The sequence below is a fragment of the Carcharodon carcharias genome, chromosome 1 (genome assembly GCF_017639515.1).
Source record: "Carcharodon carcharias isolate sCarCar2 chromosome 1, sCarCar2.pri, whole genome shotgun sequence".
NCBI classification, from domain to species: domain Eukaryota; kingdom Metazoa; phylum Chordata; class Chondrichthyes; order Lamniformes; family Lamnidae; genus Carcharodon; species Carcharodon carcharias.
In genome coordinates, this window is record NC_054467.1 from 164,895,079 (window position 1) to 165,039,257 (window position 144,179).

The following is a 144,179-nucleotide window of genomic DNA, read 5'->3' on the forward strand; positions in this document are numbered from 1 at the left end:
TTTCCTACATTTTCATGTTTCAATTATTTGGCCACAACAGGCAGAATTCCATTATTTCTGGAAAGCAAAAGGTCGTAAAGTTGTCGTTTCGGATTTAATGTAGTTAAATTAGCAGTTTGTTGTTTGAAACATGTGTCCTCCAGGTCTCATGATCTCAGAATGGCTCAACAGCTGACCTTGTAGCTTAATAAGAAATGTTTCATTAACAATAATAAACACTAAGAGCTTTAAACTGTTGAGTCGCTTTACCACCAACTGTCCACCTCCCCACAACCGCCCCCCACCCACTGACTGAAACTTTGGAAGGAATCCAGTTGGATAGCCACACATACTGTCAAGCCAGAAACAACAGGTCTTGGCTTTACACTACACTTTCCAATGGCCTTTTTTCTGCTCAAACCAAAACAAGGCTCATAATACAAGGAAGGGAAGGCCAAGGATGAAGACCAAAGACCCTCCACACTAGGAAATCCACTTTTCTGGGATCCAAAGAAATGTGACATAACTACTCTGAATGAGTTGAGCATATTGGGGCCATTAAGGGTATAAATGGACTCAGTCCAGCCTGGGTTAGAGCTCTGCCTCCCAAAGACATGACAAATGGGTCTTCTACAAATTGTAAAGTTGAACCCTGATACAAAAGATATCTGGGCCACAATCTGTCTCTTCCCAGAATGAAAAATACATGACAAATTAAAAATAGCATTTCCAGACATAAAGATGCTTGATCCCCAAGCAGATTAAATGTCTACCTCCACCCCTGCCCACCCCACCTATCCCCACAGCCCATCAGCAGTGGAAGACAACACCAGGAACAATCCCAGCTTAAGTGTTAAGATCAGAGTCCATATAAATTCAGATGGTTCTTGATCATTTGGTAAAACTTCAGCTGAAGCTCTTTGGAAACCCTATAAAAATAGTATTGGCCTATTCCTGTCCCTATTTCATAGTTTCTTATGTCCCTAATAGTAATAGTGCTGTTTCTTCAAGTTTTCTGCTGATGTTATTCAGGGCAATTGGGAAGGCCACATGAAAATTCTGTTTTATTTCCATGTGTCCTGAAGCAATTTTATAAGAATCCAACAAATCAATTGAGAATAAGCTTCCATGGGGACATAACTTTGGCAGAATATTGGTGAAGACTCTATGATACCGTTTCTCTGCTGACATTATAGTGGGTGATCAAAACAACTCCCATAGAAATTCAGACATGGGTCTTAAGGCATTGAGTCAACATTAAGTATTGTTTCCCTGCCCTAGCCGTGTTTGAACCTTTAAGTTTCTCAAGGAAAATTGAGTGCCCTCGCTAAAATCTAAAGTGAGATTTTGGTTGAGGTCCCGTCTTTGGGGTGGGTTTCAGGTGGCAGGCACGCTAGGTTGGGAGGCAGGACTTCCCTCGTGATATTGCCAAGTGGAGGCAATTAGGGGCTGCTTGGTGGGGGAGGTGACCAATTAAGGAAGGCAGTCCAATCGGAGGGCTGGCAGCTCTGGGGCCTCTGCAGCACCACCAAGAGAGGTGCCTCCATTTTGAGGTGAGCTTGGAGCAGTGAGCAATAAATACATTTTTACATGGGCCAAGCAGGCAGGGCCTGGGGATTGGAGGAGAAACCCCTCCAGTGGTAACGTTGCAGCTGTGGGGGCATCATTTGCTGTGGGCAGTCTCCTCGCTATGCCGGGAAGCCACCAATGGCATCCCCCAAGAAGCTGCTAGGAGGCTATCTTGACACTGGAGGCGGTGGGGAGACCACGCTGCCACTGGCAAATGTGAACAGCCCAGGAAAATCATGCTTAATTCAGTCATTAATCAATAAAAATTGAATGCCGCCTCTACAGCAGGCAGTCGATCTGGCTCTCCAGAATTTTATCAGGCCTCCCCTCTCACCCTCTCACCTCTGTTCCAATTCCTGGGGCCAGTAAATTTGTGCCTAAACTTGCTCTTTTTCACACACATCAGTGTAGTATGCGGCACACCAACATTCAACAATCATATCCTTTTATAACCATGAAGGTAATTAGTTGATCAGAGAAAACTAAATTCCACGGTGCTGTGTACTTGTTGAATGAAAAATGTTTTTTATGGTTAGCGTGGGTGGATTAGAATTTGAAGAACTAAGACCAAAGCACTTAAGGCAGGATTTTGAGGTCATTGGGTAGGCAGGCGTGGGATCGGCCGGGAAATGGCCCATCACCTGCAATTGGCCCCCGACCGCGTTTTCACGCTGGCGGGCCAATTAAGGCCCATCCAGTGTGAAATGCGGCTTGTCATTGGTAGGGAAGGGCCAAGTGAGGGCGGGATTAGGTTGGCTGCCAGGTCCAATGGCAACCCGGCGGCCGTTTTAAAAATGGGCCAGGCAGCCCCTGGGACGCTGCCACGGAAGAACGTCCTTGGCCTGCTGCATTGTTCCAGTGAAGCTCAACGCAAACTGGAGGAACAACACCTCATCTTCCAACTAGGCACTTTACAACCTTCCGGACTGAATATTGAGTTCAACAATTTTAGATCATGAACTCTCTATTCCATGCCCACCCCCTTTCCAATCCACCCTTTTTTTTCCCAATAATTTATATAGATTTTTCTTTTCCCACCTATTTCCATTATTTTTAAATGTATTTCCATCCATTGTTTTATCTCTATCATTTAGCCCTTTTCGATTCCTTCACCCCACCCTACCCACACCAGGGCTATCTGTACCTTGATTGACCTGCTTTCTACCCTTAATTAGCACATTCCTTAGATAATATCACCACCTTCAACACCTCTTTGTCTTTTTATCTGTGACATCTTTTGGTTATCTCCACCTATCACTGGCCCTCTATCCAGCTCTACTTGTCCCACCCGCCCCCCCTTTAACCAGCTTATATTTCACCTCTTTTCTATTTTTACTTAATTCTGTTGAAGGGTCATTTGGGCTCGAAACGTTAACTGTGTTCCTCTCCGCAGATGCTGCCAGACCTGCTGAGTTTTTCCAGGTATTTTTGTTTTTGTTTTGGATTTCCAGCATCCGCAGTTTTTTGCTTTTACCTTAGGAAGACTTATTGTCTTCTCTACCACCACCCTTGTGGAGGCATGACTCATATCGTAATGCTTCTCTGCCTCTGTTCTTGGGTGGCGGAGAGGCGTCATGAGCCACTTCTTCAATGGTACCCTTGTCACCCAGCAACCGTCCATTCAATTGGGCTGGAGCACTGAAGAACCTTGGCACCTGGGAGTGTCTGAGGATATACGTGTCATAGCAGCTGCCAGGGTACAGACTTGCAGAATCTGACTCCTGTGATCACACGCTATCTGCACGTTCATGGAGTGGAAGGCCTTCCTGTTGATGAAGGCACCCAGCTGACCCGCTGGTGCCTTGATGGCCACATATGTGCAGCCTATTGCACTCTGGACATGGGGGAACACAAAAATCTCTGCAAACCCTCTGGCTCACTCAACATGGCTGGCCTCGTCTGTACAGTAAGGAATAAATGTCATTACCCGCCGGAACAGGGCTTCAGTCACCAGTTTGACGTAACTGTGGACAGCTGATTGGGAGGCTCCACAAACCAGTACCTGTCCATCAGCAAATTTATTGAAAGCAAACGTGATTGTCAAGCATTATTACAACAGGAATAATGTGAAATACCCCATCCTTGCTTAATCAGTCTGAATAACAATCTCTGAAAATAACTGATAGAGAGGCAGAATTCAAGGAAAACCACTCACAATAAATTTGATCACAAGGTCAACTCACAATGCCTTTAAGTACAGAATTTTATGTTCTGCAGGTGCCCGACCCAACTGGGCATAAAATAGCACATGATGATGCCAGGTGAGCGTCCCGACGTCATCAAGCAACCGCGTGACCCCTGGAAAGAGTGGAGGCATAGAGGTTGAGGGCCACTGTGACCTTCAGAGCCACTGAAATGGGGTGTCCACCCACACAGTCAGACCTGATGTCAGGCCCAAGGGTCCACATGGTCTGAATCCTCCAGGGGCTTTGGAGACACCAGTGAGTCCTGAAATGAAGACTGGAAATGCTAAGAATGAAGCTCCAAACAGAGTTTAAGTTTTCAAGTGCCAACAATTCACCAGCAGCAAACTATCTACCTAACTCCCCACTACTGATACTGGCAATGTTGCTCACCCCTTTTATCCCCCCCGTGGATAAGGTTTTTGAAAATGTCAGCTGGCCGCCTGCCCTGTTTGGCTGAGCAATGAGTGCAAACTCGCATGGGCAGTGAAAAATTGGCAGTCAATTGGCTTTTTAATGGCCTTAAGTGCCCACCGACCGAGAAATAGCACGGTTGCTTGATGACATCGGGACGCTCACCTGGCATCATCATGTGCTATTTTATGCCCAATCGGGTCAGGCACGCGCCCACCTGCAGAACATAAAATTCTGTCCTTAAAGACATTGTGAGTTGACCTTGTGATCAAATTTATTGTGAGTGGTTTTCCTTGAATTCTGCCTCTCTATCAGTTATTTTCAGAGATTGTTATTCAGACTGATTAAGCAAGGATGGGGTATTTCACATTATTCCTGTTGTAATAATGCTTGACAATCACGTTTGCTTTCCATAAATTTGCTGATGGACAGGTACTGGTTTGCTGTTACCATACCAATGAAATTGACTGGGTATTTATATGGAATAACACTTCAGAATATCCCTGTAGGATACTTTCAAATGTTGAGGACCTCTGAGTAAAGTCTACTGCATTGGAACCGTGGGGTCTTTCACCTTAGATATTGTATGATGTAACTGTTGAATGTTTTTATGCATTAAGTGCTAAAACGGTGTCACAATGGTGGCTGAAATAACCAAAAAAACATATTTTCCCTAGGCTGAAGGTTCCTTGCAGTAATGTTTGAATAGTTAAAACAACATATGCATAGCCAGCAATTGCTTTAACGGCCTGGATTTTGCTATGGTAATAATGGTGAAACTGTTAGCCTTTTCTTGCCATTGTTCCACTGAAACTGACTGAAGCTTCTGGGGCAAGATTTTTACCTTATGGGGCAGGTGCAATGGGTGGGCCTGGGAGCGGCCGCAAAACCAACAGCCAACTGCGTGATTGGGCCTCGACCATGATTTCACGCTGGCTGGCCAATTAATGGCTGGCCAGCGTGAAACATGCGCTAGGAGCCTCAGCGCTGCCGGGGTGGGGGCGGGAGGAGCGTGGGTGTTGAAGCATGCGCAAGCGTGGGGGCACGTGCAGTGAGAGCTCCCCGAAGGCACAGAATTACTTCAGGGAGCTGAAGATTTTTAACATAAAAAACAAAGAATTAAAAAAAACGAAAACATGTCCCCTCATGTGACTCTGCCACCTGAGCAGGGATATGTTAAAAATGAGTTTTTAACAGTTTTTAAAATCACTGGTCGAAACTTGATCCCGCCCATGGATGAGGTTTTGCAAAAAGTGCAAGGGCCACTTGTCTATTTGCCCGCCCGCCAGCCAAATGATGGGATGGGCAGGGAAAAATTCGATCTAATTAAATGATTAAGGGCCTTAATAGTCCTTTTAATTTTCGGTGGGCGCGCTGCTGCCTCTCGCGTGTGCCCGCCGAGCGAAATGTCGCAAGAGTGCGCGATGATGTTGGGACACTCACCCAACATCATTGCGCGCTAATTTAGCGTTGTTTGGGTCAGGCACGCACCCGCCTGATGAGGGAAAAATTCTGCCGCTGAAATTTGTACGTACACCGAATAACATGGGAATCCAGATGTTGCTGTAAGTGATCTTACTGTTCTATACAGGAGGAGCTGATGGGCACACCCAGACTGCAATCAATGGGAAATCAATTTAATTGACGAGAACCTTCATTCTTAGGCTGTTAGTCTCACAGGAAAAGCTCTCGAAACCCTTGAAAAACCTTGAATGAAGGTGCAAATCTGTTTTCAATGACATGCTAACTTCAAAATTATAGCTAAGCATCCTCACTGGCCCTGAAAAGCTGATTACATTTCTGGAATGTCAAATTTCTCCATAATATAAAATCCTTTCCATCTATAAAATCATTCTATTGAAGTTTGTTTATCTGTACTGACATGTGAAGATCTGTAAGATCTTCTATCTTAATCCAATAATAATAATTTATTTTGGCTGTCTGAAAATTTAAATTTAAAATAAAGGGCATTAAATTATTTCAGCTTCCTAGTTTTCTGTCTGTGAATATGCCAATGGGTTGGATTTTACAACTGCAAACTGGGTGGTCTGCCCCTTCAAATGAGCATAAAATATGGCAAGATGACACCGGTTCAGCAATACAATGTCGTCACGCCAGTCTCTAAAATTACAGAATGAGGGTGGGTGTGGAAATTGGAAGCCTGCCCACCATTTTGAAATTACTAATTAACAAGCTATTGAGTTTTTTAACGACCCCAGTGTCTGCGATTTTTTGGGCGTCGATCATGAAAAAGTTTGAAACTGTTGTATGGCAGCTATGATGAGGTGGCACAAGGGTACAGGGAAAGGCCTGCCACTGGGACCATGTCTGAATGTAGCAGAAGATTCTGCTGGTGAAGGTGGCAGTATTTGCATGTTTTTTTTAACTCACTGTATAGTTTTTTTTGAGCCTTCAACTAAAAATAAAGACAGATTCAGTGAGCAGGGAGCCTTTCAATTTGTAGCCGACACCAATTTCACATTACCCCGTAGCCCCCAACAGTGAGCTTGGAAGGTTGTGTTGCCTGCCCGCTTTCAGGGTTAAGGACATCTCCTTGCGGCTGGAGTGGAAATTGGAGTGGGACGGGGAGGATCCAGTTGTTATGGTCCATGTTGGAACCAGGGACATAGGTAGAACTAAGGAATGATGTTCTGGTAAGAGAGTTTGAGGAGTTAGGATTCAAATTAAAATGCAGAACATCAAAGGTAATCATCTCTGTATTGCTCCTGAGCCATGTGCCAATTGGCATAGGGTTAAACCGATCAGAAAATTAAACATGTGACTCAAAGAGTGATCTGGGAAGAAGGGGTTTTGATTCATAGGGCACTCACATCAGTATTCAGGGAAGACGGAGCTATTCTGTTAGGATGGGCTCCAATTGAACAGGGCTGGGACCAGTGTCCTGGCCAATCACATAACTAGGACTGTGGATAGAGCTTTTAACTAACAGTGTGGGGAGGGTTCAGCTGAAGGGAGACTTAGAAATCCAAAAGGAAAAGTTGAGGTATCAGAACAGTATAGTGGTATGGGTAAAAACAAACAGGGTGGGACAGGAAAACACAAAGAGCTTTAAAAAAACATGCATCACTGAGTAAAGTTGTTGCAGGGAAAAGGAGTAGAAAAATGAAATTAAAGGCTCTTGATCTGAATGATCAATCTAATCACCATTACAGAAACATGGTTACAAGGTGTTCAAGGTTGGGAAGTAAATATTCCAGGGCGTACAATCGGCAGAATCATTCCAGATTTGCACTCAGTGAGCTAACGGTTGGGTAAATTACCCACCGGCCGCGATGGTGAGTTTTCACACCGTATTATCCTAAACCCACTGCATTGTTTATGCATTCCCAGGAAACACCGTTTCGATGAAGGGCAGGCTCTCGTTCACCTGCCATGCCATCACCTCACTGCTTCATCATATTTTAAGTCCAGCCAGTGTACATACCTCAGTGCTTCCAGCCCACAATTAATGCAGGGGAAATACCCACAAAAAGCAAAAAGGCTGCAGCCCCCAGGCTTAGTGACGCATCACTGGACTGAATTTTGGTTGCCATGGAGGCCCGCCGTGATGTTCTCTACCTCCGTTCTAGCCGCAGGACGGGCAGCAGCATCACTAATCCAGCATGGGTGGTGGTGGCAGTGGTGGTCAGTGCCAATGCTGCACAGAAGAGGTTGGCCTTTCAATGCAGATAGAGGATGAATTATCTCATCTGTGCAGCCAGGGTATGGCTCATCACTCTAAACTCACAAGCTCAAGCCCATCACACATTCACTGGCATCTCACTCACTGCCAGCTCAACAGGTAGCACCACCCATTCTCACACACACACCCTCTTATGTCCATCTGGCCGCAACTCCCCTGGAGACTGCCTCCTCAATCCGCAGCCCTGAAGCAAGCTCTAGCCCTGCAGCCATTGTAAAGCCACCCACATATGGCTGTTCTGGTAGGTAGAGACCTGCCCGTGAGCCCCACTAAAAGTGATGTGGTGCTGTCTATGAAGCCTGGTGCTGATGACTGCAAGTGCCAATCAAAGCAAGGTAGGCAAACGAACTTTGAAGTCCCGAGCAAAGTACAGCCTGTTGGATGCAAGTGCTGTTGTGAAACACTTAGGCGTGTTTTCCCGCTGATGTGGGCAGATGATCCAGTGGGAGTTGGGGGTGGGTCCTGCGGGCTGGCCTCATAATGATAAGCTGGTGTATTACAGTGAAACACGGCCCGCCATTGGCGGGCTAAGCAGACAATTGCAAACTGGGTTCACGCCATTATGAAACCGATTGTGCCATATTATCTGCTCACACCACCAAACATGCCCGATGCCAGTAGCACGGAGAATCCTGGCCAATATTTCAGAAAGATAGAATAGCAAAGGAAGTGGGATAGCCTTTATAGTAAAGGATGACTTAAGGACATTAGTGAAAAAGGACCTGGCCTCTGAAAATCATGAAGTAGAAGCAGCATGTTTGGAAAGTAGGAACAACAAGAGTAAGAGAAGACTAGTGGGAGTAGGTTATAGGGCCCCTAACAGGAGTTATAAAGTTGGGCAGAACATTAAACAGGGAATTATTGGAGCCTGTAACAAAGGAAATGTAATAATTGTGGGGGACTTTAATCTTCATGTAGACTGGGACAATCAAATAGGCAAGAATGGTCTAGAAGGTGAGTTTGTAGAATGTTTTCATGACAGTTTCTTGGGGAAAAATTTTTACCTCGGCAGGTGGGCGCATACCCGACCCATTCAAACGTAAAATGACACATGTTGCCGTGGAGTGAGCTTCTTGATGCCAATGCGCAGTCGTGTCATATTTCGGCCGGTGGGTTCGCGCTGGAGTCGGCAGTGCACCCGTCGACAATTAAAAGGCCTATTAAGGCCATTAACAAGGTAATGAAAATAAGTTTTTCACTGCCCATCCAACCTTACGCTGGGCGGGCAGGCGGAAAGGCCAAGCGGCCTTTGCACTTTTTAGAAAACCTCATTCACAGGCAGGATGAGGTTTCCTAAAGCAAATTTTGAAAAAAAAATTTACATTTAATTTATAATATATCCCCACACATGTGACAGAGTCCCGTTTTTAAAAATCTCTTCATCTCCCTGAGGTAGCTCTGTGCTTCGGGGGGGTTCTTAAGCGCATACTCATGTGCATGCGTGAGATTCATGCTCGTCCCACTCGCCGTCCTCCCCTTGCCCACATAGGCAGCGCTGAACACTTCTGCTCACATTCCACACTGGGCAGGCTTTAATTGGCCCACCAGCATGAAATTGCGGTCCATTCCTGATCATGGGTGGCACTCAGCTTCCCGACCACCCCCGCCCACCACAGCCAAGCCGGCCCGACAAAGGCTAAATTCTGCCCTTGGGAGCAGTACGTACTGGAACCAACCAGGGATAAAGCTATCTTAAATCTAGTATTGTGTAATGAAGCAGGTTTAATTAGTAATGTCATAGTAAAAAAAAATCACTGGGAAATAATGACCATAATACCATTGAATTCCATGGGCAGAATTTTCACCCCTTCGGGGGTGGAGTTGAATTGCGGGCACGCACAGGCGTGCCTCCAATCAGCGCTCCTGATTGGGGATGTGGTGCCATTTTATGTGGGCCAGCCAATTAAGGCCCACCCAGTGCAAAGTCCACACGGAAGTGCTATGCGCATGCGCACGAAAGAGTGCACTCATCTCCCTGAGGCTAAGTGCTGCCTCAGGGAAATTGGCTGTTCTGTCACAAATATTAAAAATAAGATAAAGAAAAAAAAATTCCTGACATATCCCCTAATGTGACACAGTCACATGAGTTGGGACTTGTCCATAATTTTTTAAAAACTTTAATAAAATTTTTAAGAACCTACATGAAATCTCATCCTGCCCGTGGATAAGGTTTCATGCTTTTTCTAATTCCCGCCGGGGCTCCTGGCCTGCCCGCCAACCTTAATGGCCATTGACAGGTTGGCGGGTGCACAGCTGATTTTGCTGAGCCCCCACCTATCTGAAAATTTAAATGGGGTGCGGTGACATCGGGAGTTCCGCCCAATGTCACCGCGCATCATTTTACATGTCGGCGAGCGGGCCCCACCCCCCCCCGCATGCCGATGGGAATATCCTGCCCCATATTAAGTTTGAAAGTGAGATATTCCAATTGCAAAAAAAATCTTAAACTTAAATAAAGCCATTTACATTGGTGTAAGAGGAGAATTGGAGGACTCATCCATTGCTCGCTCAAGCAGCTAAGGACAGTATTAGATTAAAATATAAGGCTCACAATGTTGCAAAAACAGTTGCAAATCTGAGGATTGGGAATGTTTTAGAAACCAGCAAAGGGCCAACAAAAAGTTGATAAAAAGGGGAAAAGTACTATATGAGATTAATCAGAAATATAAAAACAGATTGTAAGAGTTTTTTTAAGTATATAAAAAGGAAGAGAGTGGCTTAAAAAGTGAACTACAGGCCAGTTAGCCTAACATCAGTTGGTCCTTTAGAAGCAGAGACAGGAGAAATTATCATGGGGAACGAGGAAATGTTTGGGGCATTGAACAAATATTTTGTGTTTGTCTTCACAGTAAAAGACACAAGGTCCATACCAGAAATAGATGGTAACCTAGGGGCTAAAAAGAGTGAGGAAATTAAGAGAAATTAATATTAGCAGAGAAAAAGTGTAGGAGAAAAGTAAGGGACTAAAATCTGACAAATCCCTGGGAACTGACGGCCTACACCCTTGCATTCTAAAAGAAATAGTTGCAGAGTGGATGTGCTGGCTATGGTTTTCCAAAATTCCTTAGATTCAGGAATGGTCCCACTAGATTTGAAGTTGGCAAATGTTACACTGCTTTTCAAGAAAGGAGGTAGAGTAAAAGCAGTATACCTGGATTTCTAAAAAGATATTCAATAAGGTGCTGTGCAAAAAGGTTCATAGACAAAATAAGGGCTTATGGAGTTGGGGGTAATATATTAGCATGGATAGGGGATTGGTTGATGGATAGAAAACAGAGAGTGGGCATAAACGGGTCTTTTTCAAGTTGACAGGCAGTGAATAGTTGAGTCCACAAAGGTCAGTGCTGGGCCTCAGCTATTTACAAGCTATATTAATGACTTAGATGAAGAGACAGAGAGTAATGTATCTAAGTTTTCTGATTATACTAAGCTAGGTGGGAAGGTAAGCTGTGGGGTGGACACAGCGAGGACACAGGCTGCAATGGGATATAAACAGGCTTGGTGAGTAGACAACATGATAGCAAATGGGTATAATACAGGAAAGTATGAAGTTATTCACTTAGGCCATAAGATCAAAAGAGCAGAATATTTTTTAAAAGGTGAGAAACTTGTAAGTGTTGATGTTCAAAGAGACTTGGCTGTGCTTGTACAAGAAACACAGGAAGCTAGCATGCAGGTGCAGCAAGCAATTAGGAAGGCAAATGGCACGTTGGTCTTTATTGCAAGTTACTGGAGTACAAGAACAAAGAAGTCTTGCTAAGTTGTTCAGGGTTTTGGTGATATCACATCTGGAATACTCTGGGCAATTTTGAAATTCCTTCATGGATGTGTCACTGCCTTTCGCTGTAATCTCCTCCAGCCCACAGCCCTTCGAGATATCTGTGCTCCTCTAATTTTGGCCATTTGTGCATTTCCAGTTATATTTGCTCCACCAGTGGTTGACTAGGTCCCAGACTCTGGAACATCCTCCCTAAACTTCCCTGCCTCTCTACCTTGCTTTCCTCCTTTAAGTCAACCATTACCTCTTCGGCCAATCTTTTAGCCAACTGATCTAATAATCCCATATGTGGTTCAGTGTCATACTTTGTTTTATAATGCACCTGTGAAGCACCTTGAGACATTTCAGTACATTAAAGGTCCTATAGGAATATAGTGTTGTTGTTTCATCTCAGAGATTACTATATTCTCCCTAACACACTTAGTAGGCACAGATCACTTAATGATGGTATTGCACTGATATCAGTAAAGTTTACAATGGCACAGAAACAGAACTCTACTTAGCATCTCACAACAATACCGCCTTCTCCGAATTGGTCCAGAGTTGTGAAGCAACAGCAAAAAGGCGGGCTCCATGCCCAAACAGGGGTATACATGAAGACATCATATGACTGAGGAGTAAGAATATAAGAATATAAGAAATAAGAGCAGGATTAGACCACGTGGCCCATCAAGCCAGCTCCACCATTCAATAAGATCATGACTGATCTTGAGCTTCAACTCCATTTTCCTGCCCGGTCCCTAAATGCCTTAATTCCCTGAGAGACCAAAAATCTGTTTATCCCAGCCTAAAATTTACTCAACAATGGAGCATCTACCACCAATGGAGCATTTCTAGCGTAGAGAATTCCAACGTTTCACAACCCTTTGAGTGAAGAAATTTCTCCTCACCTCAGTCCTAAATGACCCTACCTTTATCCTAAGACTGTGATTTAGATCTTCCGACCAGTGGAAACAATCTCTCAGCATTTACCCTATCAAATCTGTTCAGAATTTTGTAGATTGTAGGGTTGTAGATGCTTCATCGTAGAGTGCATTTAAGGCTAGGCTAGACAGATTTTTGGTCTCTTAGGGAATTAAGGGATATGGGGAGCAGCTGGGAAAATGGAGTTGAAACTTAAGATCATCCATGATCTTTCAATGAGATTACCCCTAATTCTTCTAAACTCCAGAGAACATAAGCCCATTTTACTCAGCCTCTCATCTTAGGACAAGCCCCTCCTCCCAGGGACCAATTTAGTGAACCTTCATTGTACTGCCTCCAATGCAAGTATATCCTTTCTTGAATGAGCAAGGTAGAGAGGCAGAGAGGTTTAGGGAGGATGTTCCAGAGTTTGGGACCTAGTCAATCACTGATGGAGCAAAGATAATTGGAAATGCACAAATGGCCAAAATTAGAGGAGCACAGATATCTCAAAGGGTTGTGGGCTGGAGGAGATTACAGCGAAAGGCAGTGACACATCCATGAAGGAATTTCAAAACCAGGATGAGAATTTTAAAGTCAAGGCAGGAAAACCTAATCAGCTGAGGCACATTCAGAAGCAAATAGTTTTCACTCTAATGACATGCTACGTTAAGCAAATAAATGGGAAAACTATATAATGTGCCTACACGTTAACCTATTGCATTGGAACTTTGCCTGAGGCCTATAATAATTAGGAATTATAACCTCACTGTCAGAATATTGGAAAATTGGTCAATTGATCAAAGTACCCCAGCATGCTTTACTTTAGCATTGACCAGAAAGTAAATGCTGATGTTTTAAAACAATACCTGAATAAAGAGCTGCGTACCAGGGGACATGTAAACTAACAAGCCATGACATGGCATAGGTTGGGACAATGATAACATGTAACAATCCATACATGCACAGAAAAAAGGAGAGAGCAACAGCAAATAGGATCTTGCATAAATAGATCGGTCTGGCACCTGCTAGGTAGGATAGTGATATGAGTACGTGGAGGTAGCTGAATGGTATAAGAATGGAACATGTTTCCTTTGAGCATTAGTGAGCTCTTGGGAGAGTAAAAAGTCCATTTACTGTGGCGATCACCCTTGAAAAGTAACAAGTCTGAGTAACTTAAAGGGGCTTCAAGGGTGAAAACAATTGCTTGCCATTTTGTGTAATATTGTAGGACATACAAGTTATTCTATATTAAAGCTTGTTGTTCAAAATCATTCAGACTTGAATCACGTAGAAGTTATTTTTGCCAGACAAACAGCCCTTTTGTAGTGACCATAACCACGATGCTAACATTTGCCTTTAGAAAAGCAATAACAAGAATCTTTCTTTCTCTTCACAAAGAAATAGGTTGTGGAAACATGTCGGCTACAAAGGAGAGTTGTTAAGGGTATAAGTTCTTCATTACATGTAAATCAGGCAGAAACATATTATTGCTGGCTGCATTCATGCAACTTTTCATGTCAATCATTCAGGATTTGAATAAATGATCTATTCTATGCAGGCTGCCTTTTGGAGTCCTCATTTGTGGATCATAGCTGGTAAGGATTTAAAGGATCCCAACAGACATTTAAAAAGATGCTTTGTTGTCTCTGAGATGAAGGAAGGGGTTAAAAGAGCTGCTGACCATTCCTGCAAAATGGAGTGCTTTCGCCCATATCTGCACAAATTCACAGATGTTGCAATGAAAGTTATGCTGGAAGATGTATAGCAAAAGAAGGTTGCATGCTTGACCATACTGAGAAAATTAAAGTCGCAGCAAGTCTTGCAGGAAGGGCGATGAAACAATGAATGGTGTCAGTACCAGCCAGAGAACAAGGCTTCAAACACAGAAGCAAATAACAGACCTGAGGAACGTTGCTCGGTGATACTACACAACAGTTTCCTACACCGAGTAGCCGCCTCAAATATGCATGCCACAGCATGCTTTTTCACAATCTGTTAGGTTTTTCCCATCTAAAATTCACATGCAACCTCACAACCTTTAAATGATTACTATGCATGGCCATAATGCAATAATGCAATACCAACCGACAATTCACATCTGAATCTATCATCACAATGAAATCATAAAGAGCTTTCCACCTTCAAACACAACACAGCTGCATAATGCATATTCATTTATTGTTGTAATTGGCTCCGAGCTGAGCTTCAACTGTATAACTTTTTAAATTTTATCTTTAATTTTAATTTTTTCCACCTTTACAACATTGTCGCCCATGAGCCCTATCTTGATCCATACCTCAGCCACAGGAAAATCAGGACTGAAAACTAAATATACCAGATTAAGAGGCCAACAGGAAAGATAGAGAAAATGATAGAGGGGGACAAATAGCATTAGTGATTAAGGATAAAACCACTTCAATGATAAGAAAGGGTATAACAAGATGTAAGCAAGGAGCAGAGACTTTATGACCTGAATTTTTTGCAGAAAAACTCTCCATCTTAGCAAAAATGTACCAGAGGCCCAAATCCAGAAGTCCCACTTCCAAACCTGGCACCCACCATTTTCACAGGGGTACAGGAACCCAGGGCGCATCGAACTTTGGACATCAGTGGCTCACAGAGGTACCTGCACAAGTTAAAATGCAGCTGCCTTCAGTCTGATCTGATTTTCACAAGGAGGGAGTGGGAAATATGACATCTGCACATTAGAACTGGTAGGAGAAGGTCTAAGCTTACTGGAATTCATTGGAGAGTTAGGGCACACTTTGGAGAGGGAAGATACATTTTTGGATATGGTCCAAGGACATCTTTGGGAAAGGTCATGTGCCCTTTAGTGAAAGTAAGGTGTCCTTTGAGAGAGGTCAAGTGCTCTTTGGGATTGTTAAATTAGACATGAATGACAAGGAAAAGTGGATAAACTCATTGGATCTGTAAAGGAGAGCTGTTAATGGGAGTTGTCAAAAGAGCTCTCAAAGGGAGCTGCCAAATGGAGCTGCCAAGATGTCAAAGAATTTAAATCTTCTGCTCTTCAACTATTTGGAAAATAAACTGTCTGCAGCGTTGAAAAAATATCAGTGTTTTGTTTTTCACTATGGCTATTGACATAAACCTGAGGGCTTCCATTACAGGATTAGTGCTACATGACTGATTTCACAACCTATCATTATCACAGTTGTGTGCCTCTCAATTCCAGTGACAGCCTTAAATGCTCTTAGAGTCTTTGAAGCAGGACTATGAATAAAAAGGCTTGTTCTCATAAGGAATTAAAGTAAGTTAAATGTAGTTGTTTTTATCTTTGAGAGTGTTTTTTTTTTAAACAGTGAATACATCAATAGACACTTTATTTAATCTCAGCATATTGGGTGAGTTGGTATGGAGGATGCAGGGCGAAGATTGGTGAGTGGGGGTCATGGGTTTGCAAGAGTTGACACTAAGTTGGCATAGGGTTTATAAAGGACCAGGAGCGGATGGAGGGGCATAGGTTGTTATGGAAGGTATGAAGAGCCATGGGGTTTGTCTGGGGGCACGATGTGGTATGGGTTGGCATGGATGGGGCATGGGGAGTATATGTGTGGGGGGGGGTGAGGCAGTGTAAGGGGTGAGTGATGGGGGCTGGTTTTTTTTTTTGCATTCTTTTTCCACAACAGAAACGAAGTGCCGGAGCACTGAGGTGGGCCTTTCGTCCACCTGGCTTGGTACTTAGCAGCCCTTGTGGCTGCCTACAATGTCTGTCTTTCTGGGGATGATGGGATTGACTCCCATAAAACCCAGCCCCGGAATGAAAATCTGAACTTCTGGGACACTTTATCAGGGGCAGAATTTTCCCCCCATTGGGGGGAAGTTCTGGAGTAGGCGTGCCTCCGATCAGCGACCTCAATTGGGGACTTGCCGCCATTTTACGTGGGTGGTCCAATTAAGGCAGGTCCAGCGTGACGCTTGCAAATAAGTGTTCTGCGCTCCCTGTGTGGGCAGGGGGGATTCCCTGAGCCAAGAATGCGCTCTTCCACACATGCGCACGAAAGAGTACGCTCATCTCCCTGAGGCCAAGTGAGATCGGCTCAGGGAGATCGGCTCCACAATAAAAAATCTTAAAAACAGAGAAAAAAAAATTCCCTGACATGTTCCCTCATTTGACACTGTCTCATGAGTTGGGACATGTCCATCACTTTTAATTAAACTTTTATTAAATTTTTAAAAAACCTACATGAAACTTCATCCTGCCCGTGGATGAGGTTTCATACTTTTTCTAATGCCCACCAGGGCTCCCGGTCTGCCCGCCAACCATAAGGTTGGTTGGGCACATCCATTAATTATGCTAATGACTTTTTAAATGGCCTCAATAGGCCATTGTCAGGTCGGCGGGGGCATAGCTGATTCAGCTGCGCCCCCCCACCCCCGACCTGAAAATTGAAATGAGGTGCCCGATGTCATCCTGTGTGATTCTACGCTTCAGCAAGCGGGCCCAACCTCCCACTTGCCAACTGAGAAATCCTGGTCCAGGAGTCAGATTCATGGAGCCAGGAATTCTCCCAACTCAGCTCACCCAACGTGAGAGCAAATATTCAGGCCTATGTGTAGAATTAAGAAATAGAAAAGGATTTAATACTGTACTGGGAGTTGTGTATATGTCCCAGTAGCAGCTGTGTAATGGTGGGTTGTAAGTGCAGATGATAGGCAATAATGTAGTAATGGTAAAATGGTTTAATGGGGTACTTTAACTTTTATATAAAATGGGATAAGCAGACGACATAAAAGCAGTGAATTTCTTGAGTATGTCCGGAATAGTTTTCCGCAGAAATATGTCCTAGGACTAACAAGAGGACAGACCATGTTAGGTTTAGTAATGAGTTATGAGTTAGGTTTGGTTAAAAGCTTAATAGTCCATAAACATTCACCTAATCATGATCATAATATTATCGTGAGTTCAATGTAGTGCTCAAAAAGAGAAATGTGAAACAGCTACTAAGATTCTAGACTTAAGTAAGTTTGACTTCAATACAGTGAGACTGAGATTGGCCAAGGTACATTGGGAAATTGCCTGAATGAAGAAACGAACAGAAGAGCAGTGGGAGGTGTTCATAAAAAAGATGAATGTACAGAGCCAGTGTACATTACAAAGGGGCAAGAGTGCTACTTGTCAAAAACAAAAACAAACATGGACAGCGAAAGATGTAAGAGGCAACTAAAGCTAAAAGAAAAACTATCTAAAAGTGCCAAAGATTGTCCAAATCCTGGTGAATGAGAGAGATACTAAGAACTGCAAAGGGTGACAAAACAGATAGTAAGAGTTACAAAAAGGGAATATAATAAGAAACTTTGGATATCAAATCAACACAAAACGTTTTACAAATATATTTGGAGAATAGAGTGCTCAAGAGGAATGTGGGCTTCTTGAAAATTGCTAATGATGGTATTATTGTCAATGAAAATAAGGAAATAGTGGACATATTGAATAATAACTTGGCATCAGTATTTCGAGTAAAGGAAGAGGTCAGCCTATCATACATCCTGAGGAAACTAATATTGAATCAGGGAAAATGACTCACCAAAATTAATGTAAGTAAAGTAACAGTAGTGAAGAAACTAATGGCACTAAAGACTGACAAATTCCCAGCAATACATGGTTTCTATCCCAAGTTTTTACAGGAAGTATGTTAGAACATTGCAGCTGCCCTAACTGTGATCTTCCAAAGTTCGCTCAATTTGGGAATCATTCATTTAGATTGGGAAATTGTGTATGCCACTCTTTTATTTAAAAGGGTTGAGAGAGGAAAACCAGGGAATTATAAATCAGTTAGTTTAACATTTGTTGTCGGGAAATTACTACAGTCTGTGATAAAGAGTTGAGTGACTGAACACTTTGAAAATTTTGGGCAGATAGTCTAATTGATTAGTGGGGCCTCAACTACTCATGGTGTTTAATAATGGCTTAAATGTTGGATAGAAAGCCACACATTGAAGTTTTCCAAAGACTCAAAGATAGATGGCATTGTAAACACTGCAGATGGAAGCATAACATAAGGAGGAGATATTCATAGATTAAGTGAATAGACATATTTATCAACTTTGGACCTAAAATGGATAGAACAGAATATTTTCTAAATAATGAAAAGCTAGAAATTTTCGAGGTCCAAAGAGGGTTGGGATCCAGCTATATAGATCATCAAAATGTCATCAACAGGTACAAAAAATCAAAAAGGCTAATGTAATTCTGGGTGTTATATATAGAGAAATAGAATACAAGGGAATAGTAGTCATGCTTATGCTATCAAAGCTCTGGTTAGACTACACCTGGAGTATTGTGATCATTCCTGGGCACCACACCTTAGGAAGGAATATATTGGCCTCAGAGGAAGCGCAGTGTAGATTTAACAAAATGATACCCAGACTCCAACGGTTAAAGTACAAGGAAAGATTACACAAACTAGGGGTGCATTTCCTGAACTTTAGAAGTTTAAGGGATGATTTGTTCGAAGTATTGAAGATACTAAGAGGAACAGATAGGGTAGGTAGTGAGAACAAAAACAGAATTATCTGGAAAAACTCAGCAGGTCTGGCAGCATCGGTGGAGAAGAAAAGAGTTGACGTTTTGAGTCCTCATGACCCTTCAACAGAACCCAGTAGGTAGAGAGATGTCTGCTGAATGAGGACTGGGGGGCATAGTCAATAAATTAGAGCTGGACCTTTCAGGAGTGAAATTAGGAAACATTTATGCACATGATAGGAGTTTGGAACTCTCTTCCACAAAGGGCAACAGGTCACTCATAAATTTTAAATCTGTGGTTGCTAGAGTTTTGTTATCTGTAAGTATTAAGGAATATGGGGCAAAGGTGGGTATGTGGAGTTACTTTGCAAATTAGCCATGGGGCAGGATTTTACATCCCGCAGGTGAGCGCATGCCTGACCTGATCGAGTGTAAAATCACACGCGATGACGTCAGGTGAGCGTCCTGACGTCATTGCGCATTTGTGCAATCTATCGGTCAACGGACGCGCACGAGGTTCAGCAGCACGCCCGCCAGTAATTAAGGCAAGAAGCATCACATCACTTTTAGGGGAGCTCACAGGTGGGACTCTACCTACCAGACTAGTTGTGAGGCAGGGATGGCTTTTCAACAGCTGCAGGGCGAGGGCTTGCTTGGGGAAGGGGGAGATGTGACCTCAAGCAAGGGAAGAGGCTGCAGGGTGAGGGCTGTACTGGGGAAGGGAGTATCCCAGGGTGTGTGCCGGCACATGTTGATCTGTGCAAGTGGCCTCAAGATGGTGAGGGCTGAGAAGACAGTCTTCAGAGGAGATGCGGCCAGATGGTGCTGTGTGGGTGTGTGTGAGAGAGTGAGTGGTGATGTCCCTTGAACTGGCATTGAGCGAGATGCCGGTGAATATGTGATGGCCTTGTGAGTGTGTGAGTTTAGAGTGATGAGATGATTGCCTTCGGTGTTGGCACTGACTACTTCTACCACTGCCACTTCCTCCCAAGCCAGAATGGTGAGATTACTGGACATCCCGCGGCCAGAGCAGGGATAGAAGTCATTATGGAGGGCTTCCAAAAGGCATTCCAGTGACGGGTCACTGAACTCTTCTTGGCTTTCAGGAGCACGTCTTCACTGGAGCAGCCTTGGGCTGCAAGCATTGAGAACTGCCTGCATGGCTGCAGTTTAGATATAGCACTCGGAGTAAGGAAGCGGTGAGGTAACAGCATGGCAGGCGATTCAGAGGCCGCCCACCAACAAGACAGTGCGCTTCCTGTGGCTGCATAATTAATGAGGTAGGAAGCGGACGATATGGTGCAAACCTGCCATTGCAGCCAGTAGGTAAAACATTGTTTTTCACGCCCGTTACTTCACTTGGTGCAATTCTGGGACGATTTCATCCAACCATGGCATGACAGATGAGATTTTTTCTATTCAGTAAAGGGGCTATATAAATGCAGGCTGTTATTGTTATCTTTAATGCTTGTGCACCACATGTACAATACCAGGATTCAGAAATTTCACTGTCTCCCTGATTAACATTCGATATGCATTGGACTGGAATTGAACATAAAGCTGTCACAAATTTTGTGCAAAAGAGCAAACTGCTTACAGGCAACCAGGCCAGGAAATCTGGATGAAACTCAGAGTGGGTGCAAGGGGAGTCAGCTTTTGAACTCAAAACTTTTCCATTCCCACTCTCATAATTCTCAGGAACTTCTAGTCAGCGACACTGCTGTGATTTAAGGAAAACCTAAAAGAGCTGGTCATATTTTACCACTAAAAATGTAAGAAGATACAAAACAGTTGCTGAAAGCTAATTAAATTCAGGTGATTTCTTACTGTAGCCCCAGTAAATCATACTGCAACAAACAGTTTTGTTTCTGAAGAAGACTTTAATCACAGTTGTGTAGGCTAGCCATAATGCCTCCTGGCATGTTTAGCTCCTGTCAAAAGGCCCCTCTGAAAGAAGCAGGTGTACAGATTAATTAAACCTTTAACAAAATGTTCTTTGGTGACTGACCCATGACAGGGTAGGTTACTGTACGGTGGACTATGAATGTTGCACGTGCACACAGGGAATAGTTTTCAGTCACAAAGTGCTCTTTATTGTAATGCAGAGAATATTTGCTTATGAATTTGGTTGACACAGTTCTACAGTAATCTCGATGGCAGCAGACAATCTAATAAGAAAGATTTATTTTTAATAACAGGTGTTTTCATCTTTAGTATTGATGTAGATCAGAATGTATAACTCCTTGGAGAATAATCCATTTCTCCAACAGATTTCCAGTTCAGAACTCACTAATTACATAAAGGTTTAAGGAATAAATATAGCTTTAGAATGAATTTGTTTCATTTTCTCCATCTTACTGCACCATCTTACACTATACAATAATCCCAAAGCTTCAGTTGCTTAAAATAAATTATCAAATAAGAAATTCATTTAATTCTTCTTTCTGAAAAACAGTGGTCAGGATTTTCTCTGCTCCCGCCTGTGGTGTGTTTCATGTTGGGCGGGAGCGAAGAATCCAGCCACAAGCAAAAATTCAAAAATCCGCCGATGTAAAAGAAGTTTGCAATTCTCCCAATGGTGGGTTTATGATGGGCCAGTTATCCCGCTGACTAGTGGCATGAATTCCATTTGCATTCATTAACATCTCTTGAATGCTCATTAAAACAGCTGCTCGCAGGAATCTTGTCACACCTTCCGATCTCACGCCACACCAGCAGGAAATTATGTCAGCCTCAAATGCATTTGTAAATGTGTGGCGTGCATAAGTCACACCTCAGTTTTCTCGTAACTTCAAGATAAGTGCAACATACATAGCCTACCTGCCATAGCGCTGTGCCAGCCTTGTTGAGATGAATGCCACATTGCTGGGGTTGTAGGGTTGGACTGCTCTTGCTCTTTGCCTACAATGCCCCAAAGGACACCACTGTGCTGTGGCACTCATTCAGGCCTCCACTTTCAGGTAGTCACCAGGACTGAGGACGGGGATAGGAATTGCCAGGGTCTTCTACTCCCCAGTGGCTGAGATTGTCCACAGGAAACCACTATTGAGTGATAGTCAGGCAGAACTCCACTTTCAGAAACTAGCATTTCAATTGGGGATGGGCTGTGAGGAGAGGGTGGTGATGACAAACACAAGGGGGAGAATTTTTCCTATGGTGGGCAGGCGCGGAGCCAGTCGCTGCCTGCGATTGGCTGCACGCCAGCATTTTATGTGGGTGGGCCAATTAAAGCCCGCCCAGCGTAATGCGCAGCAGTACCGCTCAGCCCTACCTGTGCAAGTGGGGGGAGGGAGGAGGGAGGATGGAGAGTTGGGACCTGTGCTCTTTCGCACATGCACGCGATAGAGTGCAGCAATCTCCCTGATGCACAGAGCTGCCTTGGGGAAATTGAATGATTTAGAAAACTTTTTAATAAATAAGGTGAAGATTTATCTAAGCATGTCCCCCCATGTGACAGTGTCACATGAGCTGGGACATGTTTGTGAATTTAGGAAAATTTATTTCTTCATTTTATAAAAGCTTCAGGAAACCTCATCCTGCCCGTGGATGACGTTTCCCGAAAAACGCGAAGGCCACTTGGGCTCTTTGCCTGTCCTCCAACCTTAAGGTTGGACAGATAGTGTTCTTAACAAGTTTAATTACTTTTTCGATGGCTTTAATAGTTCATTGACAGTTCAGCAGGCACGCAGCTGGCACCAATGCGTGCCCGCCAAACGAAATATCAAAATGATGCACGATGACGTCGGGACACACGCCCAACTTCATTGTGCGTCATTTTACACGTCAGCATGTCAGGCCCGCCCCACACGCCGACGGCAAAATTCTGTCCAAGGTGGGCAATGGGGAAGGAAGGCTATGGAAGGGCTGTGAGGGGGAAGAGTGAACACAAATGAGTCTTTCTAGGGTCGCCCTTTAACTTGTTATGGCCACAGGAATGAACTAGAGTCTGCTAAGAAGAAAAGGAGGAAGACCTACTTGGGATGAAAGCCACTGAAAAGCCAGCTTCATTAACACTGTTAAAGGGCTACTCAGAACTTAGTGGCTTCTAATCACAGGTGCTGCATCTCAAGAGTAACACACAGGAATGTAGAATTTGGGAATGCAGGTAATAGTGAAAGAGGTTCAGCTGTATCATATATGGCATTCCATCAATGAAGGCCTGTCATGTGTTCACCAGATTTGACCAGGAGCAGTGGATTAGTCATTATTATGTCACATCAGAGATTGGAGCACAAAGCTAGACTGGGTTGCTCATCTCAATTAACCCTTAGCATCCCATGCTAAAGATGTTACGTATCTGTGATGCCATCTTGGTCACCTCGATGTGTGTGCCAGTGTCTCTGGGACAATTTGGCATCAGTCACCATACAAGTAGGGCAGGAAAAACTATGGACCCTTACAGTTTCCAAATGTGACATCTTCTGAACTTCACTTTCTTGCCCCTTGAATCATTAATGTCTTCAGTGTTTCCTTTCAGAGAGAAGGCAAAAGCAGATATGGATCCAGGGCTCAATGCTGCCTTTGTCAGGGTCCTAATGAAATGGAGGAGGCAAAGGAGGGAGAGGCGACTCCGCACGCAACTCCAGCAGGAGACCATGCCTGAGGGACATGGTCAAGCTGAGCCAGAGCATGAACAGGAGTGCCAGGAGGAGAGACCCAAACAACAGAGGTGAATCGCCAGGCCTAGGGTTTAATCATAGAAGAGTCTCCTATTTATAAATGAGTAAGAGGCAATGCCATGCATGTCTGCACTTGTCCCAAGCTCTGGTACATCATATATGACACATTCATCATGAAGACCTGATGCCATGTGGAGTTGGAGGGTATCTCCTGCCAGTGGCTTTGAAGGGGACTGCAGAACTCAATTTCTTAGTCTCTGGTTCTTTCCAGGGATCAACAAGAGACCTGTTCAGCTTCTCTCAGTCTGCAACACATCGATACATAAAGGAGGTCACAAATGCTCTTCACAGGAAGGCCCATCATTATGTCAGGTTTGCTCTGGATGAAGATAGCCAGGCTGCGAGATTCACAAGCTTCACCACCATCTCAGGCTTCCCAAGAGTGCAGGATGCAATAGACTGTACCCATGTGGCTATACGGACTCCATGACAGCAGCCCCCAATGTTTATAAATTTCTAGCATGATCATTCCAACAATGTGCAACTGTTGTGTGATCACTAGAAGCACATACTGCATGCTTATGCATGGTACCCTGGGATTTGCCATGGCTCCTACATCCTGAGATTTTCGAAAGGCCACAACATCTGCAGGAATGGCTGCTTAGGGAGAAGGGATACCCACTAAAACATTGGCTGATGACACCGGTGCATCGCCCTCAGAGTCATTCCGAGGAGAGGTACAACGCTGCTCACAGCTCCACACACTCCCTTAAAGAGCAGACCATAGGGCTTCTGAAGATGCATTCCAGATGCTGGGCCGCTCAGGTGGCTCACTCCAATACACTCCCTACAGGGTTTCTCGTATCATCGCAGTATGTTGTGCCCTTCACAATCTGGCTATGCAAAGAAATGAACCCCTGCCAGAGGATGAACTGGAGGAGGATGAGAACTCATTAGAGGTTGAAGATCCGGAGGTCAAGGAACCTCAGGAGGCTGCTGAGGGTTAGTATGAGCGAGATCACGCCATACAGGAAGGAAGACGTAGGAGACATGCCCATGATACTTTAATCACTGACAGGTTCCAGGAAGAGTGAAATTAAGTGAGGGAATATGGCCACATCTCTCCTAGCCCTCACTCCCTTTCCCTTTCATCTCAGGGGATGTCCACCCACTCACAGCGAGAACAAGTGCTGCATTCACACTTGCGCATTCTGGCCTCATGAATCACCCAGGCCATGCTTTTTGCTTTGGCCCATGGGGCCCTGTGAGTGAGCTCACTCTGGGAACTGAGAGTCCACTTAGGAACAAGAGGGATTCGAGAGAAGACTTGAAGCCTTCACCACCATCTAATGATGCAAACATTGCTGCGACTGAGATGTGGACATGCCTAAGGATCTCCTCCTCCTGTGCATGTCTTTTCTTCTGCTACTACCACTGAGGAGACACAAATGCTTCTAGAATATCAATTCTGATGAGCTGCCCTCGATCAATGGTGTTCCTTGAGGAAGAAGGGTTAGAAACGCTTACATCACACACTTCAAATAAAGATTTAAATACATCTCCCTGACATCACACAAGGGTCAAGACTAGTTCAACTGAGGCTGACGTCACATGAACGTTAATCTCACAGTGGGACACTATCACTGAGTGAGATGATGGCGAAACCTTGAAATAAGAGGATTCCAATGTACAAATTGACAATGTCTTTGGTTGCCCAAAACATTCATATAACCATCAAATGTATTCAAAGTGCAATTTATTTACATGTGGAGCACATCTGTAATCCAAAAGTGACATCAAAATTTCTTAACTTTCCGAACTCTACTGTTACACTTGGGTGCAGCCCTGACATCTGCAGCAGATGTGTTGGCAGCCTGCTGACTGCTAAATCCTGATGTCTGCAATAACCTTGGCAAATGTCCTCTGGTGGCCCAAGGCCTGGAGGGCCCTGGCCTGATAAGGGTCACCTGCTCAGGGGCAGAAGTGCCCTCATGGGCCTGAGCAGCTGGAGTGGATGGGGTCACAGGCAGAGGGACAGTGAGTGGCTGCACACTCTTGGAGTGTCCTGGGAGGAGGCCCCAGCCAAGTACAGATGACGGTCACCCTCCCTATTGGTGCCCAAAGGCCCCATCCTGACTCTTGCAGGAAATGGTGCACCCAGAGGGAGATCAAGGTGCCTCATCTCCATGTTGCCTACATCTTGAAGGTGTCCACTAGGGTGTGAGGCCATGCATTGCAGGGCCGAGTGCAAATCCAGCAGGGCTTGCTGGACCAAGGTCTCCATGGTGGTTGCCAGCCTTCCCGTGGTGACTTCAAGGCGCTCGCATGTCAGAGCCATGACATCAAACAGCACAGACTGACTCCTCCATCATTCGCTCAAGTCTGCCGAGTGACTGTTGAATCTCTGCCCGATGTTCCGCCACCTGTCACTGCATCTCCAGCATTGAGTTGATGGCCACTTCCAGAGGGTCATCACCTGACTTGGACTGAGTGGCTGGCTGGTCTCCAGCAGCCCTCAGAGTGCTGGAGACCTTGGTTGGTCCTGCCTCCGACTGCTGTGGAAATGTGTCAGTGAGGTGTTCACCAGAAAGTGAGCCCGAGCCTAATCTATAACTGTGCCATGCCAATGTGTGTGTCTCTGAGCTGGTGGAGGGTGCTTGTGAGCACCGTGATGGTTCCTCCTCTTCGAATGTGGTTTAGGAGCGCAGACTGGTTCTTGGCTGCCTTGTAGGCCTTGATCTGCTGGTGCCTAGTGTACGAGCACAGCTGGTGTTAATTGCTGCTCAAACCAAATCTCAGTGGGGAACTTGGCTTATGGGACACACTTGTTTTCTGAATTCTGAAAACTAGAATAAGATGTACCAATCTCAGCAGCAAGAGGTCCAATAACACTTTTGAGATTTCAAAAATTAAAAGTAAAAGTTTTATTGACAAGAATAAAAGAAAACTTAAGAACACATTTACAATTATACAATTAAGGTTAGTCTTACAAACATTCCTCCCAAAAAAACTCTCCACTTGGTCAGACCCATAAGTAAACACCTTCCAGGCAACACTCCCATATAGTTGTATAACAATAAGAAATCCAATAATATTACCCAAGGCAAACTGCTGTAACTTCAATAAAGGCATACCACTTGACCTATAACTCCCTTTCACTCTGCTGTGGAAAACCAAACTTCAGAATAAAACCGCTTTTTGTAGCCTAAGACTTTCCTGGTTTGACTGGATGACTGGTTCAAATGCCACTTCCTCCCACCCCAGAGCTAACAGCTCCTAACTCAGCTCCAGCTGCCACCCCAACAGCTCAAACAGCAACTCTAAAATACCCTATAACCCTTACATCTCAGGTTCCATTGTTCTCACACTTCATTGAAACTCAAACCTTTCCAAATATAAAATCTTTTGTGCTTCCACCTTCCCTTTGCTTTCGGGTTAATAAAATATAATATGCCCCCTTCGATTTAATTATGGAACTCCTGCATGATGCAAACATGTTTCTTACACCTCTGTTATTCAAACAAACTTTCAACTTATCTAAAAATGCAAATGTTAGCTCTAACCTATTTACTTGTACCTCAAATTTAATAAATGTAACCTTTTCATGTTTCAACCTCCCCAGAGAACCTGGCTCCTATTAATCTTTGCCCAGCTTAATTAAATCATAAACACATGCACACACACACACACACACACAAAGACACAAACACACACACACACACACACACACACACACAAAGACATACACAGCCTTTTCCACAGAATAACAATATGTTCCCCCCAAAAACATTTTTAAAAAAACATTCATTTCTCACGCTAGAAAAGAGAAAATAGTGTTTCAGTTGATGAGCCTGAGCTATATGATGATTCAGATGATTCACTCTGATTGTCAGGATTTGATAAAGTGATGGAGCTGTCATCTGCACTTGGTTGCTGGGAGAGACCAATCTCCCCTTCCCCACAGGAGCGATTCCTGTCATCCCCAGCCAGCTCGGCTGCAGCTTCCTCAAACTCACTGAGGGCAATAATGTCAGCTGTCCCTCTCCTGGTCTGCGATCTTTCGCACCTGTTGTGTGCCAGCTTGGCCTGTATGAAGAAGAAAGAAAGGCATGTGACGAGAAGGGATAGAGCAGAGGTTGGGGGAGATGCATGTTCCCTGTGTGTGGTGAGCCCTCCCCAGAAGGGCCAGAGGATGGAGTGTGAGTAACATGATTGATGGGACGGTGGTGATGTGGAAGTCTTGGTGAGAGAATGAGTGTTGATATGTGTCAATCACTAATGATTTTGTGAGATCCCTGAACAGTGTAGTCATTTGAGTGCATGATGCCATGATGAGAGTTTGATATTGGAGGGAGTTGAAGGATGACTTACCCTGGCGGAGGTGATGAGATCATTCATCCTCTTTGCACAGTGGATGGTGTTTTGGGTGCAGTTGCCAGCCCCACTGACCTGCTCTGCGATAGCCTTTCATACCAGAGAGGTGAGGCCACTGCACTTCCTGCAGCCATCCCTGGGCACCCCTGATCAAGGCCTGGAGTGGCTGGTGGATGAAGCGTGGTGCTGCCTTCTTCCTGAGGATTTCATCCTTCTTCTTCTGGCTGGAAGACATCTCTGCACATGTTCACAAGGCAGGTGGGCTGGAGAGAATGAGATTCTGTGTTGGACTGGCGTTTAAATACATTTGGCCAGACATTTGACCCTGCCAGCTGACAGTGGTACATGAGTCAGCTCCTGACCTGCCAGGTGATTCGGCCTGATACTCACCTGTGCATAATTAATGAGCTTCCAAGCTCAGAATCGGTTCTGAATTCCCGCCATTCCGGTCAGCGGGATAAGGGCCGCTGAAACCACCTGCCCACCGCACTTAAGGCGGAATTGTCCCAGGTTTGCACTAAGTATAAAACAATGTTTTACCCACTGGCCGGGATGGTGGGTTTTCATGCCATGTCATCCCAAACCCGCCACATTATTTATGCACTTCCAGGAAACATGCTGTTTCAATAGTGGGTGGGCTCTTATTTGCCCGCCCGCCATCACCCCACCGCTGCATTACGCCGGGTGCCATATTTAAAGTCCAGCCACATTCACACATCCCAGTGCTTCCAGCTCATCACTGCTGCAAGGAAGACATGGCCCTGAAACTGAAGAAGACAGCAGCCCCCAGGTTCAGTGACTCCCTCAAGCACCTTTTGGATGTCTTGGAGTCCCACCGGGATGTCCTCTACCCTTGCTTTGGCCACAGGATGGGCAGCAACAGCACTAACCTAGCTTGGGAGGCGGTGGTAGTAGTGGTCAGTGCCAATGCCCTTCAAAAGCGGACAGCTACCCAGTGCCGCAGGAGGATGAATGATCTCCTCTGTTCGCCAGGGTAAGTCACTCTTCTCATCACTCTCAACTCACACACTCACAAAACCATCACACACCCAAAGGGCCCTCACACAGTGCCAGTGCAAGGAATATCACCATTCACTCTTTCACACAAAGCTTCATTGTCTGCATCCCGTCTATGGGACCATTCACCACCCACACAGGTCAGGCATACTTATCATCTGGCCCGGCAGGCATCCTGCTTAGATGCTCTCCATCTCTATTGATGCAGGATAAGCTGGAACACAACAAGAGAGAGAGGTCGCAGACTGGTAGAGGAATGCCCGAAATCAAGGTCTTCATAGATTTTGAGAACTGAGCCATCCAGCTGGTTGGCGATGACTGGGACCGGTCCTGTGCTGACGGTGAGGTCGGCAATCCTCTACCAAGTGAGGATCCAGCAGTACAACATTCATCAGACAACAATGCTGTGAGTGATGTGTCCTCTTTCACAGGCCACTGCCATGCACTGATTATCTCCCCTTGCTTTCGCAGGCACATCTGGGAAACAGCTGAGTGAGTTCACAACCCAGGGCCTCCAATCAAGCCCTGAAGAAATCTCTGAAGAGGAATCTGGAGGCACCTTCCCTGAAGTTCCATCACAGCGCTCACCCACATCCTCCACTAGTGCAAAGACACACCTCGGTGGGACCTAGCTTTACAGTAGCCTCGGGATCATAATCAGGTGAGCACATTGCACTTTCTGATCCGCGACAGGCATTCGCAGGGATTTCCCAGGTCCCTGGCACTCGGAGGATTGCAGGAGACCAGGACTTTGCTGAGTCCGAGTCAGATCAGGAGCCTCTGGGCTCAGTCATGCCACAGTTGATGGAGCTGTAAAGGCAAGCTCGGGAACATCAGGAAGGGAGTTCACTGCACTCCTCAGATCCAAGGCACGATGGAGGAGTCCATCTAACTTCAATCTGAGTTAATAGTGCCGGCATGCCAATGCACCAAGGTCAACACTGGTAGGATGGCAGCCACCATGGAGACCTTAGTCCAGGACTTCGCTCATGTACTGCTGTGCGGATGCCATAGTTGGCCTCCAACAGTGTGTACATGAGAGGGGTGCTGGGCAGCTTGATCTCACTCCAGCTACCTCTGCTCCTCAAGGAGTCAGCCTGGGTCCCCTGACACCCATAGGGAGGAGGATCAGCAGGTGCACAGTCCAGGCCCATCCATCCTGGTGACCTCGAGAGTTTCTAGCCTATCCTAACCCCCTCTTCCAGAGACCTCAGCAGCTCCAACTCCACAGGCCGAGGAGGGTGCCACTGCCATACTGCAGGACCCCAAAAGCAGGCTGGGGCCCTCCAAGTCTTGGCGCTCCAGAGGATACCCACCAAGATCTTGACATACAGGGCATCACTGTCAGCGGGCTGTCTCCACCTCTGCTGTGGATTTTCAGGGAGCACCAAGATGTAGCAGCAGGGTTAGGAAAGTTAAGGAGAATTAGTTGCACAGCCTGGGCATTGGTGTTTATCATTTGTATATACTGTTCATTATTGTCAATAAACTCCTAAGAATGTCTGGAAAAACTCAGCAGGTCTGGCAGCATCGGCGGAGAAGAAAAGAGTTGACGTTTCGAGTCCTCATGACCCTTCGACATCATGAGGACTCGAAACGTCAACTCTTTTCTTCTCCGCCGATGCTGCCAGACCTGCTGAGTTTTTCCAGGTAATTCTGTTTTTGTTTTGGATTTCCTGCATCCACAGTTTTTTGTTCTTATCCCAAGAATGTCTCCCTGCCTATGGCTCCTTGTTCTGATGAGCAGTGTTCTTGTCACTCAGATGTGAAACCTTTCTGCACAAGATATAAGGCAGGTGTCTCAGTCTAGGGCCTCTTTCCTGTGCTCTGTGCAGACTTCAGACCACAGTGATGGTCCAGCCTCACACTCCCTGGAAACGTTATTGATGCCTGCACCTCGATGATGCTTGTCGTTGCTACCAGAATGTAGTGGGGAGGCACCACCGAGTTCCGTCATTCTCTCTGTGTGCTCTCAGCGCCTTTAAGGTGGGGCTGGCTCCCATCTCTTCAGCATCTGTGACCACTGATGCTGCACTCCTGAAGGTCTCAGGTGCTGAAGGCAGACAAAGGATCAGATTCTTCTAAAGTTTTATGGCATTGTCTCTATGATATGACCCTGTTCACAGAGCACAAGCGATCTGCCCTAGGCCAAACAGCAGTCAGACATTCTCAGAGGCTATTTGAAGATCTATGGAGTGTCATCATCATCCTCATGCAATCAAGCAGCTATTAGGGCCTCCACTCTGTCTCCATGACAGGGGCATTCTCACAGAGGGTATGTGCACTGCCATAAGCCAGACTGGAGTCAAACATTCACAGATGCAATGTAAGGATCTATGGTGTCTCCCCACTGCATGTCATCATCATCCTCCCCACTGCATGTCATCATCATCCTCCACAAATCGAGCAGCTTTGAGGGCCAGCCAATGTGCCTACCTTGTCTGGACAGTGCGAGGGCCTCATCCCTGCCATTATCACCTCTGAGGACTTCCTCACCCTCATCCCCATTGGCTTCCTCCTCATCAGAAGAGATGTGCAGCTCCTCCATCTCCTCCTCAGCCAGCTTCTCACCCCGTTGGAGCGCCAGGTAGTAAGGGGTGCAACAGATGACAACGAATTGTGACACCCTCTGTGAACTATATTGCAGGGCTTCACCAGACCGGTCCAGGCACCAGAACCGCATCTTCAGCATCCCGGTGGTCTACTCCACCAAGTTGCGAGTTGCTGCATGAGTCTCATTATAGCGTCGTTCTGCTGCAGTCTGAGGCCACTGCATGGGTGTCATCAGCCACGGCCTCTGCAGGTAGCCCTTGTCCCTGAGGAGCCATCCCTGCAGCCTCTGTGGACCCTGAAAGACTCCAGGGACCTGTGACCGACTGAGGATGTAGGCGTCATGCACACTCCCTGGAAACTGTGCACACGCCTGCAGGATGCATTTCTTGTGGCTGCATACCGGCTACACTTTCAGCAAATGGAACACCTTGCACTTTCCATAGTTGACTGTTTGTTGCGACAGAGATATAAGCACAACATGAGTGCAGTCGTTCACACCCTGCACCTGCAGGAAACCCGAGATCTGGGCGAATCCAATCGCTCTTGCATCCTGGCTGTCCTGGAAATGGGGGGAAATGCCCGTGCAAAGATGGCATCTGTGACCTTATCGATGCATTTGTGGCTGGAGGCTTGTGAGACCCCACTGAGGGCACCTGTGGAGCCCTGAAAGGAGCCACTGGCATAGAAATTGAGCGCTGCAGTCACTTTCACAGCCACTGGCAGTGGATGCCCTCCACGTCCCCGTGGTGTCAAGTCCTGCAATAGCTGGCAGGTGTGACCAATCAGTTCCCTGGAAATGCACAGTCTTAGGCGACACTGGTTCTCGGTCAACTGCAGGAAAGAAAGGCGGCCCTTATAGATCCTGGGTGTCGCTAAGCACTGGCCTGCGACAGCTCGCTATGACTCTTGGGCAGCGTGTGCAGGAGCCCCAGCCGTTCCTTCTTCCTGAGGTTGCTGCTCCTGCCTCTGCACAGCCAGGAGCCTCAGTCGCTCCCTCCTCCATCGTCTTCCCACTCTGCAGTGACTGCTCCATGGCCAGCTTTAGTGAGGAGATTGTACAACATGTGCAGTCATTCAACTGTTCTGCAGTCGTCTAAAATACTCATGACTTTGTAGCCTGTGCCAGTGGTGGTGGTGGGTGGAGGGTACAGGATAAGCTCTGGAGCACTTGGTGGCACTTTGATGCCTCTGCGTTGCTTGAGTGAGCAGAGAAACTAGGAGCCCGACTCCAACCATATCAATGTGGCTGCATCTGAGCTATCTCAGCTGCAGAGGAATGGTCACTTTATACAGGTTTCCCGAATGCATGGCCACTTCCCTTGCTCACCCTACCCCCCCACCCCGAATGCTTGTGCGCTATATTCAACAGCAGGGCTGCCCTTGCCCCCACCCCCGCCACCAGTCACCTCAATGGCAGGGCTGCCCTTAACCCCGATGCCCCTGAAGCTTGAAGTCCAACAGGCTACCCTAGCAAGCGCTGCACAACCTCACTGTGTACTCTCCTTCGAGTTCCCTTCAAAATGAAGGCCACCAAGTGCAAGCCTTTTAAGTGCTGTTGTGAAACACATTAGCGTGCATTCCCACTAACATCGATGGACAATCCAGCCGGTGGTGGGGGGGTGGGGGGAGCATTTCTGGTGGGCAGGTCTGATAATGATATGCTGATGTATTACAATGAGGCTCCTGATGTCCAATGGCAGGAAATGTGGCCCACCATTGGCAGGCTGAGTGGACAATCGCAAACTGGTTTTCCGCTGTCATAAAACCGACAGTGCCATATTGTCCACTCACACCACTGATCATGCCCCACGCCAGTGCGCAGGGAAAATTCCACCCTTAGCCTCATAAATGGAATATTCCACCCAATATTTCTGATTATTAGTGCACGTGGTCAATCAGTAAATGCAAAGTCTTTTATCCTGTATTTGTTATAGATTTAATTCTGGCATTGTTGTTATGTGGCATCCTTCTGAACAATTTAATTTCTGGTGAGGCTGCATTCGACAGGAATCAGAACCAACAGTACAAAACAGACAGTTCATTTATTCTCATCATGCTCTTTATTTCCCCTATGAACACCCTGAATCACCGTAAAACAGCAGCATTTTTATCACCATTATATATAAGAAATACAAATTTGAACAGAGGAGAGAGAGCATTATATTTGCATGGATATTTTTAAGGCCTCAGCAATAACCTCTGTGGTATTTTAAAAGATTGAAGTTTCTTTCTAATAAGATTTGTGGAAGTTAGGAGGTTACATTGGCACCACTGATGGCTGGACAACTTCACTTTTAATTAGATTTTAAGGCTAGGGACATTTTTGAATCATACATAGACCACTTAGCTCATTCATAGCTGTTTGTTGAGCTGAATGTGATTGACAATTAGGTATATGTCAAATACTTGTGGTTCAGTGAGGTTGGACTGGACATGTGCAGGTAAAAATGATAAAACTGGATGAACTTATTGTGGTGGCAATATTGGGAAAACGGGTCAATGTTTATTCGTATGCTTTCTTAGTCCCATTGTGGCCTGTTGCCAGTATGATGCATGCAGCTATTACAGAGCTAGGTTTGGTTGGCCAGTTCCTATAATTGAATGAGCCAAAGGTATAGACAAAGGTGGAGAACTCAGGCAGAATCATGGCCCCTGCAGGATGCAGAGTGGATGTTGACATGTATCCATGCCCATCGAGAATACCACTTGAGCTAAGTCAGAAAGTTGCTTTGTCGCCATTGTTCAGTGCTCAGGTCAGACCTTGAGTATTGTGCTCAATTTTGATTACCAAGACATAAGTGAAAATGTCAAACCCACAGAGAGATGCAGAGTAACACCATGAATATTATTCCTAATGTCAAAAGATTGAGGTCAGAGGAAAGACTGGAGAAACTGGAACTCATCAGCCTTGAAGGGAAGTGGCATAAGGGATGCCTTACATAAGCATACACGATATTAAGGGGCAAATCATGGCACTACAACATATTACTTCAAGACTTGCCAAATTAGAACAAGGGGACTCACGGATAAAATAGGACAAAGACCAGGAAGCGCTTCTTTGCAAAATAATTGGAGATGGGTTTCAGGGTAATGGAGACAAAAGGCCTGAGGCAGATTCAGGAGACAGATGATACACTCGAGGACCCATGATTTTTTTTCTTTATTCTGACTGGATGATTTAATTTACCTGCATCTTTCTTTGGACCTTTTGACTATGGTCTTAATTTCGGAATTATTTTAAAATTATGCTTAATGGGAAAACAATTAAGATGCAATTTTAGGAGTCAGCTTCTAAAACCCATATTACTTTCAGAAAAAAAGTTCTGTTTTCAAAAGTTTGGAAGCAGGACAGTTCTGTAATCCTCTTTTTGTCCAATTTTTTTTAACAGAGTTGTGCAGCCCTTGGGTTTTCACCACTTTACAATTGTTTAATAATATACAATATATTAAAAAGTGCAAATAGCACAATTGTGATTCCTTCAAACCAATTTTATAATTTCTCACGATTGAGATTATACCAAAATTACAAAGAAATTTTGCACGTTTCCTCTCTAGAACTCTTTTTACCATCCCACAGCTTGAAGACATATATACCCACTTGGCTGGATAAATTCAGCTCCAACAACACTCAAGAAGCTTGACACCACCCAGGACAAAGCAGCCCACTTGATTGGCACCACATCCACAAACATTCACTCCCTCCATCACCGATGCACAGAAGCAGCAGTGTGTACCATCTACAAGATGTATTCAGGAATTCACCAAAGCTCCTTAAACAGCACCCTCCAAACCCATGACTACTATCATCTAGAAGGAAAAGGGCAGCAGACACATGGGAATACCATCACCTGGAAGTTCCCCTCCAAGGCACTTGCCATCCTAATAGAACCATAGAACACTACAGCACAGAAAACAGGCCATTCGGCCCTTCTAGTCTGTGCCAAAATATTATTCCACTAGTCCCATTGACCAGCACCTTGTCCATAACCCTCCAGACCTCTCCCATCCATGTCTCTATCTAATTTATTCTTAAAACTTAAGAGTGAGCCCGCACTTACCACATCAGATGGTAGCTCGTTCCACACTCTCACCACTCTCTGAGTGAAGAAGTTCCCCCTAATGTTCCCCCTAAACCTTTCCCCTTTCACCCTAAAGCCATGTCCTCTTGTGTTTTTTTTCTCCTAATCTAAGTGGAAAGCACCTACTCGCATTTACTCTGTCTATACCCCTCATAATTTTGTAAACTTCTATCATATCTCCCCTCATTCTTCTACGCTCCAAGGAATAAAGTCCTAACCTGTTTAATCTTTCCCTGTAACTCAACTCCTTAAGATCTGGCAACATCCTAGTAAATCTTCTCTGCACTCTCTCAATCTTATTGATATCCTTCCTGTAGTTAGACGACCAGAACTGCACACAATACTCCAAAGTTGGCCTCACCTATGTCTTATACAATCTCGTCATAACATCCCAACTCCTATACTCAATACTTTGATTTATGAAGGTCAGTATGCCAAAAGCTTTATTTACAACCTTGTCTACCTGTGACGCCACTTTCAGGGAACTATGTATCTGAACTCCCAGATCCCTTTGCTCCTCCGCTCTCCTCAGTGCCCTACCATTTACTGTGTATGTCCTACCTTGGTTTGTCCTTCCAAAATGTAACACCTCACACTTTTCCTCATTAAATTCCATCTGCCATTTTCTGGCCCATTTTTCCAGTTGGTCCAGATCTCTCTGCAAGCTTTGAAAGCCTTCCTCGCTGTCCACAACGTCTCCAATCTTAGTGTCATCAGCAAACTTGCTGATCCAATTCACCACATTATCATCTAAATCGTTGATATAGACAACAAACAACAATGGTCCCAGCACAGATCCCTGAGGCACACTACCAGTCACAAACCTCCAATCTGAGAAGCAATCATCCACTACCACTCTCTGTCTTCTCCCACACAGCCAATTTCCAATCCAGTTTACAACCTCTCCATGGATACCAAGTGTCTGAACCTTCTGAACTAACCTCCCATGTGGGACCTTGTCAAAGGCCTTACTAAAGTCCATGTAGACAACATCCACAGCCTTTCCTTCATCTACTTTCTTAGTAACCTCCTCGAAAAACTCTACAAGGTTCATTAAACATGACCTACCACGCACAAAGCCATGCTGACTATCCTTAATCAGCCCTTGGCTGTCCAAATAATTATATATCCGATCTCTCAGAACACCTTCCAATAATTTACCTACTACTGACATCAGGCTCACTGGCCTGTAATTACCTGGTTTACTTTTGGAGCCCTTTTTAAACAACGGAACAACATGAGCTACCCTACAATCGTCCGGCACCTCACCTGTGCCTAAGGACATTTTAAATATTTCTACCAGGGCCCTACACTAGTCTCCCTCAAGGTCCGAGGGAATATCATGTCAAGCCCAGGGGATTTATCTACCTTTATTCACTGTAAGGCAGCAAGCACCTCCTCCTCTTTAATCTCTATATGTTCCATAAAACTACTGTTTGTTTCCCTTCCTTCTTTATACACTATGCCAGTTTCCTGAGTAAATACTGATACAAAAAAACTGTTTAAGTTCTCCCCCATCTCGTGAGACTCCAACATAGACAACCACTCTGATCTTCAAGGGGACCAATTGTGTCCCTTACGATCCTTTTACTCTTAATATACTTGTAGAAACCCTTTGGGTTTACCTTCACGTTATCTGCCAAAGCAACCTCATGTCTTCTTTTTGCCTTCCTGATTTCCTTTTTTAGTATTTTCTTACATTTTCTATACTCTACAAGTACCTCACTTGCTTCTTGTTGCCTATAGCTGCTATATACCTCTCTCTTCTTCTTAACCAGATCGCCAATATCCCTTGAAAACCAAGGTTCCCTATGCCTGTTAACTTTGCCTTTAATCCTGACAGGAACATGCAAACTCTGCATTCTCAAAATTTCGCCTTTGAATGCCTTCCACTTACTGAACACATCCTTGCCAGAAAACAACTTATGCCAATCCACTCTTCCTAGATCCTTTCTCATTTCCACAAAATTGGCCTTTCTCCAATTTAGAATCTCAACTCGAGGACCAGACCTATCCTTATCCATAATTAACTTAAAACTAATGACATTGTGGTCACTGGACCCAAAATGTTCACCTACACATACTTCCATCACCTGACCTGTCTGGTTCCTTAATAGGAGATCAAGTATTGCATCCTCTCTCATTGGTACCTCTATATATTGATTTAGAAAACTTTCCTGAACACATTTGACAAACTCCAAGCCATCCAGCCCTTTTACAGTATGGGAATCCCAGTCAATATGTGGAAAGTCAAAATCTCCTACTATCACAACTTTCTGTTTCTTACATCGGTCTGCTATCTCTCTACAGATTTGCTCCTCCAATTCCCTCTGACTATTGGGCGGTCTGTAATATAACCCTATTAGTGTGGTCACACCTTTCCCATTCCTCAGCTCCACCCATATATCCTCTGTAGATGAGCCCTCCAGGCTGTCCTGCTTACGCACAGCTGTGATATTTTCCCTTAATAGTAATGTGACTCCTCCCTCTTTCATCCCTCCCCTTCTGTCACGTCTGAAACAATGGAACCCCGGAACATTGAGCTGCCAGTCCTGCCCCACCTGCAACCATATTTGGAAATATATCGCTGTTCCTTCACTGTCGCTGGGCAAAATCCTGGAACTCTCTTCCTAACAGCACTGTGGGTGTACCTACACCACATGGACTGCAGCAGTTCAAGTAGGCAACTTACTGCCACCTTCTCAAAGTGGGATGGGCATCCCATGAATGAATAAATAAACTATCCATAGTTTTACTTCTATACTTCATTAAATAATTTTGTGCTAAACTTTAAAACAAAAAAAAACTGGTTAATATAATGAGTTAATATATATAAAACACAGACATAAATTTTCATTTAGAAATTGGATTGTTTCTGAATTGAGGTGTGACCCCAGTGCCAAGCAACGAATGAAGTCGATGGTGTGACTATTGGAAATGGCGGGGCAATCGGGAGGAGGGCAAGCAGTGGCTGCAGCATTCTGCAGTTTTATTATGAATCCAAGGCAAGAACTCCTCCTACTTCAAGCTTCATAATAAGCTGAGTAAAATATTTTTAAAAATTAACTTTCGGGTGGTAACCTCTGGTAGATCATTTAAGGACCACTACTCTAATTAGTGAGTGTATTCTTTGGTCAGATTTGGCAAAGGGGCCTGAAACAAGTATAAATCCCTTATTTATGTGCACTGGACCCATCATCTTTTTCAGGCGCACACCCTGGATGAGCAGTCTTAACCAACATGGTGAGTGGTGCACCTACATTCCGTAGTGAATGTACAAATTACCAAATAATGCACATTTTCTAATTATTCTTGGGGTCATATTTTTCTATTCTTGTGCCTGGTTGGATCATCTGGACACATTGTAGAGGAAGATTTGTTGGAAGAATTACATGCCAATAATGGAACACACATGGTTTTGGGGTCTGTTTAAATGAGTGCCTGGATAATGGGGGAGAGGGTAGTGTAGTACAATTATCGTTAGTAATCCAGAGGCCCGGGTCAATGCTCTGGGGACATGGGTTCAAACTGCACCATGGCAGCTGGTGTAATTTAAATTCAATCAATAAATTTCAAATTGAAAGCTAGTCTCAGTAATGGTGAACATGCCTATCATTGATTGTTGTAAAAATGCATCTGGTTCACTAATGTCCTTTAAAGGAAGGAAACCTGCCATTTTATCTGGTCTGGCGTAAATATGACTCTAGGTCCAATGTGGTTGACTCTTAATTGCCCTCAGAAATGGCCTAGCAATTCACAGAATTCAGGGGTAATTAGGGATGGGCAACAAATGCTGGCCTTTCCAGTGATGTCCTCATCCCAGGAAAGAAAAAAGAATGGGGCAGATTGTCAAATCCCGTTGCTTGTTTTTCCCCTTTGTACTGAACTCTATCAATTCAGTATGCCTGGCCAGAATAAGAGGAAAATCTTATGCAGTATGTTTATTTTTGTAGCAGTTTAGAATAAATTTGGCTCCTAAGTCCATTTCAGAGATGGGACATACAATGGAAAAATGATAAAAACAAAAAACTGCAGATGCTGGAAATCCAAAACAAAAACAGAATTACCTGGAAAAACTCAGCGGGTCTGGCAGCATCAGTGGAGAAAAAAAGAGTTGACATTTCGAGTCCTCATGACCCTTCAACAGAACTGGGTTAATCCAAAGAGATGGGTGAAATATAAGCTGATTTAAGGTGGGTTGGGGGGGGTGGGGGGTGGGTTGGGTGGGGGGAGAGAAGTGGAGGGGGGTGGTGTGGTTGTAGGGACAAGCAAGCAGAGATAGGAGCGGATAATCAAAAGATGTCACAGACAAAAGAACAAAAGAACACAGAGTTGTTGAAGTTGGTGATATTATCTAAACGAATGTGCTAATTAAGAATGGATGGTAGGGCACTCAAGGTACAGCTCTAGTGGGGGTGGAGGGGGGCATAAAAGATTTAAAAATAATGGAAATAGGTGGGAAAAGAAAAATCTATATAAATTATTGGAAAAAACAAAAGGAAGGGGGAAGAAACAGAAAGGGGGTGGGGATGGAGGAGGGAGGTCAAGACCTAAAGTTGTTGAATTCAATATTCAGTCCGGAAGGCTGTAAAGTGCCTAGTCGGAAGATGAGGTGTTGTTCCTCCAGTTTGCGTTGGGCTTCACTGGAACAATACAGCAAGCCAAGGACAGACATGTGGGCAAGAGAGCAGGGTGGAGTATTAAAATGGCAAGCGACAGGGAGGTTTGGGTCATTCTTGCGGACAGACCGCAGGTGTTCTGCAAAGCGGTCGCCCAGTTTACATTTGGTCTCTCCAATGTAGAGGAGACCGCATTGGGAGCAACAAATGCAGTAGACTAGGTTGGGGGAAATGCAAGTGAAATGCTGCTTCACTTGAAAGGAGTGTTTGGGCTCTTGGACGGTGAGGAGAGAGGAAGTGAAGGAGCAGGTGTTGCATCTTTTGTGTGGGCATGGGGTGGTGCCATAGGTGGGGGTTGAGGAGTAAGGGGTGATGGAGGAGTGGACCAGGGTATCCCAGAGGGAACGATCCTTACGGAATGCCGACATGGGGGGTGAAGGGAAGATGTGTTTGGTGGTGGCATCATGCTGGAGTTGGCGGAAATGGCGGAGAATGATCCTTTCAATGTGTATCTGATTGCCTGGAAGTCACATTCAAAAGCAGCCATTCAATAACGATTACCACATCTTAACACATAAACATGACGTACATAAGCTTTTCCCACTAAGGGCACTTATCTGGATTTGGGCAGGGGTGCCACACAATTTTCTGCCCATGACAATCCTGGTGAGTGAAAGCCAAAATCGTCAACATGCATTCACACAGAATGAGAATTCATAAAATGGTTCTTAACGTTCTTATCATGCAAAGCACAAGTTTGATAGCTGTTTTCTCTTTGAGTGCTTTGCTTCAGATAATCCTTTTTTATATGTTTTTATATGCAGGTTTTTATGTGAATATAAAGTGCAGATATAAAAGTGACACAAAGACTTTGAACTTCCTCAAAGCTGCTCCAATCTCCAGCACTGAAGTGCAGTAAAAACTCTGTGCCAAAGCCACATCAGCAGAGCCACAGCAACCCCAATGAAACTCCTGGGTAATAGCTAAAACGCAACCTTGAAGGAATACTAAAGTGAGAAAAACAGTTTTTGTGGTGTGGGTGACGCTGTCAAGACAGTAATTCTTGCCCATCCTTCGTTCCCCTGTGGACATTAAGCATTAACTACCCAGTATGGGTCTGGAATCATGGGCGGGGTTTTTACCTCATCAGGCTGTTGCAGCAGGCAGGCCTGGGAGCGGCTACGAAACCGACTGTCACTCGCAATCAGGCCCTGGCAGTGATTTCACACTGATTGGCCAATGTATGGCCAGCCAGCGTGAATCACGCGCTGCAATGCTCAAGATGATTAACATTGTAGGGGTTTACATGTAGATTTGCTTACACTTCTGGGATAGCTACAAGTAGACCCTCACAATGTTAATCATCTTGAATATAACAGTATGTTGAAGTACAGCAGCCTAGTGGTTTTGGTAATGAACTAGAAAACAGAGATCATGAGTTTCTATTATTTTTTTTAAAACCAAGCAGCTCATTAACAGGCAACAGGAGAATTGACCATGAAATTTGCTGGATTGTGAAAACTTAAGTGGATTGTGGGATCGCAGAGCCCCAGAATCATCCCTTTTGTTGTAAATCTGACAACTACTACAGTTTATAATATTTTCTTCAGATTCTCCAAATAAGTGTTCTGGCAATATTTAGCAGACTCCTGAAAGCTGGATCCTTAGTATTATAGTTTTAAAATAACTAAGACAACAACTTAATTGTTTTGTAAATAATGAACTCCTTTCTTTAGATTATAATAAGGTTAATAACAGTGACAATTTAAAAGCTAGCTACAATTCTTTCAGAGAATCGTAATTAACTTTGTCAAAATACTGTTTATCAAAATTGTAGAGTTAAAGACCCAGTAACTGAAGAAGTTCTGATGGTTAACCATTGGCACACTCAGTAACTCGAAAAGACCACAACTGATTAAAAATGTTTGGGTTTCTGCTTTGGTTGCAGTTTGCAATCCGGACACAAATTGCGCTGGTTTTCTGAAGTGAAGGTTCAAGTTTCTGTTCAAACTCATTTGCTTGACGCTGAACATAAAGGCACAGTACTGATGCACTGACTCTGTGGGGGTTGCTTAGGAAGTTTGAACCTCCGATGAGTAATTCCCTTGCTCCCTGGGAACTTCTGAAAAAGCCTCAAACTCTGAGTTAGATTCAGAGACTTTGGACAGTTCTGGCTTACTTACCTGAATAGTTACCCAGGGAATGTTAGACAGAAAAGTCCTTGTCTAGCACCGGGTAACAATACAAATGATCCTCCAGTCACTCACACTGCCGCTACCCACCCACAACTTCCCCCGACCCACCTACCCATTCACCCACCCTACCCATCTCACCCACTTAAGACTCTACCCAGCTGCCACCCTACCCACCTGTCACCCAAACCAGCTGCCAGCCTACACACCTACCACCCTAACCAGCTGCCAACCTACCCACTAACCTACTTACCTCACCCATTTACATGCCTACATACTCACAAGAAGAACACAAGAATACTGGGAATAGAACAGCAAGAGTACAGCACATAACCCATTGAGCCTGCTTTGCCATTCAATATGATCATGGCTGATCTTGGGTTTCAATTACATTTCCCCACCCACTCCCTATATCCCTTGATTCCCTGAGAAACCAAAAATCTGCCTATTCCCAGCCTTATGTAAAATGATGGGGCATCCACATTCCATAAGGTTGAGAATTCCAAAGATTCACAACCCTTTGAGTGAAGCAATTTCTCCTCATCTCAGTCCTAAATGATCAACCCCTTATCCTGAGACTGCGCCCCAATGTTTTCGGTTTCAGAGCCAGTGGAAACAATCTCTCAGTGTCCACCCTTTCAAGCCCCTTCAAAATCTTGTATGTTTCAATGAGATTGCCTCTCATTCTTATAAACTCAAAGAACATAAGCCCATTCACCCATTCACTCACTCATTTACTTACAATTCATTCACACATTCGTTCATACACTCATTCACGAATACAATGAGAATCTTGGGGAACTTCAAGCACTTACCAAATTATGGCAGCAAGAACCATAAGAGGCCATGGTGTCTGCACAGATTCTCTGTGCTGCTCTTTTCAGGGAATTTGTACATTGAGAGCACTCTACAGGATCCTCCATTGGAAATTTGGACAGGTAAGTGGGCATATGAAACAAAAAAAGAAAATGCTGGAAAATCTCAGGAGGTCTGGCAGCATCTGTGGACAGAGAAACAGAGCTAATGTTTCAAGTCTGTATTACCCTTCTTCAGAGCTATTTTATTTGCTTTATCTCACTAGTGACATTGGACAAGGATTTGCTGAGAAATAACAGTTTAATGCAAAAGCAGTTATTATGTATTAATATGTATGTATGTATTTTTTAGTAGTTATATATTTATTAGTATGCATGTATGTGTTTATTTGTATGTACATATTTATTAGTATGCATGTATTTATTAGTATGTACGTATTTATTAGTATGTATGTATTTATTAGTATGCATGTATTTATTAGTATGTATGTATTTATTAGTATGTATGTATTGATCCTACAGATTTGGAAGGAAAAATTACTCCTACTGCAAACCCCAGCCAGCCACCACCACCCCCAGCCATTACCCCCCACCCCAACTCCCCCCCCCCGACCCCCCATCCCCCTGCCACCCTGCCGTCTGACCCCCACCCCCTTCCCTGCTCCAACTTCAGGAATATGACAGTTATAACTATCTGCAAGAAAGAAGATAAATGATGCTGTGGAAACTAATGAGGTATTTCCTTCTTGTTCACAGCAGGGGGAATCCTGATCCACGTTCTCCGGAATCACCTATCGCCTGTGGCTGAGGAAATCCTCTCAGGAACACAGTGTGCCTTCCATGCCTCTGATGTGGTCTTTGTTGCCAGACAAACCCAAGAAAAATGTCATAAATAATACCAGAAACTTTTTGCATCCATCAACCTGACCAAAACATTTGACTCAGTGAACTGTGAGGATCAGCGGATTGTGCCGAAAAGATTTGGATGTCCAAGAAACTTTATTACAATCCTGCAATTGCTTCATGAGGATATGAGTACAACTGGCAAGAGTGGGAGTTCTGAAATGCATACCTTCAGTCTCTGGACTGGGGTCAAGAAAGGCTGTGTGATACCCCCTTACTGTTTACATTCTAGCTGATGGTGCCTATTCACCTCAAAAGTCAAGTGATCTCTGACGTCAACATGAAATAGCACCGAGGGCAGAATCATCCCAGATTTGCCCAAAGTACAGTAGCTGGCGGAAAAAGGGTGTTTAACCCTCCAGCCACAATGGCAGGTTTTCATGCTGTATCATCGCATTCCCAACGCATCCCACAACATTAATAATGCATTCCTGGGAAATAGGAATCTGCCAGCCCTGCCGTCACCTCAGGCCTTCAGTAATCTGGGTGCCATATTTAAAAGGGGCCTGCTGCACAGAGCGAGCACTCTCTAAGGGATCGGAGACTGATGGAAAATCATGACTGCCAAACAGAAGAAACATGCTGCCCCCAAATTTGGCAACGTTTCCCTCTGGTGCCTACTGGATGCAGTGGAGGCCCCACAGTAATGTCATCTATGCCTGCTCTGGACGAAGACCAGCAAGCAAAGTCACGAATCCCGCATGAGAGACGGTGACAGCAGCCGTCACTGTCAATGTCCTGCAAAAGAGGACAGCCACCCAGTGCCAAAAGAGGATAAATGATCTCCTCCATTCTGCAAGGGCAGGTAACTCTTCTCATCACTCTCCACATACACACTCACAACCTATCACATATCCATGGGATCTCACTCACTGCCAGTTCAAGGTACAGCAACATTCACTCTCTCACACACACCTTCATCCACCCCATGGATCATGTTCTCATCCCGTCCATGGCACCCCTCACCACCAACACATGCCAGGCAACCTTCTCATCTGGCCTGCCAGGTGACCTGCTTACACTTTCTCCATCTGTATTCATGCAGGACAAGCAGGCACACAACAAAAGGGAGAGGTTGCAGATTGGTAGAGAAATGCCTGACATCAGGGTCCTCACAGACTTTGAATGTAGGGTCACCCAACTGGCTGGTGACAATTTGGCAGTGAGGTTGGCAGTGCTCAGCCAAATAAGGATCCAGCAGTGTAACATCCATCAGCTAACCATACTGTGAGTGAGTTCCCCTGTTTCACAGCCCCCTCGCATGCACTAATTATCTCTCCTTGCTTTCACTGGCACCTCTGGGAAGCAGCCGAGGGGGTCCAAGACCCAGGTTCTCAACTCAAGCCATGAAGACACCTCGGAAGAAGAATCTGAAGGCACCCTCACTGAAGTCCCGTCACAGCACTCACCCACACCCACCGCAGAGACACACTCCTCAGTGGGACTTAGCTTTAGAATAGCCTCGGGATCACAATCTGGTGAGCGCATTGCACTGTCTGATCCACAGCAGGTGGTGGCAGGGACTCCCCAAAGGATGCTGAAGACCAGAAATTTGCTGAGTCCGAGTCAGATCAGGTGATTCTAGGTTCAGTCATGTCACAGTTGTTGGAGCTACAAAGGCAAGCTCGGGAACATCAGGAAGGGAGTTTGCTGCACCCCTCAGATTGCAAGGCACAATGGAGGAGTCCATCAGTCTTCAGGCTGAGGTGATAGCACCAGCATGCCAATGTGCCTAGGTCAACACTGGTAGGATGGCAGCCACCAAGAAGACCTTGGTCCAGGACATTGGTCCTGCACTGCTGCATGGGCTAAACTCCATCGCTGACATAATATTTGGCCCCAACAGTGTCAACGCAAGAGGGGTGCTGGGCAGCTCGATCTCACTCCAGCTTCCACTTTTCCTCAAGGAGTCAGCCAGGAGCCCTCAGGCACCCATAGGAAGAAGGATCAGCAGGTGTACCCCCGGGGCCACCTACCCAGGTGACTCCAGGAGTTTCTGGTCCATCCGAATCATCTCTTCCTATGACACCAGCAGCTCCAGATCCACAGGCCAAGGAGGGTGCCACTGCCACACAGTAGGTCCCCAAAAGCAGGCTGATGCCCTTTAGGCCTCAGCCCTCCAGAGGAAGCCATCAAGATCATCACAGACAGGATGTAGCAGTCAGCAGGCTGCCTCCACCTCCACTGTGGATGTCGGGGGAGCACAAAGATGTAGCGGCAGGGTTAGGTAGGTTAAGAAGATGTAATTGTACATCTTGGGCACAGTTGTGAATCACTTGTACATAATGTTCACTATTTTAAATAAACTCCCAAGAATGTCTCCTTGCCTATAGCTCCTTGCTATGATCAACAGTGTTCATGTCACTCAGATTTGAAACCTTGGTCCCTGTCCAAGATAAAGGCAGGTGTCTCAGTCCAGGACCTCTTCCTTGTGCCTTGTACAACCTTCAGGCCAAAGTGATGGTCCTGCTTCACACTCTTTGGAAACATTACTGATGCCTGCACCTCGATGGTGCTTGTCATTGCTGCCAGAATGTTGTGGGCAGGCGCCACAGAGTTCTCTCGTTCTCTCTGTGTGCTCTCAGCACCTTTGAGGTGGGCTGGACCCCCATATCTTCAACATCTGTGACCAGTGTACTGTGCTCCTGAAGGGGTCAGCTGCTGAAGGCTGACAAAAGATCAGGTGCATTTAAAGTTCATGACAGCGTCTCCATGATATGACCCTGATCACAGAGCACAAGTGAGCTGCCCTCAGCCAGACAGGAGTCAGACATTCACAGATGCAATGTGAAGATTTATGGATCGTCATCAACCTCCTGGAATCTAGCGACTATTCGGGCCTCTGCTGCATCTCCTTGACATGAGCCTGAGCACTGAGGGTATGAGCGCTACCATCAGCCACACAGGAATCAAACGTTCACAGCTGCAAGGTGAGGACTGCACTCATCACATCTCGTCACCACCCTCCATGAATCTCGTGGCTATGAGGGCCTCCCTGACTCAACTGGCCAGTGCGATGGCCTCATCACCATCATCCGCTTGAAGTCCTCCCAATCGGAGGATACGTGCAGCTCTTCTATCTCCTCCTCAGCTAAGTCCTCTTCTCTTTGCAGTGCCAGGCTATGGAGCATGCAGCAAGTGATGCTAAGGCACGACACCGTCTGAGGACAGCATTTCTCCACCGGACCTGCCGCCGCACCGGAACCTCATTTTCAAGATGCCTATCGTTTGCTCCACCAAAGTCCGGTTTTTGGCATGAGCCTTGTTGTACTGTCACTCTGCTGCAGTCTGAGGCCACTGCATGGGCATCATCAGCCACATCCTCTGTGAATCACTGTTGTACCCGAGGAGCCAACCCTGTAGCCTCTCCGGACCCTGGAAGATGTCAGGAATATGAAACCTGTTAACAATGTCAGAGTCATGGATACTCCCTGGGAATCGTGCGCAGACCTGCAGGATGTGTTTGTGGTGGTCGCGCACCAGCTGAACACTCAACTACTGGAAGCCCTTGCGGTTTACATTGTTCACTGCTTGTTGCCACGGAGATCTAAGTGCCACGTGAGTGCAGTCGATGGCACCCTGAACCTGTGGAAAACTAAAGTCCTGCACAAACCCCAGTGCTCCTCCTTCCTGGCTTTCCTGATCCTGGGCGAAATGCAGAAGGTTCTGTGTCTTCGCGAGTCCATGACCTCCTGGATACACTTGTGCATGGAGGGTTGCAAGATACCACACAGGTCACCTGTGGAGACCTAGAAGTTAAGGATAGAATCAAATTGAAAGAAAAAACATACAATGTGGCAAAGATTAGTGGTAAGCCAGAGGATTTGGAAAGTTTTAAAAACTAAGATGACCAAAAAAAAATAAAAAGGGAGAAAATAAACTTTGAGGGTAAACTAGCAAGTAACATAAAAACGGACAGTAAGATCTTCTTTAAATATTTAAAAAGGAAAAAAGAGGCCAAAGTGAACATAGGCCCCTTAGAGAATGAGGCTGAGGAAATAATAATGGGGAACCAGGAAATGGCAGAGGAGTTGAATAAATACTTTGCATCAGTCTTCACAATAGAAGATATTAATAGCATTACAAAAATACTAAATAATCAAGGGACAAAAGTAGGGGAAGAAATAAATATAACAACTATCACTAGAGAAAAAGTATTAGGGAAACTAATGGGGCTAAAGGCCAATAAGTCCCCTGGAACTGTTGGGTTGCATCCTAGGATATTAAAAGGAAGTAGCTACACAGATAGTGGGTGCACTGGTAGTAATCTTCCAAGAATCCTTATATTCTGGAAACGTCCCAGAGGATTGGAAAATTGCTAATGTAACACCTTATTCAAAAAGGGAGAGAGACAAAAAACAGGAAACTATAGGCCAGTTAGCTTAACATCCGTCATTGGGAAAATCTTAGAATCTATTATAAAGGATATAATAGCAGAGTATTTAGAAATGCAAGGCATAATCAAGCAGCGTCAGCATGGCTTCATGAAGGGGAAATCATGCCTGACAAATTTATTAAAATCCTTTGAGGAGGTAACAAGCGGAATAGATAAAGGGGAGTCAGTAGGTGTAATATAGTTGGATTTCCAAAAGGTGTTTGATAAAGTACCGCCACTTAATAAGATAAGAACCATGGTGTTGGGGGTAGTATATTAGCATGGATAGAGCATTAGCTAACTAACAGAAGACAGAGGGCAGAATTTTGCACTCAGATGGCGGGCGGGCCCCACCGGCTCGGTGGCGGGCGGATAGCCGACCCCTGACACCGAAACAGGGCCTGCCACCATTTTGAGTGGGCAGGCTAATTAAGGCCCGGACAGTAGGCTGCCCGACGAGAAGCACTATGCACTTCCTGTGTGGGGGGGGAGGGATTTCCCATCTGTCCAAGTGCGCTTTCGCGCATGTGCATGAAAGAGTGCACTGCTCCCTGAGGCAAAGTCCTGTCTCAGGGAGAATGCTGACAGTGTCAAACAAGTTAAAAATAGAAACATTGAAAAATTATTAACATGTCCCCCTCATGTGACAATGTCACACGAGATGGGACATGTCAATAAAAATGACATGAACTTTATTAAACATTTTAAAAATGGACATGAAACCTCATCCTGCCAGTGGATGAGGTTTGATGCTTTATCAGAAGCCCGCTAGGGCTCCTGGCCTGCCCGCCAGCCTTAAGGTTGGACGGGCAGGTCTTTAATTTTCTTAATTATCCTGTCAATGGCCTTAATTGGCTGATTTCGCTGTCCGCCCACCTTCCTAAAAATTTGTATGTTTCAATGAGATCGCCTCTCATTCTTCTAAACTCAGGAGAAAATCGACCCAGTTTACTCAGCCTCTCATCACAGGACAACCCCCTCATCTCAGGGACCAATTTAATGAACCTTTGTTGCACCACCTCCAATGCAGGTATATTCTTTCTTAAATGTGGAGACCAAAATTATACACACTATTCCAGATATGGTCTCACCAAATCCCTGTACAACTGTCACAAGATTTCTTTATTATGATTGGGGTAGGTTTATAGTGGAGCTCCCCAGGGATCAGTGTTAGGACCCCTTTGCTTCCTGATCTATTTTACAGGCCTTGGTATACAGGACATAGTTTCAAAATTTGTCGATCATACAAAACTTGGGAGTATTGTAAACTATGAGGAAGATATTATGGAACTTTGAAAGGACATAGACTGGGGGAATGGGCAGGCAAGTGGCAGGTGAAATTTAATGCCAAGAAGTGTGAAATGATTTATTTTGGTAGGAATGCAGAGAGAAACTATAATATAATGGGTATAATTCTAAAGGGGTGCCGGAGCAGGGGGGTCTGGGTGCGTGTGTGCATAAGTCTTTTTTTAAAAATTTGTTTATGGGGTGGAGGGGTTGCTGGCTAGATCAGCATTTATTGCCCATCCCTAGTTGCCCTTGAGAACTGAGTGGCTTTCTAGGCCATTTCGGAAGGCACTTAAGAGTCAATAACGTCGCTGTGGGTCTGGAGTCTCATGTAGACTGGACCAGAGAAGGATAGCAGTTTTCCTTCCCTAAAGGACATTTGTGAACCAGATGGGTTTTTATGACAATGGCTTCATGGTCACCATTTCAAATCCAGATTTTTTTATTGAATTCAAATTTCACCATCTACCATGGTGGGATTCAAACCCGCAAACCCAGAACATTACCCTGGGCCTCTGGGTTAATAGCCCAGTGACAATACCACTATGCTAGGTTGAGAGAGCTGTTAATAAATCGTAAGGCACCCTGGGCTTTATTAATAGGGGTATAGAGTAAAACAGCAAGAAAGTCATGTTAAACCTATAAAACACTGTTTCAGCCTCAACTGGTGTGTTCTGTTCAATTTATGGTGCCATACTTTCAGAAGGATGTGAAGGCATTAGATAGGGTGCAGAAAAGATTCATGAGAATGATTCTAGCGATGAGGAATTTCATTTACACAGATAGATCGGAGACATTGGGACTGCTTTTCTTGGAGAAGAGAAAGTTGAAAGAGATTTAGCAGAGGTATTCAAAATTATGAGGGTCTGGATAAAGTAGATAGAAAGTGTGGAAGGATCAAGAATGAGAGGGCACAGATTTAAGGTAATTGGCAAAAGAAACAATAGCGACATGAGAAAAAATATTTTATGCGGTGAATGGTTAGGATCTGGAATGCACTATCTGAGATTGTGGTAGAGGTAGGTTCAATCAAGGCATTCAGGAGGAAATTGGGCTTTTACCTGAAAAGGAAGAATGTGCAGGGCTATAGGGAGAAGGTGGAGGCACTAGGTGAATTGCTCCTTCAGAGAACCAGCACAGGCACAACAGGTCAAATGGCTGTCTTCTGCACTGTAACCATTCTATGATTCTTTGATTCTATTCTAAGATTTTGACCCAGAGACAGAGGCAGGATGGTGTGTGGTTGTTTTTTTGCTATTTTTTCAAGGGATGTGGGTGTTGCTGGCTAGGTCAACATTTATTGGACATCCCAAATTGCCTTTGAGAAGGTGGTAGTGAGTCAACTTCTTGAACAGCTGCAGTCCATGTGGTATAGGTATACTCACAGTGCATGGAAGGGAACTTCCAGGTGGTGGTGTTCCCACATGTCTGTTGCCCTTGTCATTCTAGTTGGTAGAGGCCGTGGGTTTGGGAGGTGCTGTTGAAGGAGCTCTAGTGAGTTGCTGCAGTGCAACCACTGTGTATCAATGGTAGAAGCAGTGAATGTTTAAGGTGGTGGCTGGGGTACCAATCAAATGGGCTGCTTTGTCCTGGATGGTGACGAGCTTATTGAGTGTTGTAGGAGCTGCGCTCATCAAGGCAAGTGGAGAGTATTACATCAAACCCCTGGCTTGTGCGTAACAGATGCTGAACAGGATTTGGTGAGTCAGGACAAGTTACTCACTGCTGAATTCTCAGTGTCACATCTGCTCCTGTAGCTACAGTATTTGTATGAATGGTCCAGTTCAGTTACTGCTTAATCGTAACACCTAGGATGTTGATGGTGGAAGGTTGAGCTATGGAAATGCTGGTGAATATCAAGGGGTGATGGTTAGATTCTCTCATTCTCTCTTGTTTGAGATGGCCATTACCTGGCACTTGTGTGGGGCAAATGTTACTTGCCACTTATCAATCCAAGCCTGAATGTTATCTGGGTGTTGCTGCATATGGGCATGGATTCCTTCAGTATCTGGACTATTAAACATTGTGCAATCATCCATCAACATCCCCACTTCTGACATTATGTTGGAGGGAAGGTCATAGATGAAGCAGTTGAAGATGGTTGGGCCTAGGGCACTGCCTTGAGGAACCCTGCAGCGATGACCCAGGACTGAAATGATTGACCTCCAACAACCACAACCATCTTCCTTTGTGTAAGGTGTTACACCAACCATTGGAGAGTTTTCCCCCTTATTTCAATTTACTTCAATTTTGCTCGGCCTCCTTAATGCCATATTCAGTCAAATGCTGTCTGAATGTCAAGGGCAGTCACTCACTCCACCTCTGGAATTCAACTCCTTTGTCCATGTTTGGACAAAGGCTAATAATGAGGTCAGGAACTGAGTGACCCTGGCAGAATCCAAAGTGAATGTCAGTGAGCAGGTTACTGCTGGGTAAGTTCCCCTTGAGAGCACTGTCGATGACACCTTGCATCACTTTGCTAATGATTAAGAGTAGGCTGATAGGGCAGTAATTGGCCACATAGGATTTGTTCTGCAATTGTGAACAGGACACACCTGGGCAATTTTCCACATTTTTGCATAGATGCTAGTGTTATTTATGTACTGGAAAAGCAGGACTAGGCTGTCCCTAATCTGGAGCACAAGTCTTCATTACTACTTGCCGGGATATTCCCCTTCAGGGAAGCATGTTTATGTGGTGGCCCCACTACATTTGAAGCCTTTGTCTTCTATGTGGTAGAGCATGTTACTTCATGGGTAATGAGTAATCTGGCAGCATTGCGCGTTGCAGGTTTCACAATCCTGAAATTGGACATCAGTTTTGGATGGACAATGTGGAAGGCAATTGAAGAAGTTGTTCCAACACAGGTGTGGCCTCATCCTGTGCAATGGGCAGTGCTGTTGTACTGTTAACATATACAATGACATCTGAAGGTAGTGGGTGTAAAGTCCTGCTTCCTACTGGCACTCTTGGCATTGTGGGCATGGTTTGAAAAGGCACAGGGTGGTGTTTTGACCAGCTCATTGACAGTCATGAACATATATGTGCAGGATCCAGGCTGTTGAAGGATTTCTCAAGGTGTATTTGTGCTGTTGAGGCCAAGGATTATGATGGTCACGGTTTCAGCCATGTTGATGGCACTGATTTACAGCCAGTGCATTCGGTTTTCTGTCTTGTTGGAGATGGGCATTTCCCTGAAAGAGTATGGCTTCCACATTAAAGATTAGTTCCTTCTCCTCCATGTCAAATCCCTGAGCATGGACAGGGGCCTCCTCCTCCTCCTGTTCCTCATCTTCCTTATTGTCATCCTCCTCAGGTAACTATAGGCCTGGCTTCTGTCCTCTCTGTACGCCTCTCTGCTGTGCCACTTTTAAAAATTCATTCATGAGATTTCGGCTTCACTGGCTAGGCCAGCATTTATTGCCCTTGAGAATGTGGTGGTGAGCTGCCTCTTTGAACCATTGCAGTCCATGTGGTGTGGGTACACCTTTAATGCTGTTAGGAAGGGAGTGCCAAGGTTGTGCAGTATGTAGTATGCTGCTACTATTCTGGATACCCTTGCAGCAGAACACTATAGTGATCCACCAGAATGGTCAAGGCACCAAAAGCGCATTTTCAGGAAGTCAATAACCTGTTCTATTGTGTTGCAGATCATCACGTGGCTGTTTCTATAGTGGTGTTCTGGCTCAATATGTGGCCGCCTAAAGTAGGTCATCAGTCACCTCTTTAAGGGATTGCACTTGTCCTCCAGAAGCCAACCACAAACCTGTGTCAGTGTTTGAAAAAGCTGAGACAGTTGTGAATTCCTTAGGATAAATGATTTGTGGCAACTTCCAGGGTACCATGCACAGGCGTGTACGAAAACCTTAGTGTGGTCACACACCACCTGCACATTCAGGGAGTGGAGGGATTTCCTGTTACAAAAGTGTCAGGTTGATGAGTTGGTGCCCTTATGGTGAAGTGTGTCCAGTCAATAACCCCCTGCACCTGAGGGAATTCTGCAAACCCAGTGGCTCTCTGTGTCTGTGGTGCCACATCCATCAGGAAGTCAATGCGCTCCCCTACCTGCGAGCAAAGAGGACATCAGTGACTGCCTTGATGTAGCTGTGTGCAGCTGACTGAGAGATTCCTGAAGAGATCTTCTGCTGAGCCTTGGAAAGAGCTGGTTCCATAAAAGCTCAGAGCATCTGTGACCTCAAGACATGTGGATCGGCAGACTAGTGCAAGAACTTGTTGTATCATGACATATATGTTGGTGACCAATTCCTAAGTTAACCTGAGCTTTCTTCTGCATTGGTTCTCAGTCATATCCAAATGTGACCCCTATAGTCGGTAGACCCTTACCTTGGGGTAAAACTTGGTTGTCACCTCTTCCTCCCACCTGCCTCCAACTCCTGGCTTTGTCCCCTCCCTCTGGCCTCATGTTCCTCGGGAGGTGCTGTTGCCATTTTGCAGCTTCTTGGCCATGATACACACTCTTCCCTTCTCCTACTCTCCTTCCTCCCACCTGAGTGCCCAAGTCATGGGGGACAAAAATAAATGTCCTTCCAAGGCCCCGCCCTTTAACTCCCTTGTGTGTTTGTGACTGAATTTGTGGAAGTTCTGTTGCACTTGGTGAAAATGTATAGAATTCTCCAGCTGGGTACCTGAGACCTTCAATAGAGTGCGTGAAATCTCCAAAGAACTCCGGTAGATTTAGACCTTTTCCTCAAATGTGTAAACCTTGTTGTAAGTGTTTGTTCACTGTCTCACTAAGAGGCTCAGAGACTTACATGTTTGAATATTAATCCTGGGATTCTCTGGTCCAACCTGACATGGGACCGGAAATCCCCATCCGAAGTTAATGGACCTTTGGCTGGTCCGTCAAACTTTCCCTCCATTCCGCGGGCGGGACCAAAAAATCTCAGCCTAAGTGTTTATTGGTAACACATAACTAAGTACACCTCCAAAGGATAACCCTGACAACGACTATCTCCATGCTGGATTCTACTAGACTACTACTGTATTCAGTCCATTATCATGTGACTCTCTACATGATAATGTTTCTTCAGTCCCAAACTGCTATGCCAAACTCCTTTATACCACACTTCCCTCCAAGTCTTTACCCAACATGTTTACAATACAATCTTTCAGTATGTGCTACCCCTTCTTCCCCCAAGTCCCTGACTTTATAAATTCAGATAGTCTTGAGGCTTTGCGATTCTTCCAGATCTCGTTCTGGTCACAGGTGTTTTGGGCAGATCTTCGTGGTCCAAAGTTGAAATTGTAGTATTTGGTGTTGTAAACACATCTGGTTCACGTCTTGCACTCTTTAGCTTTATTTTTCTTTTTATTGGCAATCCGTGTTTGATCAGATACCATGGGCTTATCTCACTCCTTCCGAAGGAACGTTCACTCTGTTAAATCATGGAGTGGACTCAGGTTTTCTTTCTCCATGCACTTGCTGGGCATTGATGTTTCAAAAATTGAACCTTCATTTCTACTTGTTTCACAATTCCACCAAACATTTGTCTGTCCGCAAGAATGACCCAAACCTCCCTGTCGCTTGCCATTTCAACATTCCACCCTGCTCTCTTGCCCACATGTCTGTCCTTGGCTTGCTGCATTGTTCCAGTGAAGCCCAACGCAAACTAGAGGAACAACACCTCATCTTCCAACTAGGCACTTTACAGCCTTCCAGACTGAATATTGAATTCAACAACTTTAGGTCTTGAGCTCCCTCCTCCACCCCCACCCCCTTTCTGTTTCTTCCCCCTTCCTTTTGTTTTTTCCAATAAATTATATAGATTTTTCTTTTTCCCACCTATTTCCATTATTTTTAAATACTTTTAAAATATTTTTAAATCTTTTATGCTCCCCCCACCCCCACTAGAGCTATACCTTGAGTGCCCTACCATCCATTCTTAATTAGCACATTTGTTTAGATATATATCACCAACTTCAACACCTATGTGTTCTTTTGTTCTGTTGTCTGTGACATCTTTTGATGATCTGCTTCTATCACTGCTTGCTTGTCCCTACAACCACACTCCCCCTTCACTTCTCTCCCCCCACCCAACCCCATCCCCCCCCACCCCACCCCAACACACACACACACACACACAACTTAAACCAGCTTATATTTCACTCCATTCCTATTTCTACTTAGTTCTGTCAAAGGGTCATGAGGACTCGAAACGTCAACTCTTTTCTTCTCCGCCAATGCTGCCAGACCTGCTGAGTTTTTCCAGGTAATTCTGTTTTTGTTTTGGATTTCCAGCATCCGCAGTTATATGTTTTTATCTCTGTGTTTAATTGACTGCCACTGCTATTCAAGAAATGCCTACCTCCTTGAAGAAGTTCTGTTCGTTTCTGCGACAAGATTTCCGTATCTCTCTTTTGCCTTGTTCACCTTCATTGCTTTCCATTTCTCTCCTGGTGTTTGACAATGTGTTTACTAAAACCCGCTTTCACAGCCATATCTCCTTTCTCAGTGACTGTCTCCATCTCCGACTTACCCCACGTGGATTTCAACTGAAATTCCACCCCTCATGTTTCGAACCCACCCAGGATTACAGGTATTTCCGGGACATAAAACGTTTCTCGGACTGCTGTTCCCGTCGCATCCTGAGATCCACACTCAGTGCCATGCGCCGCCATATGAACACACTCGACCTCTCCCTCCAGCAGCACCGCCGCACCCTTTTTCAAAGCTGCGCGTGCCCCCAGTTTCATTTTATTCTTCATCTCATCCGACGCCTCAACAAGAAACTTTTTCTCTTTCTCTCAAGTGCTAAGGAACGCAAGCTGCAACAACTCATCGACACCAACACCCATCTAGGATCCTCCAACCCTGCATGTCCCTCCATCCCCACCCCATCTTCCAATCCCAGCCCCAGCCATGTATTCACTATACCCCCGACCTTCCCCTCTCCGATGCTGAACGTTCAGTGCTCAGCAAAGGACTTAGTTTCATACCCCTACGCCCACATCTTAATGAATTTCGGGCTCGGCACGATGCTGAACTCATCTTCTGCCGTCTTTGTCTCCGGGCTCACTTCTTTGGGCAGGAGTCCTCTCCCAGTTCAACAGATCCTTTCACCCGCCTCCAATATTCTCCCTCCACCTGGACCCCTCCCTCTGGATTGTTACCTTCTCTTGATCTTTTCATTGAGAACTGTTGGCGTGACATTAGTCGTCTCAATTTCTCTGCTCCTCTCACCCATTCTAATCTCTCTCTCTCTGAACTTACTGCACTCCATTCTCTCAGGTCCAACCCTGACATTGTCATCAAACCCGCTGACAAGGGTGGTGCTGTTGTTGTCTGGCGCACTGACTTCTACCTCATGGAGGCTGAGCGTCAACTCGCAGACACTTCCTCTTACCTCTCCCTGGACCATGACCCCACCACTGAACATCAAGCCATTGTTTCCAGGACTGTCACTGACCTCATCTCCTCTGGGGATCTCCCTCAACAGCTTCCTACCTGATAGTCGCCCAACCTCGGATGGCCTGCTTCTATCTCCTACCCAAAATCCACAAACAGAACTGTCCCGGTAGACTGATCGTGTCATCTTGCTCCTGCCCCACAGAACTCATTTCTCATTATCTTGACTCCCTTCTCTCTCCCCTTGTCCACTCCCTTCCCACCTACATCCATGATTCCTCTGACACCTTACATCACATCAACAATTTCCAGTTCCCTGGCCCCAACCACTTCCTCTTCACCATGGACGTCCAATCCCTCTACACCTCCATCCCCCACCAGGATGGTCTGAGGGCCCTTAGCCTCTTCCTCGAACAGAGGCCCGAACAATCCCCATCCACCACTACTCTCCTCCGTCTGGCTGAACTTGTTCTCACACTGAACAATTTCTCCTTCAACTCCTCTCACTTCCTCCAAATAAAAGGTGTGGCTATGGGTACCCACATGGGCCCCAGCTATGCCTGTCTCTTTATGGGGTATGTGGAACATTCCTTGTTCCAGTCCTACTCCGGCCCCCTTCCACAACTCTTTCTCCGGTACATCGATGATTACTTCGGTGCTGCTTCATGCTCTCGTCGGGACTTGGAAAAATTTATTAATTTTGCTTCCAATCTCCACCCCTCCATCATTTTCACGTGGTCCATCTCTGACACTTCCCTTCCCTTCCTTGACCTCTCTGTCTCAATCTCTGGTGATAGACTGTCCACCAATATGCATTAGAAATCTACCGACTCCCACAGCTATCTCGACTACAGCTCCTCACACCCTGCTTCCTGTAAGGACTCCATCCCATTCTCTCAGTTCCTTCGCCTCCGTCGCATCTGTTCTGATGATGCTACCTTCAAAAACAGTTCCTCTGACATGTCGTCCTTCTTCCTTAACCGAGGTTTTCCACCCACGGTCGTTGACAGGGCCCTCAACCATGTCCTGCCCATCTCCCACACATCCGTCCTCACACCTTCCTCTCCCTCCCAGAAACATGATAGGGTCCCCCTTGTCCTCACTTATCACCCCAAAAGCCTCCGCATTCAAAGGATCATCCTCCGCCATTTCCGCCAACTCCAGCATGATGCCACTACCAAACACATCTTCCCTTCACCCCGCCTGTCGGCATTCCGTAGGAATCGTTCCCTCCGGGACACCCTGGTCCACTCCTCCATCACCCCCTACCCCTCCACCCCCACCTATGGCACCACCCGATGCCCACACAAAAGATGTAACACCTGTCCCTTCACTTCCTCTCTCCTCACCGTCCAAGGGCCCAAACACTCCTTTCAAGTGAAGCAACCTTTCACTTGCATTTCCCCCAACTTAGTCTACTGCATTCGTTGCTCCCAATGTGGTCTCCTCTACATTGGAGAGACCAAACGTAAACTGGGTGACCGCTTTGCAGAACACCTGCGGTCAGTCCGCAAGAAAGACCCAAACGTCCCTGTTGTTTGCCATTTTAACACTCCACCCTGCTCTCTTGCCCACATGTCTGTCCTTGGCTTGCTGCATTGTTCCAGTGAAGCCCAATGCAAACTAGAGGAACAACACCTCATCTTCCGACTAGGCACTTTACAGCCTTCTGGACTGAATATTGAATTCAACAACTTTAGACCTTGAACTCCCTCCTCCATCCTCACCCCCTTTCTGTTTCTTCCCCCTTCCTTTTGTTTTTTCCAATAAATTATATAGATTTTTCTTTTTCCCACCTATTTCCATTATTTTTAAATATGTTTAAATCTTTTATGCTCCCCCCACCCCCACTAGAGCTATACCTTGAGTGCCCTACCATCCATTCTTAATTAGCACATTTGTTTAGATATATATCACCAACTTCAACACCTATGTGTTCTTTTGTTCTGTTGTCTGTGACATCTTTTGATGATCTGCTTCTATCACTGCTTGCTTGTCCCTACAACCACACCCCCCCTCCACTTCTCTCCCCCCCATCCAACCCATCCCCCCTCCCACACACACACACACACACACTTTAAACCAGCTTATATTTCACTCCTTTCCTATTTCTACTTAGTTCTGTCGAAGGGTCATGAGGACTCGAAACATCAACTCTTTTCTTCTCCGCCGATGCTGCCAGGCCTGCTGAGTTTTTCCAGGTAATTCTGTTTTTGTTTTGGATTTCCAGCATCCGCAGTTTTTTGTTTTTATATCTGTGTACTCTCGTATTTTCCGATTCTTCTTTCCAATTTATGAATCATTTCATTCAGCTCAGCAACTAATTTGGTGAGTTCATTTGTCTTTGTTTCAGAGTTATCTGCAGAATTCTTATACAATCTTAACAACTTCGCCTGAGTATTCAGTTCCTTTCAGAGTCTTTCTTCCATGGCAACTGAATACTCCTTAAACTCCTACAATTCACATGTTAGATCCTCCTGTTTCTTAGAATTTTCCTTATCTGCTTTGAAAGTCTTGATTTGTTCTTTCATTCTGCGCATCCCTTCATTCATGTTCTTCTGATTAGATCAAAGTTCAAAAATTTCATCAGTTTTGGTTGCTAATTCCATATTCAACCAACTGTCCTGATTCATCAGTAATTCCTTTTCCTATTCCAGACATTTTTCATGATGCTCAATAGAGAGTTCTGATGCTTGGAGTTCATCAAATTATAATTGAAAGTCTGTCTTTGTTGAATTTATTTCTACAAGTCTATCATTTAGGCATTTCAAATCCTCTTTCAAGTGTTCTACTTCCTATGAGTGACAGTCCAGTATTCTTATCAGTTCTCTTTTTTCAATAGCAAACTCATCTTTTGTATGTGAAAGTTGATTCTCTACACTGATCAGTTTTTCCTTAGCAGAGCCTAATCCCTCTTTGTTATCTTTCAAACTCACATTCTGTAATTTTACTTCTGCTAATTGTTTCCGAGACTCTTCGTGTTCCTTTGCGAGAACTTTGACTTTCAATTGGGTGTTCTTTAGAAGAGGTAGAGACCTCTTTTTCAGATTGTTGAATTGGAGCTGTAAGTTTTCTACTTTTTGTTGCACCTGTACACATGAATTCTTCATCCTCCTTTTCCTTCTGCAATTCTAAAACACTGTTGTACAGTGATGTTTTGCTTATCTCAAATTCTTCAACAGGAATGTACTGTAGCTGCATGTCCTCTTTCAGTACCTGGGTGTCTGACTGCAGCTAGCATTTTCTCCTGGAATATAGAACATTGCTGAGTCTTCTCCGTCAACTGGTTCTTCGGTTCTTTCAGAGTGAAATCAATTTCATTTTGCTTCTCTTTGTAATTTTCCAGAGGAACAAACTTTCGCCTGAGGGGTCCTTGGAGCTTGTGAAGGTCCTTCAACAGGTTTTGCTTTTCTTTACAAAGCTCAGTTGTTGCTTCTTGAATTTTCTTGTAATTCAACAGTCTCCTGACTTTCTTCTGCTCTTCAACTATTCTGCTGGTCAAGGCAGTCTTCATTTCTTTATACTGCTGAAGAGTTATGTATCCCTTCTGCATTTGATCTTGAAGGACAATCAGCTGTTCATTGAACTGTTTATATTCTTGTTCAGCTCTTGCCATCACACTCTGTGCTTCAGAGCATTGCTTTGTCGCCACTGATATTTCCAACACAACTATTACTGAAGCAGTATTCAATGTCATTTTTAACTACATGTTTTTCTAGGACTTGTTTTTATTATTTGTAGAGCCTTTCAAGGTAACAACTTCTTTGAGTGCATCTTCTGCCTGCTTTGTGCCTGGCTATACTTCTTGTTGAGCTCTTCTAACTCCTTCATTGATTTGCTAACAATGGAATTAAGAATTGTTCTTTCCTCCTTCTGTTTTTCTGGAGATACCCACTGAGTCTGCACATGATTCAGATTTTCAATTATTGCATTCTTCTCAACATTCAACCATTCTGCTTCCTTCAAAGCCTCCTTGTACTTTTGTGACACTTCAGAAATTTATTTATTCAGTTTTGTTCTTTGGATGCTTTAGGCAATCTTGTCTTTTCAAAGATATCTACCTTACTTGAATCTTGTGTTTCAAACCTTCTAATTCAGACCATAAGACCATAAGACATAGGAGCAGAAGTAGGTCATTCAGCCCATCGAGTCTGCTCAGCCATTCAATGAGGTCATGGCTGATCTGCTAATCCTCAATTCTGCTTTCCTGCCTTTTCCCCATAACTCTTGATTCCCTTACTGATTAAAAATCTGTCTATCTCAGCCTTGAAAATACTTAATGACCCAGCCTCTACAGCCCTTGACAGTAAAGAATTCCACAGATTAATTACCCTCTGAGAGAAGAAATTCCTCCTCATCTCTGTCTTAAGAACTGTTTGCTGAACTACTCTGTCTACAGTAACAACCCAGTCATCCCGAAACAAGCATGCAACCCAGATCCATTAGTCCAACTAAACAAAGGGCTGGGATCCAACAAAGTAGCTATGACAGAAAAAGCAAGAAAAAGCAGGAAGGATGAGAAAAAAAACAAGAAAAAGTGAGGAAGGAAATCAAGTGAACCATAATTGGGCCATATGTCACACCGTAATTGTAAGTTGAATTTCCGTCCTAATTGTCGAAGCAGTCTTCTTGAAGCATGCCGCAGTTTGAAAGAGTTGATTCTTTCCACCCAACTACGGATAATTGGTCTCATTATGTTGAATGCTTTGCGTTGTTTTTCCAAGCTAACAACATTGCAGGGAGGAGAAGAGGCAAGCGATGCTCTGATCCATGTGTCGGAGTAAGGATTGGTTCAAAGTTTCACAGCCCCCAATGCCCCGGATTCGAAAAGTTTTAATGATTTAGTGAACCTTGTGAAGAGTCATTACCAGCCCAAGCCCTTGGTAATGATACAACGGTTCAAATTTAATTCAAGAAACAGAGCCCCAGGGGAGACAGGTGTTTGTTATGTGGCATGTCCGAAACAGTCAAAAGAATATTGCAAGTTTGGCATATCTATAAATGATGTGGTTAAAGATCATTTGGTGGGCAGTATAAATGAAGATGCAATTCACAAGAGATCATTGCCTGAAACAAATTAGGATTTTCAGAAGACACTAGAAATAGCACTGGCCATGGAAAGTGCACTGAGGAACTCAAAAGCCATGTAGGGAGTGCAAAATGGCACCATCCTTCATGTTGGGTGGAGAGCCCCAGCCAAAAAGGGTGTGAAAATGCACAGCTCTGATGAGAAACTGGAAGCAGCCACCACTTTCAGACAAATAAAAATAAATTGCTTAGCAGCAAAAACATGGAATAATGTTAACAGAGCTAGAAGTAGGCAACATTGTAATGAATGAAAACTTTTAAAAATCGAATGCTTTACTGTCATCGAAATGGACACCTCATGAGATATTGAAAGTATAGAATCAGGCAGATTTTCAATCAAAAGAAAAAACCCCATGAGATCCATAACGTAGAAGAACCTGAAGTAACAGATTCAGATATTCATTCATTGTCTAATTTAAAGGTAGGAAGAATAGAATCAGTCTATGTAACAGTGAGAGTGAATGATCAAACTATCAGAGTGGAGATGGCCACAGGAGCTTCCACTACAGTAAAAGGTGAGCATTCCTTCACATACCTGAATCATGGTGAATATAAATTGAATTTAGAAGAAACAGATACCAAATTGAAAACTTACATGGGAGGAGACATCAAAATCAAAGGTTACTGTACAGTATGGAAGACAATCAGTGAAGTTACCCTTGGTGGTAGCAGGTGAGAGTCCAAGTCTCCATGGATAAAACTGGTTGAAAGAAGTTAACTTGGATTGGGCTGGGATCTTCCAACTGAGAGCCAGTGGGTTACCTGAACTACTACAAAAATATGCCTCAGTTTTCCAAGATGAACTCGGGAAGATCCTGGCACTACAAGCAAAAATTCATGCGGATCCAGACACTACCCCTTGATTTATGAAGGCAAGACCAGTACCTTATTTAGATCAAAAACAAAAATACCTGGAAAAAGTCAGCAGGTGTGACAGCATTTGTGGAGAGGGATACAGTTGATGATTTGAGTCCGTATGACCCTTCATCAGAATTAAGACATATAGAAAGGAGATGAAATATAAGACATAAGACATAGGAGCAGAAATTCGGCCATTTGGCCCATCGAGTCTGCTCCACCATTCAATCATGGCCGATAAGTTTCTCAACACTATTCTCCCGCCTTCTCCCTGTAACCTTTGATCCCCTTACCAATCAAGAACCTAACTATCTCGGTCTTAAATATAAGCTGGTAAAAGGGGGTAGGACAGAAGAGCTCGATATGGGGCCAGTGATAGGTGGAGGCCAAGAAGAGACTGCCAAAGATGTCATAGACAAAAGGACAAAGGAGTGTTGACGGTGGTAATATTATCTAAAGTATGTGCTAATGGGGACACTAAGGGAAGCAAGCTAGCGGCAGATGGCCCTAGGGCAGGTGGGGTGGGGGGAAGGGATTGAATTGTGCTAAAAGGTGGAGATGAAACAATAGATCGAAATAAATTTTAAAATAGGAGGGAAGAGAAAAGAATAGTTGCAAAAAAAATTATAAATTATTGGAAAAAGAGGGATCAGAAAGGGGGTGGGGATGGAGGAGAGAGTTCATGATCCAAAATTGTTGAACTCAATATTAAGTCCAGAAGGCTGTAGAGTGCCTAGTCGGAAGATGAGGTGTTGTTCTTCCAATTTGCATTGAGCTTCACTGGAACATTGCAGTAGGCCAAGGATGGACATGTGGGCATGAGAGCAGGGTGGAGTGTTGAAATGGCAAGCAACAGGGAGGTCTGGGTCATGCTTGTGGACAGACCAAAGGTGTTCTGCAAAGCAGTCACCCAGTCTGCATTTGGTCTCTTCAATGTAGAGGAGACCACATTGGGAGCAGTGAATGCAGTAGGCTAAATTGAGGCAAGTGCAAGTGAAGTGCTGTTTCACTTGAAAGGAGTGTTTGGGCCCTTGGATGGTCAGGAGGGGGGAAGTAAAGGGGCAGGTGTTGCACCTTCTGCAATTGCATGGGAAGGTACCGTGGGAGGGGTGATGGAGGAGTGGACCAGGTATCCCAGAAGGAACGATCCCTGTGGAAAGCCACCAGGGGAGGTGAAGGGAAGATGTGTTTGGTAGTGGCATTATGCTGGAGTTGGCAGAAATGGCACAGGATGATCCTTTGAATGCGGAGGCTGATGAGGTGATAAGTGAGGACAAGGGGGACCCTATCATGGTTCTGGGAGGGAGAGGAAGGTGTGAGGGTGGATGTGCGGGAGATAGGTCGGACAGGTTGAATGCCCTGTCAATGACCGTGGGTGGAAAACCTCGGTTAAGGGAGAAGGAGGACATGTCAGAGGAACTGTTTTTGAAAGTGGCACCATCAGAACAGATGCGACAGAGGCGAAGGAACTGAGAGAAAGGAATAGAGTCCTTAAAGGAAGCGGGGTGTGAGGAGCTGTAGTTGAGGAAGCTGTGGAATTCAGTAGGCTTGTAATGAATATTGGTGAACAGTCTATCACAGAAATTGAGACTGCGAGTCAAGGAAGGGAAGGGAAGTGTCAGTGATGGACCATGTGAAAATCATCCTATTTAGGTGATGTTCGGGTGACAGGACTCACTGAAAAGGAGGATTTGGCAAACTTGGAAGGAGTCTTGAAACATTTTTTAAAGATGGGATTGCGCTTAAAAAAAGAAAAGTACACGTTCAAAGCCAAAGAGATAATTTATCTAGGTCACAGGGTAGATGCAGAGGGCCTCCACCCAGTTGAGGAAAAAGTAAGAAAACAAAAACAGAATTACCTGGAAAAACTCAGCAGGTCTGGCAGCATCGGCGGAGAAGAAAAGAGTTGACGTTTTGAGTCCTCATGACCCTTCAACAGATCTGGGTGAATCCAAGGAAGGGGTGAAATATAAGCTGGTTTAAGGTGTGTGTGTGTGTGTGTGTGTGTGGCGGGGTGGGTTGGGGGGGGCGGTGGTGGGTTGGGTGGGGGGAGACATGTGGAGGGGAGTGTGTGGTTGTAGGGTCAAGCAAGCAGTAATAGAAGCAGTTCATCAAAAGATGTCACAGACAACAGAACAAAAGAACACATAAGTGTTGAAGTAGGTGATACATATCTAAACGAATGTGCTAATTAAGAATGGATGGTTGAGGAATTAAGGTATAGCTCTAGTGGGGGTGGGGGGGAGCATAAAAGATTTAAAAATATTTGAAAATAATGGAAATAGGTGGGAAAAAGAAAAATCTATATAATTTATTGGAAAAAACAAAAGGAAGGGGGAAGAAACAGAAAGGGGGTGGAGGTGGAGGAGGGAGTTCAGGACCTAAAGTTGTTGAATTCAATATTCAGTCCGGAAGGCTGTAAAGTGCCTAGTTGGAAGATGAGGTGTTGTTCCTCTAGTTTGCGTTGGGCTTCACTGGAACAATGCAGCAAGCCAAGGACAGACATGTGGGCAAGAGAGCAGGATGGAGTGTTAAAACGGCAAGCGACAGGGAAGTTTGGGTCATTCTTGCGGACAGACCGCAGGTGTTCTGCAAAGCGGTCGCCCAGTTTACGTTTGGTCTTTCCAATGTAGAGGAGACATTGGTGGTCTCATGCTGCAGCAGCAACACATCACCTGTCCTGCCATCACTATCATATTTAATTTAATTTATTAATTAATTACTCTAGTATCCCTGTTCTTTATTCTTGAAGAATCCCCCAATATTTACACTTTATTGTAATTATTTTTTTTTACACCATCTGTTTTATCTGCTCTGCTGTTCTTGTGCTATTTTATCTGTTCCCTTTTCTCATGCTGTTTTATCAACTCTACCACTCTCGTGCTGTTTTCAGCTTTGATAATAACATTTTCCTGTGGAATAATTTCATTTTCTTTTTCCAGGCTTTGTTTCTTTTAGTTTGCATCAGATAACTTTCCTTTATTGACAGACATCTGCTTGCTCTGCACTCCCACCGTGTTGGCATTTTCAAAAAGCTCTATTTTTAAGTCTTTCAGCTGATTCTCAGTCTTTTCTTGGCACTAAACTCTTTAGCTCATGAACTTCATCATGCTGACATGGTCTGCCACCATCCCATGTTTTGCTTGTGTGTTGTCTCCCTTGCCCTTTCTTTACTTTTTAGTGCATTAAGACACTGGGTTTCTTTTCTAGCTTCTTTGAGATTATGGGTTCATTCGTTCACTGCTACATGTTGTAAGGGCTTGTCAAATGTCTCACTAAGAGGTTCATAAGCTTGTCTGGTTGAACATTAAGTGTTTATTGGTAACGCATAACTATATACATCTCCAAGAGATAGCCCTGACTAAGCACAATCTCCATGCTGGATTCTATTAGACTACCACTGTACACATCGTGTGACTCTCTAGGTCATAATGTGGGTGGTTCTGTTTCCCCAGTCCCACATTAACCCTAGCTATGCCGAACATCCTTATACTACAAATCCCACACGTCATGTTTCAGAATCCTGAGTGACGGAAATTGCTTCCGTTTGAAAGCAGTTGTACTTTTAAGTGTGCTGCTGCCTCCGTGCAGATGTGCAAAATGCATGCCACCCCACCTCCCCCCACCCCCCGCCATCCACCATCCACCATCCACCCATGCCCCCCTCAGCAAAATTGGTGGGTGCCAGGTTCAGGGAATGGAAATTCCAAAATCAGGGTTCCGGCACCACTTTTGTGAAGGCACAAAGCTCTTCTGGCCTATGACTCTTTGAACAATAACTTCATTAGGACATTGTGGAAATTCAGTGCTATCATGTTTTAATTTATCTTGGGACTATTGAAAATTTTTTACTTTTGTGAGTGATAGTAATTAAGCAAAAAGAGTGACTCAATTCAATAAAAATCTGCAATGTGCCTTTGTCTAAGATGCAGTTCTGTAAATACTGTAATTGAAACTAGGCAGTTTCACCTGCCTCTAAATCACAAGGTTCCCAACTCTCAAATCCCACTCCAGGGCTTGAGCAGAAAAATCATGGCTGACACTCTTGTGCAGTACTGAGGGATTGCTGTACTGTTGGAGGTGCTGTCTTTCGGATGAGATGTAAAGCCAAAGCCCCATCTGCCTGCTCAGATGGATGTAACAGACTATTTTTGCAAAATTAGAGGAGGCAATGGTATAGTGGTATTGTCATTGGACTAGTAATCTAGAGACCCAGGGTAATGCTCAGGGGACCTGGGTTTGAATCCCACCACAGCAAATGGTGGAATTTGAATCCAGTAAAAATCTAGAATTAAAAGTCTGATGACGACCATGAAACCATTGTTGATTGTTGTAAAAACCCATCTGGTTGACTAATGTCCCGTTAGGGAAGCAAATCTGCTCTCCTTACCTGGTCTGGCCTATATGTGACTCCAGGCCCACAGCAATGTGGTTGGCTCTTAAATGCCCTCTGAACAAGGGCAAATAGAGATGGGTAATAAATGCTGGCCTAACCAGCAAAGCCCACATCCCATGAATGAATTTAAGAATATCTTAGCACATGACATTATTTTGAAGAAGAGCAGGGGAGTTATCCCAGGTGGCCTGATCAATATTTATCCCTTAATCAACATTGGGTAATTAACCATATTCCACACCATAGACCACAAAGGACCATTGGCATCTCCGTCCATTGGAGAGGGGAATGGGACAACGTGAAGCAGGCTTAATGAACTAGAACAGGTGCAGGGATTGAACTCACGCCATTGGCATCATTCTGCATCATATTCTAGCCATCATGCCAACGGATTAACATCACAAAATCAGATTCTCTGATCATTATCACATTGCTGTACGTGGGAGTTTGTTAAATTTAAATTAGTTGCTGTGTTTCCTACATTACAACAGTGACTACATTTCAAAATTTTCATTTTGCCCCAACCGCTTCCTCTTCACCATGGACGTCCAATCCCTCGACACCTCCATCCCCCACCAGGATGGTCTGAGGGCTCTTAGCTTCTTCCTCGAACAGAGGCCCGAACAATCCCCATCCACCACTACTCTCCTCCATCTGGCTGAACTCGTTCTCACACTGAACAAATTCTCCTTCAACTCCTCTCACTTCCTCCAAATAAAAGGTGTGGCTATGGGTACCCACATGGGCCCCAGCTATGCCTGTCTCTTTATGGGGTATGTGGAACATTCCTTGTTGCAGTCCTACTCCGGCCTCCTTCCACAACTCTTTCTCCGGTACATCGATGATTACTTCGGTGCTGCTTCATGCTCTCGTCGGGACTTGGAACAATTTATTAATTTTGCTTCCAATCTCCACCCCTCCATCATTTTCACGTGGTCCATCTCTGACACTTCCCTTCCCTTCCTTGGCCTCTCTGTCTCAATCTCTGGTGATAGACTGTCCACCAATATCCATTACAAACCTACCGACTCCCACAGCTACCTCGACTACAGCTCCTCACACCCCGCTTCCTGTAAGGATTCCATCCCATTCTCTCAGTTCCTTCGCCTCCGTCGCATCTGTTCTGATGATGCTACCTTCAAAAACAGTTCCTCTGACATGTCCTCCTTCTTCCTTAACCGAGGTTTTCCACCCACGGTCGTTGACAGGGCCCTCAACCGTGTCCGGCCCATCTCCCGCGCATCCGCCCTCACGCCTTCTCCTCCCTCCCAGAAACATGATAGGGTCCCCCTTGTCCTCACTTATCACCCCACCAGCCTCCGCATTCAAAGGATCATCCTCTGCCATTTCCGCCAACTCCAGCATGATGCCACCACCAAACACATCTTCCCTTTACCCCCCCTATTGGCATTCCGTAGGGATCGTTCCCTCCGGGACACCCTGGTTCACTCCTCCATCACCCCCTACTCCTCAACCCCCTCCTAAGACACTACCCCATGCCCACACAAAAGATGTAACACCTGCCTCTTCACTTCCTCTCTCCTCACCGTCCAAGGGCCCAAACACCCCTTTCAAGTGAAGCAGCATTTCACTTGCATCTCCCCCAACTTAGTCTACTGCATTTGTTGCTCCCAATGTGGTCTCCTCTACATTGTAGAGACCAAACCTAAACTGGGCGACCACTTTGCAGAACACCTGTGGTCTGTCCGCAAGAATGACCCAAACTTCCCTGGTCGCTTGCCATTTTAACACTCCATCCTGCTCTCTTGCCCACATGTCTGTCCTTGGCTTGCTGCATTGTTCCAGTGAAGCCCAACACAAACTGGAGGAACAGCACCTCATCTTCCGACTAGGCACTTTACAGCCTTCCAGACTGAATATTGAATTCAACAACTTTAGGTCTTGACCTCCCTCCTCCATCCCCACCCCCTTTCTGTTTCTTCCCTCTTCCTTTTGGTTTTTCCAATAAATTATATAGATTTCTCTTTTCCTACCTATTTCCATTATTTTTAAATATTTTTAAATCTTTTATGCTGCCCCCCACCCCCACTAGAGCTATACCTTGAATGTCCTACCATCCATTCTTAATTAGCACATTCGTTTAGATAATATCACCAACTTTAACACCTATGTGTTCTTTTGTTCTGTTGTCTGTGTCATCCTTTGATGATCTGCTTCTATCACTGCTTGTTTGTCCCTACAACCACACCACCCCCCTCCACTTCTCTCCCCTCACCCAAACCCCGCACCCCCCCCTCCCTACACACACCTTAAATCAGCTTATATTTCACCCCTTTCTTGGATTCACTCAGTTCTGTCAAAGGGTCATGAGGACTCGAAACGTCAACTTTTTTCTTCTCAGTCCATGCTGCCAGACCAGCTGAGTTTTTCCAGGTAATTCTGTTTTTGTTCTGTACTACATTTCAAAAAGTACTTCACTGACTACAAAATATTTGGTGTCATTTGGTGGTCTTGAAAACCACTTTTCAAGTCTTTCTGAGAAGTTCACAGTGTTTGCAGTGCAAAATATATATTAAAAGCACTCGTATAAATTTCAGCAATGTTATCCACAAATTGTGAGGGAGAGAGATTTAGGTGGCTGAAAGCAATTGCCTTCTATAACAAGTGCTATTTTACCCACTGAACTAAAACGTTTAGAAGAGTTGCACAAAAACATCTCATCAGTAAAACTTCGAATGGTGAAATATAAAGTACAGATAAAAATGCTTATGAATATTTTTGCATGCTTCTGAGATAAATAATGTAGCTAATGATTAAATATGAAATAAATATTCAAATTTCATTGTCAAGGAAATGCATAAAATCCATTAGTAACTTGGTCAGTTATGCAATATAGAGTTACCCTCCACAGTAAACTGAAAGAAGTGCTTTACACATATCCATTACATATTCTTTGACATCACAAGAATTCTGAGGTTAGAGCAGGATGATATTTTATAAATGTAGAAAATAATTAACATCAAGATGATTTTACATGTACAGTTAAAGGTGGTCCTAATGCTTCTCTTGTTAACACTTCATGCCCATTCACTTGTGACAGATGCTGGGAAGTAATTGGAGCAGAACCTCTTTAATGGGCTGCAGGAAATTTGTGGTTCAGCTTTTGAGAAGGAATCCCTCAAGATACTATTCAATTACTGCCTGTTAACTGATGTGGTCAGAGAAATTTCATTTCTGGTTACGTGTGTATCCTTAATTAAAAACTAGTTGGATTCAAGCCGGTCCATAATGATGTCTGCTTTTCCTCATTCTAGATCTCTTTAATTTCCATACCCTGTTTCTAGTTTTGTTTTAATATGCCAGCTAACTATAGAAGTTGACAGCACAAAAGAAGCCATTCAGTACATCATATCTGTGTCAGCACTTTGATAGAAGAAGCCAAAAATAATTCCACTGTCTTGCTCTGCCTACAATCCTTTGTCTGAGAGAAGTTCTAATTAAAAACAAAAAAACTGCGGATGCTGGAAATCCAAAACAAAAACAGAATTACCTGGAAAAACTCAGCAGGTCTGGCAGCATCGGCGGAGAAGAAAAGAGTTGACGTTTCGAGTCCTCATGACCCTTCGACAGAACTTGCGTTCGAGTCCAAGAAAGAGTTGAAATATAAGCTGGTTTAAGGTGTGTGTGTGGGGGGCGGAGAGAGAGAGAGACAGAGAGGTGGGGGGGGGGGTAGGGTGTGGTTGTAGGGACAAACAAGCAGTGATAGAAGCAGATCATCAAAAGATGTCAACGACAATAGTACAATAGAACACATAGGTGTTAAAATTAAAGTTGGTGATATCATCTAAACGAATGTGCTAATTAAGAATGGATGGTAGGGCACGCAATGTATAGCTCTAGTGGGGTTTTTTTTTATATAATGGAAATAGGTGGGAAAAGGAAAATCTTTATAATTTATTGGAAAAAAAAAAGGGAAGGGGGAAACAGAAAGGGGGTGGGGATGGGGGAGGGAGCTTACGACCTAAAGTTGTTGAATTCAATATTCAGTCCGGAAGGCTGTAAAGTCCCTAGTCGGAAGATGAGGTGTTGTTCCTCCAGTTTGCGTTGGGCTTCACTGGAACAATGCAGCAAGCCAAGGACAGACATGTGGGCAAGAGAGCAGGGTGGAGTGTTGAAATGGCAAGCGACAGGGAGGTTTGGGTCATTCTTGCGGACAGACCGCAGGTGTTCTGCAAAGCGGTCGCCCAGTTTACGTTTGGTCTCTCCAATGTAGAGGAGACCACATTGGGAGCAACGAATGCAGTAGACTCAGTTGGGGGAAATGCAAGTGAAATGCTGCTTCACTTGAAAGGAGTGTTTGGGTCCTTGGACGGTGAGGAGAGAGGAAGTGAAGGGGCAGGTGTTGCATCTTTTGCGTGGGCATGGGGTGGTGCCATAGGAGGGGGTTGAGGAGTAGGGGGTGATGGAGGAGTGGACCAGGGTGTCCCGGAGGGAGCGATCCCTACGGAATGCCGATAAGGGGGGTGAAGGGAAGATGTGTTTGGTGGTGGCATCATGCTGGAGTTGGCGGAAATGGCGGAGGATGATCCTTTGAATGCGGAGGCTGGTGGGGTGATAAGTGAGGACAAGGGGGACCCTATCATGTTTCTGGGAGGGAGGAGAAGGCGTGAGGGCGGATGCGCGGGAGATGGGCCGGACACGGTTGAGGGCCCTGTCAACGACCGTGGGTGGAAAACCTCGGTTAAGGAAGAAGGAGGACATGTCAGAGGAACTGTTTTTGAATGTAGCATCATCGGAACAGATGCGATGGAGGCGAAGGAACTGAGAGAATGGGATGGAGTCCTTACAGGAAGCAGGGGTGTGAGGAGCTGTAGTCGAGATAGCTGTGGGAGTCGGTGGGTTTGTAATGGATATTGGTGGACAGTCTATCACCAGAGATTGAGACAGAGAGGTCAAGGAAGGGAAGGGAAGTGTCAGAGATGGACCACGTGAAAATGATGGAGGGTTGGAGATTGGAAGCAAAATTAATAAATTTTTCCAAGTCCTGACGAGAGTATGAAGCAGCACCGAAGTAATCATCGATGTACCGGAGAAAGAGTTGTGGAAGGGGGCCGGAGTAGGACTGCAACAAGGAATGTTCCACATACCCCATAAAGAGACAGGCATAGCTGGGGCCCATGCGGGTACCCATAGCCACACCTTTTATTTGGAGGAAGTGAGAGGAGTTGAAGGAGAAATTGTTCAGTGTGAGAACAAGTTCAGCCAGACGGAGGAGAGTAGTGGTGGATGGGGATTGTTCGGGCCTCTGTTCGAGGAAGAAGCTAAGGGCCCTCAGACCATCCTGGTGGGGGATGGAGGTGTAGAGGGATTGGACGTCCATGGTGAAGAGTAAGCGGTTGGGGCCAGGGAACTGGAAATTGTTGATGTGATGTAAGGTGTCAGAGGAATCATGGATGTAGGTGGGAAGGGACTGGACAAGGGGAGAGAGAAGGTAGTCAAGATAATGAGAAATGAGTTCTGTGGGGCAGGAGCAAGCTGAGACAATCGGTCTACCGGGGCAGTTCTGTTTGTGGATTTTGGGTAGGAGATAGAAGCGGGCCGTCCAAGGTTGGGCGACTATCAGGTAGGAAGCTGTGGGAGGGAGATCCCCAGAGGAGATGAGGTCAGTGACAGTCCTGGAAACAATGGCTTGATGTTCAGTGGTGGGGTCATGGTCCAGGGAGAGGTAGGAGGAAGTGTCTGCGAGTTGACGCTCAGCCTCCGCGAGGTAGAGGTCAGTGCGCCAGACAACAACAGCACCACCCTTGTCAGCGGGTTTGATGACAATGTCAGGGTTGGACCTGAGAGAATGGAGTGCAGTAAGTTCAGAGAGAGACAGGTTAGAATGGGTGAGAGGAGCAGAGAAATTGAGACGACTAATGTCGCGCCGACAGTTCTCAATGAAAAGATCGAGAGAAGGTAAGAATCCAGAGGGAGGAGTCCAGGTGGAGGGAGAATATTGGAGATGGGTAAAAGGATCCGTTGAACTGGGAGAGGACTCCTGCCCAAAGAAGTGAGCCCGGAGACGAAGACGGCGGAAGAAGAGTTCAGTATCATGCCGAGCCCGAAATTCATTGAGGTGAGGGCGTAAGGGTATGAAACTATGTCCTTTGCTGAGCACTGAACGTTCAGCATCGGAGAGGGGAATGTCAGGGGGTATAGTGAATACACGGCTGGGGTTGGGATTGGAAGAAAGGGTGGGGACGGAGGAACAGGCAGGGGTGGAGGGTCCTAGATGGGTGTTGGTGTCGATGAGTTGTTGCAGCTTGCGTTCCTTAGCACTTGAGAGAAAGAGAAAAAGTTTCTTGTTGAGGCGTCGGATGAGCCAAAGGATAAAATGAAACCGGGGGCACGCGCAGCTTTGAAAAAAGGTACGGCGGTGATGCTGGAGGGAGAGGTCGAGTGTGTTCATATGGCGGCGCATGGCACTGAGTGTGGATTTCAGAATGTGACGGGAACAGCAGTCCGAGAAACGTTTTATGTCCCGGAGATACCTGTAATCCTGGGTGGGTTCGAAACATGAGGGGTGGAATTTCAGTTGAAATCCACGTGGGGTAAGTCGGAGACGGAGACAGTCACTGAGAAAGGAGATATGGCTGTGAAAGCGGGTTTTAGTAAACACCTTGTCAAACACTAGGAGGGAAATGGAAAGCAAGGAAGGTGAGCAAGACAGCAGAGAGATACGGAAATCTTGTCGCAGAGAGGAACAGAACTTCTTCAAGGAGGTAGGCATTTCTTGAAGAGCAGTGGCAGTCAATTAAACACAGAGATAAAAACAAAAAAACTGCGAATGCTGGAAATCCAAAACAAAAACAGAATTACCTGGAAAAACTCAGCAGGTCTGGCAGCATCGGCGGAGAAGAAAAGAGTTGACGTTTCGAGTCCTCATGACCCTTCGACAGAACTTGCGTTCGAGTCCAAGAAAGAGTTGAAATATAAGCTGGTTTAAGGTGTGTGTGTGGGGGGCGGAGAGAGAGAGAGACAGAGAGGTGGAGGGGCCCCAACCGCTTACTCTTCACCATGGACGTCCAATCCCTCTACACCTCCATCCCCCACCAGGATGGTCTGAGGGCCCTTAGCTTCTTCCTCGAACAGAGGCCCGAACAATCCCCATCCACCACTACTCTCCTCCGTCTGGCTGAACTTGTTCTCACACTGAACAATTTCTCCTTCAACTCCTCTCACTTCCTCCAAATAAAAGGTGTGGCTATGGGTACCCGCATGGGCCCCAGCTATGCCTGTCTCTTTATGGGGTATGTGGAACATTCCTTGTTGCAGTCCTACTCCGGCCCCCTTCCACAACTCTTTCTCCGGTACATCGATGATTACTTCGGTGCTGCTTCATACTCTCGTCAGGACTTGGAAAAATTTATTAATTTTGCTTCCAATCTCCAACCCTCCATCATTTTCACGTGGTCCATCTCTGACACTTCCCTTCCCTTCCTTGTCCTCTCTGTCTCAATCTCTGGTGATAGACTGTCCACCAATATCCATTACAAACCCACCGACTCCCACAGCTATCTCGACTACAGCTCCTCACACCCCGCTTCCTGTAAGGACTCCATCCCATTCTCTCAGTTCCTTCGCCTCCATCGCATCTGTTCCGATGATGCTACATTCAAAAACAGTTCCTCTGACATGTCCTCCTTCTTCCTTAACCGAGGTTTTCCACCCACGGTCGTTGACAGGGCCCTCAACCGTGTCCGGCCCATCTCCCGCGCATCCGCCCTCACGCCTTCTCCTCCCTCCCAGAAACATGATAGGGTCCCCCTTGTCCTCACTTATCACCCCACCAGCCTCCGCATTCAAAGGATCATCCTCCGCCATTTCCGCCAACTCCAGCATGATGCCACCACCAAACACATCTTCCCTTCACCCCCCTTATCGGCATTCCGTAGGGATCGCTCCCTCCGGGACACCCTGGTCCACTCCTCCATCACCCCCTACTCCTCAACCCCCTCCTATGGCACCACCCCATGCCCACGCAAAAGATGCAACACCTGCCCCTTCACTTCCTCTCTCCTCACCGTCCAAGGACCCAAACACTCCTTTCAAGTGAAGCAGCATTTCACTTGCATTTCCCCCAACTGAGTCTACTGCATTCGTTGCTCCCAATGTGGTCTCCTCTACATTGGAGAGACCAAACGTAAACTGGGCGACCGCTTTGCAGAACACCTGCGGTCTGTCCGCAAGAATGACCCAAACCTCCCTGTCGCTTGCCATTTCAACACTCCACCCTGCTCTCTTGCCCACATGTCTGTCCTTGGCTTGCTGCATTGTTCCAGTGAAGCCCAACGCAAACTGGAGGAACAACACCTCATCTTCCGACTAGGGACTTTACAGCCTTCCGGACTGAATATTGAATTCAACAACTTTAGGTCGTAAGCTCCCTCCCCCATCCCCACCCCCTTTCTGTTTCCCCCTTCCCTTTTTTTTTTCCAATAAATTATAAAGATTTTCCTTTTCCCACCTATTTCCATTATATAAAAAAAAACCCCACTAGAGCTATACATTGCGTGCCCTACCATCCATTCTTAATTAGCACATTCGTTTAGATGATATCACCAACTTTAATTTTAACACCTATGTGTTCTATTGTACTATTGTCGTTGACATCTTTTGATGATCTGCTTCTATCACTGCTTGTTTGTCCCTACAACCACACCCTCCCCCCCCCTCCACCTCTCTGTCTCTCTCTCTCTCTCCGCCCCCCACACACACACCTTAAACCAACTTATATTTCAACTCTTTCTTGGACTCGAACGCAAGTTCTGTCGAAGGGTCATGAGGACTCGAAACGTCAACTTTTTTCTTCTCCGCCGATGCTGCCAGACCTGCTAAGTTCTAATTAACTTTGTCTCACCTTCACTAGCCTTGTTGACAGTACACCTCCAACCAACCACTCCCCTGCAGTTTTCCAAGTACCTGCCCACAATTTGGAGAGCTCTGTCTTCTTGTTATGCTAATAGAATATTGTTTAGGCTTCAGCAGGTGTATTGTGTCCAATTCTGGGCAATATGCAGTAGGAAGGATATTACAGCCTTATAGAGGGTGCACAAGGGATTTACTAGAAATGTACGAGGGATGAGAGACTCCAGTTATGTGGAGCGATGGGAGAAGCTGGGGTTGTTCTTCTTAGAGCAAAAAAGGTTAAGGACAGATTTGAAACTGATGTTCAAATGATAAAACAGTTTTGATAGAATTTAGTTAAGAGTAAATAATAAGAAACTGTTTCCAGTGATAGAGAATTGAAAACTAGAGGGTGAAAGCAAAATACTGCGGATGCTTGAAATCTGAAATAAAAACTGAAAATGCTGGATAAACTCACCAGGTCTGGCAGCCTCCGTGGAGAGAGAAACAGAGTTAACATTTTGAGTCCGTGTGCCTCTCCATAGACAGAGGATACAGGTTTAGGCAATTGGCAAAAAAACCAGAGGTGACATAACGAAAACAATGGTTATACAGTGAGGTTTTATGATCTGAATATATTGCCTGACAGGGTGATGGAAGCAGAATCAATAATAACCTTTAAAAGGGAATTTGAGAAATATTTGAAAGGGTAAATAAATTGCAGGACTACGGAAAAAGAGCAGTGATGTGGGAATAGTTGATTTGCTTTCCCAAAGAGCCAACACATACACATGATCGGCCAAATAGCCTTAGCCTCCTTCTGTACTTTATCAACCAATGATTCAATCTAAAGGAGGAGCTACTCTGCAGAATTCTTCTCCGGTCACCTCAGGGTGAATGAAACCAGTCAGGGAGATTACCAAGTTTTATCACTTACATTCTATAATATGCAATCTCAGTCCCAGTCAAGGATGAACCCAGTTCCTTCTTGAAGTCCATCCTGGCCACTTATGCCTTTCCTCAGAATTATAACCTTCTATTTCCGACAAAATCTTGCTGAATCAAAACTGTACATTCTTTATTACTTTAACATCTTTCCCATGAAGGTTTCCTTTTAACTACACAAGGGTGCCATCTAATCAATGTTTTGCATAAAATTATTTATTTACCATTTATTCTTGATCGCTACTACAAAACCCCTTAGTTGTTACACTTGGCTAAGAAGAGGGGTGAACATTTTTACTCCTGTAAAGCAGTGGTTTTGGGGAGTTTTGATTGAGCTTTTTGAAATAATGAAGGGACTGAATTGTGACCACATGAATAAATTATTTGAATTAGATAGTTTAGACAGAACAAAGTGACATGTGTAAAAGTTTTTTCTTTTTACAGTGACTCATCAACCTTTAAAATAAGTGCAGTGAATGCAGATTCTGCAAGTATTCAAAGGGGAGCGGGACGTGTCTTGGCTGTGGCTGATATCACTGTATATAAAAAAATAAGTGAGATATTGGGTGGTGTGCCTCATGATGTGCCTAGCTGATGTACCGCATGCACACTGTGGGATTCTGAACAACCTGTCCGACTTTCACATGCAACACAATTGTCTTACAGCGTTGTGAGGCCTTAAGACCAACCCAGACATACACATCAATAAACCTAACAAAGGGACGGGAATAGTCATTCTTAACAAGCGTGACTATATCAACAAAATGCACGCCATTCTTAATGACATATTTAAATTCATATCCATTGGACATGCCTCTCATCATGACCAGACAGCCTTGCTCGAAAGTAAGCTAAAAATACACTTGCTGGACTTGTGTAAGAATGATGAGCTGCTGCATGATATATATGACAGAGTTTGTCCTCACAGTTTGCTACATTTACGTATGTATGGGATGCCCAAGGCACACAAAAGTGATGTCCCTTTACGCCCCATCTTATCGATGACTGGTTCTGCACAACATGAATTGGCCAAATGGTTGGGTGAACTGTTACAACCAGTTTTGACCAAGTTTTCCATTTACAGGGACTCCTTCACATTTGCGAAGGCCATACAGGACTTGCATGTCCATAGCAATGCTGTGTCCATGTGCTCATTTGACATTGCTAGTCTATTCACCAATGTTCCACTTAAGGAAGCCATAAACATTTGCACTGCAGCACTATACCATGGTGATCTAGACCTGCCACCATTGCGTGAATCAAATTCATTGAACTTATGAACTCGGCAAATACACATGACTTCTTCAGAGCTAAAGAGAAGTAGAAATGTGATGGAATTTATACTGTTTGAGGTGGCGGGGGGTGGGGGTGGGTGGAGCAGGTAAAGCTAGATCGAAGGTCAGTGATAGGCGAGGGCTGAAGAGAGATTGACAAAGATGTCATGGGCACAAGACAAAGGGAGTGTTAATGGTGGTGGTAAGGGCTAAGGAAGGTGCTGATAGTGACATAAAGGTAAGAAAGCAGAATGAGTTAATAGCAGAACAAGAGTAAGCACTCTGTGAAAGGGCAACATGGAACAAGTAACAGATGGTCCTTTTGGGGGAGGGGTGGGGGAGGGGGCGGTGGTTGAGGAAAGGGATAGAATAAGGGATTAAAAATGGATAAAACAATGAATGAATGAATAAAAATAAGAATAAGTAAATAAAAATAAAAAATAAAAGTAAATTTTTAAAAAGGGATTGAAAAGGGGGTGAAGATAGAGGAGTAAGTTTATGGCCTGGAGTTGTTGACTCCCATCCAGGACCCTCCACCTCTTCCTGTCCATCTGACCCCATCCCTTCTTCTAATCACAGCCCTTGCCATTTATTCACCATACCCTGTGACCATCCCCTCTCTGATGCTGAGCGTTCTGTACTCAGCAAAGGACTCAGTTTCATCGTCTTACGCCCTTATTTCAATGAATTTCAGGCTTGGCACAATGCTGAAAACTTCTTCCGCCATCTTTGCCTGCAAGCTCACTTCTTTGGCTAGGGGTCCTCCCTCTGTTCAATGGACCCTCTCACCCACCTCCAGTATTCTCCCTCCACCTGGGCCCCTCCCTCTGGCCTCTTCCCTACCCTCAATCTTTTCATTGAGAACTGTCAGCATGACATCAGCCATCTCAATTTCTCTGCTCCTCTCACCCACTCTAACCTGTCTCCTTCTGAAGTTGCTGCACTCTGTTCTCTCAGCTCCAACCCTGACTTTGTTATCAAGCCTGCCGACAAAGGTGGTGCTGCTGTTGTCTGGCGTACGCACATCTACCTTGCAGGTACCTTACCCTTCCCTTCCTTGGCCTCTCTGTCTCCATTTCTGGTGATAGGCTGTCCTCCAATATTCATTACAAGTTCACCAACTCCCACAGCTACTTGACTACAGCTCCTCACACCCTGCTTCCCGTAAGGACTCCATCACATTCTCTCAGTTCCTTTGCCTCCTTCGCATCTGTTCTGATAATGACACCCTCCAAAATGGTACTTCTGACATGTCTTTCTTCTTCCTTAACCAAGGTTTCCCACCCACTGTGGTTGGCAGGGCTGTCAACCGTGTCTGGCCCATCTCCCGCGCCTCTGCCCTCACACCTTCCTCTCCCTCCCAGAACCATGATATGGTCCCCCCTTGTCCTCACTTTTCACCCCACCAGCCTCCACATTCAAAGGATCATCCACCGCCAGTTCTGCCAATTCCAGCATGATGCCACCACCAACCACATCTTCACCTCACCCCCCTATCATCATTCTGTAGGGACTGTTCCCTTCGGGACACCCTGCGCCACTCCTCCATCACCCCCAACACTGCATCCCCTTCCCACAGCACCTTCCTTGCAATCGCAGAAGATGCAACACCTGCCCCTTTACCTCCTCCCTCCTCTCTGTCCAAGGGCCCAAACACTCCTTTCAGGTGAAGCAGCACTTTATGCACACCTCCTTCAATTTGGGCTACTGCATTCGCTGCTCCCAATGCGGTCTCCTCTACATTGGGAAGACCAAATGCAGACTGGGTCCTGTCATCTTTACAAGCAAACCTTTTAATTTCCTATTTCTTTTTCTCCGTTTCTGTTTGGCAATTTATTTAGACACTAGCTGGCTATTTAACCATAATGCTGTTGCTGCAAGGCCTAATTCTATTCTTGCTCAGCATCCATGCTATCCATATATGGCAATCTAGGAAACTAACGAGAGCTGACCAAGCACATGGAGTTACACTGTAAGTGCAATTGAGCATGGGCTTATCCTAACTTCAGCACTACTGAGGAGCTACAAATGATTGTGGATAACCTCCACAGAGTACATGCATTTGAATTTTCAAAAACATGAACAAATGGATACTGGGTCAAAAATGTCACTTTCATATAAAATGTGGATTGTTAGTGCATATGATACCATTAAGCACATCTCTGAACCTGATCAGGTGCTAATCTAGAATTTGTAGCCCTAAATCCTATTTACAAACAAAGGTTTGTCTTATCTGCTTTTAAAATGTGCTGTAGTTGTCTATTATATGGTTTTAATCATCCTCTTAGTTTTTAATTAAGCTGTCTTAGTGTCTTCTACTTCTTTGTCACTGCTAACTTATAATTATGCCCTCTAGTTCTCAAACTAAAATATGAAGATATAACATTCTTCATAATCCTGAAAATCTTAAATGCCTCAGATCACCCTTCACAATGTCTCCTTATAGTTCGACTTAGAATCAGTTTGGTATGCTCTCTCTAATAATTCCGCATCTCTCTTCAGGACAGGTCAAAGAAAATAACAGATCTCCTGGCTAAACATTTATCAACAGTCTTTTCAAGTTACACAATGAAGCTGGCCATTCTACTCACACCTCTCTTTCAATCTAACCTCAAACTGGGATTATTCTCCCATCCTTTCCCAATTCATGCTGACAGTTTTTTTCCTGTTCCTTCACCAGTTCATGCTGGCAATTCTTTTCTGATATGCCATTCAGTGCTGCTGCCAACTCTTACCTGATCCTGTTGATTTGATCTGGGGATTGAAATCTGCTGGATGCTGTGAGCAGAAACTCCTGATCTTGCAATTTTGCTCACAGTATTAGATCTAAGAATGCCAGGTAAGAGGAAAATGAAGCAGTGATACTGAAGTGTTTGAACTGAGCCACAGAGGCTCCTAGGTCATTCTTGGTGAAGTGTGGGTAGCTTAATCCCTTCTGTTTTTAATCTGCATTGTGTTTGAAGAATTGATCGCCTCTGTTATTTGGTGTGTACGCCTACGCCTTCACAGCTTGTCTGGCAAGGGCTTGTTATTGGCAGTGCGGGCTAGAAAAGCAAAGTGATCTAGAAAATTGTCAAGTACTACGCTGACCAGCACTTGAATTTGATGCAGATAATAGACCAATTTCACTAATTTTTTTCACTAATTTTGAAGTAGCGGCTTTCAAAATGCCTCTATAAAGTTTATGGAAACAGTTGTTGGTAGAAAGATTACAGAAACATTTTGGGAAGTGATGTTACCAAATCTCCAAAGCAATCTAATTGATTTGGAGCATACGGAGACTACATTAGATGGCTTAATTGATTGTAAATCCTGTTTTATTAGTTGATATTTATTTCTTATTTGGACACAACTTCACTTGTATTGAGGTCCAATATGTTTGTGCCAACACTGAACAACATGACCAGTTTCATCGAACCTGCTGAAAAGCTATTGAATACCATTGCTTAATTTGGTGGTTAATTTGACTTTGTGAGATAGTGTAAAACTGATCATAGTGAGCAGCAAGCCCTTTCTCTCTTTCTCTCTCTCTCTCCGCCCCCCACACACACACCTTAAACCAGCTTATATTTCAACTCTTTCTTGGACTCGAACTCAAGTTCTGTCGAAGGGTCATGAGGACTCGAAACGTCAACTCTTTTCTTCTCCGCCGATGCTGCCAGACCTGCTGAGTTTTTCCAGGTAATTCTGTTTTTGTTTTTGTTTTAGCCCTTTGTACATCTCTCTTGATTTTCATTTACACTGAATTCAAGTCAAAATTACTCCAACCTTTTAATCATCACAACTGGCGTGTCCTGGATACAGATATCACATGGATTAAATTTTTTGTAAATACAAAGCGAACCCCAAGATGAGGTCTCTGAGGATGATGAGTTCTTTGGTGGTAAGCATCCCAGGATAATAGAAACTATGGGCTGGATTTTACTGTCCCGACTCAGGGCGTGTTGGGTGAGTGAAAAAGAGATGGTGGGATCCGAATTCCAAAATTGCCACATGATTCTCATTGGCTGCCAATTTGACCAGCTTAGGAAATGTGAAATATTGTGACCCAACGTGCGGGAAAACAGATGTCAGGACTTCCATGTTGCTGCTTACCTAAGTTTTGTATTTCCTGAAGTTTGAAATTTTCAGCGAGGCCGGTGGGTTTCTGAAGGCTGTGTGAAGCATGTCAAGTAAGGGGGTTTGTGATCCATGTGGGAAGCCTGTTCTGGAGTCTGGAACCTTTTGACAGGTGAGTTAACTTCACATGTAATAATTTGATGCTGTATAATAAGTTAAATATATTTTTAATGCCATGATTGATGATAGGACTTTGTTCTTAAAAGATAAGTGACTATTAAATTGACCAGCATTCTGAAATCATTCAGATGCATTAGGTATATTATCCAGTGGATAAAGTGCCCTTCTGCATTCACCAGTGATAAGATATGTCATTTGGGCCCTGCGCTTTAATCTTAGTACTGGTTCACACTCTATCCATCTGCTCAGCCTTTAGAAACAGTGGAGAAGATGGCCATCAGTTCCTCTACTTCAAAAGGCTTTAAGATATTCAGCCCAGCTATTGCTTCAGCCTTTTGAAGCAGTAGTGCATATGATCACCTGTTCCACTACTTCAAAAAGCTTTAATGCATTCAGTTCTAGAGGCTTTGTTGACTCAGCTGTACTTTGGAATCCCATTGTGAATTCTTGGCTGTGCTCAAAGTCCCACTAATGGATTTAACTCTGCAGGGTTGTTTATACAGTTATGCAATGGACTCTGATAGTGAATTCTTGGCTGAATTCCAAACCCACAAATAGATTTAGCCCAACAGTGGCTTTAAACTTAACTGCCAAGGGGACTGTTAGCTTTGTTTTGATTGACAGTATTATGAACAATTAATAGGTCTAAATATTTTTGAAGATATTTTTGGATGGCTGTTTCTATATTTTGACAGCTTCATGAAGATCTCAAAGAATTCCCAATGTTCTTATAGGGCTCTTGCATTCTGTCCATGGTGGATACTGGGTAAGTGGGCATGGATGTGTATGGAGGGAGCATGGGAGCTTGAAAGGGGCATGGATGTGTGGAAGGGGCATGGGAGTATTGATGGGAATAGAGGTTTGAGTGAGGATGAGGGATGAGAGTTAGGGTGCCTAACACTCGTGTACAGGAATAGGCCAATGTCCTAGTGAATGGAGGTGGAACTTCTAACCTGACCACCTTGATATCTGCTCACCTCCAATCCCACCTTGGACCTGCTTCAGGAGGCAGTGAGCCCAGCTCCAGCCCAACCCCAAATCTCTGGGGTGAAAACAAAATGATTGTGTGGAGTGAATTGGCCTGACTCATGATTCCCACCTCAAAGAGGAAAGGGGGAGGCCGTGGTGTAGACGTATTGTCATGGACTAGTAATCCAGACACCCATGGTAATACCCTGGGGACCCAGATTCACCACAGCAGATGGTGAAATTTGAATTCAATAAAGAAAATCTGGAATTAAAAGTCTGATGTTGACCACAAAACTGTTGTTGATTGTTGTAAAAGCCCATTTGTTTCACTAATGTCCTTTAGGGACGGAAATCTGCCACCCTTAACTAGTCCGGCCCACATGTGACTCCAGATCCACAGCAATGCAGTTGACTCCTAAATTCCCTCCAAAATGGCCTAGCAAAAAGGAACAAAACCAGACAGACCACCCAGCAAAAACTTAGGCATCGGAAATGACAACGGCAGACTCAGTCTTGTCATCCCTGAAATGGCCTAGCAAGCCACTCAGTTGTATCAAACCACTACAAAGTCTCAAAAAAGGAATAAAACCAGATGGACCAGCCAGCATTGACCTAGGCACTGGAAACAACAATGGGAAAATCAGACTTGTCGACCCTGCAAAGTCCTTAGTACTAACATCTGGGGGCTAGTGCCAAAATTGGAAGATCTGTCTCACAGATTAGTCAACCAACAATCTGATATATTCATCCTCACAGAATCATATCTTACAGATAATGTCCCAGACACCACCATCACCATCCCTGCGTATGTCCTGTCCCACTGGCAGGACAGATCCAGCAGAGGTGGCAGCACAGTAGCATACAGTTGGGAGGGAGTTTCCCTGGAAGTCCTCAACATCGACTCCAGACCCCATGAAGTCTCATGGCATTAGGTCAAATATGGGCAAGGAAGCCTCCTGCTGATTACCATGTACTGCCCTCCCTCAGCTGACGAATCAGTGCTCCTCTATGTTGAGCACCACTTGGAGAAAGCACTGAGGATGGCAAGGGCGCAGGATATACTCTGGATGGGGGATGTCAATGTCCATCAGCAAGAGTGGCTCAGTAGCACCGTTACTGACCGAGCTGGCCAAGTCATAAAGGACAAAGCTGATAGATGATGTCTGTGACAGGTGGTGAGGGAGCCAGTAAGAGGGAAAAATATTCTTTACCTCACCCTCACCAACCTGCCTGCTGCAGATGCATCTGTCCATGACAATATTGGTAGGAGTAACCCCCGCACAGTCCTCGAGGAAACAAATTCACACTTTCACATTGAGGATACCTTCCATCGTGTTGTGTGGCACTACCACAGTGCTAAGTTTAGATAGGTTTTGAACAGATCTAGCAACTCAAGACTGGGCATCCATGAGGCGCTGTAGGCCAACAGCAGCAGTAGACCTGTACTCAACACAATCTGTAACCTCATGGCCCGGCATATCCCCCAATCTACCATTACCATCAAGCCAGGGAATCAACCCTGGTTCAATGAAGAGTGCAGGAGGGCATGCCTGGAGCAGCACCAGGTATACCTAAAAATGAGGTGTCAACCTGGTGAAGCTATAACACAGGGCTACTTGCATGCCAAACAGCATAAGCAGCAAGTGATAGACAGAGATAAGCGATCCCACAACCAATGGGCCAGATCTAAGCTCTGCAGACCTGCTACACCGAGTGGTGAATGCTGGTGGACAGTTAAACAACTCACTGGAGGAGGAGGCTCCACAAATATCCCCATCCTCAATGATAGGAGAGCCTAGCACATCAGTGCAGAGGATTAGGTTGAAGCATTTGCAAGAGTCGTCAGCCAGAAGTGCCGAGTGGATGACCCATCTTGGCCTCCTCCGGAGGTCCCCAGAATCACAAATGCCTTCAGTCAATTCAATTCACTCCATGCGGTATCAAGAAACAGCTGAATGTATTGGATGTAGCAGAGGCTATGGGCCCTGACAGTATTCCAGCAATAGTACTGAAGACTCCAGAACTTGCCATTCCCCCAGCCAAGCTGTTCCAGTACAGCTACAACGCTGGCATCTACCTGGCTATGTGGAAAATTGCCCAGGCACATCCTGTACACAAAAAGCAGGACAAATCCAACCCAGCCAATTACCGCCCCATCAGTCTACTCTCAATCATCAGTCCATGTGATGTAGGTACATCCACAGTGCTGTTAGGCAGGGAGTTCCAAGATTTTGACCCAGTGACAGTGAAGGAATGGCGATATATTTCCAAGTCAGGATGTTGAGTGACTGAAGGGGAATTTCCAGGTGTTGGTGTTCCCATCTATCTGCTGCCCTTGTCCTTTTAGATAGTAGTGGTCGTAGGTCTGGAAGGTGCCGTCACTGCATCAAAGTGAGGTATTCCAGTAAGAGAAAGGGCTAAGAAGCAGACTGAAATACCATCTGGAGATTAAAGTTGTACCATTAAGATGGCAATTAAGGTATGACATCTTTGGGGAGGGATTTCACCAGGTCCAGGTTGTTGATTCATTATTCCAGGATGGAGTCATGCTCCTTGTCTTAAATGGTCAGGAAGTTATCGCACTACGCACACAAAATTCTGATATACACTCTCAGCAGGCACAGTTCTCTGTCAGTAGCACAAAGTTGGAAAATTATATCAATTATGCTTAGAAATGAAAGAGAAAGTAAGAAGCGTAAATTACCTATATTCCTAAATTAATAACAGTCTCAGTGAAAAGTTTATTGATAAGATCTCACCTGATCAGTGATAATTTTGCTTTACTTACTGGGAGTTTTAATTGGTGCTTCAGGCTCAAAGTGATGAGGATCCTTAGGCAGGAAAAGATAGAAAACTACCCTAAATATTTTTGCTAAGGCACAATCTTTTCAGGCAGTAGCGTTTGCTGAGATCATCATAGTTTGCAGTACTGTCTGTGCCTTGGGTTCTGATGTGCTCTGAAAATCCCAGGCCATTGCCCATGAATCTCATAGGCTGCAGTCTCTTATTGTTCCTGCTTCTCCTTCACCAAAAGATTTGCTGCTTAAAGTCTTCTTTCGGCTATTGCTATAAACTCTGCTGACCAGTGGATCTCTGCCTGCTCCATCAGATGCTTTAACTGAAATGGGAGTTCAAGGAGATTCTGGTACTTCACCAACATTAGAAAGTATAAGGAACTAGTTGTCTGTTATGTGCAGATGCTTTTTGTCACAAGGTTACGAGAAAATGCCTAAATTTCCCTAAAAGTCTAAATCATAAAAATACAATGAGCCAGATGATTATTTTGATGTAGCTGGTTACAACAGTTTCAACAAGGCCATGGCAAGTTACATCTTCAAATTGACATCATTTGGCTATGTTGAACAAAATAATGGCTGGAATCTTCCATTCTGGCATCTAAGTTTATCGGTAGGTGTAAAAGTGGGAGTGATTTCCGCTGTGGAACAGGATGGCTAACCACACGTGATCTTACGCTGTTCAGCTCATTGCATATGCATCTGTGAGGACCTCACTGAATTGGGGAGGGGCGGGCAGGAAGTTGCCATCCCCGCCCTATGAAATCAAAGGTTCATGTGCCATATTGAAAGGTCACCCAGATGGGCATTCACTTACTGCAAGCCAGGAGCCCCAGATACTTCCAAGGCTAGGATGTCACAGACCAGTTAATGTGTGGTCCCATGGTTCAGCAAAGGTTCCCTGCAGGTTCTCCTCCAAGTCATCTGGGAAAGGCTATTTCCCAGGATTGGCAGCAGGAGGCTCTCCAGTCTGACCACGGCAGCCTGGCCGGAGATCATAGCGAAGGTTAGCGCCTGTGGGGCCCACAGGTGAACTGCCCAGCAGTGCAGGAAAAGGATGAACTAACTGCTGTTCTCCACCAGGGTAAGTGGCACAATCTACTCACTGCAAGCTGACACTCATAAGAGCATCAGTAAATGTAAGTTTGCAAGTGCGCAGGAATGTCAGACAGGAGTTTGGGTTGCAAGACTCAGCAGCAGATGGGGTATGTGCACTGAATAGGTGGTAGCCACTTCATGCTCCCAGTGTTCTCAGTTGTTGGACATCCTGCTTGTTAATCATTTACTGGGGAGGGCTCAGGAGCTGCCATAGGCACACATGCTCCTAAACTGTTCATATGCTGATTGGGATGACACTCAATCCTTCTGTCTGTCTGCAGGACAAAAGGGCCCACAATATGCGAGCCAAGACCAGAGGCGGCATTCAGGACATCCAAGTCCTCACCTCTTTGTGAGGAGGAGGCCGCCAAGCTAGCTAGGGAGGAGCAGGGCTGTGCCTGTGCTGAAGGCGAGATAGGAGTCACCTAGGAAGCCAGGGAAGATGCCCCCAGTCTGCAGTTGCCAGATGCGCCCACTAAGTAACCCATTGTTTTAAATAGGGAGCCTGCTGAAGCATGCACTAAATCTTTTTTTTCTCCATTCCACATACCAGCAAGAAAAGGGGGAGGCTCACAATGGAGACCAGCCTCAGAACCAGCCTCAACCCCACCTCTGAGGATGATGCCTTAGATCCCCATCACAGCATTCACCTGTATCCTGCAACAGCATGGAGACATTCACCTTGGTGGGTGCACATTTTAGAGCAGACTCAGGGTCATAATCTGGTGAGCACATCACTGACATGGGTCCCCAGCTGGCGGGGCAAGAGACAGTCAAGGTCTCTGATACTCAGAGAACTGCTGGAGATCAGGCCCCATGCTTGGTCCCATGATGATGATGAACAGATAATGAGCTTCTGGACTTGGCCGTAAGAGGCATGTGGGAGACGCAGAGACAGGCAAGGGAACATCAGGCAGAGATGCCAGAGGCCATGCGCCACTTGACTGAAGGCTGGAAGAGTCCATCCTCATTTTGTCTGATGTCGTGGCTCTGGCATGAGAGTGCTTGGCTGCCTCCATGGAAAGAATGGCAGCCACCTTGGAGCCACCTTGGAGCAGAAGGCATAGTGGCTGCCAGATATGTGCTTGGACCTGCAACCCATTGCTCTAGCCAAGGGTACAGTGCAGCAGGTGAGAGTGGGATGGGGCACCTCCACTTCCCTCCATGTACCTCAAGCCGTCAGGAAGGTGCCATCAGGCATCCACAGAGAGGAGGAGTGCCAGCCAGGCACCCTGGAGGACTTCATCCCAAGGGTGCCCTGCCAATGCACCTCCCTTCTGTGAATAACCCACTTGCCTCCAGCAGGTCAGGCCAAGGAGGGCGCACCTGACCTATGCGGGAAACCCTTAGCAGACCGGGATCCTCTAGGCATTGGGCCACCAAAGGACATCTGCCAAAGTTGTCACAATCAACAGGGCTTGGCAGTCAGCAGGCTGCCTCCACCTCAGCTGTGGATGTTGGGTCTGCACCTAGATGTAGTACTGGAGAGAGAAAGATAAAGAAGTTTTGAAAGCATACAGGTATCACGGCTGTACAACCATTGTATATAGTTATGACACTTGTAAATATATGTTCTTTTGCATCAGAAGTTTACTGGATTCCAGCTTGCTGTTTGTTGCTTCAATGGCCACAGCCATTTAAGGGTGTGGAATTTGGGCCCCCATCAGAGTCCAATAATTAACTCCTGTAAATTCAGTTCTCTCACACTATCAACATAATGACATCAATAATTCCACATGTGCATGATTAAGCACTGGCCACCAATTGTGAGTGTGTGGCCTGGGGTGCACACCATGCAAACTATGTCTTGCAGCTCACCATGTTTTGACCTCTGAAAATGATGTCTGTGTAGAGTGTTCAGCAAGGTCATTGCATCTCCTGCTGCTGTTACCCTGATGTGAGATGTGGGTGGATGCAAAGAATACTCAAGGGGAGTTAAACCTGCTATGTGAGTGGCAAGAAACACTGTAGATGCAGTTTGAGGGTTGAAAGAGTGAAGCTCTACCCTCTCTTAACAGTAGAAAGCCAGAGGCTTCCCTACACACTTGCAGAAAGCTGTGGTCAGCATGCCCAATCGCTAATGGCCTTTCTTGTTTATTTGTCATTTTGAGCTAACATACAGAAGAAGACTGCAAGTGAGGAGGCCAATGGGCAGGTTATCCTTGACAGCAAGAGGGATTGAGTATAGGATTAAAGAGGTGTGTGTGCAGTTGACTGAAGCCTTTGTGAGACTTCACATGGAGGTCTGGTTGGCCTGCTTGTCTCCTTATCAAGAGTTGCAGTAGACCTCGCATAAAGGGTTTGCAATCAAAGTGCATCGGACATCGTTAAAGGACCAGGGTTTTAGTGCATGAGGAGGGAGAGAAAGTAGAATGGGCCTGTGTCTGAACTGTGCCAAGGACTGTGAGGCTATCCATGTGAAGCATCAGAAACTCTAACAGGCTCTGCAGGGTCCATGCAGAAAAAGTGATTACCTTGGCTGGGGTGTCCACAATGACGGATCACAGTCTCGCTGTAATACTAAGGCCACCTAGGACTCAGATGTGTATGAGTCCCAGTGATTGGAGGGTCTATAATGGTTGATGCACAGTAACCCATAGTGCAGATGAGGCACTCTCAGTGAATTTAGAAGACATAAATTCCTGTGCTTGTGCTCGCATTAACTTGAGCATATACTCCACAAATTAATCCTGTGAGTAAAACCGAATAATGCACAATAACACACAAACCCAGCACTGATGTAAAACAGCAATTGAAGGAAACATTGCTAGTAATCTTGAAACTTCTCAGCATGATAAGGATGTTAAGAGATATGGATTTGATGTGGGCAAGCGGAGATCGGGTGGAGGAGCACAATCTTCCCTCATCAATCTGCATGGAGGAGCAAGCTCAAGGGGCCAAATGGTGTTCTCATGCCGCTTCTCCCTGTGCACCCATATACTTGGTTCCACCTGAAAGAATCCTTTGCAAGGCCTGCCCCCCCATTTGGAGCAGTTATGAGTATGACATGAGTGCATCCCTGCTGATGGTTAGATTTGGTATTGCTTCCAAGCTGCCATACACACTGACTTTGTGAGGCTATGAGAAAAATCTAATTTCTCTACTTACAGGTACCCAAGGTCATGGGAGAGCGGAGTACTTCACAGGCTCTAATGTTCACAGTTAGTACCATCACTTTCTCAAGGGCAACTTGGGATGGGCAGTAAATACTGGCTCAACCAGTGAATCTATGCCCCGTGAATGAATTTTTTAAAAAAGCACAGTTGACACATGCAAAGGATCAAACCATTAGCCAGGCAGTTGTTAAGTAGTGCAATTTAATTTAGCTATCATAGATCAAGGTATATTTGAGCAAAGTATAATGTCTATTACCAAAAAGGAGTTGAGGCTTGCCAGCCAGCTGAGGATAGAAAACCAGATAATAAAGGTAGCTTACTTTGCCTGGAATCTGTTAACTATCAGATTGCCATGGGCCTTTGTGCAATGTCGTACACTTGCAATGGTCTCCGCATGTTCCTCCACGACATCCTGGCCCTCGTCCTCACCATCCCCAACCCCAGGGTCGCACCATAGACACCACAGACCCTACCTCTAGAACCATCTCTCTCTCCCACCACCCTTGCTTGGAAATCCCTCTCCCACCCAATCACATTACCCCCAGACCCAACAAGCAAGGACCATCCCTCCATCCCACCTCCCTTCACCCTTGTGTTACTTCGCTGCTTCCCTCCCTGCCCCAGGCAATCCACCTTCCTTCCCCAGACAGCCTCTCTCTCTTCCCCTCTTAGCCCACCTCCCATGTCCAGCCTCGCTCCACCCTTCCACCCTTAGCCTGCCTCCCGCATCCAATCTTCGTGCAGCTTGGCCCAATGTTGGGAAACTGATTTTTGACCTCCCCCAAATTAAGTTCCCCTCCCTACCAAGCTTTCCATTGCTGGTGGGACTAGAAGATTCTACTCAAATACTACAACATACTTCCTACTTAATTGGAATATGTTTGTAGTCCTAAAAGCATAGATGAGAAGTATAAAAATGAAGGATACCTTAGCTAAGGGTATACCCAGGATCAGGAGATTCTGAAGAGAAGGAGACATTAGGGATGTCAAGTAACACTGATAAAGAACGAACTGACAGCAGGCCAGCTCTCAGGACTGAGGATCTGATCCACCCGAAACCTTGAATGTCACTCACCAAGCTAAGGTTGTATTTCTGTCATTCATCCCTTGGAAAATCAGAGTCAGCCTTGATAATAAAATTAATCCTGAAGTGTCGAAGCATCATGATTTTCTATCTCGGTAATCATTGCTCCCTATGGATTGAACTTATGATAATGGAGGAATGGAAGTAACCTTTTATCTTGCAGAGACATTTACCACATCATGAGAATCCAGGAACTCAAATGGACATTAACAATGTTTCCTTCAATTGCTGTATTACATCAGTGCTGGGTTTGTGTGTTATTGTGCATTATTCGATTTTACTCACAGGATTAATTTGTGGAGCATATGCTCAAGTTAATGCAAAACACAAGCACAGAAATTTATGTCTTCTAAATTGACTATGCTGCCAGTAACTTAAAGCCTAAATGGCACACAGAGACCTATGTTATTTCATAAAGCGTAACAGAGAAGATAGGAAAAAGGTGTTTGATTTTAGTCCGACAAACAGTAATGTAATTAGAAAGTAATATATGATAATTACCATGTTATGCAGCTATAATGAATGCCCTAACCTGTTTCATGCTGATTAAAGCACAAACCACAGCACTGTGCTTAACTTGCAATGTTAGATGTCTATTATAGGCATTAAACAGTAGTCACCACATTCCAAGTATGATCTCGGATGGTACCTATGAGAATCATATAATACAGTTCTCGGGCTCTAAACTCTATGCAGACCACAGGAATTTAAAGCACAGCAATTGTCTTTCTTCCCTCTCCTCCCAAACAGATTATTTATTTATACAAATTCTAATTACCAATAACAATATATTTTATCACCTATTTAATTCTAGTGTATATTAGAAACAAATGAATAATATTGAAAAATAACAAGTTGCAATTATCAAGTGTCTTTAATATAGAAAAACATTCTCAAGGTGCTTCAGAGATGTAATCAGGAGCATCTATAGCTACAAACTTAATGTATCTAACTCAAATCTACCACATAGAAACATAGAAAATAGGAGCAGGAGTAGGCCATTTGGCCCTTTGATCTTGCTCCACCATTCATTATGGTCATGGTTGATCATCCAACTCAATAGCCTGCTCCCGCTTTCTCCCCATATCCTTTGATCCCTTTCAGCCCAAGCACTATATCTAACTCCTTCTTGAAAACATACAATGCTTTAGCCTCAACTACTTCCTGTTGAAGCAAATTCCACAGGCTCACCACTCTCTGGGTGAAGAAATTTCTCCTCATCTCAATCCTAAATGGTCTACCCTGTATCCTCAGGCTGTGACCTCTGGTTCTGGACTCCCCCACCATCGGGAACATCCTTCCAGCATCTACCCTGTCTAGTCCTGTTAGAAGTTTATAGATTTCTATGAGATCCCCCCTCATTCTTCTGAACTCCAGCGAATATAATCCTAACTGACTCAATCTTTCTTCATATGTCAGCCCTGCCATCCCAGGAATCAGTCTGGTAAACCCTCGCTGCACTCCCTCTGTAGCAAGGACATTCTTCCTCAGATAAGGAGACCAAAACTACTCACAATATTCTAGGTGTGGTCTCATCAAGGCCCTGTATAATTGCAGCAAGACATCCCTGTTCTTGTACTCGAATCCTCTCACTATGAAGGCCAACATACCATTTGCCTTCTTTACCGCCTGCTGCACCTGCATGCTTACCTTCAGCAGCTGGTGTACAAGGACACCCAGGTCTTGTTGCACATTCCCCTCTCTCAATTTATAGCTATTCAGCTAATAATCTGCCTTCCTGTTTTTGCTACCAAAATGGATAACCTCACATTTATCCACATTATACTGCATTTGCCATGCATTTGCCCACTCATTCAGCTTGTCCAAATCACACTGAAGCATCTCTGCATCCTCCTCACAGCTCACCCTCCCACCCAGCTTTGTGCCATCTACAAATCTGGAGATATTACATTCAGTTCCCTCATCTAAATCATTAATATATATTGTGAATGGCTGGGGTCTGAAGGTGGATAAATCACCTGGACCAGATGGATTACACCCCAGAGTTCTGAAGGAGATAGCTGAAGAGATAGTGAAGGCGTTAGTGGTGATCTTTCAGGAATCACTGGAGTCAGGGAGGGTCCCAGAGGACTGGAAAATCGCTAATGTAACCCCCTGTTTAAGAAGAGAGTGAGGCAAAAGATGGGAAATTACAGGCCAATAGCCTGACCTCGGTCGTTGGTAAGATTTTAGAGTTCATTATTAAGGATGAGATTTCAGAATACTTGGAAGTGCCTGGTAAAATAGAGCAAAATCAGCATGGTTTCATCAAGGGGAGGTCATTCCTGACAAATCTGTTAGAATTCTTTGAGGAGGTAATGAGTAGGTTAGACAAAGGAGAGCCAATGGATATTATCGACATGGACTTCCAGAAGGCCTTTGACAAGGTGCCGCACAGGAGGCTGCTCAGTAAGATAAGAGCCCATGGTGTTAGAGGCAAGCTACTAGCATGGATAGAAGATTAGCTGTCTGGCAGGAGGCAGAGAGTGGGGATAAGGGTGTCCTTTTCAGGATGGTGGCTGGTGACTAGTGGAGTTCTGCAGAGGTCAGTGTTGGGACCACAACTTTTCACTTTATACATTAATGATCTAGATGGCATCCTGGCTAAGTTTGCAGATGATACAAAGATAGGTGGAGGGACAGGTAGTATTGAGGAGGCATGGAGGCTGCAAAAGGATTTGGACAGGTTAGGAGAATGGGCAAAGAAGTGGCAGATAGAATACAATGTGGGGAAGTGTGAGGTCATGCACTTTGGTAGGAAGAATAGAGGCATGGACTATTTTCTAAGTGGGGAGAGAATTCAGAAATCTAGAGTGCAAAGGGAATTGGGAGTCCTAGTCCAGGATTCTCTTAAGGTTAACTTGCAGGTTGAGTCGGTAGTTAGGAAGGCAAATGCAATGTTGGCATTTATTTCGAGAGGCCTAGAATATAAAAGCAGGGATGTGCTGCTGAAGCTTTATAAGGCTCTGGTTAGACCACATTTAGAATATTGTGAGCAATTTTGGGCCCCGTATCTCAGGAAGGATGTGCTGGCCCTGGAGAGGGTTCAGAGGAGGTTCATGAGAATGATCCCAGGAATGAAAGGCTTAACATATGAGGAATGTTTGAGGACTCTGGGTCTATACTTAATGGAGTTTAGAAGGATGAGGGGGGATCTGATTGAAACTTACAGAATACTGAAAGGCCTGGATCGAATGGACATGGGGAAGATATTTCCATTAGTTCGAGAGACTAGGACCCGAGGGCACAGCCTCAGAGTAAAGAGAAGACCTTTTAGAACAGAGATGAGGAGAAACTTCTTTAGCCAGAGAGTGGTGAATCTATGGAATTCATTGCCACAGAAGGCTGTGGAGGCCCGGTCATTGAGTGTATTTAAGACCGAGATAGATAGATTCTTGATTGGTAAGGGATCAAAGGTTACGGAGAGAAGGTGGAAGAATGGGGTTGAGAAACTTATCAGCCATGATTGAATGGCAGAGCAGACTCGATGGACCGATTGGCCTAATTTCTGCTGCTATTTCTTATGGTCTTATGGTCTTATGGGTCCCAGCACTGATCCCTGTGGTACCCCACTAGTCATTGCCTGCCATTCCTACTTTTTGTTTCCTATCTACCAATCAGTTTTCTATCCATCCCAATACACTACCCCCAATCACATGCACTTTAATTTTACATGCCAATCTAACATGTGGGACTTTGTCGAAAGCCTTCTAAAAATCCAAATAAACCACATGCACTGGCGCCCCCTCATCAACTCTACTAGTTACATTCTCAAAAAATTCCAGTAGATTTGTCAAGCATGATTTCCCTTTCGTAAATCCATGCTGACTCTGTCCGATTCTGCCACTGTTTTCCAAGTGCTCAGCTATTAAATCTTTTATAATGGATCTAGAATTTTCCCACTACTGACATCAGGCTGACTGGTCTATAATTCCCTGTTTTCTCTGTACCTCCCTTTTTAGATAGTGGGGTTACATTAGCTACCCTCCAATCTGTAGGAACTGTTCCAGGGTCCATCTCAAAAGTTTCCAAATCTGAATTTATTTTCTTGACTAGAAGAAGAGGGACAAAAGGAATAGATTTGCTGATAGGGACCTCAGAGTGCCTCAGTTTACAGCAGTTAGACTCAAGGCAGTCCAGAGTTAAACACGGGGGGGAGATATTCATCTGGGTCGGTTTTTGAATACAGAATTAATGCTACACACACAGCACTTGGTCCAGTTGGGAGGTCTGAGGCTCGCTTGAAATTAGGCCTCATTTCCACAATCTTGCTGAACTGCCTGCGGAACCACAAAAGGTGCCTGCAACTCATCCATCTCAGAAAATAGATTTCTGGTCAATCCGTCTCACTGACAGCAGTTCGTCAAAAACAAGCACAATAACTTGCATTCACAGGGGTTTTATCAAACAAAATTTAAGACTGAGCCATTCAAGGAGATATTCCTGAACTCCCTTGGAGTGGCAATCAGAGTCGCATTGCCACGCGGCTCCTAGTTTCTTACCTGGACATCCAGGCACTCCTTTCTCGTCCGACCTTCTGACGCAGGCAGGGCGAGAACGGTCCAGTGCAGTGCGTTCCTGAGGCCTTGTGTCGAGGGCAGCAGAGTTGGAGGTAAGGAGGACACAGCCCCTTTTTAACAGCACTACCTGTCAGGAAGAAGGTAAGTTTAAAGGTCCGGCCACTTCCAGAAGCCAGGAAGAAGGTAAGCTTGAAAGGTAAGTGGGTAGGATTGGGGGGTGTGGGTCGGTTGGTTGTCGGGGGGTGTCAGTTGGTTGGGGGAAGGGTGTCAGTCATTCAGGGAGGTGGGTCAGTCAGTCAGGCTCAATCAGTTAGTCGGGGGGTTGTTGGTTGGGGAGGTATTGGTTGGTCAGGGGGTGGTGGGAGTCAGGCGGTCAGTGGGGGTGTGGTCAGCGTGGAGGTGGTGGTTGGGTGTTTGGTGGGGGAGTCAGGTGTTCGGGTGGGGGTTAAGTGGTCAGTGGGTGTTTGGGGTCGGGTGGTCTGGAGGTAAGTTGTTCAGGGGTTCAAGTGGTCAGTGGGGGTTGTGGGTCAAGTGGTCGGGGGTTGTCTGTGGGGGTGGTTGGTTGGGGGAGGACATGTGGGGGGAATGGGGGGAATCTTGTGGGGGAATCGGGGGGAAGTACTCTTGCTACCCAGGGGTTAGAAGTGGTTTTAGTATTTCTGGCTTTATCTGAGTAACTATTCTTGTACGACAGTCAGAACCGTCCAAAGTTTGTGATTTATATCGTACTTTTGGACAGTTCCAAATGCAAGGCAATTGCCTGATGGAAGTTTGAACTTCCTGGGCAATTGCCATGCAATCCTTAACTGGGGACATCTGGGTGGGCAATGGGGTGGGGGCAGTTCCACAGTGCATCGTTGGGGTATCCCCTAACTTATGACGCCCCGAAGCTCTTAAATTACGGACCATTAGCTCCAAAAACTTGATCAAAGAGGTAGATTTTAAGCAGTGTCTTAAAGAAGAAAAGAGAGTGCTGGAGACTCAAAGAGGCTTAGGAAGGGAATTCCAGAACTTAGGATTCAGGCAGCTTTTGGTCACTCCTCTTAATCATACATTAATGCAGCGTCTCCTTCATTAATTGGTGTCAATTTTAGACTGATTATGCTCTTGTGAAGCCACTTGAGACATTTTACTAGATTAATGTCATTTTATCAATGCATGTTCTTGTTACATCGTTTATTAGCATTTGGAAGGGGTCGAATATCTGTTTAGGTGATTGCCTTGGGTTGGATGTTTTGCAGGTGCCCTGAAAGTGCTGGACACTGGCCCCTGAATTAGGCCTTGTTTGCTTCAATGCAAACTAACATCAGGTAGATTGAAAGATGAGCTGCTGGATCACTACCATCCATTTTGTGTTACTGTCCAAGAATTGTTTCACTCCCAGAGGTGACATCCATGTTTTATGAGACAAGTGATGTTTTGCATTGCAGACCCCATGACAAGAAAACATAACTATGTACAGAATCATCTGGTTCTGTTGACATCGGGTGTCATGGTGGGTGGGCGGGGGTGCACTATTTGATGTGAGTGGGAGAAATCGTTATCACACCAGCATGAAAACACAATGGGATCATCCTACGGTGTCCGCCATGGTGGATCGCAAATCCCGCTGGAGGCCGGCGTGGACCCCATTTGCATCCCAGTAATATGATACAAAGTAAGGCCTACTAGAATTGTTCCCCGCCACGTCCAATTTATCGTCGCACTGGTGGGAAAACACACCAGCCCAGAACACATCTGGACAAGTGCGGTGCGCAGAAGTTGGGACTTACCTTTAGGGCCTTGCTCTGATCACGGACAACCGAGGAGAAGAAGGTGCTGGAACCCTACATCGACCGGGCCCTGGAGGAACATGTGCATCACATGCTGGGTGGATTCCTCATGCCCATGGCTGTGCGGCGGAGTAGATTTCGGAAGGTGGGAGATCTCTGTCGATACTTCAGGTCTGCTTCAGGACATCACGGTGTTGGCCAAGGGCTGCTTTGGTTGATCGGCAAGCGGAGGGGGGAGAGTCAGGTCTAACTGTAAATGGGAGAGAAAGGTGTACCGGTAGGAGGGGTTAGTGGTGAGGGCAGTGGTGTGGGAAAGGAAGGTCTAGGTGTGACTGGGAGAGAAAGGTGTACCGATGGGGGAGGTGAGGTTGGGTGGGGGTAAACAAAGGTGCCTGGGAGAGAGTGAGGTTGGGAGGGGGGAGGAGGGAGTACAGGGGAGAATGCAGGTAGAGGAGAGGGAGGTGTAAAGGTGGACAAAGATTAGGGAAGGGAGTCTGGATGGGGGAAGAGTTTGAAGGGGGAAGTAGTTTGGAGGCAGGAAGGTGTTCAGAGGGGGGAAGGTGTATGGGGGGAGGAAGGCATCCAGGGGGAGGAGGGAATAAGGGTGGAAGAGAGAGTAATGGGAGGGTGGGGATGTCCAGGTGAACATCCAAGGGAAGGGTCTGTGGAATCAATGACTGTCTCCTGGGGAACAAACTGAGGGTGAGCATGGTGGAAGGGAATGGGGAGGGTGAGAGGGGGCAGAGGGAACTGATAGGGAGGGTAAGAGTCTGATGGTATTGGCAGAAGGGATGGCAAGAGTGGTTGGTGGGGACTAGGAGGCAGACACGGACCCTGGGAGTGGGAAGAAAGAGGGAGGTCAATGTGGATGGGGGTGGGATTCTCAGGAAGGTAGGGAACGTGCACCTGGCCATTCTGGAAAGAAAAGGGTCCAGGTTGGAAGGTGAAGGCAGGGATGTGGACAGTGATTCCAGACGTGATGAAGGAAAGGATATGGGTGACCGGGGGAAGGGAAAAAATGGGATTGGGGAGCTAACAGTACATTTCACTACTACTATGGTTGTTGAAATCGAAAGTAAGTGAAGCCTCATTTGGACAGGTACAGGTGCAGCATGGGAGTGTGATCAGTGGGTGGGCAGAGATGCAGCTCAGCTCAGATGGGCAACTGAAAGAGAACCCTAGCAGCCAGCATTGAAAATGCTCAGGACAGGGAGATGAGTGTGATGGAAGAAGGCTCCGAGTGTGTGGGAGAGTGCTCACACGAGGCTCCAAGAGACCCTGCCACATACTCACTTCTCACTTCTCTCTCCAGAAACACTCGTGGTCCAGCTGCGTGCAGCTGAACTGGTAGTGGAGTGGTGGTGGTGGTGTGGGGGGGGTGGGGGAGTGGGGGTTGGGGGGGGGGGGGGTGGTTGTTGGGGGGTTTGGTGGTCGGGGGGGTGGTTGGGGGCGGTGGGTGTTGCAGGGGGAGGACTCACAAAGCCTGGATTGCCTGGGGGGACATCAAGGTGCCCCATTTCCATCTTGTGTTCCCACTGCAGGTACTTACCCATGGCTACTGCGAAGCAGTGCAGGTCTGCGGGCACCTCCGCACTCTGCTGGACTAGGGTCTCCATGGTGTCTGCCATTCTTTCCATGGAGACCTCCATACACACACATGTAGGCACCACTTCATCAGAGAGCAGGCAGATGCCCTCCTCCAACTTGCATCCACTCTGTTGAGGGCTTCCTAGAGCTCTGTGTGATGTTACCCCGCCTTCTGCTGACTCTCCAGGATGAGTTTGAATGCCAATTCTAGAGACTCGTCATCTGACTCAGATCACAGAGATGCCCCTTCCCCAACAGTCCTTCGAGTGCCAGGAAGCTTGGCTGAACCTGCCTCCTCCTACTGTGGACACATGTCCGTGCGGTGACCACCAGATTGTGAACCCGAGCCTGCTCTAGATCTAGGTCCCAAAGAGTTGTGTGTCTCTGCGCTGGTGCAGGGTGCGGGTAAGCGCTGTGATGGGTCTTCCAGGCTGCTTATTTCCAGCTCTTCAGTGGAGGAGGTATCCTCTCGGCTGGAGGTGAGGACCTGAATGGAGCTGAGGGACTGGCTGGCTGAGGGTGTCGGTCACTTGACAGAGCTCCCTGTGAACCAAAGTAGAAATAATTAGTGCATGTCAGCAGAGTCAAAAGCAGGAGAGAGAGCACTTACAGTTGTGTTGAGAGAGGGATGATGTGGTGCAGGATCCTCATGTGGGTGTTCATTGCCGACCTCACCGTCACTGCAGACATAGTCCATGTCCTCACCAGTCAGTGTGACGGCACGCTCCTCAAAGTGAGTGATGGGCCTAATGTGGGCCACTCCACCCACAGTCTGGGACCTCTTTCTGCTGTTGTGAGCCAGCTTCTCCTGCATGAAAACAGATGGAAAGAGTGTGAGCAGGACACATGGCACAGCGTGGAATGTTTGTGTGGTGTGCAGAGATATAGACGGGATGAGAATGTGAGCTCCAGAGGGTAAGAGCCTGAGAATTGAATGTGTGTGAGAGTTAGTGGTGTTGTCCCTTGAGGTGTGAGATCCCTGTAGATGTGTGATTGGTTTGTGAGTGTGTGAGTTGAGAGTGATGATAAGAGTGACTTACACTGGTGGAACGGATGAGATTATTCATCCTCTTCCTGCACTGGATGGCTGACCTCCTCTGTGCTCCGGTGGTGCTGACCACCTCCCAGGCTGGATTGGTGACTCTCGTGGACCTTCTGCAGCCAGAGCATAGGTAGAGGATGTTGCAGAGGCCTTCCACTGTGTCCGTGAGATGCCCCAGAGAGGTATCACTAAATTCTGGGCCTGCCTTCTTCTTTGCTTTCAGGTCCATGTGTCGCCTGGAGCAGTCCAAGTCTGAAGACATGATGTAGGCTGTGCTCTGGTGCATTTTAAATAAGGCGCCCGGAGCGAGGAAATGCTGAGGTCATGGTGTGCTGGACAAATCTGAGCCTGTCTGCCAGTGAGCCGGCATTTTTCCTGTGAATGCATTATTAATGAGGGGACAATACAGCGCAAAAAAGCTTCCATTGTGGCCGGCAGATAAAACAACTGTTTTCACGCTCACTACCGCGCTTAGTGCAAATTGGGGTGATTCCGCCCAAGGCATTGCAAACATTATAATTATTTATGAGCCATAAACTGTTTAACTTATCCTGGGGTGAGGGAAAGAACCTTTGTGATTTTAATTACAATAGTATTATGCAGAAATGAGAGAATGATATATTTTGGGAAAAATCATATCAAATGTTTTGTGCATTGATAAGGAAGAAAATGTTTCTGAACAATTTAATAAAAAACAAAGCACCTATGAAAACCTTAACATGTTTGAGGCTAGTAAACCATGGCTGTCTGATTGACAAAGAGTTATTAGCTATTCAAATCCTGAGCATTCATTACAGTTTTTAAAACCCATAAAGATTTTCTGTTTTTTCTGATAGACATTATAAAGGAGAAATTAAGAATTTTTTTTGAAGGTGCAGTGTCTCAATCTCATGGGGGTTCTCAATGCTTGGAGCTCTGTTTTAAAATCGTAGTTGTGGTGTCCCCGTGTTGGCTGTGAGGGTTGATTTTGAAGCAAAACAAAAACATACCAATGACATTTATACACTATTTTCTGATCTCCGCCTCTTTTGAATGCATTGACTCTTGATGGGCTCCATGAGCACAATAATTCCAGATAATATATCATTTATTGCAACATCGAGAACATACAAACGTGATAGCAGATCTGTAAGCTGCTGGTAATCCTTTGAATTTTCTAATATTATCTACATTTCAATGCTTGGCTTCTTCAAAAATGTTTTGGTAATAACAATGATTCTGGGCCTGTTTTTTTTGAATATATTAGACAATGAAATCTTGAATTTTGATGGAAAAAATACTAATAAAGTATCCAATCGGTTAATGGAATGAGCACTATCCCACAGGGCTCATCGTGCTGCATGTAGCAGTAACTCAAGTCTGAAAACAATAAGCTTGATCAATGCTGTGTACAAGAGTACAGATCCCTCCTGAAAGATGCTGTTTAATTTCACTGACAGACAGCTACAGTGACTGTTCAAAAGCATTACCTTTTCATCAAAGAAAAATAAAAAAAATGCAATTTACGGTTTTAAGTCAACACATTTAATAATTCATACATCTGCAGGATTCTCATCCTGTGGTGCTCTGTCACGTCTTTCCATATTAACACCAACCTGCCACTTGCCTGTCAAAACTTCCTCAACATCACTGACATTTGCGTGAGCTACTGATGCATTTAATGACATATACTTTAAGTTAAGCCTCTAATCTAACAGCAGACTTTTACAATTCTGACACTTAAATCAATCCTTTAATATATTTTTTCTGACTCAAAGTTTAAAATCATTGCATCATGTTTTTCCAAATTATATAGTTCCTTGCTTTTCGTACAATTCAGCATCTGAATAAAGCTAAGCTTGGACAGGTCAATCTAGGTGTAGCCCTGAACCATTATGTGGGATGAAATTTAACTGCTACAGAGTCCAAAGCACTTGTATTCAAAGAGCTGTTGGACTGGTCACCCCCATCTGATTTTAATGGAAAGGATCCATTTTATCCCTCACCAAGTTGAATTTCACCACCTATTTGAACAGCAAATGTGTAAAACAGGGCAGCAGCACAGGGCAGCAGTCTAGACATTCAATGGTTTTTGCAATTCCTGGTTGCTGCATACCTGCCATTAACCTGCCATTAATTACTGTTGGACTCTGGGTGGTGTGTAGCAACATGTGGATGGCATGTTAGACTTATCCTGCATTTAAAAAAATCATGGGTCATTGTTTGTGAATTGAGAGGCCCAACAAATGTTTGCCGTCACACATTGCACCTGTGATATATTGAAACAAAAACAAAAATAGCTGGAAAAACTCAACAGGTCTGACAGCATTTGCAGAGAGGAATACAGTTAACGTTTCGAGTCCGTATGACTCTTCATCAGAACTAGATATATGTGATATATTGATGTTCAAGCGAATTGGGTGTCAGGGTTCAGTTCTCACCTGCCCAGAAACTGAAAGCAATTGCAGCAATCAGCTTGTGCAGCCACAAAGTTCACATCACTGGTGATTCCTCTCAGTGTACCCCTGCAGCTGGACTTAGTTGAATGGCTGAATTTTATGGTTTGAGACCAGGTCTGCTGCCGTCCCTATCTTGCGTAAAATCTGGCACCATGAAGTTGGGTCACAAACCCATGTCAATATGCCAGTTTCTCATAACATGGAAGTCAGGCAGGTGCTGAAATCAGCAACTCACCCGCCATTTAAAAAAAAACTCACTAAAGGGTGATTGACCTTGTGAACACGGCAATTGATCCAAATAATATGGTGCCCATGCCATAACGTGGTGGGTGCACAGGAAACATATTTGGTGGGAGTTGTTCCAATAGGAAGTGCTGCAAACGCAGGTATAAAGGCTGCATAAAGGCTGCAAGTGGGACTGTGGCTGATTTTACCAAAACCGGTCAGGTAGAGTTTGGTATTGCAGTTGCACTGATCTTTCTTTCAATTTAAAACTCCCTAGGCCATTTCATGATGGAGAGGGAACAGCCTGGATGTGTTGCAAACTAAATTGTGCACTGTATCACTTGTGATGAATATTGCTGCACCTAATAGGAATGGTCCATTCTGTTGGATGCTCCTTCTCCAGTGAGGAGGTGAGAAAGAGAAGGAGAAGTGTAGCTGGCCAAGGACAGGTGCACCTTGTGGCCCAGCAAGCTGACTTACCTGATGCTGAGCAAGGGCCTGTGGAGAGGAGGCAACAACAGCTGCCAGGCAGATGGAGGAGAAGGCCAATACAGTCCACCGGGGTTCACATTCTGCCAAATGATAGTGCCAGTGCATCCAAAGACAAAGGGAGACAGTCACTGCAAACTGTGACATGCTGGCTGCCCCCATTGCATCTAATTGTTTAGTTAGACACCAATTGCCTGTAGCCTTGATGTCTACAATGTTCAAAGGGCTGCAAGCTTTGGATGGCTGGCTTTCTGGGAACAGAGGATATCCTCTTACGAGATGGCTAAAGACACCGGTACCACGTCTATGGACAGGGTCTGAGAGGAGGCACAATGAAAGCCATTCATCCACCAGGGCCCTTCTAGCAGACCACTGCCCTCCTCAAAATATGATCCTGATGTCATGACATGCCAGGTGACACTCTGTTAATGGCCATGGTATGCTGTGCATTGCACAACTGGCCCTGCAGGAAAGGGACACCCTGGCAGAGGACAATGAGCTAGACTCAGTCCTGTACTCTGATGCCAACCTGGATGATGTGGAGGGTAAGCCATGCCAGCCAGGTCTGCATGTCATTCTGCAGGAGGGTGTGGATCTAGGGAGACAAAAGTATCACTTATAATGAGATGATACCATTAGCAATGTGTCTGAAACATAATAACACCATCTTGGTCCATGCCACCTTCTTGCCTTATCACCCTGACATGAACGCTGGAGCTGTGTCTGCTAAGGTACAATGTGGATTCAATAAATAATGATACTTAGAGGGATCCACATGAACATAAACTCCCCTAACACCATCCAGCCCATCCAAATCAAAACCATCACATCACAGATAATGCATCAATGCAGTCAGAGCATCATGTTCAATTACTCCTCATTTAATAATAATTAAATGATAGATGTTCCCATCGCTCTGATGGATGATGGAAGGATGCTCAGCAAAAAAATTGACCACTTACAGTCTAGAGTCCAGATTTTTGCCATGACAGAGAGGTTTTCATTTAAATCCTCTGCTGCCTCCACTGATTTCCAATTTTTGAACCCTGGCTTTGTGAATCCCGGAGTACACAGAGCAGACCAGTTAAGAGGAGGCCTGAACTTGGTGGATTCTTTGGATAGCCAGGGTATGCCTTTGGAGAGGTAATGTGTTCCTTCAGAGAGGGTCCCAGGGCACCTTTGGGAGAGGTAAGGCACCCTTTGCAATTGTTAGAATTATGCATGGTTCTGCACTTTTTGTGCATAAACTCATTGGAAAGGTCCAGCTGTTTAAGAATTCTTAATGAACTGACCAACTGCTCAGGAAGTGTCAAACTTGACAAAGCTGTCCAGGAAGTGTCCAAGAATATCAGGTGAGCTGGCATGAAGGGAGTAAGGGCAAAAGGTGGTAGGTGGGGGGCATGCATTGACATGAGTTGGCATGGGGGCATGAATGACCATGGGGATAAGTAGCGGGACATGGATTGGCATAAGTTGGCATGGATGTTGCATAGGGAGTGTGTGGGAGTTGAGGGGGTGGGGGATGACAGCTGGAGAGTTGTTTTTGTTTTTGTTTTTTTACTTATTTAAATGCAGTGTCAGTGTACAGAGGCAGGCCTTGCACCCAGCTCGCCTTCATACCAGTCAGCCTCTGCATTCATTCTGGAGTCGCCTTCCCTGATTCTTATTTCAGCATCCCCCTAGCCAGGCCGAAAATCTGAGCTGCAGGTGCGAATTTTTAAAGGTGGGGTTTGCCAAGCAGGGAAATTTCCCAACACTATGCATCTAATCCAGGGACCAGAACTGGGCCTAGGTTGGTGTCGCCTCACATGTGATGTTAGGCCAAGTCTCGATTTGCATAACTGACTACAAATACTGCATTTGAAGTCTGTTGGAGGACTGGATGGAGGCATTGGCTTTTCACTCTGTGTGCTTGTCCTGAAGGCACTTGAATCTGTTCTCCTCAAACCTGGAAAACACTTGATGAAGAGACTTCCTCATTTGGGTCTCTCCGAGGTTGTTTTCCCACTGTACTGGGATCCAGCTTGCAAGCTCTGAGGTTGGCTTTCAGGTTGTCATTATAACAAATTTTCGGGGGGTCCTGTGGTACGAGTTCCTGTGCTCAGCTGGCTGTAAAGTACTGACTTTGGTATGCAGGAATTCTCCATGCAAACACCATGGCCGACCCAATGAAGCTGAACTCTGATGAGCATGCTCTTGATTCCAGCTATACAGCATTCTACAAGAACCTCAGTATTGGGGATTTTGTCCTACCACCTGATGTAATAAATAGATCTCAGGCAGTGAAGGTGGAATGTTTCTAGTTGCTTTATGTGATGCCAGTAGGTTGTCCAAGTCTCACACCCATAAAGAAGTGATTTAAGAACCACTGCCTGGTAGACATTGTTCTGAGGCAAACTCCATACACTTTCCGAAGTCCGTGAGTGAGACTGCCACGCACTGAGCTTGATTTTGCCAGGCAATGATTAATTTTGGTCATCCAGTATTGTGTTATTGGATAGGATGCTCCCAAGATAGCAAAACTTTTTATTGAACGGAGGGATGTGTTGCTGACAGTGACTATGAGGTCTTGGAGTAAATAACCAGGGGCAGGATGGTGCAAGATTTCTGAGGCTCGGGTAGAGATTGCTTTGTCCTAGCCTCAGAACATTTTAACTTGACAATAAGTCTGAAGAAGACAGAGATCTTTTAACATAATTCAATAGTATTGATCAAAAATGACATTTGAAAATCACCAATGTGAACCCACATGTACCTAATGTGATTTCTTGATTTGTTTCTGGGTGCTCCAGCGTAATGCTCCTCCCTCACTGCCAGCTGCACTGGAGTTAGGCTGCTGACCCTTCTGCCCCTTTTCCTGGATCAACTTTGGTGGGTGACCTCTGGTTACCTGAGACTGTGAGGGCCCTAGCATGATGGGAGTCTCCTGCACAGTCATAGGAGGCTCTTCTGTCACTGCGACACTTACATACGAGCATACAAATTTGGAGCAGGAGTAGGCCACTTGGCCCCTCAAGCCTGCTCTGCCATTCAATAGGATCATGCCTGATCTGATTGTAACCTCAGCCCCACATTCCTGCCTACCTCTGATAACCTTTTGTTTCCTTGCTTATCAAGGATCTACCTAGATCTGCCTTTAAAATATACGAAGACTCTGCCTTTTGAGGAAGAGAGTTCAAAAGACTCACGAGCCTCTGAGAGAAACAATTCTCCTCACATCTGTATTAAATGAGCGACCCCTTATTTTTATACAGCAATCCCCTAGTTATAGATTCTCCCACAAGCGGAAGCATCCTCTTCACATCCACTCTGTCAAGACCCCTCAGAATCATAAAGGTTTCAATCAAGTCACCTCTTACTCTTCTAAATTCCAGTGGATGTAAGCCTAACCTGCCCAACCTTTCCTCATAAAACAACCCACCTATTCCTGGTATTAGTGTAGTAAACCTCTGAACTGCTTCTGATACATTTACATCCTTTCTTAAATTAGGAGACCAGTACTGAACACAATACACCAGATGTGGTCTTACCAGTGCCCTATACAACGGAAGCATAACCTCCCTATTTTTGTAATCAATTCCCCTCATAATAAATGATAATATTCTATAGCTTTCCTAATTAACTGCTGTACCTGCATACTAATCTTTTGTGATTCATGTCCTAGGACACCCAGATCCCTCTGAACTTCGGGGCTCTGCAATCTCTCACCAATTAGATAATATGCTTCTCTTTTATCTTTCCTGTAAAGTGAACAACTTCACATTTTCCTACATTAAACTCCATGTGCCAGATTTTTGCCCACTCACTCAACCTATCTATCTCTGTCTGCAACCTCCTTAGGTCCTCTCCACAATTTACTTTCTTACCTATCTTTTTGTCATCAGCAAATTTAGCCACCATTCCTTCAGTCCCTTCATCCAAGTCATTTATATAAATTGTAAACAGTTGAGGCTCCAGGACTGATTCCTTTGGCACACCCTGCCAACCAGAAAAATACCCATTTATGTAAACTCTCTGCTCCCTGTTAGCTAGCCACCCCCACTTAAGCATAGGTTGCGGGGAAGAGCTATGAACCCTTGGAATCTCACCACCTGGGACCTTCCTTCAACTTTGCCCAATGAATCTGCTCCATCGAGGGACATCTCACTCCAGGAGCTCCTCCTCTCACAGGGTGAGAGTGGCCTGGTTGAGCTGGCCACCTCTGGCCTTGGCCCTTTCCCTGTTTTTGTGTGTCCTCTGCTCCTGGAAATGAAAAAGGACATTGTAATGACTATGTTGTGCTGCAATAATGCCTTGAAATGTGTGGCCAGCATGTACTTTGTCGGGGGTTAACATGTCTCAATGTTCCTTGCCAGCTAACAGCTGTTGCAGTTCAGAAGCCCCCCTCACCAACAGTTGTCAATGCAGAGTGGCACGTCTGCACCATGCCGCCTTCTACACTTGGGCAATGCAGGAGGCAACCCCACATTCGAGCCACTTCACACCATTCCATCTAGGGCTATCTCTGAAACAGTTACACACTCAACCTGGCAGATCTCAAGAGATCATTGAGCCTTTTCCAGCACTACAGCCTGGTTCTCTGGACAACCCCATGGCTGCTGACCTAGGATGTGATATCCACCTAGGCTGCTCTGATCTAGCTGGGAGGCCTTCTTTTCCCGTCTTCGGGCATGAGGACTTCCCACCTATCAGGCACAGCATGGAGGAGGACTCACAGGATGTCATCCTGGGTCTGGACCCCTTGCCAGCTGGTGGCTTAATTTTGTGTCCCTTCTGTGGACAAAGAGGGCTAAAGAGTTTAAGTCAAATCTTCTCACATACACTTGCTATTCATAAGGGAAATGAGGAAGAGCTGTTAAACTGAGAGCCCTGTCTACCCTCTTGGTGGATGTGAAGATCCCAAGGTGCTATTTCATAGGTCAGCAGAATTATTTGTGGTGTGCTGGCTGGTATTTGTCCCTCAATCAACATCATTACAACAGATTATTTGGTCATTATCACATGGCTGTTTGTGGGAGCTTGCTGGATGCAAAATGGCTGTCGCGTTTCCTACATTACACCAGTGTCTACTCTTCAAAAAGTACACCAGTGGCTGTAAAGTGCTTCAAAGCATCTGTAAAGTGCTACGTAAATTCAAATCTATTCCTTTATTGCTGTTTGCAAAGGAGTTATTGCTGCTTCTTGCTCATTGGCTGACATTGTGTGGCTGGTATCATGTGAGAAAGAAAGCCCGCATGGCACTGTTATGAACTGTAATAAAAAAATACAGACTTGCATTCATCCAAACCTTTCACGACCATCAGACATTTTGATGCTTTTTACAGCCAGTGAAGTACTTTTGAAATGGAGTTACTGTTGTAATGCAGGAAACGCAGCAGCCGATTTGTGCACATTAAAGTCCTACAAACAGAAATGTGATAATGGCTAGATAATCTGTTTTTTGTTATGCTGACTGAGGGATAAATATTGGCCATGACACTGGAGAGAACTCCCCCTGCTCTTTTTCACAAATGTGCCATGGGATCCTCTTCCATCCACCTGAAAGGATAAACAGAGCACTGGAGTAAATTTATCACTTCATTGTTAATTACTGCTTAGCAGCCATTTCTATGTGTAAATATATGGATGTCTCCAGTAGTCAGAAAACACAATTGCTAGGCTGTGGTATTTTCACCAGTAAAATCAGCATTTAATCTGCTGCTGTCTACATGGAAAAATCACACTCACTGTAAGATGTGAGGCAGGAACGGAAGTTGGGTCTTTAGCCTGTGACTCAGATGGGGCAAACCCATTATGTAATGGTGTGGAGCAATAGCTAAGCAAAGCAAGCCCAAAGTTGTCATTCTTCAACAGTAGGGCTTTTAAGTGCGTATTCCTCGCTCAGCTTTTTTATTAGACTGAGGGTATTTTGGGGAGCTTGTGGCATGCACAAATCCATATGATGCTGTGAAGGATTGGAAACACTCATTGGTAAATTGTGGTCCAATATCAGAGATGACAATGTCCAGAATGCCATATAGGGGACATTTTCTTCATGGAGGTAGTAACGCCTTCAGAGCTGAGACCATGTAGCTTCTGCAGCTCTATCCAGCAGGAATGGAAGTCCACTACTATAATAAATACTTTCCCTTTATAGTTGAACAAGTCCATGCCAAGGTATTCCTAAGGCCTTGATGGGGAGGAGGAGGGCAGAAGTGGCTCTTTTGCTCCTGCTTGTGAATGGCACAAGTGATGCAGTTGGAGACCATCTCTTCAATAGTGTGAAATGCCTGGATACCATACTGACTGCTGTGCACTAGCTCGACACTTGCTTATGCCAAGTTTTCCTTGGTGAATCTTCCAGAGAACTTCCCGTCAGAGAGCTGCTGGTACCACCACTCTTGCATTGTATACCAAGAGGATGTCTATGATGCTAAAATGCTGACACTGTTCAAAATATTGCCTTAAGACGGGGTTGGTTGAAATATACTGTTGCCATCCATCCGGGCAGTATGTGTGAATCTGGAAGCACTCTTCACCTTGTCTTTGGGCCACCTGAAATTTGCAGAACTTCTAGCAAGTAATTGGTAGTCAAGGGTGTAAACAATTCAACTTCTGTTATGACGGTTTTATCTTCCTGTACTCTGGAGGTGGCAGGTGTCCTAGACAGTATATCAGCCGTAGTCTGATATTTACCTTGTATGTACTTCTTGTTAGCATCATATCACACAAGTCTAAATAGGAATTGCTGAATCCTGGGTGGCATCTTTGTGATTTCTTTTGTGTTCAGCAAGATTACTAATGGCTTATGATCAGTCTCAATCTTGAAGCGCAGGCTCAGTACATAATCGGAGAATTTCTCACATGCCCAAGTTGCGGCAAGGGCTTCCTTTTTGATAAGAACATATGCTGTTCAGTCTTGGTTAATACCTGGATGCATGGTAAACAGGTCTTCTTTTGCCATCACTTTGGATTGCTCCCAGTCTATTATATCAGCTGCCACAATCATGGGAAGTTCAAGATTGTAGTCGGTTAGGACCTCTGAGGGTGTTAACATCATTTTGATTTGTTCAAATGATTGCTACTGATGCCCAGCACCACACCTGGTTCTGTCATAAAAGATATCCATGGGGTTCATTTATCTGGGCTAAGTGAGGCAGGAATTTAACCAGTTGGTTGACCATGTCCATAAACCTTTGTGGTTCTGTTATTGTGATAATTATGGTTTTATGTGATGTGTGGTGTACCTTTAAGAAGGATGTTACAAAGGATGATCACATGATCTTATCTAACCAAAGGAGAAGTAGCACGAGCCACCTCTGTAGTCAGTAATCTGTAGTTAGTAGGCAGAATTATGGAGGCAGGGTTTGAGTTGAAAGCACACAGTGTAGCTGTTAAGCACTTTGTAAATAAGCAGATTTTGTTGCACCTAAGAACTGTCTGCTGATTAACTCAATATAATGAGACCATATCTATTGTCTATTGTACCAACTCTGCCATCACAAAACAAGTATGCAACCCAGATACATAAGTCCCAACAAACTGGTGACTAGGATCCAACAAACTGACAATGAGGAAAAGGCAAGGAAAAAGTGAGGATAAAGTAAAGACACAATAAACTGGCTTTGAGAATAAAACGAGTTAACAAAATAAATCAAGAGAAACAAAATCGGACTGTACCTGATAATTGTAAGAAGAATTTCCATCCTAATCGTCGAAGCAATCCCCTCACAAAATGCTACAATTCAGAAGAATTGATCCTTTTGATCCAGCTGCTGATGATTGGTCTCATTATATTGAATGTTCTTTTTCCAAGCGAACGACATCGCGGGGGAAGAGAAGAGGCGAGTGATCCTCTTATCTAAGTGTGGGAGTAGAGCCTATGGCTTGATTCGAAGTTTTATGGCACCCAACGCCCCAGATTGAAAACGTTTTGATGAATAGGTAGACCTCATGAAGGGTCATTACCAGCCAAAGCCCTCGGTAATGATGCAACATTTCAAATTTTAACTCAAGAAATAGAACCCCGGGCGTGACAATTGGGAATTAGATCATCAACTACTGTCCCAGGGCACAGCGGTGAAGGCACTTCATAGTTGCTGGTGGAGACAGAGAGTGCCCATGGCGCCAGCAGTTGGAGGATTGCAGGGGACCAGGCACATGCTCAGTCGGTGGCTGATGATGTGCCTTTGGAATTGTCTATGAGGCAGCAAATGCTGGGAGTCCAGAAGCTTGTGCAGGAGGGCCTGGCAGAGATACATGAGGCTATGCTTGCTTGGTCTCCGTGGTGGAGGAGACCACGCGGACCATCACCGATGCAATGAGCCTTCTGTCCAAGAAGCATCATGCTTCCTCCATGGAGAGAGTGGCGACTCTCGTGGAGAGGATCTGCCAGGAGGCCAATCAGGGCTTCCTAGGGATGCACTCGGACCAGCAAGCCCTCACATCAGCATTGACCTCAGCTGATCAGTGCCAGTGTGGGAGATGGCTTGAGCACTAAGCTTCCCACCTCGGTGCCCATCCATCTACGGTGGGCAGGGAGGTCCGAAGCGACCTCACGTCAGCACAGCAGCTGCCTGTTGTCTCTGCGAGCTCCTCTCAGGGTGCTTTGGATGAGGGCGGCAGCTCCTCCACCCCTCTGCCAGTGACCATTGCATCTGATGAGGCTGCGACCACTGGGGCAATGCCAGCTGTGGAACGGACAACTCCCTCCCAGGTGGGACCAGCACAGGCTCCACTGGCCAGAGCACAGCCACCAAGGTCATTGAGGCCAACAGGATAACAGAGTGAGCAGGCTGTCTCAAGTGCCAGTGCCAATGAAGGGGCAGCACCAAGAAGTAGCACACGAAAGCATAAATTTAAGTCACCTTAGGCACACCACGGGGTTTCTCACTAATGCTTTTGTGTTGCCCCGCAATGAGCTCATGATTAGTTGGTGTGCTGTCTAACACCTTTGTCATTATGTTTCCTTAAGTTAATTTTGTTTTATCATTAAATTTAGACATGTGACCATTGCTGAGGGTGACTCTTTTCCTCTGCAGATGGATGGTTACCCATGATGTTATGAATGAGTTGTGTGACATTGAGCTTTATTGACAAGGCCCTTAGTTAATGTTCCTATCCAGGCAGATTTAGCATTCAAGTATCGAGTACGGTGCCTGCAGCACAGACTTGTGTTTGAGGTCCATCTGTGGGGTTCTCGGTGAAGGTTCATTGGATTAAAGCCTCCCAGATGTCCCTGCCTCCCTGGAATATGCCTGGGTCAGCGTCCACCCCCTCAGCATTTCCCTGTGCATGCTCATACTCAGACTCCCTGCTGGACTAATTGTGTGCAGTCACAGCAACTGTGTCTACATCTTCTTCGTCCACTGCATTCCCACTTTCCAGCACAAGATTGTGGAGAATGCAGCTTGCAACCACTATCACAGAGACACGATCTGGGGGTACTAGAGTGCACCACCTGAACAGTCCAGGCATTGGAAGTGCATCTTGAGAAGATCAATGGTTGTCTCTACCACAGCCCTTGTGGAGGCGTGGCTCCTATTGTACCGCTGCTCAGTTTCTGTTCTTGGATGGCGGAGAGGCGTCATGAGCCACCTTCTGAGGGGATAGCTCTTGTCACCCAGCAGCCATCCATCCTGCCACTGAAGAGCCCTGGCACCTTTGAGTGTCTGAGGATGTAGGCATCGTGGGAGTTGCCTGGGTACCTTGCACAGACTTGTAGAATCAGCATCTGTGGTCACACACTATCTGCACATTTATGGATTGGAAGCCCTTCCTGTTGATGAAGGCACCGGGCTCACCTGCTGGCACCTTGATGGCCACATGTGTACAGCCTACTGCACCCTGGACGCAGGGGAAGCCAGCAATGGCTGCGAAGCCTCTGGCTCGCTGTGTCTGGCTGGCTTGGTCCCAACAGAAGTGGATGAAGAGTCAATGCACACCTGAACAGAGCATCTGTAACCTGCTTGACACAAGTGTGGACAGCTGATTGGGAGACTCCGCAAAGGTCACCCACTGAGCCATGAAAAGAACCAGAGGCATAGAAGTAGAGGGCAGTCATGACCTTTAGAGCCACTGGCATGGGGTGTCTGCCCACACAGTTCGTTGTGCCTGTGCGATGATATGAAGATCACATGAGCCCCAAAAAGTTGGCGTCAATTGGTGCCTTGAAGGGCCTTAAGTGACCCATTAATTAATGGCGGGCGCGCATCGGAGATCATCGCACGCCCGCCCACCGAAATCTCACGATGGCACGCCATGATGTTGGTACACTCTCCCGTCATTACCGCATGTAATTTTACGTGTAAGCGTGCAGGGCCCGCCCCCGCACGCCAATGGGAAAATTCTGCCCATGGTGAACATAAATTAAGTTTCGAAGAAACTGATGCCAAATTCAAAACTTACATGGGTGAAGACATCGAAGTCAAAGGCATAAGCAGAGTTACTGTCCATTACGGAAGCCAATCGGTAAAACTACCCTTGATGATGGTAGCAGGCGAAGGATCAAGCCTCCTTGGACAAAACTGGCTAAAGGAGATTAAGTTAGAATGGGCTGAAAATTTCCAGTTGAGCGCAAGTGGGTTACCAGAGCTACTACAAAACTATACCTCAGTCTTCAAGGATGATCCAATGGCCGCAAGCAAAAATTAATCTGAATCCAGAGGCAACCCCACATTTCATGAAGGCAAGGCCAGTACCTTATGCACTTTGGGAAAAGCTTGACACTGAACTGGACAGACTAGAAAAATTGGGAGTTATAAGACCTGTGCAGCTCTCAGAATGTGCAGCACCTATAGTCCCCGCCCTTAAACTCAACCAAAGCGCCCGAATTTGTGGAGACTACAAAGTTGACAGTTAATAAAGTGGCTAAGCTAGACAGGCACTCCATACCAAAAATTGAAGACCAAAATGCTAAGTTGGCAGGTGGAACCACCTACACAAAGCTTAATATGAGTCATGTTTATCAACAATTAGAGTTAGAGAAGGCCTCCCGTGAATTTGTCACCATTAATACACACAAAGGGTTGTACCAAAGTACACAATCGCCTTTTGATGTCTCCTCGGCTTGCGCCATATTCCAGAGAACAATGGAAAGTTTCCTGCAGGGACTGCCCCACATTGTAGTTTATTTAGATGATGTTCTCAGGACTTACTTAGAAGGGACATTTGGTGAACTTAGAAGAAGTCTTAAAATGTTTCTTGCAGGCTGGAGTGCATTTAAAAAAAGAAATGTGCATATTCCAAGCGAGGGAGGAAATCCATTGGGTCACTGGGTAGATTCACAGAACTTCCACCCGGTTAAGGAAAAAGTGAGAGCCATAAGAGAGGCATCAGCGCCAAAGAACACCTCAGAACTCAAATCATTCCTAGGAATGATCAATTATTATGGGCGGTTCTTGCCCAATTTGTTGACAGAATTGGACCCCTGTATTCTCCATTCAAAAGAAACCAACGCCGGTGTTGGGAGGCACCCCAGAAAGAAGCTTTCATAAAGGTGAAACAATTGTTGCATTCATCCAATCTATTAATGCATTATGACCAGACGAAAGAATTGGTGCTGACATGTGATGCATCTCCCTATGGAGTGGGAGCAGAGTTCTCCCATCGAATGGACGATGGCATGGAGCAGGCTTTCAGATATGTATCAAGAACACTCACCACAGTGGAAAAGGGGCATTCCCAGATAGAAAAAGGATGCCTGTCAATCGCCTTTGGTGTCAAGAAATTTCACCAGCATGTACACAGCCATCATTTTAGTATCATTTCAGACCACAAGCCATTTCTAGGGGTGTTCAGCGAGGACAAGGCAATACCACCCATAGACTCAGCAAGAATACAATGATGAGCGTTGATCCGTCTGCATACGAGTATATTTTTGTCCATAGGCCTGGAAATCAAATTGCAAACATTGATGCACTGAGTCATTTGCCTATACAAAAATGGCAGATGGTGGAATTTGAAGTGGTTACTCCATTGATTGAACTACTGAAAAAAACCAAGAAACTTCTATGGACACAGCAGTGTCAGATTAAAAACTGTGTTGACTACTATGCCAGTTCTGGCAGCATCTAATTATGCCAAGCAGCTAAAGTTGGTAATTGATACAAGTGATATGGGTATTGGTGCTACGTTGTTGCTAGAAGATGAAACAGGAATTGAAAAGCTGGTAGGATATTTTTCACAGAAACTGAATGTACATCAGAAAAGATGCTCAACCATGGAGAAAAAGACTCTAGGTCTGGTGTTAGCGTTGCAGCATTTCAAGGTTTATGTTACAAGCAATTCGTTTGAAACAATTGTTTACACAAACCATAGTTCTTCAAAATTTCTGGAAAAATTTCAAAACCAGAACACTAAACTGTTCCTATGGAGTTTATTACTGCAATCATTTAATTTACAGATTATACTTGTGGCTGGATGAGAAAATTTAATTGCAGATGCTTTGTCAAGAGTTTAAAGTTCAAAGGAAATTGGGCATTTGAAACATGCACAATGGACTAAAATGGCCTCTGTTGATACAAAGGACTTGCATATATTGTCTTGTTAATGCATGTACCCGGTAGTGTAAGTTTTGTGTATATAGATATACTTATCTATATACAGTAAGTAATACACAATGGGTTGAGAAAATTGAACTGTCTTTTAGAATTATGATGGTTCATTTTTCCATAAACATGGAGGTGTAAAGGAAATATCATTTTTTCCAAGATTATTGTGGATACTGTGAAGCAGGCTTGTGGGGACTGTGAATATGTTGTGTGTGTGTGTGGCCATGTGCTGTGTGAGCACTACTCATGGAGGAAGCAGTGTCTAGCTACCCCAGAGAAGTGTCTGGTTGTCCCAGAAAGCAAGGTTTTGTTGAAGCCTTGGATTTCCATTGTCAAGTGTTATGGAGAGAGAAGCTTGTGAAATACTCCCTTAAAGCAACAGTGGGTGCCTCATGTTAATATTACTGGATGTTTTATAGATTAGGAAATTATAGGGGCTGTTGCCTGGAAAAGGGTGTTCATTTGTGAGTATAGCTAAATAGAATTCTTTTAGGAAATGTTATAAGACTAAATTTAACTGAGTAATTGTCATCTTGTGTGTTTTCTTTTGTTAATAAATGTTTTAATTCAATATTTAAAATTCCCAAAAGCGGTAGTGGAATCTTTACTTCAGTCTTCAGTACACATACCTTCTTGTAATATATCTGAATGGCAAAACCATTGTGATAGCCTGACCAATTTTCCCTTTGGGATTTGGTCAGCCCGGTGAATATCACCCACTATATCATAACACTAGGAAGGTGCATTCCTGGTTGTCGAGGTCTTGAATTTCTTGAATGGAAGCTCCTTTAACAGATTTCTCTTGCTGTTTGGTAAATACACATTTCCTGGAATGGTAAGCCACTTTAAAATGGCCTAACTTGCAACACACATTGCACTGCATAATTCAGGTGGAATATTCTCCCTGCCTGTGGACCTTCTTCTCACCATAGTGGGGACATTGAAAAATGGCTGTTGTGCCTTTTCAGGGCATTTCCCTGGTTGCTGTGCTAGATTTTTGGTTTTTCAACCAAAAATTGAACTACTTTATCGACCGCTCTTGGGAAATTTTCCTCCCATCTTAAACAAAAGCCTTATTCTGCTTCGGCTCATACAGACTGGAAATGTTAACTCTGTTTTTCTCTCTCTACAGATGCTACCAGACCTGCTGAGTTTCTCCAGCAGTTTTTGTTTTTATTTCAGATTTCTGGCATCCACAGTATTTTGCTTTCATAACAAAGTGCTAACCTGATCTTTGTTCTCTTTACTCATAAGACCTGAAGCGTTGCAGTACTGGGTAAAACATCTTCACCAATTTTGCCATTGTTCAGCTTGGCTGGGGCCCTCAATATTTTGAAATGATTCTGATAGGGGCAAAGTAGTAGCCATTCCTCACCCTAGGTTAGAGTTCTCCTTTCCCGCGCTGCTTGTCTTGCCAGTTGCAGGGCTGCCCTCAGTGTTCTTTTAATCCCCTGTGTTGTTGGTGGGTTGGCCTCGAACTCCATCACCGGCTGCTCTGTACTGCTGGGTTTGTCTTGATGCTTTTCCTGCCATTTTCTACTGTTCCGCTTTGGGTGTAGTCACTGCTGCCACCATCTGTTATTTTGGATTTATCTCTGGATTCGTTGGTTTCTCATTCTAGAAGAGGTCTTCTGGAGGCAATGGTCTTTTGTTCAAAAACATTTTTTCAAATGAAGCCCTCGCAGTGACTTGGGCATGTGAGATATTCTTTAATTATGTACTGGGCCTGCAGGTTAAGATTGAGACCGATAATAAGCCATTAGTAATCTTGTTGAACACAAAAATATTTACATGCTAACCATTTACAAAGGTTAAATAAGACCAAGACATGGCCTATGGAATGTTCCATGCTCATCTCCTCTCAGTGAGTGACTTTGCTGTGACATAGCTCCTTATGCGCATGCTCAGTAGCTATTATTAGAGTTAACTCTTTATTCAACATCCCCAACCCCTGTTTCCTTCCCTCACACAACAACTTCTGACCACCCCAGAGGCATCTGATTCTCCTGAAGTCCCCATTTCCCATAATAGTGCCTCACACCCACACAGGCACCCCGACAGGCCTCTAAATTCCCCAGAGACCTCTCAACTCCCAACCACATACCTCCAATGTTCCTCTAGGAGTCCTCCTCTAATTCTCCCCAAGTTTTCCGATTTAACCAGCACTTCCCGCCTCCCACACCTGTGCAGTGCCTCCGACCATGCCCACCCCTCACATTGGATTCCAGCATCAGTCAATAGCCTAACCCTGGATCCTCCACCTGGGATTGATTCCCTCTTCTCACCCACCAGTGATCTTAGGTTCACCTTGCCCTGCTGTCTCCTGTGGCCAGATTGGAAGCTGACTTCCAGGCAGGAAACCTGTTGGTGACATAGCATGAGTATTAAAAATCTACAGAGGAGCCTGGACCTCTGGATTCCCTGCATTCTATCAGCATGGTCTGCTCCCAGTGGGCCAGGTAAGTTAAATTTTTCCTTTCACGTCACTTCTTATGTTAAAATGAGAAGGAACACTCAAATCTGAAATTGTCTGAGTTGAGACAATTTTTGTTTTTCAGTGCATTCAAATGTTGTCTTTTTTAACTTCAATATTTTTCTGTAAGTTTTAGTTATTTGTTTCTCTTACATCCAAATTTATGTATAATATGCTGTCTATGTACCCTGTGTCTATCTTATTAAATTCAACCTAACAGATTCTCTAGTTCCCCAGTAAACTGTTGTTTTATGTGTGTTCCAAACTGCAGCTCTTGTTATTAGCATAAAACTGAAAAAGGTTGCACCTTCTAGTTGACAAGATCACAACTGGTGATTGTCTCTTACACGAGATGCTAGGCATTTCTGCTAAGTGGAGTCTTGAATGTTAAATTAACACCAGGGTCGTATCAAATATCAACTAAATCTCAAAAGTAACATCTCCAGATTTGTTAACTTATTTATTTGTGTTCCATTTAGTTGCTAAAAGTGTTTCAATTCTCTGATTTGAACAATCATTTACATATGCTAATAAGCAACTGGAATACTGATGAGGATTTTATTATTTTCTACTAAGGTGAATTGAAACTATGCATTTGGAATTGAATTATTTTTGTGATATATTCTTATTTATCCCAAAGTCCCTGAATTGATTTCTGAATTTCCAGAAATGGTCCACAACCATTTTGAAGGTGGAATGCCCATAGTATTCTAAACAGGTTCTTACCAACAATACAAAGTCTAAAAATTACGGTTGACAATATTAGCAAATGAGCATCCAACAAATTTGTCTGAAATTCCTTCGTTTCCTATTTCACTCGGGGAATTATCCCATTAAAAACATGATAAAATAACACAGCAGTGTAGTGCAATTATGCAACAGTATTGTGCTGCTGTTGCTGATTGGTAAAAAAAAAGTGCAGGTTTAAGTGTGCTGAATAATCTTTTTCTTGACAGCAACTTGTCTGGTAAAGCTAATGTTTTCAGCACTACCCTGAAAGCAGCTCAAAGCATTCAAAATTGAGAGCCATTCTGACCTTCACAGCAACTGGAAAAATGACCCACTATTTAAGAATCTTTATAGATCTTCTTGAACTGGATGGTACCATTTAGTAACTGCTTCCCTGCAACACCTGACCCTCTGCAAGCAGTCTTCCTCAGTTACCTCCGGGTAGCCATGCTTGGTCCGGTAACAGTAGATGACATATTACTGGGTATCAAGCAGTATGTCTTTTCTTGAATTCCCAGGGTGCCCTTCTTTGCCCCTGCTCATCTTCCTCCAGTAAATCAATTGATAACAAGCAATGAAAGCAATTACCTTCTCTGTGAACTGCCTGCTGACAAAAATGGATTGACACGGCTGCCGACACCCTTCCAGATTCCAACACTTGAGAACCTTGCTGATCTTTAATTCCCACTTCATAGGGGCAGGAATAGTGCATTGCATGAAGACAACAATTTTACAAGCTCCCTTAAATACTTAAAATTTCTCAATTTTCATGGCAATTAATGCTAATACTCAGTCTATGTGTTAAAGTGCAATGCCCACAATGAAAAGGCTTCTGGCAATGTTATGACACATGACTGGTGAGAAGTGCATCAATTTCGGAATCCCTTCAAGGCATTTGAACCATTGAGCCAATTCTCCCGGACACCCATCAATCCAGCTACATTTCAAACTCCCCCATGTCTTTGGCTCCAGTATCTTACATGAGGCCATGTCCCCGATTCTGATTTCTAGTTAGCAATTACTAAACACAGAATTGAACAGTAAAATTTAACTAAGCAATTATACCTGGCCACTGTGCGCTAGATTTGAAGTTCTCCATCAGCTCCAATTTGGACCAGAAAACTTTGTCGCACTCCAGTAGATTTTTGAAGACAAGTTGCAAACTAATTGAGACAGAATTGCTTCCACTGATGCTTAGCTGCAGTAAACTACAGTCATGGTTTGCTCTTTATTTTAACTGGAGTGTGTGATGTCAGCTTGAGCATGTTCAACATTAATACCAGATATCCATGAACCTGTCATGATTCCAGGTTTAACTTTGAGTTTCATGAAACCTTATCCATGTGTGATGCTTCTTTTCAACAATATGTTTCTTTATTAATCAGTGACTTTCAAAATGTTGCTCTGTTGTTTTCCAAATAATGTCCTTCCAGTTATGCCAAAAATTTCTTTTTAATAGCTTCCCTTGAGATGAATATTTATTGTTACCAAGTCTATCATTCCTACTGAAAGAAAAATTAATAACAGAGGAGAAACATTGATAAGTGATCCTGTGCAATTTGAATTTATTTTTAACCATACTTGTGTCAGTGTATAATCTGTCAAAGGTTTAATAGTATTTTATCTGTGCTTCCATTCTTTATGATTGTTAAGAGTAGCAGTGACACTGAAAAGTTTAAAATGTATTTTCCAGTTGGTTAGTTGATAGTTCTGGTTATCTTATCATCAATATATCTTATACACTGCTCCATATTCAAGCAGTGCAAACTTTCAGGCAAACATGCAATTGCTGCTCAAAACCAACAGAAATGATATTCCTAAATGACATGTCTAAAATAGAGCTACATTTTATAATCACTCTTTTGTACAACGGTTCAAAATAAACCTGTATTCAATATGTAACAGATCCTATCAGAACGATAGAGCTGCACTGTCTTGCATGTGTGTTTGATAGGCAGTGATTGGTTTTGCTGCATACCACATCAATTGTCCCAAACCTCTTTAAAATGCCACTCTCTTTGTGTAGGAGATAAGAATGGGAATGATGCAAACATAAAGCTAACCAGAGGAATGTGTAGAACTGAAATATTTGAACTTCCAACTAATAAGAATATTCTTATTATTAACTATCCCTCGCGAGCAAGGATGATTATCTTCCATGAATCCGAAGATCACTGATGAGACCATTTTAGGACTGCAGAGTTTATGGCACATAAGGCATTTGTTGTCATGTGGGATGTCTGGTTGTATATTCTCAGTTTGCGCTATGGCGTGTTTTTTTTCGCCAATCTCAATTTTCTTCTTCATTTTGCCGTTGTTAGGTCTCAAAATGCTGGGATTCTGACAGCTGGTTTGGTCCAAGGTATGGTTTCCCAGGGGTTGATGTCAATGTTGTTTTCCTTCATGTTGGCTTTAAGTACATCCTTGAAACATTTTTTCTGTCCTCCTCTGGTGTGTCTTTCCTGACTGAGTTGAGCAAAGAAGACCTGCTCTGAGAACATGGTATCTGACTTCCTAACTATATGACTAACTCATGAAGCTGATAGCGGATAATTATGGCCTTGATGCTTGTGGTGCCTGCTTGTGAGAGGATACTGACGTTGGTGCGCCTGTCCCCCCATTTAATATTTAAGATCTTCCACAGGCTATGTTGATGGTATGACCCCAGTGCTTTGATGTGCTTCCTAAACATTGCTCATGTTTCAGCCCTGTACAGTAAGGAAGGGATCACAATCACATGGTAGGCCTCGGGTCTCAGTTTTCATGTCACGATCTTCCAAAGTGGCTTCTTCAAGTGGTCAAAGGCTGCAGTAGCAGATTTCAGGCAATGTTGGACTTTTTTATCAATGTGAGCCTTCTGTGAAAGACATCTTCCAGGGTACTGGAAGTATTCCACATTTTCTAGGCACTCATTATGAATCCTAATCAATGGGGCTGGGGCATGTGCATTTCGAGTTTGCTGATGGAGGACATTAGTCTTCTGAATGTTGAGTGTAAGTCCCATTTTCTTGAATACCTAGTAAATATGTTGATGATTCTCTGGAGACCTGTTTCCAACACACTTATTGCAGCATCATCAGCATTTTAACAGCAGTTCACAATGACTGAGGATGAGTCATATTAGTTTTTGATTGGAGTGGCCTGAGATTAAATAGTTCACAACCCATTCAATATATAAGCTGCACTCCAGCAGGGAGTCAAACTGAGCATGGCAGCAAGGAAGATTGAAAAAAGAGTTGGGGTGATAACACAATCTGATTTGACTCCCGTCTTAACCATTGAAGGGTCTGTAATGGATCCGTTGTTAAGGATCATAATTTACAAAGCCAAAGGCCTTTGTCAAGTCAAAGAACACTATGTAGAAAGGTTGATGTTGTTCACAACTTTTTCCTTGTTGGCGAGCTGTTAAAATCATGTCGGCCATGCCTCTTGATGGCCTAATCCCACATTGCCATTTGGAGAGTACCTTTTCAGCAAGTGAATCGGTTCAGAAGGTTTCTTAAATAATCTTTCCTGCAATGGAAAGCAGGGAGATGCATCTGTAATTTCCACAGTTGGATTTATCCCCTTTCTTGAAGATTGTCATAGTCATGGCATCCTTGAGATTATTTGGGACTTCCTCTTCATTTCAGATCTGTAGGATAAGGGCATGGTGCTGTAATGATGGTTCACCTCCTCTGTGCTTGAAGATTTCAGCTGAGATTCCAACACATTCTGCTGCTTTTTTGTTGTTTGTTTGTGTGATGGCTTTCACATCCTCCATAGATGTTGGCGGACTTCCGAGCTCGTTTCTAACTAGGTGATGCGGGATAGAGTTGAAAACACTCCATCAACAATTGATTCTTGATTGAAGAGGTTTTCAAAATTCTCTCTCTAGCTGGCATTGACAGCTCCCCTTTCCTTGATCAGAGCTCTCCCATCCTTAGGCCTCAGAGAAGCTGATCCTTGAGTACTTGACCCATAAATGTCCCAATTTGTGGCAGTGAAGAGGCCATGGATATCATTCATGTCAGCGAGATGTTGAATTTCCTTTGCCTTGTCTACCCATCACATGTTCTTCATGTCACAGGTTCATCTTGGTACCTCGGCCTTGACTTGTTGATAAGCCAGTTTCTTTTGCTTTCAATTCAGGCCATTCTGCCAGACGCAGAAAGTTTTGCACTTACAAACAGTTTACTGATATTCTGATTTCATCAAACCAATCCTAACAGAAAATCGAAGTGTCTCTTTGCAGGCATTGATGATATTGGATTTAAGGACATGCTAAGTATTGTGGACACTCTTCTGCTCTTGATTGAAGTTTGAAAGTTTTTCCTTAATGCGTTGATCGGATACATCAGAGCTTCAAAGTTAATCTACGTGAGCAGCTCTTCTATTGCACCCATTAGGTGGAATTTTCCCATCCCGCCCATAGCGGGAATCATAACAGGTGGAGGAGGGGCGTGGGGGTCTGGTGGGTGGGGGGTGGGGGGCGGTTTGGGTGGGGGGGGGGTGCGGGTGGTGAATCCAGCAGCCAGCAAAAAGTTGGAGGCCTGCCGATGTAAAAATAGTTTGCAATTCTCCCGATGGCAGGTTAATGGCGCATTGGGTATCCCGCTGACCAGTGGCATGAATGCCATTTGAGTTCATTACCATCTCATAAATGCGTATTAAATGAGCTACACGCCAGAATCACATGCCACCTTCCAATCTTGTGTTATTTCCGTGGGAAATCACGTCAGTCTGAATCTCGTTTGAAAAAAGGTGCCATGCACACGTCAGACCTCAATTCACTCAGGACTTCAAGGTGAATGCAGCACACAGTGCTGTACCATTCTCAATGCGATGCCAGTGGAACACCGCGCTGGGGCTGCAGGGTTTCTCTCCTCCTGGTGCTTTACTCCGTAGTCATAAGGACACCACGGTGCAGCAGTACTCAGACAGGGCTCAACTTTCAGACACAGACCGGTATTGCAACAAGGGTAAGGGGTTTGTGGGTGAGGAGCATGATGAGGAAGGGTGAACACATGGGGGTCAATGAGGAAGAAAGGCTATGCAAGAGGTTGGGGCAGAGTAAGATGGGGAAGGGTGAATACACGGTGGGGGGCAACAGGGAAGGAAGGCTATGCAAGGGGTTGTGGGGAAGTGGGCATGAAGGAAGGCTTTGCAAATATTGGAGGAGGAGGAGAACGATGGGAACAGAGGGCAGACTGAGGGGTGGGAATCTGGAGCCTAACAAGGGTAATTGAAACTGTAACAAACAAGGGGATGAAAGGGATGCCACATATATGAATGAGAGGAGATGCAGGCAGACTCTCAAATAAGAAAGGGAGGGGGTTGTTAGTGTGGCACAAGAAAGATGGGTCACACGCAGGCTCATAAGGGGCTGGGGGGGGAGGTTTTGGAAGGGAGGAAGTGTAGCCTTCAGTCATCAAGGCAATGGTCAACGACGTAAAAGTCAAAGTCCTTGGTCTGGAGTTTGCAGTCAGGAGTCAGAGAGCTGAGACAGCCCTGGGGCTTAATGGACCTCACTGTCAACAGTCAGACAGTGGAGACAATCATGGGGTTCAGCGGGCATGCTGCAGGAGTAATCATTGGAAACTCCAGGGAGGTGCATGCTCTGTGTGCTCAGTAGGAATAATGCACAGCTTGGTGTGTAAGGCAATCTCATAGCTGTTGTCCATGGTCTTGTCTGTCTTTGTACTGGGTTGCAGAGAGTATAGTGATTGTAATGGGAAGTATCTGCAGCCTGTATTTGGGGAACACGTAATAAAGGGTGTAAAGGGTATACAAAGCTTTCCTGGGGGTGGGGGGTTGGGGGGGTCACCTCAGCGGGTGACCATGCACCATGACCATGACCATGAGGAGTGTAGATGTCCACATGGATTATGGGCATTTCGATAGTGATGGGCTCAGATGGGAGGGTAGGAATGTCCACCACAACAACTATGGGATCCAGTATTATTGGGGGAGGCAAGGGAATAACAGGAGGGAGCTCTACTTTCACACCGTTAGGTTCCAGGTAAATATTGTGTACACGGACAGTCAGAAGGGAGCATCGAATCTCATTTTGAAATAGCAATGCAGAACCACCATCTTGCCCTACTGGAGTTATTGCACAATTTTAATTTGAAAGTGAAAGCAATTCTGAACGGGCGATGTGTGAGGCTGTGTTGGAGGAGAACATGGCTGCACTGAGGGGCCCTTTCTGGGGATGCCCTCTAACTTGTTGCTGCTGCAAGAGTGACCTGGAGTTGTCTTATGCAGGAAGGAGGAAGTCCTCCTAACACAGAAAGCCATTGAAAGCCAATGCATTTATCAAGGCTGTAAGCAGGTTGCTCATAACTAATTGTCTTCACATCAAATTCACTGCATGCCAGCATTAACACATCTAAATGTATAATTTGGGAATACAGGCACTCGGGGAGGGGGCACAGGCGCAGAATATATGGCAATCCATTTATGGAGGCCGGTCAGGTGTTCTCCAGAGTTGACATTCCAAACACGCCAAAGGGCACCCGGTAATTAATCATCAGCAATTTATCGTTAATTAGAATGCCAGGTCAGAGATTGGAGCACGGAGTCAGGTTAGGTAGCGCTTGTCATTCAAACCTTCTCGTACCAATCAAGGATTCACAAGTCATGTTCCTGGGATAGTATCTTGGTCACCTCAATGTGGGTGGTTGTGCCTCAAAGAGGAGCAGCATCAGTGATAATGCAAGTGGGGCTGAAACCAATGCAGACCTTTATAGTTCTTGCAGGTAGCAGATTGTGAGCTTCGCTATTTAGAGCCGTTCCTCATTAATGTCTGCATGGGTGGCAGTGGTGATGATGGTGGTGCATGGGGCATTACCTGTAAGGTCTGATTCTGTTAGGATGGCTATGTCAGGCTGCTGCTTTACTAGTCTATGAGATGGCCCTCCCAATTTTGGCACTAGCCCCCAGATGTTAGTAAGGAGGAGTTTGCAGGATCGACAGGGCTGAAATTGCCATTGTCGTTTCTGGTGCCTAAGTCAATGCTGGGTGATTGTCCTTTTTTGTGACTTTGTTTATTACAATGAGTGGCTTGCTAGGCCATTTCAGAGGGCATTTAAGAGTCAACCACATTGTTGTGGGTCTGGAGTCACGTGTAGGACATCTCCTTCCCTAAGGGACATTAGTGAACCAGTTGGGTATTTACAACAATTAACAATGGTTTCATGGTCATCATTAAACTTTTTAATTCCAGGTTTTTATTGGATTCAAATTCCACCATCTGCCATGGTATGATTCAAACCCAGGTACCCAGAGCATTATCCTGGGTCTCTGGATTACTAATCCAGCGACACTACCACTATGCCATCATCTCCTGTCTAATGCAGGAGGTGAGCATCATGTAACTGCACCTTTGTGCCAGATCTTGATGAGAAGCATTCAGACAACTCTGCTCTTGTCGCCATTTGCTGGCCATTGAAAGTCTTGGGAGATGTGGTCGGAAAGAAGGACACCTGTGTCTGAAATCTTTTAGCATGGGGGAAACCATTGCATATCAGCTTTCACATATGTCTTTACAGAATGAAATCTTGACCCAATGACAAGGAAACCAAAATGATTGGAGGTTTCATTCTGCTGCTGCCTTGGTCTGCCGGAACAGCCGTTGAGATATTCCACATCTCCCTCCACCTGTTCTGCCATTGAGGACTTACTTGCCAGAGCCCCATCTGCGGAGTATTTCTAGGTTTCTAACAGGCCTTCAGGGTCATGGAAGTGGCCCAGGACATAAGGGTTCCCATCGTACTTCACCCTGTTTAACTGATCCTTTCTTACCCATTGCCCAAGTTCCATAGCGAGGACAAGGGGGTAGACTTTAGAACCCACTAATAAGACAAACATCTGTTTATAGATGGTGAATTCTTGCTGTTTATTGTAACTATAACAGCAGATAGATAAGACGAAATTGCAAGGCCATAGCATTATAGAGAATTTGTCTGCTAATATTGCTATCCCCTTAATTTTTCCCAGGTAACAGATGTTTTTGGAAAATAACATACATAATTAAGTTTGAATATGTACATCACCAGGGATCTGATTTGAATAGATTACTCATATTCCTGCATGTGGGAAACAGTTGTGTTAGCGTACACAAAACATTAGCATTGTCAATCAGGATTATAATTAGGTTAATTGTTAACAAGCTTATTTTTCTGGACTTTTATTTTAGAAGGAATCAATTTAAAGTTCAAAGTTGTCAGTACACATTCTGTATTGCCACATCTCATTTTAATCACCTCTTTGACAAGTAGTAGTGGATTATAATAAGATTTTGTTAAGAAGTGGTCATCAATTTTACATACATATGTAAATGGATACAGGCATTTAGACTACATTTTATGACTGGATCCTTTGAAACAGCTGTCACATGTTACACATCCTAGAAAGGTGCACTAAAATAGAAAAATGGGTATAATTTATTTTGCTTTTTGCTGTTATTATATTATCAGTCAAAGTAAGCTGTACTCCTGCTCTATTTGAACTTACAACTTTATGCTGTTGGAGGAACACTATTCACTATTCAGCTTATTAGTAATGAGAAGGATTTTCCTTATCTAGAGAAATGTTTTTTAAATCAGTTATCAAGTTAAGATTCATACTGGGGAACGGAGCACTTGCCATTTCAGGAACTCAACATCAGCATCAAGCACTCCCAGGTCAAATATGGCAGTTAGATTTATAGTAAATACACTTGTTGGGATATATCCAAGGATCCTGTAACAAGTGGAGGGGGAGGGACTTTTAATTAGAGAAGCTGTTAGGAAGTATGGGAACTATCTTAACTTGTAATGGGATCAGTGCATAGGGACATAAACATACAGTGCACCTGGCAGTCATGAAGGACGGACACCTAACTGATCATAATGACTGGGCCTGGTTACAATATGGCAGCATATCCTCCCAAGATGGCCGTCAGGTGGAGTATGATTTCCCATAGGTGGCATCCACCATTGGGGATGTGCAGGCACAATCCCCTGCATCAGCTAGGTGGTTACGGTGAGCCCAGAAGCAATCGCTAATGGGGGAGGGCTGGAGCTGATGAGGTCAAAGATTTCTCAGTAGAGCCCACTAGAACCCACTAGGAAGCCATCGAAACATGATAAATTTGTACTTAACTAGGCTTTTTCCGAAATGATTCAGATCAGTTTTACGAACATACAAATTAGGAGCAGGAGTAGGCAACTCGGCCCCACGAGTCTGCTCCCCCAATCAATAAGATCATAGCTGATCTGATTGTAACCTCAACTCCACAATCCTGCTTACTCCTGACAACCTTTCACCTCCTTGCTTATCAAGAATCTATCATCCGCTGCCTTAAAAATATTCAAAGACTCTCCTTCCACTGCCTTTTGAGGAAGAGAGTTCCAAAGACTCAAATTCTCTGAGAGAAAAATTTTCTCTTCATCTCTGACTTAATTGCACAATCCCTTATTTTTAAATTTGATCCCTAGTTCTAGATTCTCCCATATGAGGAAATATCCTCTCCACATCCACCCTGTCAAGACCCCTCAGGATCTTCCACATTTCAATCAAGTTGCCTCTTACTCTTCTAAACTTCAGTGGATACAAATCTAACCTGTCCAACCTTTTCTCAAACGACAACCCACCCATTCCATGTATCAGTCCAGTAAACCTTCTCTGAACTGCTACCAATGCATTTACACCCTTCCTTAAATAGGGAGCCCAATACTGTGCACAGTACTCCAGACGTGGAATCGCCAATGCCCTGTATAACTGAAGCATAACCACCCTACTCATATTCAATAACCCTATTAGTTTTCCTAATTATTTGCTGTACCTGCATACAAATCTTTAGCAATACCTGCATACTAATCTTTAGCAATTCATGCACTAGGACACCCAGATCCCTCTGCATCTCAGAGCTCTGCAATCTCTCACCATTTAGACAACATGCTGCTTTTTTATTCTTCCTGCCAAAATGGACAAATTAACATTTTCCCACATTATACTGCATTTGCCAGATCTTTGCTCACTCACTTAACCAATTATATCCCTTTGTCACCCCCTTATATCGTCTTCATGACTTACTTTCCTATCTATCTTTGTCTCATCAGAAAATTTAGCAACCATCTCACCCATCCCTTCATCCAAGTCAATTACATAAATTGTAAAGAGTTGAGGCCCCAGCAGTGATCCCTGTGACACACCACTCATTACAACTTGCCAACCAGAAAATGACCCTTATATGCCTAGGGCAGAATGTTCTTGCAGTGTGCGGGGCCAGGCCCTACACAGCAACACATAAATGACACGTGGTGATGTCAGGCGTGCGTCCCGACGTCCCTGCGCGTCACTATGATATTTCAATGGGCGGTGCATGATGATCTCCAATGCCTGCCCGTCATTAATTAACAGGCCAGTTAAGGCTCTTGAGCCAGTAATTGACTCTGATTTTTTGGGGGCCTGTGCAATCTTCAGATTGTCGTATGGGTGCAACGGGCAGGCAGGTAGGCCACATTTTTAAAAACCTCATCCACACGTGGGATAAGAGGGTTGCGAGTGGACTTTGGCAGACATTTAAAAGTTAAACTTACTGTTACTTGCCTGTGTGAGCAGGAATACTTCAAAAATCTGCATAGATGCTTGGACAGGAATAACACGTCAGGACCCTGGAGTTAACATCATTTTCAGGGCCTTGCTGGTTTCAAGAAGCCTTCCCTTAGCCTGGGAATGGAAGTTGTGCCCTCTATTGGAAGCACCTCCTCTAAGGAGGAAGGGAGGGCCAGAAGAGGAAGGAGGCCAGGAGTCCAGGGGAGCCACTTTTGGGAGGAGAGGTGCAGGCACAAGGGGTGCAGGGAAAACAGGAAGTCCGAGGCGGAAAGGGCCACAGAAGATACCACTATCCTGCTGCCAGGGTTTACAGGCAGTGATGCAGCTACCTCAATATGTCTGAGGTGCAATGCTGAAGGAGGCTCCATCTCTTAAGGGAGACAGTGACCTCCATTTGTCAGATGATAGACCCTGAGATCTGCTCCAACTGTGTAGGTGGACACCCCATGACAGTGGCGTTGAAGGCCACAGTTGCCCTTAACTCCTATGCCTCCGCCTTTTCCAGGGATCGGTGGGTGAAATTCGCAGAGTCTTCCAGTCAGCTTTCCATACTTGTGTCAAGCAGGTGACAGATGCTCTGTTCAAGTGTCCATTGACTTTCATCCACTAGCACTGATGAGGCCAGCCAGACAGAGCAAGCCAGAGGCTTTGCAGTGATTGCTGGGTTCCCTCGCATCCAGTGTGCAATAGACTGCACACATGTGGCCATCAAGGTGCCAGCAAGTGAGCCGGGTGTCTTCGTCAACAGGAAGGGATTCCACTCCTTGAATGTGTAGATAGTGTGTGACCATAGGATGCAGATTCTCCTGCAATGTTTACATCCTGAAACGTTCCCAGGTGCCGAGGCTCTTCAGTGCTCCAGCTCGGCTGGATGGATGGCTGCTGGGTGACAAGGGATATCCCCTCAAAAGGTGGCTCATGACACCTCTCCGCCATCCAAGAACAGAAGCTGAGCAGTGGTATAATAGGAGCCACAGCACCACAAGGGCTGTGGTGGAGAGAATCATCGTTCTTCTCAAGATGCGCTTCTGATGCCTGGACTGCACAGGGGATGTACTGTAGTACCCCCCGGATCATGTGTCACTGATAGTGGTTGCATGCTGTGCTCTCCACAATCTGACTCTGGAAAGGGAGGATGCAGTGGAGGGAGAAGATGTAGACGCAGATGCTCCAGCTGCATACTATGTGTCCAGCAGTGAGTCCGAGGATGAGCATGCACAGGAGAATGCTGAGGAGGTAGACATTGACCTGGGCATACTTCAGGGAGGCAAGGACACCCAGGAGTCTTTAATCCAACGAACCTTCAACTAGCACACCACAGCTGGACCTCCAACACATGCCAGGGCTGCAGGCTCCTTCCTCGATACCTGAGAGCAACATCTGCCTGGTTATGAACATTAACTATGTGCTTGTCAATAAAGCTCAATGACAAACTACTCACTCAGAAGATCATGGGTTCCTATTCACCTGCAGAAGTAAGGAATCACCCTGAGCCATGTACACATGTGAAGCATTTAATGAATTCACAAAATAAAACAGAAAAGAAACAATGCAAAGGTGTTCAGCATCATACTAACTTATAATCAACTAATAGCGGGGCAACATAAAATCACCGGTGAGAAGCCCGTGGTGCCTTAAGTTTACACTTTTGGATGCTACGTCTAGGTGCTGCCCCTTCACTGGCCCTGGCATCTGAGACAGCCTGCTGACTCTGCTGTCTTGTTGGCCTTGATGACCTTGGCGGGCGTCCTCTGGCCCGTGGAGCCCTTGATGCGCCCCCCCCCCACCCCCCCCCGCCCAGGAGGGAGCGGCCAGTTTCACAGCTGGCATCTCCCCAGTCGCCGCAGCCTCATCAAATCCCACAGTCACTGGCAGAGGAGCTGAGGAGCAGCTACCCTCATCCGGAGCACCCGGAGAGGAGCCCGCAGAAGTGACAAGCAGCTCGAGCGCTGATGTGAGGTCGCTTCGGACCTACCTGCTCACCATTGAGTGATGAGCACCAAGCTGGGAAACTTTGTGCCCAATCTGTCTCCCACACTGGCATTGACCAGCTGAGTGTGAAGTGCCCTCACCACTGTGCCCCAGGACACTAGCCGACAATCTAATTCCCACCAAGATGCTAGTATCTGCACTGGTGCCTGCCTGGCAGAGATGGTGTGATGCTGGTGCTTCTAATTGTTCTGGGCCCTTAGGTGTTAGAGGTGGCCCCTCTTCCTCCTCCTTCTGGCCCTGCTCCGATGATGTTGAAAGGAAGAACAAGGACATTTGATTAGTTAAAGTGTGTGCTGCTCCCCCAGATTATTATGCACTTATTCTTCCATAATCAATGGGAAAGCCATGTTAGAAGCTTCAATCACTGAATGTTCAACAGTGGAATGGCTTCTGGGACGGACATGGTGACCTCAGTGCACAGCACTCTTATTTCCCCCAGGCACCCCAGTCTCACTGCCACCGGTGGACCAGGGTGCATAGCGCCTCTCCCACTCCATCGCCTCCTATTCATACCTAGTGATTTTGGCCAACTGGGCCTGGCCTCCGCCAGTTGGCATCTCCCCAGTCGCCACAGCCTCATCAGATCCCACGGTCACGCATTATTGTGTGCGGTCTTCTCCTGAAAGGAGACAGGAGCATTGATTAGTGCACCCTGTACCTGCAATGCCATTGCAGCCGTGCCACCCCCACCTGCGTGAAACATTGCAGGGCTCCAGTGATTCGTGACCCTGCAGCTGCTGCACACTCACACCAAGAAGCCAGGGCTGACCCCCTTTGCTCACCTGCTGCTTCCACCATATTTGCCACCCACACAGTTTCACCTTGCAAAGCAAGGACGCACAAGCACATGGAATGCCAAGGGCAGCAGATGGATCGGTGTCACAGCACCTTGAAGCTCCTCTCCCAGCATGTCAGCAGCCTGACTTTGACATGTTTTGGAGTTCCAGCACTGCACCTAGGTGCAGATCCTTGAGGTAGCCCCCAAACAGTACTCTGGGTGTCAGTCTACCACATGCTGTGGGTGCAGAATTTATCTCAGCACAACCCTCTCAGGATGAACTAGGCAAGGGCAATATCTGTTGGCCCACCTAGCGAGGGACACATGCCGTCAATGATTCAACGCAGTAACTGCACTCAGAGTTGGGGTGGGGTGTGGGGTGTGGAGGGGGGTGGTGTGGGGGTGTGGGGTAGGTGCCAGGGAGGAAAGCCTACCTGCTGGGATAAGTGATTAATGCCAACACAGTGCTCACCCTTCCCGAGCGCGAGTGCAAGAGGTCATTGAAACACTTGCGGCACTGGATCCCCATGCATCGCCCCATGTTGTGGGAACTAACTATTTCTGTCACCTCCTCCTAGGCACATTTGGTTAAGTGGGGTGCGGGGGGTTGGGGGGGGGGGGGGTGGGTGCGGGGGCTCCTCCTCCCGTCCCTGGGAACGGGGACCTCTCATCGTGCTGCCACTTCCTCAAGGAGGGCAGCAAGGCACTCGTCAGAAAAGCGAGGGTCACAATGCCTACTGACCTACCCTCCTGCCTGGCCTGCTCACCTGCAGCGCTCTGGGGAGCCCTTCTGTTTGCCATGTTTCACAGCCTTTGCACGGCTGCAGGAGCACTATTTAAACAGCCATTGGACCTGGCAGTCATTGCAATCCCGCCATCGCCCGCCTACTCCCGTTGTCCTCGGGAGCCGCGTTTCACGCTCGGCGGACCTTAATTGGCCCACCTATGTAAAATGGCAGTGCGGAGCTGATCGCAGGCGGTGATCGGCTCCACGCCCACTCCCGACCGGCCCGTCCGATGGGGAGTAGAATTCTCCCCCTCGTCTCTGTTTCCTGTTAGCTAGCCAATCTCCCGTCCATGCCAATATGCTACCCCCTATACCATAAGCTTTTATGTTCTACAATAACCTATGGTGTGACACCTTATCAAAAGTCTTCTGGAAGTCTATGTACAGTACATCTACCAAGTCCCCTTTATCCACAGCACATGTTACTCCATCAAAGAACTCCAATACATTGGTTAAATATGATTTCCCTTTCACAAAACCATGTTGACCCTGCATGATTACCTTGAATTTTTCTAAATGCCCTGCTTTAACGTCTTTAATAATAGCTTCTGACATTTTCCCTATGACACTAACTGGCTTCCAGTTTTCTCAGAAAGAGTCCCTCATTGGACCCTGACTTTAAATATTGATGAGGCCTGCACCTGTAGTGGGAACATCAGACACTTGGGAAGTCAGTGCAAGTAAAATAGCTCCTGACAGGAAAGGAGCAACATCGGACTGGGCAGTCCATATGCTTGACATCAATACCTTCCAAACATCAGTCCCACTTAGCATTGTTAAAATGGACCCCTAATAAACCTCTATATTTCAGGAAGTAAAACCAGAAAATGCTGGGGAAAATCTCAGCAGATTATGGCAGCATTTATGTAGAGAGAGAAACAGCATTAATGTTTCAGGTCTGTTACCGCCTTTCAGAACTGGAAAAAGTTAGAGATGTAATAGGTTTTGAGCAAGGGATGGGTGGGACAAGGACAAAAGGAAGTTCTGTGATAGGGCGAAAGACAGGAGAGATAGAATGACAGAAAAGTTAATCTTCCAGGACCAAAGGGAATGGTGATGGGACATGTAAAAAGTACAAAGAAACAAAAGATGTGCTTTGAGCAGGTGTCCTGCTGTCTGAAAGAGAAAAAACAAAATGGGGACAGAGGTTACAGTCTGAAGTTGTTGAACTCAATGTTGAGTCCAGAAGGCTGTAAAGTGCCTAACTGAAAAATAAGATACTGTTCTTCAGGCTTACATTGCATGAGTCTCACTGGAAGCGTGCTTTAGGCTGAGGACAGAAATGTTAGTGTGAGGGCAAGGTGGAGAATTAAAATTCCAGGCCACTAGAAGTTCGGGATCATGCTTGTGGACACCTCCACAAAGTGGTCACCCAATCTGTGTTTCATCTCCCCACTACAGAGAAGACCACATTTGAGCAGCAAATACAGTAGACTAAGTTGGAAGAAGTACACGTAAATCATTGCTTCATCTGGAAGGAATGTTTAGGGCCTCAGATGTTGAGGAGAGAGGAGATAAAAGGGCAGGTTTACATCTCATGTGTTTGCATTGAAAGGTGTCATGGGAAGTGAACTGGGTTGAGGATGATTGAGGAGTGGAAAAGGGTGTCACAGGGGGAACAGTCCCCTTGGAGCGTTGTAAGGAGAAAGGGAGTGAAGGATGTGTTTGGTGGCTGAATCACACTGAAGATGTTGGAAATGGCAGAAAGTGATTCATTAAATATGGAGCCTGGTGGGGTGGGGTGGGGTGGGGTGAGGACAAGGGGAACCTATGACGGTTCTGGGAGGGAGGTGAGAGAGTGAGAGCAGAAATGTGGGAAATGTGGCAGATGCAGTCGAGGACCCTGTCAACCATTGAGGCAGGGGAATCCTCGGCTGAGCAAATAAGAAGACATCTCAGAAATGCTTTTGTGGAAGATTGCATCATCAGAGTAGGCGCAATGGAGACAGAGGAACTTGGAGGGTAGAATGGAGTCCTTACAGGAAGCAGGTGTGAGAAAGAATAATTGAGGACATTGGAGGAGTCAGTGGGCTTATAATGAATTTTAGTTGATAGTCTATTGCTAGAATTAAAGACAGAGAAGTCGAGGAAGAAGTAGAGTCAGTGATGGATCATGTAAAACTGAAACTGTGGAAATTGGAAGCCAAGGTGGTAAAGTTTTCTAATTCAGAGTGAGAGCAGGACATGGCACTGATACAGTCATCAATGAACCAGAAAAAAAATTGAGGGAGGGGGCCCCTAGTAGGACTGGACCAAGGAATATTTGACATAACTTACAAAAGGCAGGTATAGCTAGGACCCATGCAGGTACCCATAGCAACACCTTTCATTTGGAGGAAGTGACTATAGAGTTGAAGGAGAAATTTCTCAGAGTGAGAACAAGCTCAGTCAGGTGGAAGAGGGTGTTGATATGGGGACTGGTTGGGCCTCTGTTCAAGGAAAAAGCAGAGGGCTCTGAGGCCGTACTGGTGGGGAAGGGACTTGTAGAGAGATTGGACATCCATGGTAAAGAGGAGACAGTTGGGCATTTGGAAAAAAAAGACAAAACATTGCCCCTGAGCTTCAACTGTAGAAATACAACATTCCTCCCATCCTATTTCTATGATTCTATAGGCTATGCATCAAGTGCTAGAAGATAGATTAAGCTGGATGGCTACTTATCAGGTGGCACAGATTTTTTTTATTCATTCATGGGTGTGGACATCGCGGCAAAGCCAGCATTTGTTGCCCAGCCCTGATTGCCCTTGAACTGAGTGGCTTGCCAGACCATTTCAGAGGATAGGTAAGAGTCAACCACATTGCTGTGGGTCAAGAGTGACATGTAGGATAAGGATGGAAGATTTCCTTCCTTAAAGGGAATTGGTTTTTACAACAATTGATGATAGTTTCATGGTCATCACTACTGAGACCGGCTGTCAATTTTTTAAATTGAATTTGAATTCCACAGCTGTCATGGTGGGTTTTGAACCCATGCTCCCAGAACATAATCATCTGGATTACTAGTCCAGCAACATTACCCACATGTCACCATCTCCCTCTAAATGACAGTTGGTGATAGTCAATGGTTGTACACTGGGTGAAGTGGCCACACACTCCAGTGCTCTAGTTTTATCTGAAACTTGGAAGATCTATCTAGTTCAAACTAAGGAAGCACAAAGATACTTATGTTTTGGATGAAGCGTATTAGGTCAAAGGTTAAAAAGATCAAAGCGATCAAAGGGAGTGGGATGTTGGGGAGATGGTGACATTTTTGGGCATTCCAAAGCACTGACAAAAGTTGTTTCTGCCTTCGCACTTTTAGCCTTAGCACCGTGATAGCACTCCCACCTCAGAAGGTCATGGGTTTAAGCCCTACTCCAGAAATTCGAGCACATAATTCAGGTTGACATTTTAATGCAGCACAAGGGAATGTCCCTTTCGGAAAAGATGCCCTCTCAGGTGGGTGGAAAAGATTCCATGGTATGATTTGAACAGGAGCAGGTGCCCTGGCCAAAATTCATCCTCCAAGCAACGCCTAAAGCAGAAAAAAGCAAAATATGTGGATGCTGGAAATCTGAAATAAAAACAGGAATCACTGGAAAAACTCAGCAGGCCTGGCAGCATCTGTGGAGAAAGAAACAGAGTTAACATTTTGAATCTGTATGACTCTTCTCTCTGAACTGTTGAGTTTTTCCAGCATTTTTCTGTTTTTATAATGCCTAAAGCAGATTGTGTGATCATTTATCTCAGTGCTGTTTGTGGGGCTTGCACTGTGCAAATTTGCTGCTGTGTTTCCTTACAATATAGCAGTGCCTGTACTTCAAAAGTACTTTCTGAAGCGCTTTACCATGTCCTGAGGTCAGGAAATGCAAAATTTCAATACAACTTCTTTTTTCTTTCTTTCACTGGAACTCTGGAAAGAGCCGAAGGCAAAATAATTCAAAGCAGTTTTATCTTGACTCACACGTAGTACAGCAGCTGCTATGGAATGTGCTTTAGAATTGTTAGGATGTTGCACTAAGAAATCACTGTATCCTGATGATTTTCAGTCGATGAAAGAATTGCAACTATGTTCAGCGGAGCAAATAACCGTGGGTTTAATATGTTAGGGTGGCAATGGAATGGTGGGGAGATGCCCTGTATCTATGATGATAACTGACTTCCTTATTGTGCAAATATGCTTCTTCCTTTTCTTCCTCCTCTTTCAGTGGGTAAATGTGTAAAGGAATGCCAAATGAAGATGTTCATTATGCTAATAACGATGGTTGTAGTACTGAACACACCAGTTTCGACCTACAGTGCAATTTTGTAGCATTGACCTTTAAAGTTTCCTCAGTGAACAAACATCAATTCTTCCATCTCTATTCCAGTTGTTGCCACATTCTTTAATTTTGTCGGCCTTTGACTTAAAGTGTAAAGAAATTAAGAGCTAGTTTATATAGGAGCAACCTGCACATGATCCAAAGCCAGTGGAAATAGAGGAATCCATGTGCAGGCCACAGTCACATTTTTAAATTATGTTGTGCAGAGCAAGGCCTGCTTCAAGTGAAATGGAGCAGCTGTTATGCATTATGTACAAAGGCCATAGATCTGGCATCGGGGTCCTTGCCCTATGGCCTCTTCACTTTGTCCTTGAAATTGGTACACATAGAGCACAATACAAATTGAAAGGGGCACAATGTAAAGTTGGTCATTAAATTGAGTTAGCAGCAAACTAGAAAGACATCACAGCTTAAAAATACATGCTGGAACTTGCAATTTTGGCAGGGGCATCCACTCATTATATAGCAGTTCAATGCAAAGGAAATTTGAGAGGGATGTATAGTGGTTAGCCAATCTAATATTCCCCACTTTATAACCATACCAAATTGAAAGTTCCACTTATATGCTTTACAGATCATCCATTTTTACTAACAACACGCTGCTGTCAATCATACCTGCATTCTTAGGTCTTCCTGCACTTATATCAACATACTGATGAAGTGAGCACGCAATTCACAGAATCACAGAATACTTACAGTGCAGAAGAAGGCCATTTGGCCCATTGAATCTCCACTGGCTCTCTGAAAGAGCATTTTACCTATTCCCACTCCTCTGCCTTATTCCTGTAATCTTGCACATTCTTTCTTTTCAGATAGGAATCCAATTTCCTGTTGAATACCTCAATCGAACCTGCCTCCACCACCCTCTCAGGAAGTTCGTTCCAGACTCCAACAACACTCCAGGTGAAAAAACAATTCCTCAAATCATTATTACTCCTTTTGCCAATTATATTGAATCTGCGCCCTCTAGTTCTTGAAACTCTGTTGAGTGGGAACAGTTTCTCACTATTTACCCTGTCCATACCCATCAGGACCACGACCTCTGGATGTTCACCCTCCCCCCAAGAAGAATGTCTTGCAGCCACTCTGTGACATCCTTGACCCTGGCACCAGGGAGGCAACATACCATTCTGGAGTCACATCTACAGGCACAGAAACGCCTCTCTGCTCCCATAACTATGGAATTTCCTACCATTATAGCTCTTCCACACTTCCTCCTCCCCTCCTGTGCAGCTGAGCCACCCATGGTGCTATGGACTTGGCTCTTGCTACAGTCCTCTGAGGAACCAACTCACTCACCGATATCCCAAAATGGAAATGAAGTTAGAGAGTGAGATAGCCTCAGGGGATTCCTGCACTACCTGCCTGTTTCTCTTAGATACTCTGGCGGTCACCCATTCCCTCTCTGCCTGTGTACCTCTGAGCTGCGGCGTGATCACCTCGCTAAACATGCTATCCACGTAATCCTCAGTTTTGTGGATGCAATACAATGATTCAAGCCACCGCTTGAGTTCTGAAACCTGGAACTCAGTTCACTTCTGACCTAAACAGATAAATGGTTAAAAGAAGTTTATGGCTTATTTTCAGCAATTGAATGGCATGTATAAAATGCCCACCTGAAAATGGGCCTCAATTCAAAAGTGGCTCTATAGCTTTTGGCCCAATCCCTGTTTTGTTCCTATGCTACTGGCCTTGAGAACAGGAAATCTCATGGAATTGCCCTGCCAAAGCTAAATAACAGTATTATAACGGATCTTTAAGTATCAGTTCCAGGTCAAATTTCTGTGAAGCATTTTGTTGGGTTTTCGCAGGATTCAGAAATGACGTTATATTGTGTTATTGTGTTAGAACATGCAAAGCATTCATTTCAAATTCCTCTCTGAAAAATGTTAGTGGAATTACCAATCGCTTTAAAGTCCATTGGTTAATAGTCCATTAGTAGGACAAAGGAATTCCAGACTAACATGTGAAGGATTCATGTGCTAACATCCTAGAGACCACAGTCTTTGGTGAACTAAACAAATCATTTAAATGTCTGTTCAATATTAATTCTGATTAAGTTCATTCATGGATGCCCTGCCTGAAGGCAGGTGCCTGACTCATTGGCCGGAATTATCTGCTCCCGTTGGTGTCAGGTATCATGACGGGTGTGATTGGGCAATATGGCAAGAAGGCCAAAAATTGTTTTTAGCCTTTGTAAAACCAGTTTGCCATTGACCACCCTGCCCATTAATGGCGGCCTGTCTTTCCCGCTGCCAGACGTCAGGAACCTAATTTCAATGCATTTGCATCTCATCATCTTGCTTACTCACCGGAATCATCCCCTCAGATAAAAATTACCACCCACGTCGGCAGGAAAACACATTGCTGCAGAATGCATCTGAACAAGTGTGATGTGTAGGAGTCAGGACTTAACTTTAGGGCCTTGTTCAGATCACAGACATCTGAGGAGAAGTAGATGCTGGAACGCTACAGCTACCGGACTCTGGAGGAACACAGGCATTGCATGCTGGGTGGATCTTCATGGTTGTGGCCACGAAGCAGCTACCAGAAGTTGGGAGGTCTCCATTGATGTCTGGTGTCTGCTTCAGAACATCATGGTCTTGGCCTTGGGTTGCTATGGACGATGGGTGATGCAGGGGTGGTGAAGGGGAGGGTCCAGCTATGAGTGGGAGAGGAAGGTCTAGGTCTGACTGGAAGAGGGAGGTGTACAGATGAGGTGGTAGGGAGATGAGGTTGGGAGGGGGGGAACAAAAGTATCAGGGGGTTGAGGTTGGGGGGAGGACAAAGGTGTCAGTGGAGTGAGGTTGGAAGGAGGAGGATGTACGGGGGGAGGGGTGTGTAATGGGGGAGAATGTGGCAACCAGGGAGGTAGGTGTGACAGGGAGGAAGGTAGAGGGGACAATAAGTTCGGAGGGGTGTACAGACTTGAGCAGAGGAAGGACTTTGAAAGAGGGAAGAAGTCCAGTGGGAGGAAGGAGTCCAGGGGGAGGACGGAGCCGGTGGAAGGAGGGAGTAAGTGTGGTGGAGGGAGTAAAGGGGGGATGTCCAGGTGAATGTGCAAGGGAGGGATCTGTGGAGTCAGTGACTGCCTCCTGGGGGGCAAACTGAGAGTGGGCATGATGGAAGGAATGGTGAGAATGAGAGGGGGCAGATTGAGCCAAAAAGGTGGGAGACAGAGGGTGCAGCAGTAGCAGTAGAAGGGAGGGTGAGGGTGGTTGGTGGGGTCTTGGAGACAGATACAGGAAGGAGGAGGTCGGGGAGGTCAATATGGATGGGGGTAGGATTCTCAGGAAGTAGGGAATGTGCACGTTCACTTGGACATCCTGGAAAAAAAAGGGTTCTGCTGGGGAGGTGGAAGGTGATGATAAGGTGGTCAACATTGATGGGGGGAGCATACTTGGGCAACAGGGGGAGGGGAAATGATGGAAGAGCTGAGCATAAACATGACAACTGCCACTTATCTCAAACTGAAACTGGGCGGAGCCTCATTTTGTTTGTTCCCCGCCTCCCAACCTCATCCCCCCTTACACTTACCTCCCTGGTACCCACATTCTCCCCCTGTGTTGGACGGGCACATGTGCAGCATGGGAGTGTGATCAGTGGGTGGGCGGAGATGCAGCTCAGCTCAGATGGTCAACTGAAAGTGAACCCCAGCAGGCAGCACTGAAAATGCTCAGGACAGTAAGATGAGTTATGTAGGAATGCTCCCCGTGCTGGGGAGAATGCTTGCACAAGGCCCTGCCACACACACACTTCTTCCAGAATCACTCGTGGCCTGGCTACATGTAGCTGAACTGGTAGTTGGGGGTCACGCAGGGAGAGGACTCATGAAGCCTGTAAATGAAGCTGAAAGACACCATTACACATTACAAAATGAATATATTTTCATATTATAAGGTGGCAAAATGTGTTTGCCCATGCAACCACTTGTGCTCAGAATTTCTTAACATTTATAGGCCTCCCACTTCTTCTAGGTGCTGCCCTGACATCCACAGCAGAGATGGAAGCCTGTGCAATGGTTGGCCCTGTTGCCTCTGATGACTTCAGCGTCATCCTTTGGAGAGCCAAGGCCTTGAGGGTCCCAGCTTGCTTTGGCTGTCCTGTAGGCCAGCTGCTGCCTCTGTGGTGACAGAGGATGAGATTGAGGAGGTCACAGGCAAAGGGAACTCAGCGGGAGAAGCCAGTCTCTGAGATTCCTCAGTGGATGACCCAGGGGTTTCCAGCTGCCACTCTTCCTCCCTTCAGTTGCCCGAGGGGTCCGGCCTGACTTCTTGAAGGGAAAGAACTTGGGGTTCGTCAAGGTGCTCCATTTCCCTCTCATGTTCCACTGCAGGAACTCACCATGGCTACCACGCTGGAGTGCAGGTATGCGGGCATCTCCGAATTCTGCTGGACCAGGTTCTCCATGGCATCCTCCATCTTTCCCATGGAGCCTGCCATATGCACACATGTGGGCACCACTTCATCAGAGAGCAGGTGAACACACTCCTCGGACTCACATGCCACTCTGTTGAGGGCTTCCAACAACTCTGCATGACGTTTCCCCTCCTTCTGCTGACTCTCCACGATGAGTTGGAAGGCCAAACTCAGAGGCTAATCATCAGACTCGAACCTCACTGATGCCTCTTCCCCAGCAGTCCTCCGAGTGCCAGGGAGCTTGGCTGAACCTGCCTCCTCCTGCTGCAGATAAGTGTCCATGTAATGACACAACATTGTGATCACAAGCCTGCTCTAGATCCAAGTCCCATCTAGGTGTGTGTTTCTGCACTCATGGGTGGTGTGGGTAAGCACTGTGATGGGTCTTCCAAGCTGCGTATGTCCAGCACTTCAATGGAGGAGCTGTCCTCTTGACTGGAGGTGAGAACCTGGATGGAGCTGAAGGATTGGCTGGCTGAAGGTGTTGGTCACTTGGCAGAGATCTCTGTGAACCAATGTAGAGATAATTAGTGCATGGCAGCAGAGTCAAAAGCAAGAGAGAGAGCACTTACAGTTACATTGAGAGAGGGATGATGTGCTGCAGGATCCTCACGTTGGTGTTCACTGCTGACCTCACCATCACCACAGGCATGGTCCATGTCCTCACCAGTCAGCACAATGGCACAAGGGTGGATGAGGGGTCTAATGTGGTCACTGCTCTCCCAGTCTGGGGCTTCTCCCTGCTGCAGTGAACCAGCTTCTCCTGCACGAAAACAAATGGGAAGAGTGTGAGCAGGACACGTGGCACTGCATGGAATGTTTGTGTGGCGAGCAGAGCCATGGACGGGATGAGGATGCGAGCTCCAGAGGATATGAGCCTGATGGAGGTGTGAGTGTGTGTGAGAGTTAGTCTGTTGTCCCTTGAAATGTAAGATCCCTATGGGTTTGTGATGGGTTTGTAAGTGCGTGAGTTGAGAGTGATAAGGTGGTTGGCTTACCCTGGCGGAATGGATGAAACATTCATGCTCTTCCTGCACTGGATGGCTGACCTCCTCTGTGCTCCGGTGGTGCTGACCACTGCTGCCACCACCTCCCAGGCCAGACTGGTGATTCTGGTGGACCTCCTGCAGCCACAGAGACAGTAGAGAACGTCTCAGCAGCCTTCCACGGCATCCAGCAGGTGACCCAGAGAGGCATCACTAAATTTGGGGGCTGTCTTCTTTGCTTTTGGGGCTATCTGATGCCTGGAGCAGTCCTAGTCTGAAGACGTGAAATTGGCATGTGCTCTGGCACACTTTAAATGTGGTGCCCGGATTGAGGATCCGCTGAGATCACGGCATGGTGGTCAAATCCGAGGCCACCCACCAGCGAGCCGGTGTGTTCCATGTGAATGCATAATTAATGAGGGGACACACCAGGAATGGAACAATACAGCACAAAAAGCCACCATCGCGGCCGCTGGGTAGAACATCCTTTTCCTGCCCGCTACCGCACTTAGTGCAAGTCTGGGATGATTCTGCCCTTTGTTGACGGATTCTTCACTCTGAACTGTTTTCTTGGCAGCTCTTATGTCAGGGGTGGTTTGCCAT